The sequence below is a fragment of the Camarhynchus parvulus genome, chromosome 1A, assembly GCF_901933205.1.
Source record: "Camarhynchus parvulus chromosome 1A, STF_HiC, whole genome shotgun sequence".
Classification (NCBI taxonomy): domain Eukaryota; kingdom Metazoa; phylum Chordata; class Aves; order Passeriformes; family Thraupidae; genus Camarhynchus; species Camarhynchus parvulus.
The window spans coordinates 33,904,267-34,048,445 of record NC_044586.1 but is presented as its reverse complement, the minus strand read 5'-3'; the positions used below and the strand labels follow the sequence as shown (position 1 = coordinate 34,048,445).

General features: G+C 39.3%; 1 protein-coding gene across 4 annotated transcripts; it reads right to left on the bottom strand.

Moving 5' to 3' along the window:
• Positions 1 to 33,952: 33,952 nt before the first annotated feature.
• Positions 33,953 to 136,065, bottom strand: KCNC2 (potassium voltage-gated channel subfamily C member 2). Of its 4 annotated transcripts, none has more exons than XM_030960584.1 (5): positions 135,730 to 136,065; positions 134,292 to 135,049; positions 43,387 to 44,317; positions 40,832 to 40,999; positions 33,953 to 37,001 (listed from the first exon to the last, which is right to left on the bottom strand). In XM_030960584.1, the coding sequence occupies exons 2-5, from the start codon at positions 134,922 to 134,924 to the stop codon at positions 36,865 to 36,867; spliced, it is 1,869 nt and encodes a 622-aa protein (XP_030816444.1). In that variant the 5' UTR covers positions 134,925 to 135,049; positions 135,730 to 136,065; the 3' UTR covers positions 33,953 to 36,864. The 4 variants fall into 4 exon arrangements, with proteins under 4 accessions (XP_030816444.1, XP_030816448.1, XP_030816445.1 ...); XM_030960588.1 differs by lacking the exon at positions 40,832 to 40,999 and having other exon boundaries at positions 33,953 to 35,062; positions 36,083 to 36,177; XM_030960585.1 differs by lacking the exon at positions 135,730 to 136,065 and adding an exon at positions 135,203 to 135,310.
• Positions 136,066 to 144,179: the final 8,114 nt, after the last annotated feature.

Sequence of the window (144,179 nt, the reverse complement as noted above, 5' to 3'; positions counted from 1 at the left end):
TTAAAAATATCTTCTATTCCACAGCCAAAGAATGTGTCATTTCTCAAAATCTTGGCTTATGCATTTGTTTTTTCAGGTTATGTAAAATACTGCTCCCTACACAGTGCCCAGGATGGTTCCTGTGCCTTAGTGCACCAGGCCTGCCAGTGACCAGCAGGGCTGTACAAATCGTGGGTGGAAATACAATGAATGGGTCTTTTCCCCATCTGATTCTTTGTCTACCAGCGACCTGCAGGACTGTACAAATGAAAGTTGGAAGACCAGTGACTGCTTTTTTCCTTCTTTTCTTGTGATGGTTCTCCCTCTTGACTCATTCCATGGTTACAGTTAGATCCACAATCTCTTTTTACTTCTTATTACACAGCACTTCTGTAGGCTGATAAACAGCTGTTGGATATTTTCTATGCCAAAAAAGATCACAGCAGTGATGGGGAGAGGGTAATTCTTACAAAATAAATGAGACATTATGTAAATAAAACACTTTTAAAGCCTCCAGGCTGCAAGGTGCTATCCAAATAAGTATCACCCACACCCTCATGTGCTGCTAAAAAAAAAATCAGGGTTAAGTGTCAGTTTAGATGTGCATTTCAATGAGGGTTAATAGTTCCACAATAAATGACTCATGCAAAAGCATTTGTTTGGGGGCAAGGCAAGAAACACATGAATTTCATCTCCAAGAGAGATGTGTTTGGGGGGATTATTTTGAACATAAGCCTGATGCTTGAGCAAAAGGATTTAGAAATTGTCTGTATGATTGAAAAACACATTCAAGCAGCTTAAAGTGATTTTTCTCAAATAATTTTTCCAATATACAATTTAAATAAGGTGGCAAAAATTGTAGCTCCTCTTAGAAGATGAGGCATAGGATCCAGTATTTTTCCTTTGAACCCGCATGCAGTTAAATCTTTCAATTTTCCTTTTTTCTTTCTGGTTCTCACTGAATGGCCTTCTCATTCTTATGGAAGGATTTTACTTTTTTGATGCTTGTAAACACTATATATTTCAATAGTAAGTGGTGAGGCAGGCAGAACAGAATATCAGTGTAGCACAAGAATGAGGCAGCAATGATTGCCCCCCTTTGAAAATAATTTCACAGCATACATGCCATGTAAGAATTTAGAGGCATATCCTGGAAACACAGGCCAAGGGGTAAAATATTTTTAGATATGTGGCTGTCGGTCCTGTTTGTTAGATGCCAACAATATGAGCAGTTTGAAGGCATAATGAAAAAAAACCCATACTCTGAAGACCTGGTAAGAGGAGATAAAGTCAGGAGGAGAATCCAAGTGCTGGGTGTCAGGTGAGTAACAACTGCAAAAAAGGCCTTTACTTCCTTTCCTGTTTTGACTAATACAAGCAGGTTATCATGATGATGGAAGGCTTAAATATACCTAATAATTTACAAAAATATGTTTATGGTACTTTTGAAGGGCTTTGATAATTCTAACATCTTCAAAGGAATCTAAAGCAAAATAGTATTCATTTCGATGAGCTACACAGCGTGTAACCATGAGGTATAGCAAAAGTGAGATTATGCAACTTGGTGAAAAAGCATAGGGTTTCTACTAAGGAAGCAAATTATATGTAAAGCCATCATGAGCTTAAAGGAAAAGCAAACCTGTGTTCAGCATGATCTAGGGGCTGCTACTGAGCAAAGAACAGGCCAGAAGAAACTCACACAGCAGGAAAAGGCTGTAACAATCAATCAGCAGGAAAAGTTTTTGTTATTCCTATTTTCATGGGAATGTATTGCACAGAGACCTGAAATAGCTCTTCATGGCACTCTGCCCTGCTGTCACAGACATCTGCAAGGTTTTCTTTCCAGGAGGGCACTAACATTGAGAGCAGACATCAGTGGGCTGTTAGCATTTTCCCCTGAAATAATATAACCTAGCCACGTCTTTTTGCTAAGGAAGTATTTATGTTTCTGCAAAATGTGCTTCTTATCACCCAGGTGGAAAGCAGATTTGCTGTAAAGGACCTGGGGATCACAGTGGACACCAAGCTGAACATGAGCCAGCAGCCTGCTGTCTCTGAAAAGGTGATTAAGAGTGTCTTGGACTTCATTAGCAGAAGTGCTGCTAGCAGGCTGAGAGAGGTGATTGTTCCCTCCTACACAGAGCTGGTGAGGCCAAACCTAGATTTCTCAGTCCAGTTCCTGCCTCCTCAGTAGACAAGAAACAGGGACCTACTGGAGAGAGCCCAGCAATGAGCCACAAAGACAAGACAACTCCAGAATGACAAACAACTGACAACTGAGTAGCTTTGCCGAAATCCCAACATATTTCATAATAGCAAGAGTGCTATTTTTGGGAATTAAAAAAAAAAAAAGCTTTTTCCTTAACATTTTACTTAAAAAAAACAGAATTGTCTGACTGATAAGCCTCCAGACTTGCAGGGAAGAGAGCTAGGGGAGGCAGGTATGATTATCTGAAGGATTTAATAATTTTGATAGGGGAATTAACTATTATGGCAGAAGTTTGAAATAGAAAGAAGTGGGGCCGTGGTTTGCAGTACTGCAGTTTCAGCTTACTGCAGTTTTAGCTTACCAGTCTGGGCTCTGGTCCACCAGCTCCCTGGTGCTGCTGCCTCAGCTCGAGGTCTCAAGGTAAAACACCATAATTTTCCAGGTCGCTCGCAGAAGAACAGGAATATCAAAACAAACTTTTAATCTGGTCTGATGTTTGCTACTTCTGGGAGAAGAAAGAACTCCATTCACAGTTAGAAAATATGACTGGAATCAAACAGCTTCCATCTGAAGCCCTCCAGAACAATTACTATTGGGGCGTGTTAGATGGTGACCTTAATTTCTAGGAGCAGGAACAACAGTGTAGAAATGTAGAAATGCAACATGCAGTGTTGCATCATTCTGCCTTGCAAATTTGAATTTTCCTTCTCATCCTCATTTATATTGCCCATGTCTGCCGGGGTCATGAGTCCGGATTTAGGATCCTGGTGACTATGTCAAATTGTATTGGGTGAGTGATGTAGATCACTGAAAGAACCCCTTTCAAAGAGATTAGCAAAAGTCTTTTTAAGATCACGCTGCAAAAGCATGATTTAACAAACTATGATGGAAAGGTTCACTCATTACCTGCCACATGGAAGAAACATACAAATGAAAATCATAATCAAGCTAGAATGATTTAAACAGAGACCAGAGCTGCCAAAGCTTCAATGCTCACTGTGTTACTCCACTTTCTGGGTTTTCTAGAGATGTTCTTGGCCCAGATACAGAACATGGCTTTACCTCCATTGGAGCTTGTACCAAAATACTGCAGGTTTGGACAAGGGGTTGAGTGCATCCATCACAGCTGATGCTTCATTAATACTCAGAGAGTCCTGTCCATCTTTAAGGAAAGCTGACACTACAGACTGATTTAATTCACTTACCGAAGACAGAAAAAAAGTGATAAATCCTTTGTAACAGCCTTCCTCTTGAACTTTTAACTCTGTTCTAGCACTGCAAATAAATACTGCATGCATCAACTTAGGGGTTCTTTGTATTGGATCATAGTGAGAAACTTGCAATTCAAATAGATTCATGAACATTTAGGAAGTATAGACAAATCATATACACAAATTTAAGTACCTCTTCCTTGGCAATGCAGCTTGGGTTTGTACACTGGTCCCAACAACCTGCTTCAAACACTTCAGCAGTACTTTACTGCCTCCTTCCTTTAAATAAAAGTACTAAACCTAAAGTGTTTAATAACATCATCTTCAATGAGACATCACAATTTTTTTCTCATTGCATTTTATGTACTTAAAACCACTTAAAATTAACCAACCAAAGATTTTTAGTAGTAGAATTCTAATGAGCAATACCAACTGCTTCCATGCCAATTATTGTTTAATTTGTGGGTTATTTTATATGTTTTAAAAGCTTGATTACCTGGCAAGTTCAATTAAGAACATTACAAATCAAAGAATTTTATTTCAGTTAGAATTAATTACATTCAGGACAACATATCTCACATGACAGAGGGAAAAAGCTTAGATCAAGCAATTAAATGACATTTCTTCATTAGATCAAAATAATTTTATACCAATCCATTATTTATTCCATAATTTTATTCCATTATTCCAAAGAAAACATTTCCCCATTTACTCTAGGATCATCTTGTTTAGTTAAAAAAAAAAGTGAGCTCCTATCTTGGTAAAGAAATTGAATGCTTAATATGGTCTGCCTGCATAGAGGTGATGTGATTTTGTTCACTCTTCTCTTTTTGGAAAGGAAAAATACTTACGAACATGTTTCAAAATATCAAAAGATGCATGTCAAATCTAATTTAATGATATGATTTTTTTTTTTATTGCCAATGGCCAGGTTGCTGAGTAGTAAAGTAAATTGTCTATGTTGTGTTGAATTGCCTTATTTTACCATGAGGAATGTTTTCTATTTTGAAGTATTTACCCTCAGAATAGTCAGTCTGACAACACTGCTGGTTATATTAAGTGCAACGTTCCACCAGATTAGGCACCTGCAATGTCTGAATCAAGGGTTTGGAATATGTGAGGCTTTACTTTGGTTAAAACATTTTGACTAAGATGGCCATGTAGGCCATTTTGGAGGTTCTCCAGCCAACATCAGCTCCAAGTACTAAACCAGATATGCTTTTGAGGACTGGTTGAACATTGATATCCCTTATTACAAAAGCAGAGTATTCTTGCTTTGAATGGGAAAAACCAGATAGATTAAAAAAAAAAAAGAAAAAGTACTAGAAATTACCCATTCACTTTTGCTGCCTATTTAAAAGAGCAGGCACCCTGCAGGTCTATTTTCCTGCCCTGTGGATGGTTTGGGAAGGTTCAAGAATTTCTGCAGACAACTTCAATTCTCAAGCAAGGACAAAAGTCTCTCAACATAGTCCAAGATGAATCCAAATGGAGAGTTCTCTCTGATCCACCTTCTGAGGACTATACCACCCTTGAGCAGTCTAGAGAGAAAGAACAGAAAATATAATTGGCTCAAGAGGAAAAAAAATGTTGGGTGATGTGTTAAGTTGCTGCTTCCTCAGTTTTGCTCACCACCTAGGATCCAAAACAAGCACTTGCATTTAGAAGCCCTACAGCGTGGCTTTAAGAGTTGCTTTTGCCATTTGTTTCAACACTAGAGAGTATTTTATTCCCCCAAAATACCATAGTGTTCATATGTGCTGTTTTGCAAGGGTGGCCCGCAGTCAATTTCCATCCAGTAAGACAAGTGCTGTCACTCACTGTGGAATGCACATTTCCAGCTTGTCATACAAATGAGCCAAGGGTGAAAGGAAAATAGTGGAAAAAATACAGCACCATAACAGAAAATGACTCACGACCCAATGAGATCAAAATATGTAGGTTAAAATTGAAAAATCCTTTCAGAATAGTTGCAATTAAATGAATTTGATTGATGTATGGGAACACCAGACATCAGCCTTGTGTTAAGAGTCTTATCCTTCAAGTCACCATCAGGAAGGACACGTTTGTTTATTGTTTTCCTCAAATGGATTAAGTATATAGACTAACCTTTTAAATTTGTTTTAGGATATTGCGATTAGTATTACAATAATATCTGCAGCTGATTATATGTCATTGGATTGGGTTTGCATGGCCAAGTTTTGGTAGCACGTGGGCTACAGTGGTGGCTTCTGTGAGAAGCTACCAGAAGCTTCTTCTGTGTCCAGCAGAGCCCATCCCTGGCATCTCCAAAGACAGATATGCCACTGGTCATGACTGAACCAATTAGACACAGTGATAACACTTCTGTGATAAGAGATTTAAGAAGAAAGAAGAAAGTTATTGCACAGTTGTAGTTGTGGCTAGAGAAGAGCAGAGTGAGAATGTGTGAGAGGAACAACCCTGCGGACACCAAGGTCAGTGGAGAAGGAGGGGTGGGAGGTGCTCCAGGCACCAGAGCTGGGATTCCTCTGCAGCCTGTGGTGCAGCCCATGGAGATGCAGCTGTGTCCCTGCAGCCCATGGAGATCCACAGGGATGCAGAGATCCACGTGCAGCCCATGGAGGAGACCCACACCAGAGCAGGTGGACACCTGAGAGGAGGCTGTCACCCTGTGGGAGGCCCATGGAGAGAGGATCCTTAGCTGGAGAAGCCTTTCCTTGCAGAACTGCACCCTGTGGAAGCGTGACCCACGCTGCTGCAGTCTGGGGAGGACTGCTGCCCATGGGATGGACTCCTGTTGCAGCCACACATGGAGAACTGTCTTCCATGGGAGGTACCCCACAGTGGAACAGGGCAATGACTCCTCCCTGAGCAGCAGGAAAAACAACAGGTCATAACCCCCATTTCCTTCTCCCTGTGCCACTGGGAAGGAGGAAAAGCTGGGAAGGAGGGACAGGCAGGGGGAAAGTGTTGTTTTTTACTTCGCATTATCCTGCTTGGATTTTGTTAGCAATAAATTCAGTTTATATCTCTAATTCAAGCCTGTTGTGCCCATGACTGTATTTGATGAGTGATCTCTCCTGGCCCCATCTCAATCCATGAACCCTTATTCCTTCCTATTTTCTATTCCTTGCCATGCTGCAGAGGAGAGGGCAAGAGCGGCTTTGGTAGGGGACTAGCATCCAGCCAGGGTCAACCCACTACAGCCATCTATTCCTCTGCTTGAATACTGATAAACCTGGAACACTGTAGGAATTCACTACACCTCACATTTAGGAAAATCTTATTAGTTCTCAGTTTCACCAGTCCACACGTCACCCAGAAAAAAAAAAATATCTAATTTGTGTTAGGCTATACTGCATTTAAAAATTCTGTGCCTACAGCTTGGTCTTTTGCACCACAACCAAGACCTACCTTATGAAGATGCCTTTGTACAAACCAGTGAAAATCTTCTCACATGTCGCGGTACAGCCACTACAGAAGTGTTTTGAGCTAAAGGAGTAAGACAGGAATTTGTACTTATAAGAAAGAATATTCAGTTATGAACATAGGAAAAACATTAACTTAAATATCATGACAATACTTTATGTGTGTATATATATGTGTGAGTTTAAAACAGATTCAGTGATGGCTTTTGGAGTGATTCCTCTAGTGACTACTGCTGTGGTTGTCACTCATCTTGTTTCTGACAGATGAGACATATCAGAAAGCTCTTATGTTGTTACAAATAATTTTGATGTTGGCCATGAAGACAGCTCACTTGCTGGAGAGCACTCTGGTTGGATACATGGGTTCCAGAGGAGAGAAAGAAGACAGAAGCTGAGCCCTGGGGCAGCGACACTCTTGCACTTAGAACAAGTACACAGTGTGAGACAAACTGTTCAAATCTCTTTTTGGGAAAAGATGCACTTACCAAGAAATGTTCTTCCACAATCTCAAGATTTTAGATCTCCTTGAAGAAAAGACTAATTTCACCAAAGCATCATTCAGAAGCATCTTCAATAAAAGACAAGGCAACCAACAGATAAATATTTGCAGATAATGCTGGAACTTAATGAACTACAGGAAAAATACATACATACCTGCTGAGTTTTTCTGACTGGAATATAAAAGGTGTGAGAAAATGCTTTATTTCAGGCATCCAAACTCATCTTGTAAGAAAACACACTTCAGCTCAGTCTAAAAAAATCTGTTATATCATCAATAAATACTTATTAACTAAAATATATGGATAAATATAGAGACCTTCTCTCTTGGTTGCATTGTAGTACAATGTCTTAATATTTTGGGTGTTTTCTGGTAACTTCCTCTTCTGAAATGAAAGACTAAACAGCCTATATATTTAATACCTACCCCTCTGTCTATTTAATACCTACCCCTCTGTCTATTTAATACCTAGCTGCAAAGAAAGACTGGAAAATCCACATGTGCATAACAGGGAAGAATGAGCGCATTTTTAAGACATCGTTCAAATGGTTTGGATTCTGATTAATGAATTCTGAATATTTGGCTAACTTAACCCCAGGGCTTAGACATTCCTTCATGTAGCAATGGGCAATGACGTCAGATGTCATTACTTCTCTCTACCATGTGCTTTATTCCAGCAGGAGAATAAGCAGTAGAAAAGATATGTGATCACTGCTTTAGGAAAGTCAGACATCTCAGAGGCCAGGTCAGGCACCAGACTCCACAGAAATGATTGACAAGTGCTCACATGGCCACAGACTGCACTGCAGGCACAAGAAGTGCCATCAGGGAGGCTGGAACAAGCAGCCAGTGTGTGCCAGGCTCAGAAAGCACCTCTTCCCCTTGCTGTGTTGACGCAGTTGTAAGCCCAAAGAGAAGCATGAAAGCATGCAAAGAAACAAAAGCAGGATATCAGAATTTGCATAAGGTTTGTTTATCCCAGCGCTGACCTCCCTGCCATTAGGCTAAGGAGGGATACAGAAAACAATATTCTGAAGGCAGCTCTTTTGTGAAAATAATGTGGTTACATATGATCCTCCAGTTAATGAGATCCCAGTTTAATACTCTGTAGTGTACCATCGTAACTACGTGGTAGTAAACAAGGCTGCATTTATGAATGCTGATAAAGAAAGTAGTGGAAATTTTTGCATCTGAATCTACGCTGAGCAATGTCCTGTTCCAAGATGCACTTCAGTGCTGGACATGAAAGCTGCTTCTGCTATAAGAAAAACATCTTTCTCTTCTAGTTCCAAACAATCATTGACTGGATAATTTAAAAACAGTTTATTAGAAAACATTTAACACATCTTGAGGTATTTATATTATTTTCAGTCAGCTAGGTCAGACTGATTTCCCAGTGCATCAGGACAAGTGACATTTTACTCTAGTAACACTCTATGTAAAAACTGAAAATGAGACATGCAGAGCTCACCAAGAGAGATAGATTGACATCCAAACAGTTGCATATAGTGGGCATGGGAGACTCTTTGCATTACCTGCATGTCTTCAGCACTGCTGCCATAAGCTGTGTCTGACTGTTGTGTTTTCCATGAACGAATTTAACTGTAATGATGGTTGATAAGGTTGGACACCATCTTAAAGTCAGACATCTGGTCTAAGGTACACATTTCTGTTCTTTAAATTCAATAACATGACATCTGAAAGCAAGTTATCCCATTTAGCTTTCGATTCCTTTCTTAGGGATGGCATGAATAGGAGGTGCCTAGGTCTCTCCATTGCCTCTAAGAAGCATCTTGATAAGGGGCCATTCTCATTCCAGTATTATTTAGTTCATGATAAAGGACTGTTTTACTTGCTTAGTTTTGAATGTTTATGCTTGATGACTTGTTTGGGGTTTGATTTGGTTTTATTAATTTGTTTCTTTTTGTGTTTTTTTTTGGGTTTTTTTTTCTGAAAGAAACATACATGATGGCCTTTGAAAATTCACAGTTAAATTTTGTTAAAATTGAATATAATTATATCCTTCAGTAATGGGAAGCACTTTTTCTAATAGATAGCAATAAAATGTAACTTTTGAGGCTGAAGAAATACACGGAAAACTGCTGTAGCTATTTGAACTTCATTATTGTGAGAACACAATTATTATCTATGTATTATTAGTAGTTTGATTTTAGATCCAGGCTAAATAAGACATACTAAGGGAATGAGGACACGTAAAATGAATGGTTGGCTACAACAATTAGTTTAACAGTAAGATGAAAAGTAATACAAAAATTAGTGTTATAAGTCCAAAATAAGAATTGCAAACTCTCTTATGCCCTGCCATATAGGAGCAGGTCTGCAACACATATTTCAAGAACTTAATCAGGAAAAACTGCCCAAGTTTCTGCCAGGGGTTAAAATGCAGAGTCATCATTTCACAGCATGACTTGAAATTTTGGTAAACCACAGAAGTAATCTGTCATATTTCATCTTATCACAAATATTTTTGCTATGACTTCATAAGCATGAGGAATGTTTGAAGAGCAATGAAGGGGAAGATTTACTTTGTAGCTACTCCAATTTAGACTTGAATTAGTACATTCCCCAAACTCATGCATACAAGTTGGTTGCAAGTATAGGCTATACAAGAAACACCCCCAACTTCCTCCTCACCTTCTCCTTAGCCTTTGTAAATGCTCCTTTTCACCCTAGCAAACTTGGGATCCAGATAAATTGCTACAGCTTATGTATGTGTTCAGCAAACATGGCAAAAAGGTCAGCAGCTGGAGAAAAGACTGTCATTAATAAATGCTGTGCAAAAGGGGGTTTGACTACAGAAGTACGAGTGAAGACCTTTGTCCATGCCATGTCTACAATATGAAGAAGGGTGTGAGAAGGCCCTGCAGACCCCAAGTGGAGAGCAGCCCTTCTGGCCAGGGCAGTTCTCCGGTGCAGTGACCATCGCAGGGATTGTGGCTCTCCTTGCCTTGTGGCACTCACGGCTGTTCTGTCCTGCAAAGCTCAGCCCAGACAGGCAGTGGCTTCGCTGCTCTCCATGCTGAAAGAGCTCATGGTTATGGTACCTGGGCACATGGGTGGAGTTTGATGCAAGAGGACCAATTCTCTCAACTGGAATTTCACAGTTTCACTGGACAGATAAGCTTGATAGACAAACAACCTCCTGAAATCTCCTGAAGTATTGTTTGAGACCTCTCCAACAGCGCCCTCTATGATGTGTGCTTGCAAACCAATAATTGCTTTCAGCTATAGAATAAAATCTGATCAATTTTTCAATTAAGTTGGAAGCTATACATTTTACTAAGTCTGGTTTTGCCTACTTTGTTTCTTACTTATGATTTTTTCTTGGAAGGTATAAGCTTTGAAAAGTTCAGCTAGTTTGTTTACAACCAGATACCACAACTTTTCTTTCAAAACATGAGGTCTGGTTGTGATTTACTAAATAGTGTGTGACACTACTCCTTCATAACAAAATTCTAACATGGACTGTTTACCATTACAGTCTGTCTTCTGCCTAAAAGCACCCATATGAGTGAGAGGTCCTCATCTAGACATGAAAAAAATGAGGTTTTTCTGTGGCTTTGCTTCTTTAAGTGGCCCAAATACTCTCCTTGTAAAATTAGAAGCAGTAGATCTAGTAAGAGGCTCAATTTGAAGTCCAACTTTTTCCAATGGTAAAGAAATTCTAACAGCATTAGTTTCTGCCTTGCTAAATCAACTGGCTCCAGAAGTTGTTGTCTAACGTGTCTCCATGTTGACATCTGGAAAATAGTGAAGCTGAGGACTCAGTGGTTTCACAAAAGAGTAGATGACCAATTTTTTGCTGAATTTCTGTAAGTTTGCATTTGATCTAGCACTAACTGCTATTAGAGCTTTCTTTTCTCTCTGAAATTTACAGAAAATTTTTGCTCATGATACCCTAAAGCAATTTACAAAAAACCTGAACCAATATCTCTGTTTTCACAGATATAGAAAATTAATGCACAAGTTACTTGGACTGTGCAACTGAACAGCTCAAGGTTGACACAAGCTTCCTGAGCATTTGAGATCTGATTAGCCAAACCTGAAAAACAGAGTTAGCAGTTACAAGTTATGAACCCTGCTCTGGAAACCAGATCTCTCACCTGAGGCAGAGTATCTGCCCATAATCTGTGCACAGCCCAATGCCATGCTCAATAAAACAACTTAACTGGCTGGCACTGAGGATGCTGGGGCTGGGATGGTCAATACTTCCAGATGAAGAGGCAGAAGCTCAATTGAAGGCAATAACTTCATGGCTTGGGACTTCCTGGTCTTCCTGTGCTCCAGATGCACTGTGGTTTCAGCACTCGGACTACTGCCTGTCCCCCATGCTCTGCTCCCACCTCTGACCTGCCATGGACAGCACAGTGCACCCCCAGGCCCCCTTCTTTTTATTAACACTGCAAGTTCTGGTGCATATTTTAGGTTGTTGCCAACCTTCTGAATAAGGACAAACATCCTCCCTTTCCTAGCCAGGCTTTTCTGGCAAGATTCAGCTCTGGACACATAAATGCAGGTTATCTACATGCAAGCTGGGTGCCAATTTATCTTATTTCCCAACATAGCCAGTGAAGAAAAGACAAACAGTGGTGCCTAGGCCATAGGATACATTTTCAAATTGATTTAACTTCTTCAACTTAGCCTTCTGGTGCTGTCTGAGATGGCCTTGGGTATCTGCCTGGCCTCCAGCAGTCACTACAGGTGACCTGAGGTCCCCTGAAAATCCTGTGACATATCTGACAGCCCAATGGAGATGTCTAGATTCCTCAAAGGCATTGTAAATGACATCTGAATCATGCCTTGTGTTTTCTTTGGAGAGAACTGAATCATTCTCTAGGCTCCACTAACTGCTGACTAGTTCTAAATCCACCAGCGTGGGAGCTCCAGCACCCCACTCATATGCAAATGTCACATGAAACCCAGGTTCCTGCTGCCTTGTCTAACTCTCACTGCTCTGTTATCTTTCCTGAGACACCTACTTGGACTTTGCTTAATTTATTCTACTGTTCTGCCAATTAGCAGTCAAGTATGGCTGCTTTATTTTTAAATAAATTTCAGGCTTCTTACAAATATTTCTTCCAAAGAGTAATAGGGCCCTTAGAAGCTGTTAGAAGCTGTGCCAATAGCTTGCTAGGACTTCACTTACAAAGCCGCCACAGTTTCTTCTCAGATAAAGGCTCTGTCTTGGTGTCTCAGTTCAAGAGGTCTGCATGTTCTGCTGAGCTATAAAAGTCTGCTTTTCAATCTTAATACCCTTACCTCCCACCTTTTCTTTTTCAAATTAAAAGATGAAAAATCTTCATAGTGCCTATAGGAGGCTAGATTTTTTCCTGTTTCACAATCACTAAGTTTGTGCGGCTCCTTCCCATCCCCTGCTCCTGGGTCAGGATGCTACTGCCTACACCAGTGCCTAAGTCCTTGTTTGAAATACTGAAGGACATGCAGCATGGGACCCATATCACCATTTCTGCCCATCCTGACTTGAAGGCTTAGCTCCATGGTAGAGTATTGAATAGAGGAACTGTGACTGTGTCACTGCAGTTGGACATCCAGGGCTGACGCAGAGCCTGAGTCGTTGATGTTGATGGTCTCTTCCACCTCTGTGCTGAGGTTTTTTCCTGATAAACTCTGCAGAGGTTAGCATTTTTTCTGCTTTGTTTTTTCATTTAAGCCATTTATTTTCCTTAATTTGGAGGCAGTGTCTTCCCTGGCTGCTCTTACTGTCTTTTAGCAGTAGAAGGCCTGGAAATGGATGACCATGAAAGCAAAATGTGTTATTGGCATGGGTGTTATACCCCATGTACTCAATGCAGAAATCCAAGTGAGGGCAAAGTCAGGTCAAACTTCCAGTTAAAGAGAGCATCAAAAGGAGAGGAGGTGGCACAACCCTTCCTCTTCTCCTGCATCCAGCTCCAGCATAAGGGTAGCATTTCTGAAAACAAAAACGGGCTCTTATAATTGGGAAAGCGTTCTCCCTGCCCAGCCCTTTCAGATCCAAAGTGAAAGCCAAGTGAAAATAGCCAGAAACACTAAGGTAGGGAAGAAATATCCAAAAAAAGGGAATAAAATTCTTATCCTAGCAACAACAGCAGCTGAGGGAGGGAAACAGTTGAATGAGGGTGTCTTTTTTGAGGCTGGTGATGTTCCCCATGCTCAGTAGGTCACAGGACTCTCTGAATGATGTGGAAGCTGCCATTTCCTTGGCCTTTGCTACTCTCTGACATAGATTTAGGGAAATAGAAAGGCACTGAATGGTGGGCAGGCATTCCAGCCATTTCTAAGGGCCCAAAGCCACCAACATGGCTCAGGCAGGAAGCAGGAAAGGAGTGTCCTGCTGGCATGAAATATTCACACTTGGCAGAAGGGAGGTTACAAGGTCAAACACAATTCTTGAGGGTCCTCAACACTGTCTGTATGAGGAAAGACAAGGACCAGAGTTTGGGTTCAGAACTGCAAAGCTGCTCTAGCCTCTCTGCAGTAAGAGGATCCCTACCACAACTCTCAGGGGGGAAGCAGGCACCTTTACCCCTGTAAGGGGCAGGTTACCTCTGTAAGGCTCTGTTAGCCACAGCCCCTAGGGCCACTGAGCAGGCTCCTGAGCTGAGTTACAGGCTCTGGAGAGGAGCAAAATACTTTGTACTCAGAAGGAGATTTTGAAGTTTACTAAGAATTTAGCAGTATGTGCCCTCCAGCATAAGCAAATCTCCCTTTTCCCTCTTGAGTACCAGATGTTGCCTGCTGCCATTTCTCCTATTTCCAGGGCACGGGCAGAGCTCATTAAAACCATCTCTATACTCCTTACAGCTGTGGTGGGTTGATGCGGGCTAAATGTCTGCTGCCCACCAAAGCTGCTCTATCACTGCCCTCCTCAGCTGGACAAGGGAGAGAAAATATAATGAAAGACTCTTGAGCTGAGATAAGGATAGGGAAAGATCACTCACTGATTACTGTAATGGGCAAAGCAGACTTGACTTGGGGAAATCAGTTGAATTTATTACTAATTAAAATCAGAGCAGGATAATGAGAATGAAAACAAATCCTAGGAACACCTTTCCCCGACCTCTCTCCTACTTCCTGGGTTAAGTTTGTTCTTGGTTCCCAATGTCCTCCCTGCAGCAGCACAGGGACACGGTGAGAATGGGGCTATGGTCAGTTCATCACATGTTCTTTCTGCCACTGCTTCTTCCTCAGGGAAAGGAGCTCTTATTCACTGACCTTGGTGTCTGCACAGGTGTTTCTCTCACATATTCTCACTCTGCTCTTCTCTGGCCACTATTACTTCTGAGCAACAACTGCTTTTTTCTTCCTTTTGTCCCCCCCTCATAAACATGTAATCACAGAGGTGTGGCTAACACCTCTGATTGGTTTGGCCTTACTCTGTGGCAGGTCTAGCTGAGAACTGGTTGGCACTGGCCCCGTCAGAGTCAGTGGAAGTTCCTGGCAGCTTTTCACAGAGGCCACTCCTGTAGCCCCACCACTACCAGTACCTTGCCACACAAGCCCATTACCACAAGAAAAGGGTTATATGGAAGGTTTGGGGCAAAGGGAGATCTACAGGCTCTGAGGGAATCAGAGCATGTGCTGTTGTGACTAAACCCCTCGTCTACCTCTCCTTGCCTTCCAGTGGAGGAGGGAAGATTTGAAGAAATCCCTCTGGATACCACTTGCAACACATCATCCTTAAGGCTAAGCTCAAAAATGAGTATCCAAAAAGCTTCCACCACTTCATTTATTTTTTATAAGATGAGTGGATTGGATTTCTGGGGACAATGTGACTTCAGTTAGAGGTCTTTAATTCCAGCATCAACAGTTTTTCCTTTAAAATCATTGGACATATTCCTGGTGATTTTTGGACCTATAGCCCACAGCATATTTTTTATTCTTCCATCACCAAAGAGATTAGTAAGATCTGATTCTGAGGCTGGAGGTGGAAGCGCAGAGCTTAGCAGTAGGTTGAGTTCCCTATGATATACCCTGTGTAAGCAGCCCTGTCATTGTTCATAATTTTTTCTCAACACAATTTGCAAGAGAAATGACAGTAATCTACATTTCCTCTAAAACTATTATCATTCTGCTATGGCACTAAAATTCATCTGCCCTCAAGAAATGTTTCAATAGGAACCTCCATGTATAATACATGTTTTTAATTTATTATTAATGCACTTCAATCTGAATCGCAAATTCAACATGATGTCTGACTTTTTTCAAACTCGTTCTGTTCCATGTCAGCTCTTATAACATGTTCCTCATCATAGCATCTGAACAACAGACAGTGCATTAAGTGATGGACTTAAAAATCAGTCACACACTGTTTAGCTTCTCAGCTTTGGCCCAGAGGTAGAAGTCTGGACCATGTGGAGCATTCAGTTTTGAGGGGATTTTTGGTTTGGTCTGATGCATGTTTTCTTTTAAAATATTCATATTTCAGCCATTCAAAGCAATGGCTTTTAGCATTAGAGTATGTGATGGTCAGGTTAGTGACAGGCCTTAGTTCCTGCATGATTAGCTCCACTGGCTTAGTGAGGCCCACGCAGGGACTGACAGCCCTCACCCCTGTGATAAAGCACCAGTCATCCCTTGGCAGGTACCAGCTTTGGTCTTGACCCCAGCATGTCAGGACACTTTGTAGATGGGCATAGGCTCAAAATAAAGATTAAATCTAGCAATTAGCTACAAGCCCTAAGAGCTAAGCTCCTGTGCCTGCAGAGCTGTGGCTGGTACCCCTGCCTGGCTGCAGCGCTGGACCCATGGAGCTCTGAGTTAGCCTGTGCAGCTCACAGCTTTGCATTTGTCCTTAGGCTACCCCACGGCCAGGGAGACTGCAGCAAGTCTCCAGGTGAGGGAAACTGCAGTGACAACACAGATCACTCCATACACAAGCCCTGGGGAGAGGCAGGGCTTTGTTAGGACATCACCAGCATCCCTCTCACAGACAGCAGTGCACGGTCTCAGAGCACACAGCCACTGCCAGGCTGCATCAGGCATTCTCACCATGTAAAATGGTTCCTAAAGCTTCTGTGGTCCCTTCCCAGCACTACCCATTTGCTCCCATGGAGAGAAGGTTTAATAGCCCAGTTACCACCTGGAGACAATAACAGCTATGCCACAGGACATGCAGAGCCAGTGGGATTCTTTTCAGAAGCTGAGAAACAGGGGGAATTGAAGCCAAGAAACAAGCACAATGCCACACACTGTCATTTCCCTTTGCAGAAATCTAAGGAGCTATAGGGAATTGTAGATTTTAGAAACGGTTATCTCTTTTCAGGAGCACAGGATATTTTGCTGCTGATGTAAATATTCCATTTATGACTGTAATCTTGATATCCAGCTCCTGTGTGTTGTTCAAAAGGCACCCCTCAGACTACTTCCTCAGGCAGTCAGTAAAATAGTAAAAATCCCACAAGTCACAATTTGCTACAGAAGCACAGACACTATGAGCTATACAGCAGCTGGAAGGAGTCCATAAAATACATCAAAGCATCCCTTTTGAAGTTCTTTGAGAACATGAATGGCAAGCTAGTGCTGAACAACTTTGCATCCAACCATGGCAAATGTGAGATTGCTTTACTTGAAAGGAACAATCTAGCCAAATTTTCTTTCAAACCTCTGCAAAGAAAAAAAAATCATGTGAGTAAGCATTTCAGAAGAATGAGTCTGAGCCAAATAATCATCATTCTGACACTCATAAAACTCACTTCAATAAAGACACCAGCACATATTACAATACTAATACAGCTATAAGAACCGGGGAACAGACTGAGCCCAACATCTCCCAGCAAGTCAGAAGCAATCCTGGGAAGACAACTCAAGCACTCTAACTTGCAGGTTTCTTGTGTATCAGGCTACATCTCCCCTTTTAAAGAGCTGTGTTGCCATCTCTGCACTATATCCCTGGGTGTCACAAAGCAGGCTGCAAGCCCCAGAAACCAAGGAGAGGAGAGAAAAGCAGTTTGCACCCTAAGAGTCTGATTGCTTTCTGTAGAGGTGAGCCCATCAAAGGGCAACCAGGTTATATCCACCTGCAGGACAGACACCTTCCAGGCTCATCCTTATCGGGTCTGTGCAAACTGAGCCAAGATCTCATCTGAGGCAAGGCATCATGAACAGATAGGAAGTCGAACTAAGAAGGAAAGAAAGAAGGAAAAAATACTACCAGTAAGGTAATAGTGCATTTACCACCATGGACTGTGAAGGGGTATACAGAAAAGCTGGTCTTGGGCAACAGATATTTGATGAGTATGGAATACAGAGTAAATTTTAAGAGGCTGTATTCCACTAACAGGGTTAAATTCAGAATTGCACTCTGAACAAGGTAGAGAAAGCACAGCACCAGCTCTTCCTTAGCTGCTGCAAAAATGTTTCTTAGGAAAGAGATGAATCAGTGATCACAGCAGCAAGCCTGATATCCTGTGAGTTTCCTTTATGACTGTCTGAGAGTTCCATGCTTTCCATACCTGTGAATCCCTTGTGCCCAGCCAGCCATTCCCCAAAATAGGCCAGCCTGATCACCTCTTTTCTCCAAGCTTAATTTCTGTTCATGAAAGCCAGCTGTCACTCAGGTGTTCCTATTAAATTTGCAGTTCAAAATGGTGTGAGTGTTTAAAAATTTTACTAATATTCTATTTGTGGGAAATAGCTCTATGATATTCTAAGGAATTGTATTTTAATTTATAAATATTTGATTAATGCAGCTTCTGAAATATTACCTTATCAGCTTTTCCTCTATGATACACACCCTTATCAAGATTTTAAGACCAAAATATGTAAAGAGTGCAATGTCTTTCTTTAGAGAGCACAATGTGGGGGCAAGGAAGCTCAGGGAAGTCTGAAAGGATGGATACTCGAGGACATGGGTGACCCACTTCCATGTGCACAGAGGCAACTTATGGTCCTCAAAATTTGACAACCATACTTCCATCCACAAATCTGAGCACATAAAGCCCTCATTGCAAAACTGGGGAAGGGTTGCAGCCTCCCAGTTGCTGCTCTACCAAAGAAAGCAGCTGGCACACCCAAGGCAGCTGTGCAGGAAGCTGTACAGATTTACTTCTGGTAGTGCTGGAAAACCAGACCCCTTTGGGATTAGGCAATATTAAGTGATGTCTTGGAGGCTCTGGGTGTTGGATGTACGTGCTGATGGAGGAGGGGGCAATTTAGGTGAGTACCCAAGTCCTTTCATGCCCCTGAGCTACAGGTGAGACCAGAAACATCCTGAGGCGGTGGATTTCATAAACTGTGGATAAAGGTATGAGATTTTCCAAAGAAAAATTTTGTTGGACAAAACCTTAAATATAATTATATTAATGAATAACCCAAAGATGTGCAGTCTCCAGAGCCATTCAATATTTAATGCTGCTATTTTCAGGTTAATTTATGCTGGTTGTTTGGGACTTTGTTCCTGCTCTCTGACTATCACTAAGCAGAGGTGACAGTTGCCTTTGAAAGACAGATTCCGTTTGAAGCTGCCAGAATTTTCCTGAAGTGGTTAAAGATTTCCAGCAGATATTTGTGAATGATCAAAAGGAGCTGAGTCACCTTACTGAAGAATTAGAAAAGAAAATAATCTTTAAGCAGTTTCTCACAGAAATACCTTACAAGATCTTTATCTGCTCAAAGGGCATTACTTTGAAATCTGGATTTTGATCATAAAGGTGATTCACTAAGACACTCAAAGACATGGTTTAAGCACATCTGAAGTCAATGGATCTTGCATAAGTGCATGCATTCAAGTGTACCTACTTACTCTGCTAGGAAGGGATCATTTCTCAGAACGAAGGTTTAGATATTAGCCCTGACATTCATCTCGGTGGTCTGCAGTCATGACCAAGAGTTTCTGGCAGAAACATGCACAGTGAAAAGCACTTACACATTCAATCTCAGAAGCATCATTTACATTGGAGAGAGTTAAATGATGGATATGCCAAAACTTTACAAAAACGGATAAAGCAAACACTTCCAGATTGGCTGCAAAAAAATGATAAACATGGGGTCAGCACTGCTGTGAAGAAAAAAAAATCCATGGTGGAAAAATGCAGTGGTTTAAAGAATAAAATTCTGGTGCCCTCACTAGAGTGTGTGTCACCCAGGAAGGATGCCAAAGACTCTAAATATTAGAGAAGTGAGGGGTTTGGGGCTGATTTCCCTGCTCAGAGTGCCAGCATTAAGAGCAATTACAAGGCAGAGGCTTTGAGTGGACTTGGGATGAAAATCTAAGCAAGAGTTCAAGAAGCTGAAGGAGTCCTGAAGTTTTGTGACAGCAGAATACAATGACAGTGACACAGTAAGTGATAGTGAGAGGCTGTAGAAATTCTATCAGGTGCTGGAGAACACGTAATTGCATTATGCCAGTCTCCTGAACAGGCTAATCAACCCATGTTGACGGATTTCATTAGATCTGTGAATGCCAGATAGCGCTTTAAACACCAAGATGTGCTTTGTAGATAAACTCTCAGCTTTCCATGGAGAACTGGACAACTTTTACAACACTGTGAAGAAAACTGGAGATCAGAATGTTTCTGGATACTTAAACATACAGATAATGAAGACCTTTGCAAATCATATTAAAAATACTGGGGCACTTTCTAGCAGAGAAGTATTACCAGGAAATGACTGAAGCATTCTGTGATGGTGTTCACAGGGGTCCCAGGATGAGGGAAGAGACGAGGATTTGACTCCATGTTTCAGAAGGCTTGATTTATTATTTTATTATATCTATTACATTAAAACTATACTAAAAGAATAGAAGAAAACTTTTCATCAGAAGGCTAGCTAAGCTAAGAATAGAAAGGAATGATAACAAACATTATAGAAAGGAATAACAAAGGCAGCTGTCTCAGACTCTCTGTCCGAGCCAGCTGGGCTGTGATTGGCCATTAATTATAAACATCTAAGATGGGCCAATCACAGATGCACCTGTTGCATTCCACAGCAGCAGATAACCACTGTTTACATTTTGTTCCTGAGGCCTCTCAGCTTCTCAGGAGGAAAAATCCTAATGAAAGGATCTTTCATGAGAAGATGTCTGTGACACATTCCTACTTCCACAGGGCAGTACTGACTCCTGCACTTCCAGACAGGGGAGAATTGAAAGTGCAAGAGGGGCCCAGAGGTCACAGATACCTGTACTTCAAGTGCAGCAAACAAGGACCAGTACAAGATTCTGTACTGCCTGATGAAAACTGAGCCAGAGCTCAGATAAAAAGGGTGAGGCTTGGCAAGAGGAAACTGAAGCAATCAGCATCCTTATTGCATCCTTAATGCTGCCTGGGCTGTGTTCTCAGCCCTGTGCACCAGTGAGAGGCAGAGTTCTCAGCAGTGGAATTTCTTTGACTTTTTTCTAGTAACAGAATGGTCCATCATTTCTAAATGCTTACAGAAAAAAAAATGCATTCAGAAGGCTCTGTGAAGGTCATTCAGGGATTGAAAAATTTCACAGGAGAACCAGACACATTTTAGATTGACCTCAGTTGACCTCAGATGAACTGTGGCATTATGGAATGTCTAAAGGCTTTTCAATGTAGCAAAATACAAGACAAGACAAGTGAAATAACCCATATTGGTGGTACAGAGAAGGCAAAAACTTGCTGCCTGGAGCAAAGTAAGCATCAATTTGTTTAATCTGATGGAAAAAAAATGCTTCTTATTTATAAATATTTTTCTAAACTAGCAGACACTCCTTTCTAGTCTGAACACATGCTTTGACATATTTTGCATGAGTCATCACATATTTTGTAATGCATTTATTAGAGTCATACCCATGAGCATTTTTGAATTGACAAACACTTTTGTCATTGAATATTACTGGAACCTCTGTTTAATTTGAGTGAAACCCATCTCTGCACAGACTATGATATGAATTCAATGCACTATTTTAATTATCACAAAAGAACAAGCCAGGTTTAGGATTGTGAATATTTACTGCACTGGCCTTTGACAGAAAAAGTTGTGTATGTACATGACTGCAGAAAAGCAAACTTTCAATTCTCACATAGTAATTTTTATTACAGAAATGCAAGTCCAGTAAGGGATATGATTGTTATAATCAATCACAGATGACCAGAGACAGATGAAACATGGATCACTCACAGTCACCATGGACTCCACTCACAATAAGCCATATTCAGATATGCTTTCATATGTCAGACAGTATTCCCAAATTCTATCAATATGGACATTTTTGGAGGAGGAGTAATCTTACAAGAAGAGAAGAAAAATAATAAGGTCCAGAATGTATGCCTAAATTTTTATTCAAAGACTTTAAATACACTAAAAGAATATATTTTTTTTCCTCCAGATCCATTCCCAGGAATCATTTTCTGTATCTACTTATATCATCAAAAGCAGTAAAAAAGACTAAACTTTCTAGTTTAGTCTTGAATTATTATGTTGCCATTTATTCCTTTACCGTTTTTCACTTTCAGAGTTGGGCAGATAATCTAGATTTCCTTTCATAGTTAGATTTCTAGGATATTAATCTTTTCAGGGGTAGACTTTGGATGAGTGGATTGCAGTAAAAATTTTAGACTCAGCATGTTATTTTTCTCTTGCATTTTTGCTGTTTTTTCCTGGTCTGCACAAAGACACCTTCATACCTAAAAAATTCCTACTCTTGGCATGCTGCATATTAACCAGAGGCTTCTGATGTCTTTACATGATGGCATTCACTAAGGTTTTTTCCATCAATTCCATTATTCTTAATCTTAAGGTTCAATCTTATAACGAATAGATAGCTATTTCATCTTGCATCTTGCATTCATCTTGCATTGCATCCTTGTGCAATTTCAAAAGACAATTTCACAGGATCACTCTGGTTTGAAAATATGAAGGCAGATGCCATTTTGATGCTTTTTTGAGAAAAAGAACAAAAATGTGCTTGAGGCCAATCTGCAAACCAGTGTGCACTTTCATGTGAGTTTTCTGGAAAAGTCATATTTCTAAACTTATCTTGCTGCTGGTGAGGCATACATGAAATGTGGGCAGAAGCTCAAAGGCTGCATGTAAAGCAATATGGAGCATTCGCAGCCCATCACTCTGACTGATTCTATCAAAACCATTTATATCCTTCCTCTGGTGGCCCAGAGAGCTACATTTGTAAGTGTCTTACATGCTGAGAGGCAGAGAGAGACATAAAACCACATAAACTGAAGAAAGATTATTGTCCTTGTACTTCCCCTTTTCCTTATTTCTTAGTTGTTCTTTCTGCAATTCAACTTTCCCCTGACCATGAGTATGATGCAACAGCCTGGGTCTTCTCACACCTGCAGTTAGAGGCCAAAGAAAAAAAGGAACCATGGCCATCCCATGTCAAAGGCAGGGATTGACCTTAATGTGATGTATGTTGCAGGTGGTCTCCAAGTTTTCTAGTCAGTGGGCCACAGTCAACTCTCTCCATTGGCCAGGAGTCATCAGGTTTCTCCTTCATCAAACTGCAAATGAACTCTTCCTGTAGCCAATTTACATTATATAATCTTCATAAAGTTATGAGAACAAGCTGCACTGAGATTTTAGTAAGATCAACAGAAAAGCAAATCTTTCTAAACTTTTTCACAGGTCCCCAGGTTGAGGGCTGGGGTTTATCTTTTTCTCTTTTGACCCCAGTCTACATTGACAGGTTTGTTGACATTATTCCATGGGAACAACCCCACCTCTGGTTGATTTGGGGTTTTTGTTCTGCCCTGTCAAGTGCTCCCCTCATCTTTCACCCCTCCCCGCACTGAGCAGTGGGCACACACTGTGCACTCTCATGGTTCTCATACCACTTTCATCTGCAAATTCAATTCCCTGGTTTAAAACTGTGCTCCCAGTCCTACTTGGCAGGAAGAAATATCTTCCCCAAAATGAGATTGGCTCTGATATTAATAGAAGAAAATAAGAGAAATTCTTTATTCATGTCAGTTAGGAGTGTTTGAATAGTCTTTTGACCATTTGGTTTGGGTTGAATATTTTAATGGGTGTTCTTGTGAACATGTTTGTGTGTGGCACACATTTGCAGCAGAATAACCTCTCTCTCTGCAGCACTCATTGTCTTCTCAGATCCATCCTGCATGGAGGGTCAGTGTGACAAGTGACATTTAACCTCTGCACACCGAAACAGGATTGATGTGCTGCTCCTCTTCAGAATGTGCACCTGCTTGCAAAGGCTACCATGTCAGAAGCAGCTTATCCAGAAACTAAAGCAGATTCAGCAAATGTGTCTTAAGAACTGCTGAACATGGGCTCAATGAAAAGGACTAATAGATATGGAATCTGAAAGTAACTTTGTTGAAAGAGAAAATTGACAAAGACTTTTTACAAAAGGTACTTCTTTCAGTTTTCCATCATAACTTGTTAACATTTGTTCATGGTAATACCACCTTACAATGGCATTCATTAAGTGTTTGATACAAAAGGGAGGAAGCCAAAAGGTTAAGAACCCTTAACTCTGAACAGGACCCACACAACACGACTGCTACCATAATCTCTTTATTATTGTCGAGTAAAAACATCACATTTTCACTTCTCCACATGCTAGAAGTACAAAGTTAGTTCTAGAGAAAACTGTATGTCTCCAACATATAGCAGTCTCTGCACTCCACAAGAGAAAATCATATTTTGATAGTGTTAAAAAAAAGTTTCAAAAAATTTCTAGTTTTTATTGAGATGGGAAAAAATTAACCCAGTGCAATCAAGATGACAAAAACACAGTATCAGTCATTTGAGATTATTATTAAAGAGATTTACTTTTGTTATTACTTTAGTTTTATTGTTTGTAAACAGTAAATATGAATCTTTCTGATTAATGACTGAGGAAACAAAAAGTAAGGAAGTGCACTAATAGACATCCATTAAACTAGATTAATCTTTCCAAAGTAATTTTTTTCTGGGATTTCCTTGACAACATTATTTTGGGACAACTATTATATTAAAGAAGTGTTCTAAAGATATAGAGTACTGCTTTGTAAGTATAACTTTTCATCTTTGTTACTTTTTTATCAATCCTTTTTCCTTTTTCTCCAGGAAAAAAAGTAAAAAGAGAGTGCAGGTAAATAAATTTATAATCCAGGTCCACAGATGAAGGCTTCCAAATGCAGAATGAGTGTGTCTGAATTAAAGCCAGTGGAAGGCTGTAAAGTGCCCATACACTGAGGGAAAGGAGCCTGTGGGGATGCTGCCCAAGAGACAGCATGATGAGAGAATGTCCTGACCACCAAACTCCTTTCCCAAAGGTGAAAGCCAGCCTGCCACAGCTTCGCTGGCTCAAGGCACAAACCCACATTCAAGCTTCCAGACAGAGTTGTGTCTTCTCTGTGCTTTCCAGGCAGCTCTGTATGATGTGATGGTAGCCAGTGGCACAACACACCACCCCAGATAGCTCTAAAAACTCAGTGCTGAGCTCTGAAACATGCAGTCCATCTGCACACATATTGCTCACTGCAAGCACACTCACAAGCATTACCTGCAGCAGCATCTGATGAGAAAGATAACATTCCTTTTCTTGCAGGGGGAGGCGAGGATGATGACAGAGGTTTAAGGTTTTTTCCTGGTAGTATAGCATGTCTGGGAATTAGTGGTCTCTGGCAGTGCCTCAGCACTCACAGGCCCTGTGCAGATTTCTCACCTGCAGCTCAGTGTGTGGCAGCCTCAGAGAGGTTATCAGCCACCCTTCCCAGTTATCAGCCACCCTCCTGAGCCACCTGTGACCAAAGAGATGCGCTGCTTCTTCACAGCACAGGTGCCTACAAGGAAGGGCCTTTTCCAAGGCTGAGAGTAATGTCCCAGCTTCCCCTTGCAGAGAACCTTAAACACAAAGCACCTTTCAAAAGCTCCTGGGATCCTTCCTTGAGTATTCAGCAATGTCTGTTGTCCATGAAGCTCCAGCATGCCAGTGAAAGGATAGAATTCTCCTTTAGTTTTGCTTAGAATCCTTTGCAGGGGGGAAGATGGTAATTTGTATTATTTTGTATTGTAACTTATTTGATGTTATGTAAAATTTATTTCAGAAACGCTGGTGGCCTTGTAATCCAATGAGGTTAAAGACCACATGCAGTTTTGTGAAGCCAGTACTTGCATTTCAATATCAGCTGCTTTTGATGTCTCCTTAAAACTGCCTTAAATTGGTCTTGAGTGAGATAATAGTGTTGCAAGAAAAGGAAAAAAAAATTTTTCTATGTATACACCAAATTCAATAATTAAGCCTAATTGGGTGTAAAAACGTCCAAGCAAAACAAACAAGCCCTCATCACCTTAAATGCAACCATAAGCAGGTTCTGGGAATATATGTAAATTGGAAAAACTCATGAGATAAAGAGAGTTTAATAAGTAAAATTAAAACTAACAAAATAGAAAAATAAAGCCAAGAAAAAAAGTAATAAAAAAACCCCAAAAATATTGCTCATCACCAGCTGACCAATGCTGACAGACTCCAAGCAACAGCAGCCCTGGAGAGTTCCCTCCCTCACAAGCTTTTATGGCTGAGCATCATGTTATATGGTAGTCTTGGACATTGTTGGGATCAGCTGTCCCAGCTGTGTCCCCTCACAACTTTTTGTGCACACTCATCCTGGCCACTGGCAAGGTACTTTGGGAAGCAGAAATGGCCTTGAATCCTGTGTAAGCACTGTTCAGCAAGAGCTAAAACGTGGGTGTATTATCAACACTGTTTTGTTTGAAGATCCAAAATATCCCACATGAGCTGCTATGAAGAAAATTAACAAAATCCCAGCCAAAACCAGTACAATCCCTTAAGCAAAAAGCATAATGACAATTGCACCTCTAACAACTAGGCCTCTAGGGTCCACACCAAGCCCACAGAGCCATCAGACAAACCTTGACCACAGCATGTTGGGCTGGTTGTGGTGACAAACATATTGGCACCACCTTCATTGTGACAATGCAGTACACACAGCATCAGGAAGAAAACTGCATTAGGAGCAAAATGCAGAGTTGTTTCTCAGTTTCCAGCTGCTGGGGATGCATGGGGGGCAAGATGGCTCAGGAAGGAGAGAAGGTGGTGGCTGTAGTGATGCCTAGGAAAGGATGATCTCGTAACTAGAGCACCCAGGGAGCAAATGCTTTCCTGTGCATTCATCTGGGGGATGCTCTGTGCATTCCCCCAGTGTGTAGGAGCCAAGCCAAGCCCTAAAAGAGAAAACAAGGGGACTGGGGAGGAGTGAGGTAGAACGTTGTGGCAAAAGGGCCAATGTCTCTGGCTGTGAGCAGGAGAGGACATGCAGTGGGTGATGCTGCACCCCACCAAGGTGTCCCACACTTGTGCCCAGGCCCTGGCACAGCTCTCCCCATTGACCTGCCCCTCTGCAGTGTCTGCCTCCCTGCACAGCACAGCTCATCCCTCCAGCCCACTCACTCCCTGAGCCCCAGCACAGGAGGACCAGCAGGATTTGGCCACTGAGACTGATTTGGGTTAGGTTGTTTCAAGCCCTCACAGCACGGTCTCCATCCAACAGATCCCTTGGGTCTTGGTGCAGACAGGCCAGTGCATAGACACAGGGACCATCCAGTCCACTTCTGTCCTCCTCCCACTGGGACCTGCATAATCCAAATCCATCCACCTACTCAATGGGCAAAAACACGAACTCTTCTATCTCTGAAAATAAAATCACCTACAGCTGAGCTCCCACAGAGAGACGGGAGCAGATCCCCTGCCTCCCACTGCCTTGTGCCACGTGGTACAACTTGCAGCTTATAGCAAGCACATGATATTGTTAAACACCAAGATGTGCATGATACAAATATTTCTGTGGTGATGTGACTAGTCTGCAAAGCCATGGAGGAAAAGAGGAATGAGGAGGGGGCTGTGGCATGTGTGGCACTCACTGCACAGCTCTGCTTCCCTGCCAGCAGCCCAGTGAGCGAAGCCCACTACAAAGGGAGAAAACACCCTTGTGAAATCCTTGGGAGAAGGGGACATAGACACATGCTGCAGCACAGCAGCATGGTGGCTGTCACATAATACTGCTTCTTGGACAGGCAGCATGTTCCATCTGACTCCCTAAAACTTTCATCAGGAATTTCACAGCTTAGTATCCCAATCAAGGTTTGGATACTGCTACACTTATACCACTGCTGGGTCCCAACCAAGGCAGGTGGCTGCAGGGCTTAAATCAGATCCAGAACCCAAAAAGGTGTTGGCAGTGCTGCTGGCAGTGCAGCTGTAACACCAGGGTGTGCCCTGCAGAGGACAGCCACACTGCCCAGTGGGCTGGGCTGGGCTTTGTAGGAAGGCAGTGAATTAAATTCCAGAGCTGGCCATAGACAGATGCTTGCACCTCTCTGCTCTGTGTACTCAAAGTTCTACAGGGAATCAGCTGCAGTTCCAACCCCTTCCTTTAGCTTAGACATGGCAGTAACAGCCCCACTGAGACGAAGCCAGGCCCACAAATTTCCCCAGGGATCTGCTGTGAACTACAGACGATGACTTGGAGCATATCTGTTGCTAAGCATGTGCCTGCCTGCCCTGCCAGCTGTTATAAAACATCTTGTCTGAAAACTTGGATAAGCATATAACATAGTTTGTTTAGTATTTTCAAAAAGACACAGACAATGCAGGAATGACAGAATAAAAAATTACCTGTTACTGCCTAAAGATTTAAACACAGAAAAATGAGACAGGCTTCCCAGTAATAAGGACAGTAGAAGTCTAGAAATTATACTCTAGTTGAAGGGTACTGAAGATTATTCATAAAACTTACTTCAGAGCTTCTGTCTAGGACTAGAATATAAAAACTTTTGTTTAAGTAACTTCTTGTAGCTACCTTTGAGGAATGTTTGATTCCTGACATTAATTTAGCTAATGCACCTATTTTTGTTATATTTATCTTTGAATCTGAAGGAAATTCACTATTACAGTAAGTCTTAAAAAAGGGCAGAATCATGTCAGTATTTGTCATTATTTTTGATAGCTTATGACATATATTCAGCACTCCAATCATTCTGCTCAGTACTATCATATTGATTAGTAAATGAATAGTTCAGTGAGTATGTGGTTGGAAAATCTAATTTCTGAATTTGGTTTCTAAGCAATCATCTCTTTCTGTTTTTTTGGCATGTCCCTCTGCAGTGGCCCAGGCACTGGACATATTCCAGTTGCAAACTGCTTTTCATTGACAGCTGTGCTGCTTTTTAGACAGCATTTTGTGGTTCCAGAATTTAATGTTCCCAACTGTGGCAGCTATACAAAAGATGTTGCAGAGAACTGAAAATTCATTCCAAGCTGGGCTGGAACTAACTGCAAAAGACAACATCTCCAAAAAGTTTTAGTTGGCTTAAAAAGAAGTCTCAGTCCTGTGCTCCTCTGTCCTTGTGATTTGAGTCCAAGTTCACTTACCTTTTCTCTTCCCAGCAGCTCTCATGCAGGCTACAGCTGCACTGTAATAATGAGACAGGCAAAGGAGCCAGGGGGGTAAGTCCTGAATACAGGATGGGCAGCACTGAAGCCAGGAAAACTGCAGAAGACAGAGAGCAGTGAAGGCATATGCAAAGAAAACAAGGGAATTATCTACATAGTGGGTTCAGTAGCCTGCAGAATGAAAAAAATAAAAGCAAACTGGTAATATGAACTCTGCTTAAAGCTTCTAACATAGTCAAATGCTCTTCCACTAAGAGTTCTTGAAGTACACCTGGATCTCACATGACAGGATGGTTTCACCAGAGATTTCCTGCAACACCAAAAAGGAGAAGCAAGCTCAGGAGTCAGTGTGGGAACCTGTTCATGCCATGGGCACCTGAGCATGAGCTGCCTCCCAGGCAGGCTCTGGTGGCACACTCCTTTCTCAGAAGAGCCCAAGTGCTGAAAATGAAACTGTTTCTGAGGCAGTGGAGGGGAAATGTCCATGTCTTGGCACTGCACATCTGCAAGAGCAAGCAAAACACTGTGAGAGGCACAGCAGCAGGGCCATGTTACTTCATGTTATAGTCCCTGAATGAGGAGAGAGACAGATCTGGATATTTTTCTGTCAACAGACACTCACAAAGGTCAATTTATCAATTTGACCCACAATGAAAGAGGCATCTAAGACAAAGGTAACATCAGTTTCTAGACATGAACCATCCATCTTCTTTATCTCTGGAGAAAAAAAGCCCAAGCAGCTTGCTTAGAGTTTGCACCAGATGTGCACAGAGCAGAGGTGCTGCCAAAGGCTCTGAAGTTTTAGATGTGGCACTTAAAGCTGGTCTAGTGCTGGACTTGGACTTGCTGTGTAATCAGTTGGATTCAATGATCTTAAGGTCTTTTCCAACCTAAACTATTCTATGATTCTATGGTGTTGGTGATAAACATCCTGGGAATGCCCATGCCATAAGCCAGTTTCTTCCTAAGACATAGTCTTGCTTAAGTAAGCCGAGGACAGTTTTGCAATTCATGTTAGAGAGGTTATTTGACACTGGAACCTTGTTCAGATAATGTCCCATATTGAGGAAACACTTCAGTAATCACAAATGAAGCTATTAACTTTGTGCATGTGTTCTTCTCTGAGCACAGTCCTCAGGCTCTTAAGGTCTCTAATTGCTCCATTATTCAGAGATACAAAGCATAGTTCTCAAAGTTTAAGCATAGGTTATAAACAGCAGTAACTAAACAAATTTTGTTGCTGTGATTTCCAAACAAAACTAAGAAGAGTTTCAGAAATGTAAGGGTTACAGTCAATGTTATGACGCTGACATAACAAAAAAAGCTGTGTATTTTTATTTCTATGTGGTCACAGCTTCACGTGGCAGATTTCATAAGAATTTAAGAAAACCATGTTGTTCAGTGCTCCTTCTACCCCCTTTTGCAGTGTTCCAGTTCAGAAAAAAACCCTTATTTTTTATGCTAGAAAAATGCAAAAATTGCATCTAAACAATGGCATCATCTGAAGACAATCAGACTGCCAAACTTCATTGCACCAAAAATATTCAAAAGCATGAAGAAAATAAGATTTTCGTAAAACCTTGGTTCTGCATTTAGTCACAAGCAAGGAAATCCCTGTAAGGAACTGAAAATCCTTTCTATATTTAGCATCAGCTTAATAGGATAATGTGGCTACAGTTCAGTAGTCTTCAGCTTGATGGAGTTTTGCATTGTTTCACTAAAAAGGCCAGGCTTTTTCAAGAAGTCTGATCTTGCTACTTTTGCAAATAAGCTGTCTTAAGGTCAAGGAGAACAACTTCCACTTTCCTCTTCTGGTAGTTCATTGTCTTATGCAAGTCTAATACTGCTGTGAGGAGGCCAACACAAAACTGTCTGCTTTCCATGTTTTAAAAAGGTGCCTATACCATTCTCTAAAACAAAGAGTTCTTAAGCTACAGTCATCTTTTACAGCTTCAGTATTTCCCAGGGACTATCTCTTTCTACATAGTACAATTCATGTTTACAATCCTATAAGAATCAGAACTACCATGTTTGAAAAAGACCTCTAAGATCATCGAGTCCAACTGCTAACCCAGCACTGCCTTGTTCACCATATCCACCAGTGCCACATCTACATCTACATCTTTTAAGTACCTCCAGGGATGGTGATCCCACCCCTTCCCTGGGAAGCCAGTTCCAATTCCAATCTAAAATAGTACTCTCTGACTCACTTTAGTATCTTATCTCAAAATCCCATTTGAGGAGAAAACTGAGAGCTCCATGTGATAGGAAAATGTAGCAATGCTCTAACCAGATGCAGAACATAAAAGGAACACATCCTAAAAGTTTCAGAATAGCCTAGTTGTGCCCCGGGTTTAAACTGATCTCCAGCCTTCCACCTGCAAATAATACAGGAGATGTTAAATGAAATGCATAACATTTTTGTGCCAAATTTTCAAAAAGTGTCCACCTCCAACTTCATTTTTTTAAAATACGCTAGAATATTGCCATCTGCGAATGTGAAGCTGTGAAAGCATGAATCTGAAATCTGTCAGCTGTTCATCAACATGCTGGTAATAAAAAAATGCAAGTGACAGAAGGTTGGGGTTTGGGGAGGAGGTTGCAGAGGGTGAGGGAATGGTGCCCATTTTGCCAGAAAGCAATGAGAAGCTGCATCTAGACCAAACTCAGGACGCTTCTGCAGGCTGTGCTGCAGAGCCAGGAGCCTGGCTGGAGAGCATCCCAGCCTTCCCATGGAGACAGCACGTAAAAGATCCCTGTCTCTGGGGCTAGAAATCAGGCACCTCTGCAATTCCAGCATGTCCCAGGGATATTCACTGAAGTAGGAGAGAAATGCTCGTAATGGCACACCAGCTAGGTACCCAAGACCCAGCACTAACAGCTCAGTATTTGCTCTCAAGCCAACTCTTGACTTTTAAAACCCACCACTCTTAAAATAACTTTTCTCTTGGGAAATTAAATTAATAAAGTTTATTTCCAAGAGGAAGATAATGTATTATAAAAATATTAATAATTCTGATAAATTTGACCTGGTAGAAACCTTTCTGCTTTTTTGTAATTTCTTCTCACTCAGTCAGTATTCAAAGGCTCTATTATGGAATTGTTCAAGCCATTGCTTGTAATACAGCATATAATAAATTAATTTTCTTTTTCTAATAACAATTTTCCATTCCAATTTCCTTTATCTGACTTCTGCATGGTTTTGTTAGATGATAAAATGCTCTCTTTCATATAGTTAATTCATTCATGACTTTTAAAATTCATATTTCACATAACTATGCTGGCAAGTTTGCTCACATTACATTGATCCCTCTCCCCTGTAGTTTTCAGTTACCCATCTGAAAAGATTCCTTAAATTTCCCTCTCTTTTAGAAGCTTTAATTCAATCCAGACCTTTTGTAAGAGAACTTTTATGAATATCAATTTTTTGACACATGAGAAAGCCCCCTTATTGTACAGGATTATATCAAGTATTATTAGCTGCATGCTTCTTAGCAATTCTGGCACCAGTTTGCAGTACACACCTATAAAAACTCATAGCGCAATGTCTCAAAATTTGCTGGAACAACATTTTTTGAGCGCTGAATGAGGCTTCATAAGAACGATAACTGCCTTCAAAGTCCAAACATCCCATAATCTGCTCGTCTCCAAAATATATCACAGCTTTTGATCTCTGTGCAAACCCTGCTGTTGTATTAGCTCATCTTTCAGAAGGATGCTCATTTTTGATATCTTGACTTCACAATTTTAAAAGGAAAATGAGTAACAGCTTCTCCTAAATTGTTTTAGCAGATGCATTGCTTGTAAATTCATAGCTGTTTTCTAGTTTTGACATCTAACTCTTAAGTAATACTTAAACAAGGATTGAATAAGTTTTTAGACTCCTAAGTCAAGCCTAGAGACGGCCACAAGCACCCTTTGGTGGGTATTTGACCCCTAGAATATCCACATAGAATCTTCCTGCTTGCACCAAAACTCCTCTCTCCTGGTGCAATTTTGCTTCTCATCATTCATCTACTTTCCTTTAAAAGATGGCCAAAACCAGAAGTGAATGAGAATGTGCACCCCAATCTTTACATTGTATCTGAGACACTGCAGTACCCTGAAGAGTGAGGTTTAGGTTCAAAGCCATCCTCAGCCTGAAAAAATTAAACCTTGGTGTCCCATCTCTCATAAAATGCCCTTTCACCCCTTCCTGAGCCCAGAAACAGGTAAGGAACAGGAGGGGGTTGGTGGTTAAGCCACCCTTTTCCTCCTAGAATAGTCAGAGTTGGGTTGTAGTTTGAAAACACATGAACAGTTACCAGACTCACCATCAGCTTGTGCTCCAGGTGTGTTTTAAAAGAAAGCATTTAAACATGGGCTTGGTTCTCCAGCAGAAACATAATACCGAGTCCAGGATATTCTGGCCTCAAAGTCCAGTGTTGGTGGAGATCCATCCAGGCTCCTTACCAGCCAGAGACATAGAAGACATCAGACACCATCTGGCCATCAGTGTTTTCTACAATCTTGACCAACAAAATGCACCCTGTTGTCTGCATCCCACGTGGGGATCATCACTGTCCCTGTGTAGCACTGAGGAGAGCCAGGCTCCTCTCTCTAAGTCTTGAGGCAAACATCACCCTGGGTGACTGGGGCTGGCTGTGAGCCTTGTGCTGCCCGACCTCTACACCTCTTCTTCCCTTGGGTACTGCTCACAATCACAGCACAGGCAACTCTTTAATCCTTGGGCAAACAGCACAGTGAGCTTTCCTGACATATCATAATAACACATTTTCTAAAATTGAACAACTGTTTTCTGATCCTGTTTTCTGGAACTTTTTCTTACATTACAGCACATATGCCAAAACACTGTGTTACAGCCTCTCAGATCATTTGTAAAACTGTACTAGCTACCTCGCTGCTCTCAGACAATCTGCTTGTATATTTGGGGATTTCTGGTTGCCACAAACACAGTATATTAGAAGCGTTAAGCAACCATTTATCATCTCCTTTTTTTTAGGTTTGACTTCACACCAGGATGCAACAAAACTCCCATCAGACTTAAAATACCCAACCTGACACAAACTTCCACATGAGGCACAGGGTCACTTATAAGCTGATAAATTTTCAATTGTTGCAGATGCCAGCTTATGCTAGCTTTTGAATTAGCTCCTTAGGCATTCCAGGAGGCTGGTTGGGGATGGCCAACCATCTGGGATGGCCACTAGCAGGTAGGGGACCGATACAGCTAAAGAAAGCTCATGAGCCAGTTCAGAAGATATGTTCCAAGTTCCTCCCCAGATCTTTTGCCTTTTATTCGCCAATTCAGGTATTACATTTCCACTGGTTTCCACCAGGATTGTGCATGCACCTTGACATGTTCACAGAAGTTCCACGATACAGAGTTTCACAACTGGGACAGGTCCCTACAAGTGGGACACCAGGGTGACAAAACAGATTCTGGAGAATTTCCCACTGAATGGGATGGAGAGAACATAATTACCACATCGTAGCACTACAATGTCTCATAAACATAGAACAGACTAGATCCATTTACCACAAAAATCACAGAAAATAACTTATCAAAGAATATATATATTTTATGTAAAATATACATTTGTAGAATATAATTTTAATACAATTTTTATACTTATTGATGTTGGGTTTACAACACTTTGAATTAAAAAAAAAAACCACAAAATATTCTTGCTGCCAGAATTTTATTTCTGATAATACTTATAGTTTGAGGTAACAATGAAAGAAGACTGTGTGCTGTGAACAAAGTCAGTGATGTTTGTCTGCAGTCACATTTTTGTTATCAAAGTGAAAAGTAAACTTAGGACTTGGCATGTACACCACAATTCATAACAATCTAGGTCATGGCAAACTGAGAAAGCAAGGACTTATGCAAACCTATTCTGTTCAAATTTGTGACTTTTGCAATATATGCCATTAGTATGACAGAAGTCAAGACAGATGTAGTTTACATCACTATCATTATTAAGCGTGTGTCTTTGTATGATCCACAGCACAGCTTACTGCAGGAACCAGGAATAATAAACACAGGGGTGGGGGTCTTTGCATGGAACCTTAGCAATGATGACATGAATTCAGCTTTCCTTGATATAGATAAAAACTGATTTTCCATGCACACACGTTTTATTTACACTGACTCATCAACAGTGACTAGTCACCCCTTCCTCTGGCAGCAGTAATTACGAGCGGTCTTTCATCTTCTTTAACAAGCTCTGCTTCGCACGCAAAGTCTCAGTGACCTCCTCAAGGTGTGAGTCGTTTATCAGGGCCCATTCAGCAGCAGCAGTCTCTTTCCAGTACAGTCCTTGGTATGGCTAAATTCCATTGTCCCTTTTTCAGCAGTCAAAAATCCATGATAAATTCTGTACAACACTGTAGTTAATATAACAGCAGCACCAGATATTATATTAATTCATTTGCTAAAAGCTGTTTGCAATTATCTCTCTATTGACAATATTTTACCAAAAGTAAATCAATGTACATCTCTAAATATCAGAAATGTATACTTTGATAACTACATTATTGTACAAGAATTCTGACATGCAAGTCATGCTATTGGGTTTGGCTATATACAGAAGAACATGTTACATGGTCAACAATAAATTTAATTTATTTTCCTAACAAAAAAGTAAAATATGACAGTCAGGTATTATTCAACAATTTCAAGGATCACTTAAGATTTCAGTCATTATGGTCTTCTAAAACTCTACAGTTTAATGGTAATTTTTCCTCACCAGCCCAGAACCTCAAGTTTGCCATTGCATTTGTCCTGTTGCATAAACAGAGGTTAGTATTGAATGAAAAAGCCACTAGAGAAGATACAGTTTCAAAATTGTAATGAATGCTGGTTGCTGGGAGGAAGATTGATGCAATAGGCAACCGGTCAGTGCTGAAAAGCCGCTCAAAAAACCTTAGGAGTGCACACGAGTTAGTCTAGACGATACTAACTGCACTTGAAAAATATGTATATTTCTATCTATAAATGGATGTATAGTCCGTATGAAAAAAAGAGAAAAGGAGAAAAAAGTGTTCTTAGTTCAACTAAAAAGAGGGGGGCATTTTAACAGTATCTCTGTGCTTTATGGAGACAGATGGAGAATACAAGGAGACAGGTTGCAAAACAGACAGACAAACAACACATAGGACAAAGCACCTCAAAAAACATTGACTGAAGAAATTTTGAAGCCCACTAGCCAGAGGTATAAGGCTGGTCAAAAACCCGACTTGAGAACTACTACCCTCTTACAATGGTAAAAAAGCCCCCAATAATTGTCTCAATTTTACTTGGTACTCAGCTTCTGAAAATGTTGAAGAACCCTGGAGTAGAGAAAATACTACAGAGTACCAAGCAGCACTTGCTACCTTAAAATTGCAAGTCTGGATGGCGTTTACCTTTCTTGCATGTTTTGTGCCTTCCCCAAGCCATTAAGAAAGAGATCTGGCTTCTGCTTGCGTGTAACCAGTAATGACAACCTCTTTGCAGTTATCTGTGTGCAAACAACCGGAGACATTCAGAACTCTGATACAGCAATCCAGTACCGAAATAAGTTAATCGCAAAATAAAGTTGTTTATAAACAAGTAGATAGTTAAAAAATAAAGGAAAAGGTTAAACACAGAAAAACAATCCCACATGCAGACCAGTTTATCAGTGCTTTCATTTCAGCAGGATGGTAACAATGTGAGAACACACATCCAGAGCCCTCTGTGGTCTCCCCGATCCGCAACACTGCTTGTCAGGTGATGGAGACAGGATGGTCCATGCAATGAGCAGACCCTTCAGAGCAGACATCCTCAGAATGGATTAGAGTCACAAGAAATGGAGGTTCAATGGAGTGACTGATTATTACTTGGAAGCACGTTATTTTAAGTAAATCTCCCTGAAAATATGCTTATTTATTGAATATATGGACAACAGCATCCACTAACTGTCCTTTTATTGCCACAGGAAAGTAGGACAATATAGCAGATAAAAGGAGAAATGCTACCTGAAGTAATCTTTAAAAGCCAAGACAAAAATCTTCAGGTACCCAAGTGGCTTTTCTTACTACTGACAGTTGTATCATGCAGGAGTTAGACCATATTTGTGGAGCCTATGCTTAATGCTACATTTGTTTCCAATATGTGGTAAACAGTATTTGATTTAATGCTATGTAGCCGATTGACGCCATCTGGTTTACAAGATGGAAGGGATGGGAGACCGAGAGCGCCTTAGAGGACAAGGTGAGCTGTAGGGTGATGTTACTGGAGACAGTCGCAGAGCATTGCCTGTCAAGCCAGCTATGTTGTTTAGGCTTCGGGATTTTTCATAGCCTTGTATGAGAAAATGCACAGACATCAGTTGAATTCAGCCAAAAAATAGACAAAGACAAACAGTACAATGTAATGTAATCCAAGGAGCTATCAGGGACTCAGAGGGAATCTGCCTGCAAAAGAACTCAGTGCTGAGACACATTACTACCAGAAGATACTAATAAATAAAATTATTTACAAATTAATGCATCCACTTTTTCCCAAAAAAATTAAACAGACCACCACACCAGAGGTCTGACCTGCTCTTCCAAATCCCATCTTGCACTTAGTATCACACTGTGGGCTTCAGCAGGGTTGCAGAGAGAGCAAGATAAGGGATCCCACCAGGGTGACTGAGCTATCCAGCTAAGCATAATCAAAACCCCATTATGACAGACTACAGAAACTGTCAGAATTACATAATCTCTGCTACATTCAATTCCTAATATAGTACAATATTTTCTTTAAAATAAATAAGCCAGAAACCAGATAATTTTTATACAGTATGTGTAAATCAGTTTTGCAGAGGACTGAGTGATAATATAAGAAGCTTCATCTTCAAAAATATTAACTCTTAGGCTTTGCTTCTAATTTTGAAGTCTAATAAGACAGCAGAGCTTGACATATTTGTAAATGCCTCCTGAATGGCAAGCTTAAAACACTGAATTTGTGCTTCTTTTCCAGATAATTTGAACAAAATCAACAGTATTAATTCATATAAGCAAGTAGTAAACTATTAATCATTAAATGAGGCAACCGCATAATGCTTCACAATTTGAAGGGAACATTGCACTTGCAGATATTTCTGTTCACATACACTGTGAGCTCTAGCTACCTCCTTTTTGCTACTGTGGATTGTTTGCACTTCGTAAAGGCTATGCTGTAAACCAACAAAAAAGCATTGCTTTCACTGCATCACTATCTTCATATTCAAGTATTTTCAGCAGCTGCTGAGTAACCCCATTTGTTAGGAAACAGATCTGCTCGTCAGCCTGAAGATATCAGCAACGAAATACAACAAAGGTCGAGCCAGGCAGGACCTTGCTCCTGAAGTACATGGGTACATGCCTCAGTGCAAGCATGAAAAGTCTCACTGATTTCAGTGGTACTACGTATTTCCTTGAAGACAAGTATGCATTTAAGCATTTGTCAGGTTAAAATATTCAGGTCTAAATTGCTTATAGTGGAATAATGAGACTTTTTTCCCCAGAAACCTTAAAATACCAATGACAGTAAAGCTAAACACCACATGGACTGTCAGCAAACTTTTTTTTTCCTTTCTGATTGAAACAGTTACTGATTCAAATTCCAGGTCTCTAGGTAACAGACAGTTAATGGCATCTTTAGCAAAAATCTCCCCTTAAGACAATTAACATATTTCTTACCCTGAAATCTGCATACTGTAAAACTATACTTAAAGCAAATGTATAACCTCATGTCTGCTAAAACATTGTGCAATGTTCCCTCCAGATGGCAAGGGCAGGCTAGACTGTGATACTACACAGAATTCTGATACATTTCTGAAACAGCCTCCAGTTTCTGAGTTTCTATCAGTATTTACACAGACTAGAAAGAATTATGTTTGAAAAGGGAATTAAAGAGAAGCACAATGCTAGTGTATATATTTAAACTCCCTGTAAACATAAAGCTTATTAAAAAATCAAAATAATCAGGTAGCTTTTTCACATAAAAACTAGGAAAGTAGTTTTAAAGGTTATTTTCTTGCTACTCTTCTAATGATAAAAGGAAAGAACTGAGAGAGGAAGATGGTAACAATTATAAGTAAAGTAGAAACTCCTAAAAAATGAAAACCAGATACACAAGATGAATAGCGAGAGATGCTTGATCCAAAATCAGTACTTTTCAGGTATTTTAGTGGATCGGGTCTCAATCAGTATCATCTTGGAGATGAAGATGTAAAAAGCTCAGAATAAATTATAAATGAACAACCAAGAATCAACCAAGGAACAAACCAAACAAGAAGAATGTACCAAAAGAAGGAAAGAAGAAAAGGGTAAAAATAAAATGTGAAAGTAGTAGACTTGATGTGTGAATGACATTCAAGCATTCAAACCCATTTGTATATTATTTGAAGATATTTTCTGCTTATGGGCTAACTTCCCCACTCTGTACAAAATACACTCCAAACCAATGACTAAAACATTTCAGCCTCAACTAAGATTATCATCAGAGCCAGGCAAAGAGCACATTTCTCATCAAAAAACGACCCATTCTGAACTCAAGCCCCAGTTTTCTAGTAAAAACTACAAAACCTACAAAAATGACCAAAAAAAAAGTATTTTAAATCTAGATTTACAAATCAAAATGTTCCAGGATAAAATAGGTTTTACTGTTATATAAATTTGTCTTTAGTAGCTGATGGGTTACTTCTTTTATTATTTCTCATCTGCTCTAGTCATGGTTACCACCATAATTTGCTGAGTGAAGTCAAAAAGCTGATCATGCAAGATGCCATGGTACTCTACCTTTTCCAGGTGTTCTTGACCTCCTCAAAGACTCTTAGCATTAGAGATATTTTAAATAATCCTAGTTGTTGAGAAGACAGTGAAATATACGCTCAGTGAAAAATGTAGTAAATTCCTGCAAAAACATGCTTGCAATGATTTTTCATTTAAGCTAAACATTATATACAGGAGTACGTACAATGCCCGAGCATTGAGTCACACTCTGCAAATGCCATACACGTGGAACTGGTTGCATATCTGCCTTCACAGGTTTAGACTATTGAGCTTATGTTTTGAAGTGCAAAAAGAGCATTGGCAGAACAACTCAAGAGAATTCCTTTAGATATATGGCTGGCTGGGACAGCTATGTTTGCAATACACCAAGCAAGTTTGGGAAAAATAAAAAAAAGCCAGAAAAATCTCGGGCAAAAATGTTTGTCCAATCCCACACGGCTGCTTCAGATGAACTCTGAGGTGAACAACTACACCTCAGCACACAGGAATGCAAAATCTGCCTGAATGATCCAAGGTCAGAGGAATATGATTTGCCAAGAAAAAAAAGCAGTTCCTATCTAAGGGAGTGGGAAGATTCCCACTGGCATGCTGATCTCAGGGCTCTGTCCTGATGTTGGGTTTGCAACCACAGCCAGATGTGGCCCGCTGGGTTAGAAACAATCAGTCACACGGGAGATACAAGCACAAAACAAGTTTTGCAAAGTCCACCTGGGCACTCTCATCCTACTGAGCAGGAAGTAATCAGATTTGAAGAGGCTAAATAACTAGAAAGGCATTTTTAACACCTTGAAATGTTAAGCATTGTTTTACTACATAGCTGAATTATGGCTGGGGTAGACAGGAGTATTTTAGTATCACTGGTTGGTATTCCAAGGGAAAAAAATACTTTCTGGCATTATCAGCTCAAAATTTTGTTTGAAAGAAATCTAACTAGCATCTCAGGATATGTGTTTTTGTATTCAGAAATGTTGCTTACTTTTGACATGTCAACCTTTAAAGTGTATTCAGCTGTAAATTTTATAAAGAGCAGACTACAGTTATAATATGATTAATTTGTCTTTTAGAATGACGAGTTATATTGAGTTATGAGTGGTTGAATGAGCAAGGTCTGAATTGCAGGCTTTTCCACTAGAGATTACGGGCAAATGAAGACACGAGTGAAATGAGGGTCCAACATCAAGCACATTTTTTGAAGACTAAAGGGGATGAGCGTTTCTAAAAGGAAAAGAATGACTAGGAGTAAAGAAAAAAAGGTACATTGTGAGTACAGTCTTTCCTCTTAGAGCATTGTGCACATCATTTACTCTAAGATTGTTTTTCACAAGCACATTGCTGAGTAACCTTTTATGATCTAATGAAAGAAGTCCATACCTTTCCTGATCCCTCCATCAGTAGCACACGTGTAATCACCTGTTGTCAGTAGGAAACATGTTCCCCCTCTTCTGTTTTTGTCTCTTGTACTAGAACGTCTGATGGGAGGGAGCCTTTCACCAGGTGAGAGTGGCTGCTCACTTCCTGCACTGTCTTCACCTGATAACACTGGTTAAAGCACCATGCCCATTTACAGACAATAATGAATGAGGAAATGAGACATCACAAAGAGCTTACGCTGAATGCCAGATATTCCCATCACTCAAAAAGTAGATATAAAGTAAATCATTAGAAGAAAACAAGATTGCAGTTCATCATTAATCAGTACAAAAATGGCAAAAGATACACATTTTGTTCAAGAATAAATGATCTTTTGACTTTCCTGTTCTTCTTCTAAAATTTGAATAAAATTAGATTAAACTAACATGAACTAAGAAATAATCAAACCAAGGCTCAGTTATTCACCTACTCTGGACTGTAACTTGTCAGAATACAGTCAGCCTTGGATATTTCAAACACTTATTTACTATTTTGGCTATCATTTTTGCCAAACAAGAGGTCATGTTAGGCATTTTTGTTTAGAATATATGGTTTAAAGACAAGCCCTCACCCAGAAGGACTATATTTTCAATATTTGGCACTAAACACTGTTTATTAACACACTTAGCTTTCATTTCCATATTTATTACACTTGCACTGCTTGTCATCGTAAGTACCCAACATTAAATGCTGTCTTGGTCTCTGTACTTTATTTTGTCAAACGGCAAAACTTGTACCTCTCCTGATTTGTCACTCCCAAAGGACTCTCTTTTAAAATTATCTACCGTTTCAAATTCAGTCCACACTTCAGGAAAAAAATATCTTCTCAGTACAGCACATAACTTCAGCTTTACCTTTGCATGTAAACCTGCACATGTTTTTTTTCTGAACTGGGAATGCAAAGGGCAGAATTCAGCCTTGAAGTTTTGCACATAATTCATAGTGACTCTAATAACATTCTTTACCAGAAATAAAGCTACAGTGAGTGATGTGAGTGGTGGCACTACTGAAAAGGAAGATAACACTTTAAAATGGCTCCTTCTTGCATGTCTGCTTTCTCTCTAACTTCAAGGATTATAACCCCTTGTAAATAAAGCTGTAGACACAAAAAAAAAAGTGTCTCTTAATGAGAGACACAGTGATCACACTGAGCCGTCTCCATTCAGAATACCTTCGGTAGGACCTGATGGCATGAAAAAGCTGTTATCATTCACAATTTAAAGATGCTACCTCAAAGGGTATCAGTCAAAGCACTGAAAAACTAACCATATTTTACTGTCAGTCTGAGTCTTTTCAAGTGTTTCCATCCTTTTAAATACATTTAGGATGTTCAAAAAAACTGTGTTAATTTGTGAACAGTAACTCAGAGAGTGAAACTGAGCTTCTTTGAACAGAAACGCTCTTAAGTAACAGAGCAACAGACCGAAGAAGGATATTGTTCAGAGACGGATTTTCCAGACTCTTCTTTTTAAAATCTATATTTCAATTACTGAATTACACCAGTCATGAATGGTTTTGCTCTTATTATGCTTTAGCAGCTTTACAGCTAGAGCCTCATGACTGGTATGCGAGCTTTTAAACAGACTGTATTTGGCTTAAGAATAAATACACTTAAGAAACAAAAAAAAATATTCTTGCTGCTAAACTGTTTAATTATACAGAGAGGTAAAATTTACTTTTTAATTGCAATATATTTGGAACATGGAGCAGTGGCTTGGAGGGACTGAGGCTGTCATTTGACAGGCAATTTCACTGAGTAAAGCAAAAATGCTCCTTATTCATCATTTGGAACTCTAACACATAAGGTAATAGAAATCACAAAAATCAACTGTAATAGTGATGATGGTGCTAAGGGCTGTCATTTTCTTTTTTCTTGACAAGATTTACATCAGCTATGCTAGTATAATTTAATGAATAGTAAATATCATGCAATATCTCATCTAACACAGATGAAGGAGATTCTTTTAGCCAGGGAAGCAGAATGCCAAATGGAAGGAAAACTAGAAAGAAAATTTCTTCCTATTTCCTTTGAGTGCTGGGCTTTGGATGTAAAGCACCTGCTCCTTTTAAATGACTGCTTCTTTGTAGGATCTTGCTTAACAGGCCACGATGTGGCACAGGCAAAGCCGACACAAGAGACAGACACTGAGGCAAAACACCATGGAGTCCAACAGGGTGGGACACGGTGGCTGCTCAAATAGTCACAGTCATGCAGAAAAACAAGAAACATCCATACAACGCAACAAACAACAGGCAAAAGAAAAGGTTGATATCATCAGCAGGAAAGCATTCTCAACAGAGCAAGCAAAACTGTATAGACCAGCTACATAGAGGTTTGGGAACATCACTATACCTATTTTTGTCCTCTATGAGACTGACACACGCAAATGTTGGAGGGGAGAAGGGTGGGAGCTACATCTTCTCCTGGCAGAAAGACTGGCTGCTTTCTGACCCCTACCAAACATACTGGTCTATAAAGTGTTTTCAGAGGACATGCATTTCCAGTGGGGTCCTACCTGATGATCTGTTGTGTTCCATCAGCTGGTTGTCCTTGCCCAGGCAGATGTCACCCTGCGTGCTATTGCAGGCCATGTTCAAGTCTGTCTTGCAGAAGGTGGGTGAGCTGGCTTGAGGAGCAGGAGGGATGTGCTTCTTTCGCTTCCTTGGCAGTTTCTGCTTTGCCATGGCCAGGGAGTAGTACATCCCAAAATTGTTAACTATCACAGGCACGGGCATGGCTATGGTGAGCACTCCCGCCAGGGCACACAGGGCTCCCACCAGCATGCCTGACCAAGTCCGTGGATACATATCCCCATATCCCAGGGTGGTCATGGTGACTACAGCCCACCAGAAGCCGATGGGGATGTTTTTGAACTGTGTGTGTTCACTCGCTGACGGGTCATTAGGCTGGGCTCCCACCCGCTCCGCGTAGTAGATCATAGTGGCAAATATCAAAACACCAAGTGCCAGGAATATTATCAGCAGCAGAAATTCATTGGTGCTGGCTCGCAGAGTGTGGCCCAGCACCCTGAGGCCCACAAAGTGCCGGGTGAGCTTGAAAATCCGGAGGATCCTGACAAATCTTACCACCCTGAGGAAACCAAGCACGTCCTTAGCAGCTTTGGAGGAGAGCCCACTCAGGCCCACTTCTAGGTAAAAGGGAAGGATGGCCACAAAGTCAATGATATTCAAGAGGTTTTTGACGAATTCAAGTTTGTTGGGAGAAAAAATAACACGTACTAAAAATTCAAATGTAAACCATACCACGCAGACTCCTTCCACGTACGTCAGTGCAGGATCTGTCTCAATCTCATACTGTAACACAGCTTCTGTCCCGTTGATGACCTGCTCAGTTTTGTTTATAATAGTGTTGAAAGCCTCGTGTGTTTCCAGGCAGAAGGTTGTGATTGAAACTAAGATGAAGAATAAAGAGGCAAAAGCGATGAACTGAAACACAAAGAGATAAAAGAGACATCAGAACCACACAGGTCTTCACATTAATACAAATGATGTCTGCGTTTATAGCAAAACTTTTACTCATTGTTCCCCAAATGGCTGACAAATTCATACACATAAAATTTCCATCTAGGCCAGAGAAGAGCAGCAGACAGCTCTCACATGCAGGTCAGGAGTCCAGGAGCAGGAAAAGTCTTGACAATGGATTTTGTCAATCATGACAAAATGCAACTCATTAGGAAAGTGACAAGGAATTCTTTAATCTGTACTAAACTGCCTGAATTTGATTCAGTTGTCATGGTTCCTTTCAAGCAATACACATAGACACCAACCACAGCAGTACTTACACATGCCAGCTCTCACACAGTGGAACATGAGGGCCGACCCTAACAGTCTTGAGATTATGGTTCAGAACTCACACCTGTCTTGAAGAGCACCTCACAGGGATCTAGGAGCAGATCCAAAGTCTGGGTTTCCTTTAGATTTTCAATGATTTACAAATACAGGACATTTACTGATAGAAAATGCCTTCTGTGTTACAGGCAGAGTTGGTTGCATAGCCTATTATGTTTGTAGTCATCCATCACTGATTCTTTCAGGCAGCACTAAAAGTAACCCTTGCAGAACCTCACAAACTGTGATGGCAGAGCTTTGTCACATTCTTAGGATCCACAATCCTGCTAACCAGGTTACAAATTCAGGGCAATCCAAGCAAAAAGGGAAATACAAATTCAGTTCTAGTAGAGGCATATGAAAATACAGGTAAATAACCAGGAAACAGCCATCACAAAAGATTATTTAGGACTTAAAAAGCACAGACTGCCTGATCTTCAACTCAGCCATCACAGTCAAGCATTGAATAACAGAGAACATCCAGGACAGGATCTCAAAAATTAACACTGAGCCAAACAGCTAGAGCAGGAGATAGACTTTCTTACACTGAGGAATATACACCAAATGAAAAGGTGCTTTGAGGTGAGCTGTTCCTTTGCTACAATAGTCAACTTCTTTTCAATGACATTACAACCAATTTAGCTAGCATTCAGCAGCAGGGGTGTGGTATATAAATAACAACAGTTTTTATTTAGAATTTGCATCTTAATAAACATTTTATAGCCAATATTATTCTGAGGAAAAAAGCCTTCTGGAGACATGAAGATTTTTGAAAGTGTTAGGGGCCCAGGGAGGCAAAAAGATGCCAAAACAGGTTAAAAATATCTAGTATCTAGTTACCACACTGAAATCTTGAATGTCATTGGAAAAATCTAGTTGCAAGGCAGACAAAATATAACAGCCATAAGCAGGAATTCCTCTGTTCTGCCACTTTAATTCAAGATACAGCATTGTGGCAAAACTGATTTTGTGTACTTCGGATATAAATGACTGAATTTAGTATTAGCATTCATATTTAGTGCAATGTGCCACAGGAACTCATTTAGGCTTGCACAATACTGAATGCTGGTATTTTTCTAACACAGAACACTTGTTAGACAATAAAATATTGTCGCCACAACCTGTAAAGAGAATTCCTTTTATTCTGGAAACAAGCTTAAATTTGCAGTGCAGGTCTGGCAAATTTATTACATTCAGATTCATGAGATGGATCTATGAAAAATCCCATATAACTACCTATATCAGATATTTGCAGGTTATTTATGGCTTCCTTTCCCCAGTCAAGGAAACAAAAGTTATTACACCATGCCCTACAATTGCAAACACTCTAAATCTGTTACCTTTCAAAAAGTACTGACTCAGAGACTGAACTGAACACTTATCATCCAGTCTGGACTTCTAGCCACATGCTAAGCGAACAATCTTACACGGTCTGATTTTCACTGAACAGGCTTTTCTGCCTTTGCCTTAACTACAAATTTGCTGCGTGCTCATAGCTCACAGCACCTGACACCAACATACACAAAAAAGCCTCAGTCTTGTGTGAGACAACTTGTGAGAGTCAGCACATACAACCAGATTTATAAACCCTAAGTGAATTAATCTCAGCAGATTTTTGCAAAACTTTGTCACAAGAGAGATAGAGAATGTGCCAGACTCTAAACCACTGGTGGGCTAAGAATGACCATCCTCCAGAATCCTTCTACACAGTCAAGCATGGAAAAAGCAAATCTTAGGAGGCTGAGTCACTGAAGCTAAGTCAGCACTGTAGTTTGTAATTTGTGAGGGAACTTTTGACAGATAGGATATTGGGCAACCTCTTCAACAGCAACACTGGTGATTTCAGACAACTGTGAAATTTTTTTTGTCTGAAAATAAAAGAAAACTACATTCAGCCTAACCAAAGTAAAATTTACCAACAACTGAATTTACCAACAACTCAGATATGACTAGAATTAACTGTGCATTCAACAGTGCAGTGCAGCAAACAGTATGTAAATAATTACCACTGTTTTCTGGACTGTATTTCAGAGTCCATTCAGGTTCAGAAACCTTCTAAAAAATGCCAAATATCATGAGAGTAACTACAGGTAGAACTGCCTGACAAGCTATTTATTACTGTTTTGCTTAACATTGACACTGCATTGACATTGCACTTGGCAAGGCAGATTGAAATTTTTAGCTGTGCACCTATATTCAGTGTTTTATTATCCCTAAAGGAAAAAGACATTCAGTCATGCCCAAAATCTATCCTAAAGACAGTCCTGTTCCAGAGGTTAGAACAAAGACAAGAAAACACCATCAATCTGGTGGAAGATTTCTTGGTAAGCCTGCAATAAGCATTCATAGGAATGTAAAACAATAAGTTGTACACATTTTTCCATGCATATGCATGCCATCACTGATTTTGAGCAAAGACACACATTCCTTTTATCTCTCATTGCATTTGGTTTTAAACTGCCAGTTCCTTGGATCAGGACAGAGCTTGCATAGCACCTAGCAAGATGAAGCCTCATACACAAGAAACCTACACTGTTACTGCAATAATTAGAGGGTTCAGAGAACATGCAAGAAGCAAATGCAAGGACCAATGCAAGCAGGAACATTTTATCAGTCAAACAAAAAATGCTTAGGGATTAATCTTATATTAACAAAGATGCTTTGTTAGTATTATGTTGCCTATCAGGCAATGTGTTGAAAAACTTTTTGTACACAGCTGCAATGATAGAAACTAAATGAAGTCATGTGCTATCCCCATTTGATGGTTTCCTTCTCCTTCATCCTAATTCCAGCTTCTCTAAAGTAATTAGCCTCTAAAAATACATCCATTTTTGTCATGTGGGCAAGCACCACATTTCAGAAAAAGCCAGTACAGATTTGAACTGACAGATTCTCTGGTGGATGTGCCCAACCAAGTTCTATTCCTCAGTCTTGCAATAGTTCCTCACTCTATAATAGCCAGGGTAGCACACACAACTTTCTGGGTTTTTTTTCCTTTTTTCTTTTATGAAGCACAAAAATCTAAAAGGAGTTAGCCTGATCATTATTTCAGAAAGGTTACAGCAAGAGACAATTTTCTGTTTGAATCATTAGCAGCCTTTCACTGTGAGAAGTTCTGAAAACTTTGGTTTTGACTAGTTGCAAGACAAATTCAGCCTTGGTATAGAGCAAAACATCTTATTCACCTCCTTTTTTAAACGAAAGATTGCAGCCCTAACACACTTTTTGAGAGTCTTCAAAAAAAGCTGAAGAAAATTTTTCAAATAATATCCAAGTAATCATGATCGTTTCCTCATTTCTTAAAAAGGGGTTGTTGGGTTTTTTTTAAGTAATTGCTTCTTGTTTGCTTCAATGGATGTGATAAAATTAACTTTCTTCATCTAGGTTTTCTTTTTTTCTCCTGAAGGAACCATCTTTCTAAACGACAGAATGGTTGTAGGCACACTCTGCGGCCACGGTTCGAAATTCAAATTAACACAAACTGAATTAATAAAAAGCTCAGTCCATTTCTGCAGAAGAGAGCAGTTAAAAGTTACAAAAATGTTCGTGTGTAATACACAGCATGTAGAGCATTCCTCATTAAGCAGTTAAAGCTCTCAGGAGGCTGCTGATTCCCTCTGCTCACAGTCTGAAGGCATTGTGTACCCAATTTTGTTCCTGTGTGTCAGCATCACACGTTCAGACAGTAGAGATTCCATCTCCCAGCTTGTCTAGTTGACAGGATCACCAGCCAAGCTCTGTTGCTAAGTTCTACTAACATTCACAGCAAGTGGATTAATCATATATACCTCAATTTTCAATGAAGCACATAAATCTAGAGTGTGAGGTGCCTGCAGATAACTTGTTAGAAGTTATAAAGAAAACTTTATGATTCTTACTTTGAATTCAGTGTTTCATGGGGGACTGAGTAACTCAGAGTTTAAAGCAATCTCGAAATTGACAACCAATTCTAGAACACCAAATTAAGCAGTCTGTAGATTAATGAGTCCAAAGTCATGTTTTACCTTGCACATAGCTCCTTAAGTGCCTAGAAAAAACAAGGTCCCTTAAAATTGCAGCTGCAAATGACCTGACAACAGTCTTAGCTCATAGGCCATGTCTGGATTCCCCAGCAGGAAAAGGCACAAGGTCAGAGGATGCCGTGGCTCACATCTGACCCACAAACATATTCTTCCTTTCCAAGCAAACCCAGACATGGGACTGGTCATTGTCCTGGGATGGAGCCAGGGCCTTGCTGAGCCATTCTAAGGCTCAACAGTTTATACAGAGCCCAAACAAAGCAACAGCAGTGCTGGAAATTGACCCTCACACTCAGATGTATTATACATATTCATAAAATCCAACTGACCCTAATCCATATTTAAAATAAGTTTCTTCTGTCCGTCCCATGCCCTTAAATAGGCAATTATTTCTTGCAATTATTTAGTGTTCCAAAATGGACAGGTCATAGTCAGTGAAGAGGTTAATGCACAGCAAAGTGTTAATAGCCACAGTCATCCTAACTTCTTGCTTCATATTTAAGTTTTGAATAAAATCTCTCACCATATTTCAGTGTTTTCCCAAAAAAATATATCCCAAAAAATATATTTCCAAAAAAAAAAAAAAAAAAAAAAGTATCTTGTCTGGATACAACTTGTTCTGGGGTTGGATCTCAACACCTCCTCTTTCACCTCCCCTCACTGTGTAATGTATATTTTCTATCGTGAGCACATAATAACAGCTTTTAAGAATCATTTAGTTTGAGTTACATTCCAGGACACAGAAGGTTTGCCCTTGACATACTTGACAATGGAAAAAGAAAATGACTGAATATTTAATAAGCCCTTGAAAATACAACACTTAATATTCTCTAATGCAGGTACAGAATTGCCTGTAAAGAACTAAAATCAAAACGTTGCTTTAAATAAATTTCTTCACAGGCACATTATGAGATTTAATACATGTGTGTTGCTAGAACTTAAAATGATTTTTAAAAATCAATATTCCTCCCCACCACACTCACAGACTAAAAATACAACTATAAAGCATCCAAGAAAAGAGATTGTGACGGTTTTTTTCTAAAGAAACTAACTCTGATGGCTTGCTCACTATTATAACCAAAATCCTACTTTCATTACAAAAGGTAAGAGATTACTGAACAACTTATTTTTTCTGACCAAAACAAGAGTAGAGGAGTTTCCACACATGGGTTCTTTGCTTTCCCAGATCACTCATTTTAACCAGAACCCTCAAAACTGGGTAACTTCTGTTGGACAACAGAAAAATGGAAAGCAGTATTTTTTATAGTACCATACTCATTTTGATAAATAAAAAAAAGTCCAAACTTTGGAGATTTAAAAATTATTCCCAGTGATGTCTGTTCACATCTGTTAGTTTAAGCCTCATCTTTTCATATTTCAGAATATAAAACAAATTATTTGAAAAAAGTAACTGATTCAGTTTGCATTACATGCACCCACTCTCAGTGACTGCAAGAATTTAGTCATATATATGCATTACAAAATTTTATTTTACAGATTTTCTTCACATATATTTTAAGACTCATAGAGCTATTTCTTAGGCTAAAACAGTTAATAGTTGTTATACCAAAATTATATACTCCCATCATAAACATAATAAGCTGGTATTAATTTTTTTTTTGTCTCTCTCAAGGTTCAGGAAAGTATTTTTTTCCTATAAATCTCCCATAAATTTTTCCTGTCATTTTTTCCAGAAGCCTTTTTTATTCTTTCAGGAATTCAAACTGTCAGTTTCTGAAATCCCCCTAGCTCTGCAGGGGGATTGAATGAGACCCAGTCAAACAGGGAACAGAGCCAAAATCACATACTGTTTCTAATCAGCCCTATCTAACTTGCAATGCTGATTTTTTAATCTAGTTTTATAGCTGCTTAGTCATATAAAACCAAAGTCTCAAAAAAAATCCCATAAAAATGCAATAAATTTGGGCATTCAATGAGAATATGACTCAACTGTGAATGTTACTTATGCAGAAAAAGAAGCTGCATTTGTAAAGTACATAGCATGCTTCACTCAAAGTAGCAACTAACCTTGGCAATGAAATCACAGAATTAGATACCACTTCCAGCTTTAAAGAGAGTTCTTTTTGTTTAGATTTGACAGATTGTCCTCATTTCTGATTTCAACATGATAGATTTTTCTCCCTCTATTTAATTCCATCTGGCTATCAGGAGACTGTTAAAATCATAACGTGATTTCTGAATGAGCTCTTGTGATGAACTTACCTCTCTATGTAGTTTAATGTTCTGTGTGGTACAACTTGAACATTAATGGGCATTTTACATAAACCCAAATACCTCACCATCATACCATCAGTTGCTTCACAACCCTTTTTCTCAAAGCTGCTATTTTTCCTTAGCTGTAAGTTGCCTATAAAAAAAACTATCATTTCATGAAAAACTAAAAAGAAGGCAAAGTCACAAGTTTTATGGCATGATGCATTTTCAGTGCACTGCATCTTATATACTTAGTAAGAAATACTAGGATATACTTAGTAAGAAAACAAATACCATCAAAACCTACTAACCAAACTACTGGCATTTAAACTATAAACTCAAGGCAAACATACTATCAATTTACTTCACCACTCATAAATCATATTCTCTCACATTATTTCTCTCCAAAGATTAAGGAATTGATACAGACTTAGCATTTTAAATAAACCATCAAAGGACAAACAAAACCATGGTACATAAAGTATCAGGCGCTAAGACCAATTTTATGAATCCAAAAATCTTTAAAGCACCCTCCTTTTGGGGAATAATGTGGAATGTCAGAGTTAAAGTTGTTTTTTTTTTTAATGTCTATATAAAGATTTAACAGCCCAACCTTAGCATCCTAATTGGGAAACTCTGGCCACCATAATATCTCAACCAACATCAAGCCACAGTCAGAACAGTTCCTGCCAATATTTTTGTTTTCATCCTACAAAAGATAGGTCTACTCTTTTCAAATCCCCAGTAGAGTTCTACCTCATTTATACCCTCGACTGCTAACAACATCTGGCATTCAATTTAGCAGTTAAACTGTTGCTGTTACAATTCAACACATAGTCATAATTTAATGAAAAAAAAAAGTATGGCAATACTTTTACTGATATACTGTCTAAGAACAGTTTATAGCTAATGTCCAATGTACAGATTTATAGTGCAGCAGTATTTACAGCTGAGAGTGGCGACTATCTGTATGTAGTAGTGAGAACACAAATGTTCTCTTGCTTGCTCATTCTTTTCTCATTTGTTATAGTTTAAAAAAACTGTTGATTTTCATTACCAGCTGGAGCACAAATAAAAAGGTTATTAATGCATCTTTTCATATTTAGAAATCCAGGCACAAAAGTAAGTCACTCTAACCAAGCTGTTAGGTAAATCAGCAGTCTAACACCAGTTTGACCCAGATACATGTCTGACTCAACAAATCCTAGTCACATCTACATTTTAAAGCAGATCATAAAGAAAAACAGTTACAAATCATTCTGCATTTTAATTGCATTTAATTGATATATATCTTTCTAAATAATTCAAAACTGATTTACAAAGCTATACTGATTTAGACATATGCTCTCCTGCTCAGCATGGAAAACCTTCTCCTCTGCCAAGTAACTGGAAAGAAGACTTGAGCATGAATTTCAGTAGCAGGACCACACCTCATGCAGTGGGATTCCTGGGGACAGGACTTATCTGCTGCCCAGGGCATTCTCTTGTACTCTCTCCCTCACTGCCTACCATGCAAGAAGATTACTAATTTCCTAAATGACCACTGTTGTTTCCCACAAGGCAAATCAAAATCAACTTTGTTGTCCCATGGAACAGCTAAGTAAAACATGTCACACCAACACACAAGATACATTCCACTGCATGCTACTGCCTCTTGGAGACTCAGCAGAAGTCCTTGAACAGCAATTACACTGCCTCCAGAAGCTTCCGTTTCCTTTCACTTGAATTTATGAAGCTTGCTTCACTTGTGATTTTTCTGAGCTGTGACTGTTGCAGCAATGTTTTTGGTGTAACAGCTAGCTGTGTGCATTATTTTAACTAGACCTGGCATTTATATTCTAGCAATCATTTTTTAAAAAGGCACAGCAAGGCTCACTTTGCCCTTGTCTTACTGAAAAGGTCTGCATGGCTATGTGGCTTGATAAGCAAACCACTGCCACTCATTCATTAAACATTGCTATAAATCAAACAGGCAAAATATTTATAGCAGCTGCAAAAACGCAATGGATGTTCTTCCCTGAGTCAAAGCAAAGGTGAGAAAAAGAGGAATTCACAGCTTGTATTCTGGCTTGGTATAAGACATTCAGAGGTTTCTTATTACTAAAAGAGCATATTCCAAAATGAGCTAAAATTGTCTGAAGGGAAGAAGAATGCAGATTTCGAAGTGTGCATTTCAGCCAATCCCAAATTTACATAATGTGTCAAATTAGCCTCTCTGTTTGCTTTGTTGCCCTTCTCTAGGCTACCCGCTGTTCACATCATTACAGGAAAGATTAGGCTCTGGGACCTGGCAACTTGAAATACTACACAGACAGTATCTTTCTTTCTGCACTTGATTTATCATGAGAAGTTACCATTTGCCTCATTGGGTCAAAACTGGAAAAAAATCTTCAGCATAATACTATTTATTATTAATAGACTTTTACACCCATACAGACAAATGGAGAAAAGAGAGACATTCTTAATATAAATTAATGAAAATTCTATTATATTGTAGTTTGCCTAGTACATAAATCTCACATCCATTAAAATTGCAGAAACATTTTCATCTGTATCATTTCCATCTCACTTAAGCACTCAGGCTCATTTATGTCTATGTTTCCTCTCCCTGAAAACAAGTCTGATGGCCTAATTTAAAATTACACTTGGGTGAATTCAGAAGAGATTTTGAGGCTTGACGTCCATTAAGTTTGGCATAGAGCCCATCCCAGATTTCACCAGGGAAGCCTTTTCACTAACTCATGTAACCTCTTTTTGTTATCCTGAAGCTAATCAAAACATTCTGGAATTACTTACTAGTTTTCCAGGCCTGTGTCTTTCCTGTACAACATAAGACTTCTACTGCCAGTGCTGGAATGAAAACTACTAAACTACTTCTTAAAAATTGAAGGGATGGAGCCATTTTCTAGCTACTCAAAAGTGTATGCAAAGTCCTCAAACTGCTGATTAATAGGTCGCATTTGACTCAAAGCTTTTCCTTCCTTACCCTATTCAAGTAGCACTGGGTTAGTTTTTCATACCTGCACCACAATAAAAAACCAGATTTAATACTAACTAGTACCTTTGCTTCATGACTGCAACTTAGTTATGGGAAAACAAAACCATAAGGAATAGGATGCCCAGACTGTGGCATTGCCTAACCCTTAGTCGCTTGGTAAGACAATCCTAATGATGAGCTTCCAGTGGAGCAGGCTTGTGGAGCAATCTAGGCTTAATAAAAGCAAATCATGAACACAGAAACTTTAGTCTGTGGTTTCCTACAGGAACTGCCACAGTTGCAATCATGTAGAGAAAACCTCTCTGCCATTTGCACCAGCAGGGTAGCCAGCAGCAGGAGTAGTTTAACTGACTCATGACAGAGCACACGGTCCCAAAGCTCAGCAGTCTCCAGCTCCCTGGTTCTACCTTGAAAATCCTCTAGGAAGTACAGATTTTGTTTCCCCTCTCAGATTTCAAGAGTTTGACCCTTTCCGCATTTCCAGCTCCAATGTGTCCCTGCCCTGGTACTTTCTCTTCCTGTCCTTCCCCCCCTTTCTCAGCCCCAGCTCTGTTCATCAGGTTCGCTGCTGGATCCCAGACTTCCTTGCTCTCTTCTTCTGAGCAATCTGTTCTTACCTTGTTTGTATTTCCATGTCCTGTACCTCTAATAATTCTTTATTTCCATACACAGCTCTCTTTCCAGAGCTGATGTGCCTCTGCTCTTCCAGGCCCCAGATTCAGCTTCACCTCACATGCTACCTGGCTGCTTGTCCCAGGCCACTTGCTCAGTCAGTTTGCTCAGCTTGTTAGTCTCAATCTCTTTATCTTTCTACCTCACTCCACATTTCTGGACCTTCAAACCCTTGTCCTTTACATAAATCACAACCACCCTCCTGTTTTCCTTCTCCAAAAGTAAGAGATCTTCCTTCTGCTCCAGTGCTGATACCACTCCATGGTCCCCTGGTCCAGCCACACATTGTCATGTATCTTTTCTCCTCATCTTGCAACCTCATCAGGATTTTTATGCCAGCCTACACTCCCTGTGCAGTTTCTGTGACTTTTGTATTTGTATCTGAAGGGCACATGTGCCTGGAAAGTCATCTGATTTTTCCAGCTGAATTACTGGTCTAATGAAAGATATTTTTTCTTTCAAACCTGGTTTGACTTTGAGATCAAGGCTTCCTCCCCTGCATCAACTAGATTTCAGGAAAATGGAAGGGAGCATATATACTGACCCTAATTTTAAAAATCTACCTTCTAATAAAGTCAGAATAGCTCCTCTTCAGAGAAATATTTACATCTTTCTATAGTTAAATCACTGGACAATGTATAAAATAGAAACAGTATCTCATCTTTACTTTTTTCCTAGGCCAGACAGGACAGTGTCCTTGCAGCTCCTCCATGGTCTCACACGACCCTCTGAAAAGTCTCAATTTTTTTTTTTTTTAAATAAATATTTGAGATACTTAAATCAATGCACCTTAGCACTCTGGTGCAGCTGAAAGAGTACCAGAAGAAGTACTTGAAAAAGAATTTCGGGTCAGAAGGGTGTTTTTATGAGAGAGGGAAGGGTAAGACTGCTGAAACTCCTGAGCTTGATGTATATGTGAGTATGTTTCAAGTTCACAACACAATCACATAGATCAAAGCTAAATTTAGAGACTGTGAATTATTCATTGCAACTGTTGTCAGACAGGCTTATCTGAACCCTGAGGAACCAAGCATTTCACCCCAGACAACACTAGTTCACATGCTTTTTTCAGACCTATCTTTTGGCTCCACGGTGCAAAACAACTGCATTGGTCAACCAGCTACCCAGAATCCTGTTGAAGGTTTTTTGAAAGATAGGTACATAACTATATGTAGCCTACTTCCACTTTTTAATACAATAAAATTCCATTTAAACTTGTCTCCAGGAATGCAGAAGTGACAGCTCAATTGAGCAGAGAAAGCAAATTGTAAGAAAGAGAAAAGCCACCAGTGCAACAGTTATTAGGATACTCAGACAACTGTGACACTCAGATTTCATTCTCTGTTCAAAGCAGACACTTGAACAGAGATGAACGATAGTTCAAGGCTCTCCTCTATAACCTGGGAGAAACATATCAAAGAGATTACACAAGTTTATGAGAGGGATTATATGACACTGGGCCTGTGATAAGAGAGGATTGGACTCAGAGACCCAAGAGGTTCCCCCAGCCCCTTGCCCCCATGAATATTTCCAAATCCAATTTACACATCTATTTAATACACAGATTATGTTCTACGCTATTGCCATTGCAGGCATTAGCCCTGACTCTGTGAATAGCACCATTTCAAATGTATTCCTATTATTTAGCTTAAACATTCTCTTAGAGCTTCATCACCAGTTTGCCCGAGGGACTGACACTAATACTTCCACTCAGGGCTGGACTAATCAGCACAAGGACAAATACCAGCAATGCTGTGCATCATCCTGCTGAAGATTCTTTTATTCAAGAGCTTGCTGTTGATAAGCAGAAGCTTGCTAGCAGCAGAGGGGAACCATACAGGACTTGCTTTGTGATCTCAGGAAAACCCAGGAATGAATTCCTGTGTCAGACCTGTCAAGCCACCATGGCATATATATTTCTTCACAACCAGGTGTTGATATGGACAAGAGCATTCATCCCAATCCAGCAGGCTTCAGAAGAAGCCTTCCCAAAATGCCAGGGAAAGCTACTGTTTGTCTACTGCTTATGACAACTCATCTCTTTCAGAGGTATAACAGCTATTCAGAAAATAAATATCTTTATCCTTTTCCTTGTGATTCCAAATGCCACTTATTTTTTAATTTCCATTATTTGCTTACTTAGGAAAAATTCAATATTGAAATAAACATAGCGGACCCATTCCAGCATCTTTTAATTACATTCTCCACACAAAGGAGTGTGGGAAGAAATATAAATTTAATATAATAAAAAAAAAATTGGATGTTCTGGATGTCCCAGATTCACCTACAGTAAAGCAGTCACCAGTAAGAAGTACTCCAATTACCATGTATGTGTCAGAGTGAACACGCCATTGACTTTGCTGGGGGAGATGTTTTTCTGTGCAACTAGGGTTTTGGGCAAACTAAAGGCAAAGAACTCTGCACTAGTTATCTTTACAACGGGCTGGTATTTTCATTTATTTATTTATATATTTTATTTAACATTTGGGCTGGTGTCTTTCCAATGATTCTCACAGCAATGAAAGACAACATTTGCAGCATTCAGTGGAAACTTTGCATTAAGGGACTTCTCTAGAGAGCATTTCTGTGGTGAAACCAGTTAGGAGATCAGGCAGTAAAGGAGATCTTTGACATGTCAGGAGATCTTGCTGATGATTATGCATAAAGGGGACCATGGGAGAATGAACTGCCACTGCTGCCACTACCAGGCAGATTATGCTCACTAGAGACCTTTCGTGACTGCAATCTGCAGAAGGAGCGGCACGCAACGCTGCACTGAGGCACACTTTGCAGTTTCTACTTCCAGTTTAAGTTCTACATGGCATATTTACTGCTGGCACTTTCCTTTCAAGACTAGTTACATCTGCCTGCATACTTCTCTTTAAAAAAAGAGCAGGTTACTTGTACATGGAATTAGAAGTGCTGTCCCTGATGAAATATGCATGTGACATACCAGCAGAAGGTGGTCACTGGTGGTGTTTATAAGGCAAACCAAAAAATTAGCAGGATGCCAGTGTACTTACCAGCCACCCAAATCCACTGACTGACCATGAAGTTTCTTTGTTCCTTAAGATGTCCCTCCAGAACTATAACAAAACTGCATTAATACATCAGCTGTGGGTTTTTTCTGGAGGGGGGGGAGTTGTTTTTGGACTGAAACTACTTGGACAGATGATGATCATTAAAATAGTTTAAAGCTTATCACTTGCAGTGTTCAGGATTATTTTGCCAAGCAAGAGCAGAGAGACATTAATACACTGCATGCAACAAACCAGGAAGACTGTGGGAAACAGAAGAAAAATGCATGAAAGGATTCTTTCTAGTTTGCAGCACATAGGAGACAGTATTCATTTTTAAGAATAAAAGGCTGATTCTTCCTTTACTAAAGGAGATGCTACAATATAAATGTTAGCCCAGCAAGCCAGATATTTCCCCCACCCTCAACAGATTAACAGCTCAGAACAAAATCATTCAAGATTTCGTGTGCAAGATTTACCAAGTATTCTATGTTTACAATTACATTTGCAGTACGGGTTACTTATACATCACTGTGTTTGACCTGCAGTTTTACATCATGCTGCTCTGGGGCATGTCTCTCAGTTCAATTATGAATCTGGCCCCTGGGGAGAGACAGGGGTGGTGCCAGGTTAGCAAGGTACCAAGGTTGAGAGTAGCATCTCCACGCAACAAATGGAAGAATCTTGTGACTAAGGGAATTTTTAGCACTGCAATAAATACATTCATATGATTTCACCGGCCGTTGTGACTCCCATCTGTGAATCCAGTCTTCTCTAGAGGAAAACAATGAAAAGAGAAGTTACTTTCTAAATTAGTACATAAAGAGTCACCTATACTGAATATTTTTCATCCTCCCCAGCTCAAGGACTCCAGAAAGATTCATGATACCACTTTTACTGTGTGGGCTTGCATTTTGAATCCCATGTGCCCATAGCTCTTCCTGATTCTGAGCTCAATTCCACCCCACCAGAGAAAGAGCAGGCAGCTCTCAGGCCACAACACTATTATAGATTGTACCAGTACCAAAAAAAAGGACTACTTCTAGCTTCCTCATATAGAGCAGAGATGAAAACCATCAAAGTTCAGATAAAAATAACCTGTCTCCCACATCTATGCAATCTGGTTGCTTCTGAGACCTTCAGGCCTCTCACTTCTCTGTCACCGCATTCATTTAATTTAGAAACGAAAACTACCTAAACTGTGAATGACATCCACTTATAAGTGAGGGTGTTTGGATAAGTCACTGTGCTTCAGTTGATTTTTTTTTCTCTTGGTCCTTCACCTTCATTCATGGGAAGCTGAACCCTGTTTCTGCATCAGTACCACACAGAGTGAACACAAAAGCAGTGCCTGGTGAAAGCCATGAGCAATTCCAGTATATTTCCAGCTTAATGTGAACGTTTGGAAGGACAGCACTCTGCATGGCATGCAGGATCTTTCACTGCCAAGTTCTTGTGTGGAGACAAAGCTTCTGTCTCAGGCAATACAATAATGCCCTCCAAACCTACAGACATGAATAACACTCTTCTAGTAGTATTTTTCTTTATGCTGAATGTGGATATTGATACAGACCTAATGCATGAATAAGGCACTTAAATATTTCAAAACTTTCTGTGGCAGTGGATCTTCCAATAACACTGAAAACTGTCAAACTTCTTCCTCCCATAAGTCTCAATATATTTCTGGGTGGGAGGACATAAAGAAATGTTATACAATATCTGGAAATGTTCCAGTTTGAAAAATCATAATGTCTGGTCAACTCCCTTAGTTCTAGCACATCAGCTGCACACTGCTACTTCAATTTCTAGAATAATGTAATCCAAGAGGTGAAAAACTGTATTATTAAGATAAGAACTGCTCACGACATGGAACTCAAATGGAACCAAATATATGTAGCTATTTAGGCTCAACACTATGAAATACTGAGCACCTCCTGCAGTGGGAACAGCTCTCACTGTTACCCACATTAACATACGCAGCTTTCTCTTTTGGCCCAATCTGCAAAAACTTTCTGGGATTCAGAAAATTGGGGATTCCAGTCTCCTCAAGAGAGAATTCAATTTCTTCTCTTCCCTGTCTCACCCCCCCATAAAAGAGGCATCCCACCAAAAACAATACAGTATGCAGGGGTCCAGATGTTCATGGGGGTGATGAAAGACCATGTTAAAGTCTCTCAGGAGTCAATGTGTGCCCAAACTGCAGCCTTCCAAAGAGAGAAGTCCACCCAGATGAGAAGTCAACCCTTCCCTGCCTTCCAAAGGACTAAACAAACTTCAAATCCCAATATGTATTTTAAAAAAGTTTTTGTTTTCCAGTCAGCCATAACCATTATTTTATCCCAGTTCCCAGTGAGTAAAATTTTCTAACTGTAACACCCCAACATATTCTCTCTCATTCTTTTCCTCTCCATCTCTTCTTTCTGCATCAAGTACCATGTGAAGTGACAGACAGGCAGACAATGCACCAGTCTTTTCAAATCCTACTGGGAAGCACATGTGAAAGAGAACTATCAAAACCATCCAAAACCACACACAAAATATAATAGCAAGCAATTAATTAACCTGTCAAGAGAGAAGCAGACATTATTGTTCTGATGAGCTTTTTAGATTGTGGGTTGTCTCCCTTGCCAGGTGCAGCTGCAGTGATAGCAGGGGGGAGCTCACAAAAATACTGTACTGCCAGTCCAGAACAAAATCTGGCCTCCAGACAAATGGCCTGGCCAGGCACTCAACTCAACTCAATACCAGAGCTTTGCTCCAGAAAAAATCAGACAAAGCAAGGGTGAGCCTTTTGTATGGGTTTGGGGTTTTTATTTTCTGTTTTGTACAGCTGGCACCAATACTATTTCTATTGATTAAAAAGAAAAAAAAAAAAAAGCTATCTGGAACTCAAATGGAACCAAATATATGTAGCTATTTAGGCTCAACACTATGAAATACTGAGCACCTCCTGCAGTGGAAACAGCTCTCACTGTTACCCACATTAACATACGCAGCTTTCTCTTTTGGCCCAATCTGCAAAAACTTTCTGGGATTCAGAAAATTCTCTACGTTACATGAGGTTACATCACTACCAAGATTAAGAGGGTTTGTTGAACGTGGCCATTACACAAGCTTCCTTATTGTGGGGTCTTTCTTGTTCATAAATTCACTGTAGTTTATTCATAAGGTAAATGAGTAGGAAACAGCCAATCCTTCAGGCACAGATAATTGTGGTGCAAAGAGCAGATTGTTATTCATTGGTTGGGGGGGGGGGTGTGGTTTTTGTTTGGGTTTTTTCTTTTAGATTTCAGACATAAAATTTCAGCTGAATCTCAGTATCAATAGGCATCCTGGGGAAGACATACACAATATAGCCTGGGAAAATATTCTAAAAGCTATAAAATTATGGATAGCAAGAGCTTGGGAAGCAAGAAATATTGCCTCTCTTAGCAGACTACCAATATGGAAGAGGCTATGAGATTACTTTTGGAAAAACAGGGTTATGACCCCAAATGAAATATATGTCAGGACAGCTAAAATGGAGTTTTGATCACTGAGTATAGATCTACATTTTAAAATAAAGGAAGCCTTATTTCCCATGTCACATGTAGGGATTTCATCAAAAATTCTGGCTACCAAATGCTATCAAGTCATATAATGCTTCAGATATGAAGTCTGAAAGTGTATGTTTCAAAACTTTGTATTAACAGTTTATTTCAAACATGCAAAATTATGCAAGATATGACCAGGAAAAGTATTCAAATGTCTATTTTTAAATCCCTTTTCATCTACCACTGGCTAACAACCCAAATACTCAGATGGTAGAAACTGAGGATGAAGCCTAGGAAGGCTTTTGTGCACTTGTAGATAGACCTGAGCCCACTCTAGATGAACCCACCACTGGTATATTACCTTATCCACTGTCACAAACCCATGACCACACTGGACAACCAGAACAGGAAAACAAAGTCACTACCTGTACTGGTTGAGTTAAAGTATTTTTTATTTTATTTTACTTAATCTGATAATCGTACTGTCTGAAGACAGGATTATATTTGTTTTCTGCTGCTCTCTGTCACCGAAATATGCACATTGCAAGAGGCTAAAGAGACCACGGTGTGACTTTGCTATAACTGATTTGACCGTGAGGTTCTTGAACTTTCCAAGGAAAGAATATAAGGTAGGTGGAAAACTTCCAAGCAAAATGAGTCAAATTCTGTGTAGATAGAGCCAAATATTAAAACATTTTTGTGGTTTCTTGGCTGCAAAAATGACAAAGCATAGAAGTGGCTCATGAAATATAGGGTCGACTTCCATTTATGAAGAGAGGCACACGGACATCAGAAACAGCCCATTTGAAAACCTGGGCCCGTGAAAGAACATAGAAGGCAATAAGGCAAGTCACGTGCCAGAGCAAAAGAACTGTTACAAGTTGAATGTGCATTTACAAGGGACACCAGGGAGGCAGGAGGCCATCAGGTGAGACTCAGTGTGGTATACACGCATCCACATTATAGTGCAGCAACAGCATGCACAGGCAAGGACACCTTTCCTTCATTTCCTTCAAATCCAGGCTTCCTGTAATGCTCAAAGTATCAATGACACTCTTCCAAAAATATAAGCTGATTCAGGCTGGTAGTCCCTTAGAGCCTGACCATCACCATACAAGACCTGATTACAAATGCAGCTGCACTGGTGCAGTAACAAAATAACTCAGTACAACACAGTGAAGTTTCATGCTGTTGGAATGGAGAACAGAAACAAACCAAATCTCATAAAAATGGGAAAATGAGAGAGTAAGCCAAAAAAGTAACCTAGGCTAGCAATGTCAGACCACCTGAGACAGTGCCTGCAATTCAGAGTTTGCAATGAGGCTCATGCTTAAGAATCTTACTAAGATAGCAATAATCACATAGATTTTGGTAATGTGACGCTGACTCCATGTGCCCATGTATGCATAAGCTCACTCAATGTGCACAGACTGCTGCTGTACTGGTCTGCAGCTATGAGGGGCAATAAGTCATAGAGAAGCCATAAAACAAAACCTGACATCCATTGCTCAGAACAGGGACTTTAGGATCTTTCTTTTACTCCAAATAAATCTGGAAAAACTCATGTAATTTCGAAGTACCCAACAAATATATTCAGTACAGTCTTGTAAGATATGCAGACACACAGTAAGATCCTTATCTGTGTGACAGGGCAGGGTATGTGAGAAAGCTGCAATTCTCCCAGGTCCCATTAAATATCTCCACTAAGCTAATGGCATGGTAGAAGTGTTCCTTGAACTAAATCTGGATGATATGTATGCATTAAGCCTTTCAAATCTTTACATACCAAACCAGGCAAATTTAAAGTACTCAGTTGTCACTGTAAACCAGGCATGAGTGGCTAGGTTGGTGCAACCGAAAACATCAGTAAAATAAAACTTACCTATCTGTCCCCAAGGCACTTCTAAGACTGTGACACTACCTTTTTAAAGATTACTAGCTGGAATGACTTGTAGGAGACAAACAATTGATACTATTTCCAAACATTATTTTCATAAAGTGAGTCCTAATTTCTAAGAATAGTGCTAATAATTACGCCACATAATGTAGCTCAGTACAAATGAAAAAATAAACACAGCCTTATTCAACCTCTAGTGATATTCTTATCTTAGATGCCACAGAAGTTGATGAAATGCCAGCAGAAATGTTTTGAATTAAAGGCTGATTAGAAGCCTCATTTTGATCTTCAGCATGAATTTACTCTGAACCTCAGGCTAGACTTGAGAGTTGCTACCGTATGTGGGCTAACTAGCTCACGGAGGAGACAGGAGGAATTCCCAAGTTAGGAGTGAAAGGAAGGCTTGCATACTTGATACAGAAAAATAAAACTTTTTTTCAATTCAATATCCTTTTATTTACTTTTTAGTGAGTTACATGCAAATAGGGCGATTTACTTCAGAGGCTTGCTGCCACCATGCAGCATTGAAGGAGCCCTTCTTCAGAATTTACTGTCTCTCAGATACTTGTAATTTGGATAGTTGGTCTAAATCACAGATAAAAAACACAGTGAAGCAAAGGTTTAAATTTTCTGAAGGTCTTCCTGTTCTGCATTTGTAAGTGTTCTTGTGTGTGCTTGAATATTCTGTGCAGTTCTAACATATTTCAGATTTTCAGCCTACATTCTTACTAAGGAGAAAATTCTAAGAAATGAAGAAAATGTAAGAACCAAGAAAAGGCAATAAAGCATTTCATGTTTTGACTACTATAACAGAGATTTTCTTACAATCACAGAGAGATTAAATAAATCCCAGCCTTCAAAAGTTTATTTTCTCAACCTGGTGGACCCAAGGAAGAAGTAAAGAAGAAGGAAGAACCCACCAGGATCTCCAAAAGCAACACTAGATATTGGAATGAAACATTAAAATAGGAGCCAGTCTACCTGAGGGAACATACCAACAAGTGGGAGCTGGAGGGTACCTTTAAATGAGCATAGAAGTGCACCACAAATAACTGTAACTCCTTTTCTTAGAGCTGACCTTCAGTCAGATGATTAGTTACAGTTTTAGCCCAGGGAGAAGTATCCCAATTCCTCAAGTAGGCAGCCTGGTTTTCGACAAATGAGACATGGACAGAACATATGTTCTGATCACTAGTACCTATTTAACATAATTAGCCTTTCACACATGTTTTGGCAGTCACTTGTGCCACAATCAAAACCAAGCTTTCCATAAACATCAACCACTTACACAGAAAGACTGGGTTTAGACGTGTAGTTTAGACTCAGGCTACTAACTGTGTGTAGATGAGATCAGACACTTTTAGTATTGCACAGACATGTCTGCAGGTGGTGAATTAACACTGAAAATTCGTGAGGGAGGAGCTGATCACAATTACCATAACTGGAAAACACTGAATGAAAGAAGTGTTTCCTTCTGTTGGCGTAAGTTTTGAGAATTGCTCTTGTAACAAAGGACAGAGAGAAAGAGCTGCTCCTTTGAGGACAGGATTTCTTCCTGGCAAATGTACGTAACTGAAAATATGTCATTGCTACGGGCTGCTCTGTAAGTTCCTCAGAATGCTAGATCTTCAATTCAGGATGGTTTTAGAGTACATCTAAAGAGAGACCATATTTTCACCAGGAACTTTAAAAAATCATCTTGTCTTTAACCTGACCATGCAGTAGGCAATTAATTTGTTTGCTTTCCTAATGAAAAGGTACATAAATATGCCATAAACATTCAATGTGCAATCTTTCTCTCTTGCCAGTATGTAGATGGTTTCTCATAGCAACAACAGCTGTGCCATTGTCAACAACAGGCCACTTGAGCCACTGCAAGCCTGGACTAATTCCACTGAATGTAACAGTCCTGTATCTTCAGTCCTTCCCCATAGCTGTGCCCCTGGTGCCAGCTGGAAAGGCTGGTTCATGGTGGTTCAGCAAGCCAAAGGGCAGCAAACAGCCCTGGGCATAAGGTCCTGGTCCCTAGTGGGATGTCCCAGTCCCTCTAACCTTCTTTGGCTCGCCTCCCTCGGATGCTGCTCCTACAGGGATGCAGGAACAAGCAGAGATAAAACCAGACAGCTACATGTGCTCCAGAAACCACTGAGAAGAAACAGCTATGCAATAGTGAAAAAAAAAGGGCAACAGAAACCCAGGTTGGCTCAGCAATTTCAGAAACCCAGATTCAAAGTGGTGTGTCAGCAGCAGCATCTGATCCACCATCAGCTCACTGTGATAATATTAAATCTTTTATCTTTGTAGCCCATACTACATTCTTCCTTTTGGCCATCAGTCATGTAAAGTACCTGATTTCATTCTGCAGATTATCAGGCCATTTATTGGTAAAACAATTTTCTCCCCACGACCTTCTCCTTAATATCTAGTTGACCTTGGTCAAACTCCCAATTAAAGATTCTTCCTTCATCAGAAAACTGTTTATATACCATGTTTCCAGCATAATAGCACATCAGTCAAGATGTCAGCAGTCACTAAATGCAGCTTTCACGCTCCACACTAGGTAGCTGTTTCCCTCTCTAGCTGCCTATAAATTTCACAGCAACTAATAATGCATGAAAGCTGCTACATAGGAGGAAAATTATAACAATATGAACTATAATGAACATTTTATTGCAGCTTACATTGCCAATGTCTGGAATTCTGGAAATATTACTGTTCAAAACACTATTATTTCTAATAATTGCACATAACACAGTGAATTATTCCCCTTAATATTTGACTGTAAAAGAAACTGTCTAGATAAACTACATGCAGCATTCCAGAAGACGTGGATTTAATCAGAAATCAATCAGCATATATGCCCTTTGAATTTAATAATTGAGAACAGTCAGTGCAAGCTGAAAATTTCCCAAGCTAGATTTCACCATAGTTACTAGCCTGCTAGAAGAATACAAAATATGATCTTAAAAATCCCTGTAACCAATTGACTACATGTGTCAACTTGCCTTGAAAGATTAACTTAATTATGTAGAAAGGGGGAACCAGAGCCTGTAGGATTGGTGGGATTTAAAACTCTTTGATGTATGTTTCTTAAGTGCGGAAATAGGGCAGTTGAAACCACATATAATACTATGAAAATGTACTTTGAAATTCTTTGAAAATATGAAGTGCTACATAGCTGCTATAACAATTACTGTGTTGAAAATTTCCATGCACAAACCATCTTTGAATGGCAAATGTTACAAAATCCTTAACCAGTCTGGAAGTTATCTCAAAGGGGTGTTTTTAAAGGATGTTTTCTAACATCTTGTAAGTTCCTGCTATTGTTAAAATAATAAATCTCATCAAAGTTAGTGGAAAATAGGCTTGCATTGAAAATCTAGCACTTGCCTATTTTTCTCAATTGGCATCTCTGTGCCAATTCCTTCCAAGCTAAAAACCTTTACATTTTTCAGGTTCCTTGGTTAATAAGGCCAAATTCAGAGGTAATAGTTACATGTGACCATGTGACTTACAGTCCTGAAAATTACCAAAGCTATGATATAAAAGAATCTTCTTATCTGTCCTCTAAGCTTGGAGGTACACAAAATTACCAGCATACTCCTTATTGTGTCTTCATAATTTTCTAGAAAACATAGAGGTTCTCCTTATTAAGAGCTGCCCCACTTGGGAAATTTTAAGGTCTATGTTCTCCTTAAGCTCATTGGGGCTCCAGAAAATAGATATTCTCTGACATTTACAATGAGTCTGCACAGAATTCCTACCTTCTAGCTTCTTTTTATAGTCAACCGAGAGAGTAGGGCAATTCTGAGTTAGCATTCATCTGGCCCACGAAGAGGTCTCCTTTAGAACAGAACCCAGGGCACAGGAGTGGACATTTGACTGTGGATTATGGAAGTAGATCAGTCTGAACAACTCTGTGCACACCAACATTTGAGAAAATGCATCTTCACTTCTAATGCACCTGGGATACAAATACCATTGAAACAACCTGAGGATACTTCATATTCAGAGAGCAGATTTCTTAAGACAAAAGACTGATAGTGACAGCAACTGTACTTAGAACTGTTAGGCTTCAGTTACCCTAGTTTTGAGGAGAGGGAGAGTACAGATGTAAAGTTTACATAACATGAGGAGAATCTGAAACACTGAATACGAGATTTCATATTGGAGAGAAGATTCAAAATGTTTACAGTCTTGTAAAAATTCATTCAAAAAAATCAGTGAGATTATTTTACCTTTGAAATAATTTCATTATGACCAGACAGCATCACATTCTTCAGATATCTTTCAAAGTCCATTAATTTTTTTTTTAATTTCAAATCTAAATGTTTGCCTCATATCCTGAAACACAACAGAATCATTTCTGCTTGTTGCATCTCAGACTACAGTTACACAGTAGCTATAAAAGTATGTCCCAAGAAATTTCCACTAACTTAGGCATTAAAGAAAACTGTAATATAAGAGCATGTTTTCAAATACTTTTTCCAATGTACTGTTAAAGCCAGATCAGAAGAAATTCTTAGCAAGAGAGTGACATTGCAATTTCATCAGAAAACAAAGTGTGACGTCTTAATTTGATCTTGAGATACAGTCTATTTGGTTGAACGACTGGCCAATTCTTTCTGTTTAAAAGCAGTTACACAACCTAGGGCAGAGAAACAATCAGTTATTAATATAAGTCTACAAATGAACCTCTATGTTAGGGCAACAATGCACTGTAATGAACAAACATTCTTATTTTAAATACAAATTGAGAAATATTTTGCTCTAGAGAAACAGCACACAGGAAAGTTTAAGAGAAAAGTATCTTTGATACAGTATGATTTAAGGAGTGCTTATAACCCCAGGGACCAGTGACATTTCCTGTTACACTAGCAAAATTCTATTTAACAGGGGCAAACCCAATAAACCAGAGATTTCCTGGGTAGACTGCTCAAGCTAGACATCATGACTAAAAGAACATGAGTTCTGAAGGGCTCCCCAGAGACCTACCAACAAGACTGGATTTTCAGAGATCACTTCATTGGAAATTCAAAGGTGTCTTAACACACACACACTCACGTGAAACCTTTCAGAAGACCTCAGGGCTGAGGGTGGGCTCTTCAGAGGCACTGAGAGCTGCTGAGAGCAAGAGTGACTGCAACACAACAAATCTTTTCCACAAACATTAGCAAACCATCACAGCACACCTCTTTTGCATCTTTGCTTTAAAAATTAAGAAACTGACACTTAATAAGGTGAAATGAGTTTACTAACAGGAGGTTGGACTGAGTTTCCCTCCTATTTCATGCTACACAGTCAGGCGTAATACCCTCACTACTCATTTATATCAATTTTCAAAAGAATGTCTCTAACTCACTGAAACTCCCAACATATTTTCTGGCTTACCCAAATCCAGTCTAATCTGGCTACTTCCCAATCTGACTACAGAATTACTAACAAAGCCTAATTCTCCCTCATGTTCCCAAGGCAGAATGCCACTGAATTCAAAGATGAGAAAAGTAATTATAGACCAAACAATTTCTTTTATGAGAAAAAAAACAAAAAAAACCAAAACCTTTCTTTTTCAAAAAGATTCATGTTTTCTCCATTGTATCAATGTTTTGAAGATACGTAATGTTACATAGCTGCTATTACAATTATTGTACCTAAAAATAAGCTATTATGGTATCATAGAAAAAACTAATTTAGGAAAAAAAATATATCACAATACTCTAGCTCTATAAGAAATGCACTTTTGAATGGTTTTATAAACTTGTTTCACAGCATACATATACACAGCCAGGATACACAGAGGCCAATGTTAATGTCCCCCTTCAAAATATCGAAAAAATGAGTCAATAATATTCACAACCAATGTCCTGTTTCCTAGATGTGCTATCTTTACTACATTTTCCTAAATTGGATATATGTTACTGTAGTATAGTTTGCATTTCTTGTTTCAGGATTTTATATGCATGCAACAACAGCAAAAACAAACAGATGAATAGAAAAGAGTAACCACTTCAATATACCCACAAGAGGTGGATGATTATTTTGTTGCTTGGTGAACTTTTCCTGGGTTAGAAATAGCAGCAGTTATAAACTAACATAAGCAGATTTATAAGCACTGAGTGTAAGCATTAACTGAAATAATGTCCCTCTGGATTGAAAACTTAAGTTTTCACATTGCTGATCTTTAGCATTGCTGATAAATGCATCTATTTATACTCCTAGGTTTTCAGCATATGAAGAGAAAACTTTGACTTTTTGCCTGGCAGATGCACCTTTAGCCTCCATGCTCTCTTCTTTGCTCTAGAACATATGAAAAAAATAATATAATGAAAGTTCAAAAGAAGCAAAAATGCGCTCTTTAAATCTTCAAAGTTTAGAAATTATTAGCAATTAGGAATTAGAAGCATTTAAATTAATGAAATTTAAGTAAAAAATAAAAAAATGACAGCCTTTGAAGGCATGATTTCTTTATTCTCTAACAAATAAATATGGTTTTCATATAATTAAAAAGTATCTGTGATACTTTCCTTTTTATTTTTGCATCTTTAGCATACACATATAAAGACTGCATCTTCCTATGGAACTATGAATGCAAGCAAAACAAAAATCTAATCCTCCTTGGTTAAAGAGGAAAATCAAAGCAAAAATTTAGTACGTGATTAACTCCTTTCCCTATTGCTTCAGAAGTAATAGTGAAAAAGAAAGCAAGCACTCTGTTCTCATTTGATTCCCCCAGTAAGCCTCCCAAGGGGAAAGGATGTCTGACTCATGAACTAATGCCTTGGGAGTTCTCAGAATTCTTAAAGTATTTAGTTGCCTTACTCTCCTTGTCCTTCATCCCTAGATATCACTTAATGTTAAAAAACTGCCTGAGTCCTAACAGATAGGTTTACACGTGAGTTGAACTGCTACAGCTTTCATTTTTTGCTATTCATACATCAAACAGGGATTAATTATCAATATGCTGTAGAGACCTAGAAGCAACTTCAATTTAGGGAAGTAAATGGTGGTACAACATTGTTTGGTTTGACTTTTAAATTTGCGTCCAGGTAATGAAAATTTCTTCAGTGGCATTTTCATTTTAACTGTAAAGTTCCCATACATTTATAATTCCATGAATTTTTTTTTCTCTCTCCAAGAAGGCTTACCTTTACCTCCCTTGTATAGACTGTGTCCACCTGCTCACAAATATTTAACAGTAATTAATTTGACATAAAACCAGATGCCTTCCTTTTGCAGATCAAAAAAAATCAAATTGTGCTTGCCCTTGAGATGTTATACATCAAAGGGGCTCTTCGAGCATGCTGAATGAACAAAGATCAGAATGTTCAGCTCACATTTCACATGAAGAGCTATGATATTTGCAGCATGCTTCATTGGCCTACTTATTATTACCTTTCTCAGGGTTCATGGGGTTGAAGGTGGCATTTCTGACTCACCACCAAAAACCTGCAGGAAGCCAATGGAAAGGAAGAATTCCATCAAGCATGTTATCATATAATGTAAAACAGCATTCCTCCCCTTGTTTCATCTGCCACGACTCAGTAAGAGGGCTGAGAAGTCTCTATATTTCACTCAGAAGCTCAGAAGATAATCGTGACAAAGCCCTCCCTGAATCTTCTCAGTATTTTCCACCTCTGCAAGTTAAAAGGGCAAATTTATTTGTTGCTTCACAGGCAATTTCTCCTCACTTTCAGGCATCTGCCTCTTAAAATATGGAGGCAGGGGAGAGTAGAAGAGATGGAAACAATAAATTTTTCCTAACATTCAACAAAACCTTGTTTTTTATACAGTCCTCTCCAGAACTATATTTTCCTTGCACGTCTTCTCAATGAAACATTGGGATTGTTGATAGTCAAGGAGCTGTGAAGAGTTAAAAGGTCAGAGAAGCCAGTAAGAAGGAAAAATGCAGCAAAAGGGGCACTGTCGGGGAGCTGGAGGATGTAACTATCAGTACAAGTCCAGGACTGTCATTTTGAAAGTTCGTGCTATGAGCAGTCAGCAGCTTGGGTAGTGAAAAGCACGTCCCATGAGACAAGCACACAGGAGGTGAGGCACACTTCAGCCCACAGAACACCTACATGATTGCCCACGATGTGTCAGCATCTGGCCCTCAGAGTACATTACCAGGGGTGAGTAAGATAACTTAGCAGTAGGGTTTACACTTCACAGTAGGTGCTTCACAGCACAGGAACAACATGGGCATGACACCAACTGGAATGCCTTACACAAGTGACCACGCAAGTCAGGACGTTGCCACTCTGAGAACATCCATTTGACTAAGGGGCTGAAACTGAAGATGTTAGATGGGCAAAAGTGAAAGAAAAAATTAAAAGTAGGCAGAGAAATGTTTTTTTGCCATTGACTATGAATGTTACATATAAGACATCATTAAGAAAGAGTTTCAAAAGACAACAGATGGTTTTTGCCCAATTTCAATTCTACTGGACTCTATTGTGGATATATCATTTAACTATTGTTCCATTTGTCATGTAAACAAGGAACAAAGGAAGATATTCAAATACTTGCTTTGATTGCATTTTTTTTTGGTAATGAAATGGTTGATTTACATAATTTCATACTCCAGTTGACTCACTATGATACTCATTATGAAATAAACTATGCAATAATGAGTTATAGAAAACACACATTTCTGCAATGGTCTCTTAGGACACATGCTTGGGGCTAGCCATAAAATCACCTTTCTGTTTAGAAGGCTTTGCCCTGAATATTTTCTTCTAAATTATTCTTTAAGGCATTGACATACACACAGCCACAAGGATTACAAAGTTATGTCTCCATTCTTTCCCCATACCCTCCCTGTGTAAAAATATAAAACATGTATTTGAAGTGACAGTATGTATACCATCTCAAACTAAATCATTTCAAATTACCATCTCTGTATAGACATGCATAAAGGCATATTTCTCACTTCTAAATAAACTTCTTCTGTATGTTCCAATACAATATTTGCAATCCTAAAACAGTATCCCTTTCTATATGAAACAATTTTCTCTCTATGCCTCTACTGTATTAAGACCGATCCCACAGTTAAAAAAGGAGAAAGCAAAGAAAGAAGAAATGCTGCTGGCTGATCTGAGTTATCAAAGAATATTAACCAGGATAGATCCATAATTGCATCTATTAAGTAGTTCCTATGTACCCTCTGCAACCCATAGAGTCAAAAGTAGTCTCTTCCTAGCAAAAGCAGTCCCTTCCTAGCAAAAGGTATCATAATATGCAAAGAAGTCTGATATTGAATATGGGAAAGAAAAGAGACAGGAAACTGCATAATTTTCTTCACCTCCTTCTGACTATGTGGGAAGAGCTGAATTTGCTGGCTCTCAGCTCTGCTTCCAGCACGGAAGGGCGCATTGACCATCCCCTCACCTTGGACAGCAGCTGAAAGCCACAGTTTATTTTTAAACACTTTAATAATAGAAGGCTGAAATAACCTTCTGAGGTCTGAGCCAGATCTAGCATGCACATCTGACGGCACGATAACTCACACGGCCTGCACAGCTAGTCAGAGACACTTTGAAATAAACTTGATTGAAGTCACCAGCCAAGTGCTAGGTGCATTTTGAAGGCAAACCCCTCAGGCTGTGTCTTCTCACTTTTCCTCTGCCCAAAGCACCAGCTCAGCGAGCAGGCTCTGAAGCAGCTGCAGCAAAGCACAGTGACTATTAACTGCAAACAGCAAAAGTCATCACAACAGCCAGGGGACGAGAAAAAACCTCAGAAGTCTCAGGCATGAGGAGCTGCTAAAGGAGAAACACAAAATAGCTTTAGGTTACATTATTTCCTCTCAAAAAGCATAGAGAGAGCAGATACCACTGAACCACAGAAGGTAAAATGAATAAATGCAAGAAAAAGATCCCGTTTGTGCTCAGGTCATTGGTAGCAACTTGGTTTGCACAAGATATATGATGCTACATATTTTGTGAACAAAGGAAGGCTTGTTAAAAAAAAAAATCTATAATGACAGCCACAAAGCAGGGCTTTCATACTTACAGCTCCTCTGCTGTTTTATAAAACATGTGGACATCAGTTAATTTTCAGCCACTTCCCTCTGTACAGAAAAGAGAATTATTAAGGAATCACTCATTCTCTTCACATACAACATAAGGTTCCTCAGATGATCCTTTGAATTTGCCTGTGTTTTCATCAGAAACACTGCTTTTCTGACTTAAATTTTCCCAGCTCACGTACTTCTTAAGTCATTAATTTCCAAAACCAATTCACAGCACAGCTGCACAAAGCTTTGAGCTTTGTGGCAAAACTGCAAAGGGAGCAAAGTCGGAGGGAAAATGATGGATCCATGACAAAGCAGGAGTGCCACAGGCCAATATCACATATGGCTTTGTCTGATAAACCCTTGGCTGGGGCTGGTTATTGAAATGCCTGAATTTGGGTGACGAAATCTCCTCTCTTCCCCCACAACTTTGTGATTAGAGATGGAAAATAAGAGCAATCGAAGGGCAAACAAGAGTTGCTGCATTAAGAAGCTGCTCCTGTCTCACTATAGCCAGCTTGTGCCTTTCCACAGCAACACACATCCTGAAACACCCAGTGATCAACAAAAAAATGATCCATTTTCAGCAATAAAACTTCCAGCAATATTTACCAGAATAATTAATCTGCCACAGAATGATCCATACTAGTTTTGCAAAATACAGAGTGCGTGTATTGACAAGGATGCTAAACAGTGTTGCCCCCTACAACAAGCACTTAAAGCCAGTGAGAAATTATAATTGTCAAAAGGAATATGACAGAACAGCATTCATGAACAAACAAACATAACCAGATTCTTCTTACATCCAGGATAAACCAGATATGATTGTGACCAGGAGTCACAGAGGTCTTAGTCCTGATTTAATGCAGTGAAAACATCATTATCTTACCAGGCTCTAAGCAGAAGAGCTGGAAGGACAGAAAGTCACAAAAAAAATCACCCTGAAAACTGCACAGGGCATCATGCAGCGATTTACAAAAGACAATTATCTTTCCCACTGCTTCATGAAAGGTATTTTTCCTTAGGTCTACACGTGAGGAGATAATGCAAATTCACACAGCTCCTTTGGGTTTCAGTGCTAGCTGTTAACAACACACTCAAACTGGAGGCCTTCAAATGGGAGATGGACAGCTTAATGCTGCATCTTTTTAATTTCTCTTCACACCGCTTCCAGCATCTAAGGCAACACCTTAAAGGTTGTTGACTTGCCTTAGCTGTACAACTGGAGATGGGACAGAGGAGAGAAAGACTTTTTTCCCTTGCTAATGAAATTCAGTAAAGCCTTCATTTGCATCAAACTGACTTTTCATTGATGAATAAAGAGGGAATATTTAAAAAATCCAGCTCAAACAGCTTATTCCAGCAATGGAAAGTGACAGCATATGCACACATATAATCACATGGGAAATAATAATAGTACATCCCAGTGCACTGCAGAGCATAAGAAAGCCAACTGCCTAAGGGATATGTCAAGAATGATTTATTTGTATACAGGGCTCTCTTTCCATGTGTCACTGCCTGATCTCTTCAACACAATCGCCAAACCTTGGTAGAAAATAGCTATAGTTTCTTCCCCTTATAATTTTAAAATAATTTAAACAGTCCTTTAAGAGAAATAGAGGATCTTCCTCAGCAGCTGAAAAATTGGAGGGAGCTGTTTAAACTATTTTGTTTCTAACTTACATTCACATAAGTAATACAATAAAATATTTAGATTCTACCAAAAATACCAGTAGTTTTATTTGAAAAACACATTGCTAATTCAGAAATTGATAGAGGGCTTTTCCTTTCTCTCCTGTAGTTGCTATCTCATGTGACTCTTTGTCTCAATATTTTCCAGCTTTTGTAATGTGATTGTTATGCTTCTGTATGTCTATTATATTATTTCAAACCAATCAGATGTATGAGTAATATATCCATGCATAATAGTTAAAGAGTTAAAATCTACTCACAAGACTACTCTCTCCTTACTATCTTCTTTTACTTCTTTGTTTCCCTCATCCTCCATTGCAACTTCCCTGAAAAGTTTAAAGGAACCAGAATCTACTGGACGAGGAATTGAAAAACAGACAACATGAGGAGTGGTAACATCTGGCTTTCCCTCTAATAATTCCTTCTGGATGTGGGTGGTTAGTCAGAACTTTGACAAAGATCTAGCAATGCTATCTGCAGTATGAATTTTATCCAATGCACAGGAGCGAGGTGCTTATGAAATAATGGTACCTCATTCAGTCGTCTGATGAGAGAATTTTGTGTTTTCAAATGCCCACTAGCAACAACATTTGAAGTTGTCAGAATTCCTTGAAAGGCAAAGGCATTTCTTCTGAAAAGGGTCCTAAGTGTTCCCATTACATCTTCCTGTGTTCTGCCAGCCACCAAAGCCCTTAAAAGCATAATCTTGCTTCTAATTTCTAGACTTACTGAAATTTTGAAAAACACAAAAGTCCTCATCATATTTCCAGGTGACTTTTGAAGATCAGTGAGCTTTAACTTTGGCCTGGCAAAGTTTGAGAAAAATTACCAAAAGCATTATGAAATAAAACCACTTACTACATGAAAGCAATGAGATGATACATCATTATGGTGAAACAGAACAGTCTGCAAGAAGACAAAGTCAATCTTAACACATTCAAAAGATGGCCTGTATGATACACAACTATTGGTAGCATTGAATGGAATAGATGACAAATGCATTGAACACCTTTGTTTTCACTGATTTTCTCATTACTTTTGGGGAAATGAGAAGTTATCCTCATAAAATGACATAATACTGATCACATGTTGATCTAGTCAATATAGATAAATAGAAATGTTCATTTCTTAATCCCACACATTATTTTTAAACAGACTGCATTCGGCATTCTCATTGATGATCTGCCTATATTGTGCCAGAGACACAAGTAAACTATTGCTATTGTTTCCTTGACAGCATCAAAATTGTCAGCAAAGGAGTTTGTGGTCAATAGGAAAGAAAAAATTTGATGAGGTGAGATTCACATGTGTCTGAGTCCAAGGGAAGGAGCAACAGTGCTCCTCTGTGAAGTGAGCCAGGTAATCAGACAAGGAATTACAGTTCAAGAGCATGCAGTGAGCACACAGGGTATGTGCTGCAGCACTGAACATAGCTTATCCATGTGGGAGCTGCAGAGCTTCCTGATTTCCAGATCAGAATTTAAAGGCTTGTTCAGCAAGGGAAGAGGTGTGATTTACCAGAAAATCTAAAGGCAGAAGAAGTACAGCAAACAGGGGAGGACACCATCATGGCATTATTCAGAGAGGCAGTGCAGGACATTGCTCCCTGGATGTGAAATGTATTGAAAGGTCAAAGCGGGAATCTCTGCATGAGCACATCCAAAGTACTTCTAACTTTACTTCAACATATATAATGCAGTGTGATTAGGTAGTTACATATTCATTAAAGCAGTAACTATCATTGCCATTCTCCATGCTACCACAGAAAAGAAACCAAAGATATAAACAGTCATTCAGGTTTACTGATCAGCTAGAGTTATGCAGGGTAAAGGATTTCAGTTTCCCTACAGAAAAAAAAAATATACTGTATTCATTTTTTATCAGCCAATTTGCATAAAGAACACCAAAAGCATAAACAATAATAATGTATTTTATTTTCAAAATGTTGTGGCCACAAGATTTCCTTGCAAATTTCATAACCTGAGTTATTTTCCACCCATACTAGATAAATGAGATGGGGATGACTATGCATTGTACAAATTACTCTAGATAAACCTCTAGAACAAACTATATGTTCTGAGCTAATGCTTTGTAATCACAGGCCTGAATCAGCAGCTAGGAAAAGTCACTCAGCTGCAGATAATGACTGGGATAGGTGTCAGGAGACAGTCCCCAAAAGTCACCTTGCTGCTTGGACCACAGAGGCTGAGCTGAAGACAGTGAGAAAACCTTCCCCAAGCACCTTAACAATGTGTGAGATGCTGAAACCAGCAGCAATTTATTTCTGCCAGGTTCCTGATGCTCTACAGCCTCACAACAATCAGGCTGGGGTATGTTTTGCCTCTTTTCCATATGCCCAAATAACCTGAAAATGTTAGCTCAAAGCTTGAAAACAAAATAGATGCATGCAGCTCTCCTAAACATGCAAACATCACAGAGATTATGCCAAGGGTTAGCACTATAAATGTACCACAGTCAGGATGCAATCAAGCACAGGTCTGCTTTATTCATGACTGAAATGTCACCACACCATGCAAATTTGAAAATATGATGAAGAGAGAGGTAGTGTGTGCAGCATTAGTTATGCTTAATAAGTCATATCCCACTCTTCTTGAGCTCTTTTTAAGAAGCTTGGGAGACATATCTATTAATCTTGTTATTTGACTGCTACTAAGCAGACATTAAGGATTTGTAAATACTCATAAATACTGCAGTTAACAGCTTCTCTAAATATTTTCATGAACTGCCCCTAATTCAGCACAGAAGGTTTCAGAACCTACAATTCAACTACTACTAAATTCTTTATCTCTGTAACTACCAGGACTCAATCAAAAGTTAAGATGTGCACACCCAGATCATTACCTAAATGATTTCTAGGCTTTACATTCAGTTTCCCTGTTTTTTAATTTATACCGTCCTTGCACTTTAAAGGGCTTTTTATTTCCCTGATAAATAATATGAAATATTTTACATAAGGAAGAAAATAAGCCTGTACAAAAGAGACATTTCTTCAGAGACAAGCAAATGCACAAATCTCACAATTTTATGACTTCTACTACCTAGGAAGATGCAAATTAACATATCATTTTTATAAAGAACTTGTGAAAATAAAAAGATAAAATGGCCAATTTTTAAGAAAGTCCTTGTAAAATTTGCCTTATTCAGAAAAAGAAAAGTAAAGACCTCAATAAATTACTTAATACACATCCTAAATGTATGAAATCCAAGGATTCCTACCTTCTGCTATTAAAACATTGTGGTAGTACTGAGCTTTCACTGCAATAACAGCAGAATTTAACAAACTCTGAAGTGACAAGTCTCTGCCCCAAGAGTTTTAGCATAATTCAAATCCAAGAAATCAGTAATGGCTTAATTGCTTCAAAATTTTAGATTAATATATCCATTTGATGGGAGCATGCTACAAATTTCTGAAAAAGCTTAGAGAAAATGCTATTTAGTTAAGTCATTATAAAAATATAGCTTTGTGTACAGTTGTTTCTACTTGCATCAAGTTGGAGAGCCAACAAGCCTTAATTACTTGCAATTTTCAAAGAGCGTGATCTGCAGGGACATTGGAGCCATTTTACATTACAGCAATTAATCTGCTAAGCCCTGTAGCTTTATGCTTAAAAGATACACCACATCTACTACTGAAGCAGAATGGAAGGAGATTGCATGGATTATGTGAAATTAAAACAGCTACACAGTAGGTGATTCTTTAAAATACACCAAAATTACATATATGTTATAATTTATGTGTTATAAATAAATATGTATTATAAATAAATATATGCATTACATAGAATTTATATACACACAACCACTAACTCATTGATGAAGACAACATTCCTTGCACTTTCAATGAGCTAACATACTCAAAAACAAGAATGTGGGTTCTCCATGCTCATTCTGAAAACATATTCCTAGAACCTGTTTACATGAAGGTTGACACTATGGAAACTTACCTTCCTCCCAGCTTATTAAAAGTAGGCTTTCTCTGCAGCCAGGTAGAGCAAGGCTTTGACAGTGCTCTATCACAGCACTTAACCAACAGGTCCTGCCAATCAGTTTCTTCCTTTTCACCCTTAGACCTCATCACTGAAATGATACTAGAAGAGTAAATCTGGAAGGATATTACTCTTCAGTCTAAGGAAGACTCTTTAGTGTTGTAACTAATTTTATCCAAAGAGAGGACAATTAGCATACACAGCATATGGCAGGCATTAATGATTAATTTTAGATGCCTGATCTGTAGATATCTAAATCTAGATTGTCTTTATAGACAGTGGAGAGAAATAAGTATTCTTGGAAGACGCAGTACCTCAGCCCAAAGATTCTTTTTCTGCCTTTGCAGAAGGGTCCCAAAACATGTAAATTGTTTGACATACTCAGTTCTACAGAGAAAAGCTGGGAGAACTGGGAAGCTTTGCTGGAGACATCCTTTCTCTGTATGTGAAAGGTACACAAAGTGCAGGGAGAAGCTGACGGGAAGGAACAAACTAAAGCAGCTCCAGGAGAAATTTTACAGCCATAGAAACACCACAAAGGGCAAAGCACAATCTAAGTCCAGGGTGGTTTAACTTCAACAGCTGCAGAGGTTCTTCTCTGTCTCCTCAAAGGAAAATGCAATACAAATACAAGCAACCACCAGGCAATGTACCTGCTAAAAGGAACTGAGGATTTTGGATGATAAAGAAATTGGATCCATTAGCATTTCCCTCCATTTCTTAGCAGATGGACCTTTTGGGCCTTACTGTGTTCCAGACAGGATCAGATGAGCCAAATGAGGAGGAGATTCCATAACACTCCTCCCACCAAGTAATGAAGCCAGGAACTATTTTGCCTTTTCATCCTGCCTCAGAACTACCCTGTGCAGCCACAACATCTGAGTGACAGGCACTTTCCTTGGGTGCTGATATAAACATAAGCTTCCTTATTTTTATGAGCTGTGTTGTTAAGAGATGCTATTGTGCAATTTGTACGCTAAGGTTACAACTTCTGTTCTTTAATTTTTTTGTGAATTCTGTGAGTTCTCACTTGCCATGGGACTCATGCCATACACTTCAGTGCTGTCCTTGAACGAGATTCTCCCAAGCCACTGAGCTAACCTGCTTTCATCTGGAAGCTTCTCTGCTTGATGTGAGTTAAAAAAAAATTCAAGAGACATTTTAATAAATCACTAGTCTTAAGAATTAATTAACTGAAACTTTTAACTTTATTCGTTTAGTGTGACCGATGCAGGCAAGAATGTAGGCAGACATTGCGCATTAGGATTCAGGATGAAATTCTCAAAATCAGAAGGTAACCATGGAATGGCTCCCACACTGATTTATTTTAGTCTGCAAACAAATGACTGGAGGTCAGTTAATAGTTTTCTTAGGCCATTAAGAAGAGGGAAAGTACACACGGAAGCTCAGCAACCCAGTTTAGTTTCTGGCTGGATACACCACATGGCTAATTCAAAAAGAAATAGAAAACACTTGATGTTAAAACATGGAAGTGCTCACAGTCCCATTTTTTTCCACAGCACTCGGGCAATGAGAGGAAATTATTTCTTAATTCCTGCAGTATTTTTCCTACAGAGTAAAAACATTGTCACTAAGCTCAATGAAGATTACTCAGATTATATGTATTTTCTTAGTGTTTTTTCTCCCTGGATAATGAAATAGTTGGATCCATAAAAACTCACGTTCCTAATGATTCGTACCAAAAATATCAGCAGAGTCAAAACAGACATTTTCATGGGCTATGAAAAAATTACCATTGAACCATTTCTCCAAATCGATTGTATGTATTTTTGCTGCATCAACTCCTACATCTCTTTAGGGTGTCTGACTGATACTTGGTTTTTCACTAGCACTGCACTCCAAAACACCACTAATTTTTCAAAAGTCTTGAGACTGTATGAGCTTGCAGAGAGATGGACACATATTCTAATAGTCATTGAAATAACTCCTAGAAATTTGTTTTTAAAGTGTTTTCTTAGGAACAAAAGCAGCTGAAATGAAAATTATGAAGTCTACATTCATACATCTTTAACAGGTCTTTTCAATTCAGTTTCAATGATTAGATATTTAGATGTGAAACCTGTCATGGAATCTGCATAGTCTATAGGCTTATCTGAGGGTGAACTAAGTATTTGGTGTGGCAGACAGCCTCAGAAATATTAAGATGGTTATTCGCACATAACATTTACAGCTCATTAAATAAAATTTACAGAAGAGACAGAAAGTCACAGCTTCCACGTATAGTCCAAGCCTGAGCCTTGGAGCAGAATTTCTGCTAAAAGTAGCACTACCCTGCCTGTCCTTGTTTTCTTATTAGAAAGATTTTCTAGCTACCAGAAATCCCCAACCATCATGTGTTTTTGCTTTAAGCTCAGATTTTCCCAGGCAACATCTCACTTTGAGTCTAACTTTAGCCAAGGGTTACCTTCCTTGTGTTCTAGTCAATCTTTGATTATTTACCACAAGGTTGTAAAGGCAGCATCTTTCCTCCAGCACTTACTGTCCTTATGTAGTGTAGACAATTAACATTTGCTTAAGGGACTTCAAGAGAGCACTCAGTTGTCCCCTTTTGCAGCAGACAACAGTTCAACTAAATATCAGCCCTCAGGAAAGTTTCGTAAAAGTAAATCCTAACTAAAACTTTTTTCAAAAGAAAAAAATCATCCAGTTTGGTTTATAGGCTTAACAGTGTTTTAAAGGAGTCTTTCCCACCTGCATAAAAGGTTCCTTCACACCATGTGGCTAAAGGTAGAGCTGGGAATTTTTCTGAAAATGGGTCCAGGAATTTGCTTTTACTTTTCCTGAAACTGTCATTTCCAGACACAAAATGGCTCTCCCTTTTTCCTCCTCCATAAGGTTTCCTTAAGAAGGAAAGCCAGTGTGAAACAACGAAGGGAGTGACTGCAGAGAGGGTTAGCAGCAGCTGGAACCACTAGCATGCAAAAGGCTGCTGAGAAGCCATGGGGAAAAGCCTAATTGCTGCAAATAGGCTTCATTTTGAATGAACAGTGTCTAAACCTCAAGAGTAAAACATGTCAAGTTCTTCCAGCTAAGGAGTCATGCACACACCCAAGTGACTGATCTTCTAGCCTGGCTAGGTCTGCAGGTAGGATTGTACTAAGGAATAGGATGGATTTGGGTCAAAGAACCTGAAGTACCACAACAGCCAAGCTCAAATCAGGAGGAGGAAAAGTAGGTACTAAAGGTTGCATTTTTTCATGGTATAAATCCAGGTGGGACTAATATATACCCTTGGCTGTTTGAATACAAATCTGGTTGCACATAATATGAGGAAAAAAAATTCAGTATGTTAGGAGAAACACAAATACTTTTAGTCAAACATCACTCTGATCTAGGGATGCCTTCAGGAAAGCAATATGCTGGATGAGGAGTGTTGGATGAGGACCAAGAGCAGAACTACTCTTTTACAGTCTTTGGAGAGAGGCAGCATTTCAGGAAGGATATTCATCTTATCCTTTGGAAACTCTTTCCATGGACTGTGGTGAGACTAAATACAGACAAATAATGTTTAGGTGGATTAGGCCAGCCAAAGACAATTGGCCATTTCTACCACCAGTATGAAGAGTAACACATGTCAGTGACCCACATGCACAACACCAGACAAACTTACACCACTGCAGGAAGAAATTGTGCATGGTCCCCAGCCACAAGCCATGTAATATGAGAAATTAGGAATTAAATACCTACAAGAGAAATTTACACTTAGTTTTATTTCTAATCTGTGTGTATGTGCATCATCATGACATCATCGTCATCACCACTACCCCAAAGAGATTTACAAGAGGTTTATGCATGTGATATTCCAATGAACATACCTGCTTCTGCCAAATAAACAAGTGTAGAGCTTCAGGAATAGCTCCTGGAAGTTGTAATGAGGGTAGAACATGAACTATCAGAAGGTCTAAAGGACAAAAGTCAGTACTATTTTTTTTTTCTGAAAGGTTTCATTGATTTCAGAAGTACCACAAAAAATTCCGTTTGTTTCCGAATCTTCACCCTGGAGAATCCAGGAGACCTGGTAACTCCCTTCAGAAGACCAGCTGCTGGAACTTCAAAAAAGCCAGACACATCCTGATTCCCCATGAGGTTAACAGAAACATGGTGAAATCACTGGCTCTCCAGCATAGGTAACAACCCTGAGATAGCCCCAAATGTTGTTAAATCCATAAGGAACAAAAAGGAAGAAAGATAATTGAAAGCCCAGATGTCTTTCAAGCTCAGTGTGAATCTGTTACTGTAGTTCTGAGAGAGTAGGCGAAAGATGTTTTACAAGCCTGACATAAATTGCTAAGAATAATCCTACTCCCATTCATAAAAAGTTCTTGTTTTCTATTTCCAATAGTTGTCACCCAGATATCTGCCTCTTAATTTTTGGGTTTAAATAGTGGGGAGGAAAAGAGCTTTATGAGAAAGCTGAAAATCTTCCCCTGATGGATTTCTTCTAAATTTCTCTAGAGATACATCAAAAAACGTAACTACAGGCAACTGCCTATGAGTTTAGATTATCATTCAGTGCATATTCATGCTAGATGATGTATATGGTGTTTCAAATCTTTCTGCCTGGATAGCCTTCTAAAGTTTTATGTAAGAAAATATAAGATCAGTATGGTTTAACCTACACTTCATAACTACCATTTTTATGGACAGGGTCTCTAGAAAGCATTCTAACTTGCATGATTTTCAATTTAAGTCATTGCTTTCAAAAGAAAATTCATATAAGAAACCACACATGACTAGCTACTAAAAATTGTTCTTCTCAGACAAAGACCTTTATGTGAAAACAAAGATGTTTATGTGCAAATATTTTTTTTTTCAGGAACTATAGCTTTTCAAATTCCCATTTAGAAAAGCCAATTTGAAGCTCACTTGTAATGGTTCTTTACCAAAGTCACTAATAAACAGGACAAAAATAAAAATTTTTAAAGCCAAAGTTTGAGGGATTTGATTTTTTCTTGTCTCAATTTTTAAGACATTTCTGTCTTCTGCACAGTTAGATTTAAGTAAGAATAAAGTTAGTCATTTATTTCAACTAATTTTTACATAAATGAAACAAATGTCCACAGTTTTAAGAGTGGAAGGAACAGAGACAATTAAATATTGTAATTTATTAAGCCATAGAGCTTCATAACACCATCTTTAGCCTATTACCTAAAATGTGATTCTTTACTTGATTCTGATTTAGTTGCAGTGAGCAACTTAGCTCTGATAAGACAGCTTTTTGCATCTATGAAACAACCACTTTTTTTTGCATCTATGAAACAACCTGGGCAGGACTGTGGAATAGCTTTTGAAGTTGCCATGCAAAAAGTGTAAGAACTAACATGTAAAGAAGGTAAGACAAGTAGCTAGGGAAAAGCCTCAGACACACTTGATCATTCTTTAAGAGCTGACAATGTGGAAAAATACAAAACTACTACTACTACATTCTTTAAGAGCTGACAATGTGGAAAAATACAAAACTACAGATGTGTAGGGATGCCTTGTGAAGGACTCAGATTAGTGTGTCAACAGTTCTAATAATCAAAATCACAGCTTCTTTCCTCAAATTGAAAAAATAAATTAAAAAAAAGATTGGCACATTCACTTTGATTACCACCATGAGGCTGGGCCAGTTCACTGGACTGATTCATTCCTAACATTCTTATTCTATATTTTGTAAGAGATGTGGACTGCATAACCTAAAACTCATTCAAAGTTACAGCCAGGGATGAGGGAGGCATCCTTTCTGGCATAAAGGTACAATATAGAATCATAGAACCATTTAGGTTGGAAAAGACCTCTAAGATCATTGAGTCAAACCATTAACCCAGTACAGCCCAAGCCTACGAACAAATCACATCCTCTAGTGCCACATCCACATCTCTTTTAAAACCCTCCAGGGATGGTGACAATCATCTCACTGGGCCACCTGTTCCAGTGCTTGACAATCCATTCATTGAAAAAAAATTTTTCCTAAGATCCATCTCAATCTCTTCTGGCACAGCTTGAGGCCATTTCCTCTTGTTCTATCATTGGTTGGCTGGAGAAGAGACCAGCTCTCACTTGGCTACAACCTCCTTTGAAGTAGTTGCAGAGAGCTATAAGGTCTCCTCTGATCCTCCTTTTGTCCAAGTTAAACAGGCCCCAGCTCCTTCAGCCACTCCTCATCAGACTTCTGCTCCAGACCCTTCACCAGCTCTGTTGCCCTTCTCTGGACTTGCTCTAGCACTTCAGTGACTTTCTTCTTCAGAGGGGCCCAAAACTGAGCACAGGACTCGAGATGCAGCCTTCACCAGTGCTGAGTACAGGAGGAAAAAGGTGGATTTAACTTGGTTACTACTTGGTTTTGAAATCTACACTGATTTTGTGTTAGGAAGGCCTCCACTTTGAAAGGTTGCTCATTCCTCTCTCTTATATAATACCCTGCAAACAAGTCCCTTGAGTTCTTGCAAACTTGAAAAGAAACATTAGAAGAATATTCCTTTCTGGATCTCAAATAATCTTCTCCTTTCTCCTGTTTTACGAATCCATATTTGTTGGCACAGCAAAATTAGTAACTACAATAATATGCTAGGGATAAAATTTTCAAACATAAGGTGCTTGTCTACCTTGGTAAAAGCCTATCATTTAATGAAAAGAAGGTTGATCCTAGTACTTTCAGTATTTTTTCCTGGATGAAGAGCTAATTTGGTTTCAGATTTTTCTTATCGGTATTTGTTCCCAGAGAGGTTACTCCTGGCAAAGACAGCATCTCCTGAAGACTGATTTTCCACCAGAAAAATACACACGGTATTTAATTTTCTTTTCACTAAGGCAATAAATCCTTAGAGACACTTTAGTAAGTAACATGCATCTGATTAATTCATTATTCACTTATTTTTAGCTGTTTGTTTCATTTTCACAGACTGGCTCTTAAATATTTTACCATGGGACAATAAATGTTCTAATCCAGAATAAATAAAAACCAATGGTATGCTCAGTCCTAATGGGATAGTTATTTTATAAAATATGTTTCTTTCCAGTAGAAAAATATGACTAATTGAAGACAATTGTATAGAAGGATATTTACTTTTCACCATCTGCTCTAACGTGAAATTAAACCAGATCCAAATTTCAAAGCCAAACACTTTTTTTCAATCATCTTAACCAAAGTACTTCCAATGAACTTCAGCTCCCTATCAACCCAAACAAATGATCTCTGGAGAACTCTGAAAGCATTTCTAAAATCAAACAGGTAGGATAGCCAGGAAGGACAAACCACTCATTAAAAATCTGTGAAAGTTAGTTAATTCAGAGGTTTCCAAATAAGCTTTTTGAGTTCAAGCTATCAGCATTTCTAAGTTTTACTTTCTTTGAAAATCTTAAATAGCTTATATTTTTAGATAATGCCTGAAAATTATTGCTGCTGCACATTTCTGATAGGAATTCCACATCCTTTCAGTGTTGGAATAAACTAAATATAGACTTTCCAAGTGGTCTCTCTTCTGTGATATGAAAATGACATTAATTTCTAGTTTTTTCTACTATTCTTTATGACTTATAAAAGTTATGACTTACAAAAATGAGCCACTCAATGCTCTAGATAAAAAAGTAAGTAGCATGGTAATCAAGTCAATTTTAAAAAGGTAAATTCTCAGGTTAAAAGAAATTGCAGTTGTTTTCATCTGACATATCCACTGGTCTCTAAAAACTCCGCAGCCCTGAATAAACTAAGCTTACCTGTACACCTTTATCATGCCATTTTACAGACATGGAAACAAAAACATGTAAAAATATTAAATTACTTCTTAAATCTTCTACTAGAGCTGCATACAAAGATCATTCCTGATTCTTACTTCTTTGTTTCAGTTATACGCAATTTCCTTTTCCTTCTAAAATAATTTTTCATGAATATAAATACCAGCTTTTTCAAAATGTTCTGCCTTGCTTCTCTTTCACTGTTAACATCCCAGTTCACCACAGCTTTAGCATTTCTCTGTTTAGGGAGACAGGAGTAAAAACCAACACAACTATTTGATCTTTAAATATGAGCCTGAAGTGCAGTAGCCTCATCGAAACCTCACAATTCAGTGATTGGAAGTAAATTGTCTCAGTGTGCAGGGGAATAGATTATTTTATTAACATAAATCCAAATAATTTAATATAGTTTGTGTTTGCAGATTTGACATTACTGTATGTCTTTACTAACTAGAAAGTCAGCAACTGCTAGATCTAGAGTCATTAGTACATGTCAAATCTATCAAACTTCATCTACCACTTCTGTCTAAAGTATAATCAGTCAATAAAAATTTATATAGACTATTTTGCCTCACCATAAAAATCCTTCACAGTAATATCTGTAACCCATTTATTGCCTTTATCTTTATGGAAAGCGCTCTTCAAGAAATGGAAATGTCAAAAAGCGCTTATTTGAAGCCATTACATTGAAACTACTTGATTCTATAGGGATAAAGACAGCGCAGTGCAGTCATGGGTTTTTGTTGAGGTCACATTTAAGAATGGATTAATTTTATTTTGCTAGAGACAAGACCAGATCCAGAACACTTCTACATGTGGCCTGACACCACTGAAACCAAAGCCAAAGACTGGTCTGTCTAATAAAGAAAGCTGGATGTTCTTACTGAAAACAAAAAAGCAATAGTAGTAGCAGTTGTATCATTATAATTATTATAATTTTTGCTGTTGTTTTGACTGTTATTTACACTATAAAGCTGTAACACTGATCAGCATATTTTCACCTTCCTTTATACACTTCAGAGAGGGCTTAAACTATGCCGGGCTAAAACCATGCCAGGCTTAAATCTTCATGTGCCTGCATCTCGTTAGGGTTATTTTTCTGGACACGTGAAGTTAAGACTCTAGCCCTACAAATTAGTCCTATGTTTTTCAAAGAAATATGTTTCTTTTCTGTATGGAAATAAAATCTTTTTCATAAGGAGATCAAATATTGGCAAACAGGGTACTGTTCATGTGTAATTTTTCTTTCAGCTATAGGAGCATATAAAAATGCTACTCACAGACCAAAAAAAACCAGTAAATTATGCACCATATAGACATTTGAGAACAGCATCTTGCTTTGATACACAGAAGAGGTCTTTAATAGACCAGATCACAGTAAAAAAAATTATTGTAAAGGCAAAGCAGCAGTAATGAAACAAAAAGTCTGCATTTCTACTTGGCCAAAAACCTCAATACCAAAAAATATAATTTAAGAGCTCCATTCATACTTAGATCATCAAATCTCTTAATTGCTAAAGGAGATGCTCCAAAGAAATGAAACTGATTGAGCAATTATATGCACTATAATGAGCAAGCAGAAGGAAGGAGGAGAATTTGCTTGGGCTGCTTGAACTTTTGCATGCCCTGACTTTTGAAGTGCGCAAGTCTCATGACTTTCTTCTGCAATCGCACACAGCAGTAACTCTGAGCATCCCTCCAGGGCTTGGGCATCCCTTTGAAGCATCACAGACCTTTTTGGTGCATGGCACTATTGATAATTATTTCTGAACAATCTTACAAATCTCAGTGTGACTCCAAACTGAAAATAAGCTATCTGCTGCTACGCACAGACTTTATTAGAACAACTTAACAAATTTCATCTTACAGATCAAGATGACAGGAGCTTACCCTTTTACTAATCTGATCTTGTTAAGCGTTGCTGGTCAGGTCTTCCCCTCCAGCTCAGCACCTGTACTGGGGAGGCTCTCCTGATAAAGCACCTGTGAAAATATTCTCACAAAGGATAACTAAAGCTGAAGCAGAAGTAGATTTTATTTTTTTTTAAGGTAAGTGCTCCTCACAGTCGAGATCTTAAGCTGTGTAGTATTTCATGGTAGTTATTTTGTCATTTTTCCTGTTTCTACGAAAAAATACATCTTTTTTTAAAATATAAGCTTGCAATAGGAAAAAAAAAAGGTTGTTTCGCTACTTTATGTCTATATCTGACAATATACCCTGAATTTTCACAGTCAAAAGCTCATAGGTAAACTTTCCATATGGACTCAGGAGACAGGCCAGAAAGCCACCCTTCTCCTCACCTGAAAGGATTTTAGTTTAGCCTGCACAACTGGTATCAAAGGGTTTCAAACTTAAAATGAGATATCACTTATCTACTTAAGCAGTTTTAAAGCCACTTTGAAGACCTTATATGCTTTTCATAGCTGGAAACCCTGACCCTACACCAGCAAAGAAAACTGAAAATAGCATTTGTTACTCTTGCTGTCTAAAAATAGAAAGCTCTTACTTACTATCACGAAACTCACACTTATTTTAAAAAAAGTCTAGATTCCTCAAATATTTATATTTTCACCTTTGCAACTACTCTGTATTTTTGTATGTATATATGAAATTTGTTAAATTTCATGCACATAACATGGGTTCCTCATGTAAGTATAAGCCTTTTAAAGCACAGCTCTCCTTTGTCAGGGAAATTAATGTGCTTGATAAAATTTGCCTTCTCTGCAGTGCAAATTAGTTTAGTACTTACCAGTATGAAGTGATTTTGACAAAAATATAAGCAACTAAAAAAAACGAAATTGCAATGAAAAAATAACAGACAATCTAACTGCAGGCTACAGCTATGAGTTGTTTTGGTTCTCATTGTGTTCAAAGAACCTGAAATGATTCCTTGTTCTCTGAAAAACTATAGTGTTTGTTGGTAAATGAAAAGAAGGCATTAAAAAAGGCTGCAATAAGAAAATACTGAAAAGAGAAAATCAGGCATTGTAGACAAGAACCAGGGGAAGAGCTAATTATCGAACATGTCTGAGTAAGTCATAAATTCTGCAATATTTTGTCTGTCTATTCTAAATTTTTTTCTTAAATGGAAAAACATATATTGCTGATTTTAAAAGAGAGATAGAAAAGCTGTGAAAATGAGAACTGACATATAATTGACTTACTGGAACTGAATTGTAAAAGAAAGACAGGAGACAGCAATTCTTTCCAAGTAAAAAAAAAGGTCTGATCACATGGCTTTTTCAGCACAATAGTAAATATGGCTGAGATGAGAGCAAATGAGAGCAAGTATACTAGTACCTATTCATACCCTTTTTTTAAAATTATTTTTCCCCCAAAATCCCAAATGGAAAGTTTCCATGTGGTATAGTAAAAGGTGCATCACAAGAAGTAGTAAGCTGTATCTATTTTGGTTTTTTTCTTTTCTTTGTTCGCTCCCTTTCCACTTTTGCTCAGGCAAAGTAATCATTCATAATTAGAAAATATTATATATACTGATGTCATAACCCAAACTCTGATTTTATGGCTCTTGAGAGAAGACAGAATTCCACTCTATAGGAAAATCCATGGAAACAATATACATAGAGTTTGGGACAAAACAGGAAGTTAAAGACAGCTTCCAAGTTACTTTCTACAAAAGTCCACCTAAGTCTAAATATATACAGAAATACTCTATTTTATCTCTTAGGATTAAGTACAAATTCTCTCCATAAACTGTCCATCAACATGGAGAGTTGAAAGCATCAACATGATAAATTATCACAGCATTATTTTCAACATGCTATGCACAGCTGAAGAGAAGGGATTTAAATAAAATATCTGTCTCAGCTTTAATTACAGTGTCATTTCCTCAAAGCTGTAATAAGGTTCATTTCCGCAAAGCAGTTTCCCATTTTTCCCCTTGCTTATTTTATCTCAACAGCAAATGCACAATTAAAAATTTCTTACAATCAGAACAAATCTTTCATGTTACAGAAAGATCTAACAAATCCTATGAATAATTTCTCAGGTGAAAATCAAAAGGGAAAAGAATAAGAAGAAAAAACTCAACACAAAAGAAGAAGCTCTTCCACTGTAACTGTTGGAAGAGAACAGGTTTATTTTAAACATTCTAAAAGTACTGGAAATATAAATTTTTCCTAACTATAGATGTTGCAAAATCACTTGGAATTAAGGTACTTCTGTATCTGGCACCCAAGGATAACTAACTACATTAGCAGAATGGTTCACACGTCTGTATCAGATGTTTCATCCACCTTTTTACCCTAAATCCCTTGCAAATAGTAAGTGAAAAAGGCTTTGAAATACTCTGCTCACTTTAGGAAGATCTAGGTCTGAATCACCAAGCCTATGTTTTGGTTGAAGGTCCTCCTTCCACCAGTACCAGGCAGGGAAAACCACTAGAAGTTTGGCTCTTTTCTCATGTCATGATTAGAGGGCTACATCCCTTGAAACAAACTGAATAAACAAAGACAGTATAGAATTTGAGGCTGAGCATGAACTTAAGCCCCAAGCTAACTTGACTAAAGAGACTTCAAAGCTTAGGCATTACAGTATGGACTGCCACAGACTACTGAAAAATATATCACACGCAATAAGATGGTGTGGATATATTTCGTATTAAAGTCAAGTCACCAACAGAAGAATACTGGTGGTCTTGATGCCTGAAGCTGACTTACTGAGTTTGGAAAGCAGTAAAAAAGCTTTGCACTATATCCAGAAAAAGAAAACATAGCTGACTTGTAGCTTTCTGCCTCCTAGCAAAGCCAAAAGAGGAGGGAAAAAACTAGATTTTTCAAGGTGGATTAAGAAGAACCAGGAGAAAGGCTTGGCAGCAAAACATAAATAATGCAAGCGTGAGCAAGGAAGACTTTCTGTCACTGCTAGAAACAGAGAGGAGGTTAAGGAGGAGTCTTGGCTTGGGGGAAAATCTGTATCTGTTTGCTAGTGTGTGTACAGAGCTGTTTATAGTGTACAGACTGGATGTACTGGATGTTGATACTGGTGCTACCTGTGTGGTCCATAGCTCTGCTCCAGAGGGCCAAGTCCGCACACCCTGACCTGGTGTCCCTGTATTTCCAAACTCCTTAACACAAAATCTGCTCTCTCAGATAAGGGAGATGAAGTGTAAACTGCAATGAAAAACATTTTTATTTCTGATGCATCTATTTTATTTCTAATGCATTAAGCATTTGATGAAGCAAAGTTAAACTAAAAATTAAATTTACGGTTCCCTGCACCCATCATCTGGGACATGTAGTCACAAACTGTTCAAATACAAGTTCTTCTACTGCTTCATCAAATTGAATAGAGGTGTTTTTTTCCTAAAGTACAATGTGGCACAGTACCTAATAAACATCACAAAACTGCACAAAACCACTTACTGGCTAATTTGTTGCTCCTGGGAAAAATCTACACACAACAAACATTTTTATATGCATGGTTATTTTCTATTTATATTTAGGTTTTGACTAAATGCACTAATCACATTTTAAATGGCCTGTTATGAAGAGAAGGATTTACCATATTGTGTGACTGTCAACACAGAGCAGTAAACCTCTCAAGTACACAAAATTCAGCCCTTGTTTGTCTCCTGCCCTGTTTAAGCACTGTGCTGCAGCACTGCTGAGGCAGGCATCATTACTCTCTGATGACTCTTACCCACAGGATGTGAGAAAAATCAAAGTTTCAATATTTTTTAATCAAGACTCACAGTCAATCAGTAATTTTGACTGAAAATTTTGAACATTACAGCAACCTAATGCTTGCGAACAAAACAAAATCCTCTTGCTGTAGGAAATGTCTCAGCTGTTGATCACTACAGTATTACTGTATAATAGCCAATGTGGAATATTACCCTGCGGGGTTTAGATTACTGCTAACACAGTTGCAAGTTAAAAATAAGGAGATAAACTTGCAAAAGAGCACTTAAACAGCACAGAGGTTAGAATCATAGAACCATTTAGGCTGGAAATGATCTGTAAGATCATTGAATCCAACCGTTAGCCTAACACTGGAGTTCACCACTAAACCATGCCCCTAAATGTCACATCTACACCTGTTTTAAATGCCTCCAGGGATGGTGACTCAACCACTTCCTCAGGCAGCTGTTTCCAATTCTTAACAACCCTTCTGGTGAAGAAATTTTTCCTAACATCCAATCCAAATCTCCCCTGGCACAACTTGAGGCGATTTCCTCTCATTCTATCCTTGGTTGCCTAGAGGAGAGACCACCTCCTACCTGGCTACAACCTCCTCTCAGGTAGTTGCAGAGAGCAGTAAGATCTCCCCTGAATATCCTTTTCTCCAGGTTAAACAGCCCCAGCTTTCTCAGTTGCTCCTCATCAGATTTGTGTTCCAGACTCTTCCCCTACTCCACTGCCATTCTCTGGACTTGCTCCAACACCTCAGTGTCTTTCTTATAAAAGCATCCCCAAAACTGGACACAAACTCAAGGTGTGGCTTCAACAGTGCCAAGTACAAGGGGAAAAATACTGCCATGGCCCTGCTGGCCACACTATTTCTAACACAAGCCCCAGTACCACTGGACTTTTTGGTTACCTGGGCACACACTGGCTCATGTTCAGCTGCTCTTGACCAACACCCCCAAGTCCTTTTCCACCAGGCTGGTTTCCAGCCACTTTGCCCAGGCCTGTTTTCTGCATGCAGTTGTTGTGACCCAATAGCAAGACTTGCTACTTCCCCTGCTCAAGCTTCATGCAATTGGCCTTGCCCCATCTGCAGACCCTGCAACAGATCAACACTCCCACCCAACCTGGTATCATCTGCAAAGTAAGTGAGGGTGCACTTGATCCATCCCCTCATCCAGACCATCAGTAAAGATATTAAACAGATCTGACCCCAACACTGAGCCCTCGACAGCTCGACTAGTGACAGGTTACCAGCTGGATTTATCTCCATTCACCACCACTCCCTGAGCGTGGCCATCCAGCCAATTTTTTATCCAGCAAACAGTGCACCTGTCCAAGCCATGAGCAATCCATTTCTCCAGAAGGATGATGTGGAAAATGCTGTCAAAGGCTTTACTGAAGTCCAAGCTGACAACATCCACAACCCTTCCCTCATCCATTTAGTGGGTCACTTTGTCATGTAAGAAGATCAAGTTGGCCAAGCAGGACCTTACCTTTCATTCATCCATGCTGGCTGGGCCTGACCCCATTTGTCCTGCACATGCTGTGTGATGGCACTCAAGACGATCTGGCACTGAGGTCAGGCTGAGAGGCCTGTCATTCCTCAGATCATCCTCCCAGCCCTTCTTGTAGATGGGCATCACAGTTGCCAACTTGTGCTGATTCTACAACAGTTTGTAACTGTCGCTGGGATTTTTTAAAATATATTTAACTGCAATTTTCTCATGCATAATCTCTTACTAACTGGACAAAAATGGATCTATCTTGTTTCCATTCTGCAAAGTAAAAAACAGTTCTATTGTCCTGTTTCAGATCAGTCATTACTTTTCCTTCTATTCTGGCCACAGAATGCTTTCATTATTTATTTGCAAGGTTTCAGAGCTGTATTGTTGAAAAAGCAATAACCAGGTCATCCAACGTTTCTCCCAAATATAGCACTGACGTACACAGTGAACATCTATAAAGGCCACCATGGTCAGCGGCAATGTTGGAAACAATTTAGATCATCAGCTTTGTTCTTTGCTGCTGAATGTTCATTTGGGAGCACAGCACCAGAAGCAAGGCATGCAAATTGCCCAAACAAGGTGCACCAACTCTGTCTGAAAGCCAGCCACAGGAAGAAGAAGCTGCATCTATGACCAGATGATCTTTATGATCAAGCTCTGCTGATGCTCAGCCCAGCCTAGTGGCTGATACTCAGCTGAGCTCCTCTGCTTTTTATTCAGACCGTGCCCATTTCTGGCAGATGGCAGTTTACATAATGATGACAAATATGAGTGAGCAGCTGTCATCAGTGCTCATCATTTATGCATCCTGCAGTATCAGCAGTAAAATACTCCCCTTCTGAAGGGGGGAAAATATTTCAAAGCCCCAAAATCAACACCTAAAATCACTCTCTCTGGCATAAAAATAGCAACAGGAAATAGTAATCACCAAAAAGTAGTGACTAGAGAACCAGGAAAAAGATATCCTTGACTATTTTGGGACTACTTGTCTTCTCTCATGGCTTATCAGTCCCATAGGAAAAAAAAAACCTCTAAGTACCTCCATTTCATTCATTTCAAATCAAAGCTTTTCATCTTAGCTCTAAATACCTTCCTAAAGCATTTTATAAGATGTGGATGACAAACAGATGAATTATTCTTCCTTGCAACTATTATTCTTCAGTCATAATAATCTCTATCCTGATGGTAATACACAGGTAACTGTTAACATTGTCTTTGATGCCTGCAGGAAAGGGCATTTGCCTTTGCCCTCAGCAGTGCAGGAAATGGTTTTTCATTCAGGCTCCCTCCTAAGAGCCACATTTCAGCATTTGCTACAGCTTTGCAATCACACCAAGGTCAATGAACTGGCACTAGTGTACATAAAAGCTTACCTTAGCTCATCTTTTCAGTTTCTGACTCTCCCGCACCATGAAGAAGAGGCCCTATAAAACTAAACACTAAACATTGATTTGCTAATACCTACTTTTCCTGTTTCTCTTTACGTACTGGTTCTTTTCATTAAGTTTACATGGCTGTTAACTCTTCATGTTTACAAGAGAACTCACAGTAATTTAACAGATTCTGGCAGATTCATTCTGCCATCTTAATTAGTGCCATTTGCTACACTACTGGAGACTCTGCAATACCGTTCCTTGTACTTTAGGGTTACTACTCTGAAATTGGGTTGGTGCAGTGTCCTTCAAAACCAAAACTGAAGATGGTTTTTAAAAGAATCTTGCATCAAACTTTGTCCAGCTACAAAAAAGATTCCCACCTCCTGTCTGTATGCAAAGTAAATAAAGTTAGGCAACAGCCAAATAACACACCTGTCATCTGCTGCCTGCTATCTTTTCCAGTTCATTCCCTTTAAAGCAAAAAAAGGGCATTGGAGCTTTATATTCTGTCCCTCAGAACATTAAAAAAAATGGAATTTCCACAAACTGCCACTTCAAGCCATAATGGGTTCTGACTCAATACAATCTGCAAAATTTAAAGTGGTGCCAATACACTTCACATATTTCTCTCATTTTCTTCTTTCATCATCCATTAGCATGCAATATGAAACTCTGCCTTCTATTATATTTCTCAACAAACAGTTGTTTCTGTTAGCAAGTTCTTTCTTGAACTTGCTAACTTGAAGAAAGTTTCTTCAAGTTCTTTCTTTCAGCTGAGAAAAAAAGTTTTTAGACCTAAATTTATGGCATTCTCTTTTGGTTTGGGTTTTTTTTTGTTTTTGTTCCAAACCTAGTCTGAGTCTAGATTTTCCAGCTGAAAGCCACAATGCAGAACAGGTGTACTTGAAAGCACAGTTGGCAAATTGAAGCAATTGTGGTCCATATACACTGTGTGGTACCCAGCTCACCCACAAAAGACATTGGCTCATTTGTCCACTAAAATGCAGGAACTTGATAAACTATAATTTTTCATAATTCATAAGCAAACAAATTCCATCTGTCTTACCTTCAGAGACAGTGTTGCTTAGGGGGCATGAATGTAATCAAGTAATACCCAGTGGTACTCTGCTGGTATAAACATATGCTGAGGAAAAAGCCTAAAGGCTTTGAAGAACTGCAAAGTTTCAAGCTTATGTGCAAAAAGAAAAGCAATCAGGACTTGAAAAACTGCAGGAGGACTTGAGCAGTTCCTGCCCAGCTTGTAATACTACGACAGAACATTTAATCCTCATGACCACCCTTGCATGAAAGGTAGGCATATCCACAGAGGGGGGAAAAAAAACAAGAAAAATCAAGAGTGCAAATGGGAAAATGTAGTCACTTCGTGAATTTCTAATTGCAATTCTCATCTTTCCTGATAGATCAGCAAAGCAAAGGTCCCTTCAAGGGAGGCAGGGGCAGGCCAATTTGGGCAGCCTTCTTTAGACTGTAGAAATCAGAAGAAAGGCAGCAGTTTCACTGAGTTTCCTGTTCCAAATACAGTTCAACAAAACACTACCTCTTCAATAGGCTGTCACAAAACCTTCTCACCTCCAACTGCTCTCTGTGTAAACAAACACATTTTATTACACACAAGGCACAGGCACAAACTATCCTGAACTTTTCTCAAGCATACACTAACCAGTGTTTCAAGTTCTCTGTTTCAAACGAGGAGCTATGGATATTGTAGGTATTCTCTGCATGTTTTGGCTTACTCCTTTTAAGGGATAACACACTTAGAATACTACTGCACATTTTAGGATTTACAGAAGGAAAACACCAAATGATGACAACTCTCCAACTGGTATAAACTGTCTTTTCCACTGATTGCTGTGCCCTTCAACAGCCATGAATTGTGCAGGTGCTCTTGGCTGTCCTACTGCACGTGTTCTGCTCCAAGGGACAACTCTGGAATTTTATACCAGTTACTAGCTCTTCTGTTCTTTTTAAAAGACAGTTAGGAAGTTGATGGCCCCTTACAGGAGATGTTCTGGCCACCTCAAAACTACAGCTGCAGACTGATTGCCTGGTTTCAGCACCTGTACTAAATAAATGTAGGCAGCTGCTGAAAGGTTTCCTTTTCTCTGCCTCCAACAACACTGCATACAGATAAGGTCTTTCTTTTTTCTGAGCAATCATTCCATTCTAGATACCATGCATGTGACTTGACATCTGGAGAACTTGTACTAGCATGTTCAGTTACCTTCCCTGATATATTGCCATAGAAAAGAGAATTCTGATTAACAAAGAGAAATGAGACTGAGATGTGAGCTAAGCAGATTGATGGGTGCGGGGAGGGAGGGAGACACAGGGAAGAAAGAAACCTTTTTTTAAAAAAAATGAGGGCAAAGTGCAACAGAATCAATAGTCCTTGGGAAGAAAAAGACATAAAACAGTATTTGAAAACTGCATTACAATAATTTGAACAGATTTCTGTCAACAAGCAGTAAAATAAATTCTAGCATAGTGACAAAGTAATTTCCCAGACAAAAATGAGTATGTATTCCCCCAACATACCTATAGACTTGAAGGAAAATCTGTATGTCAGCAAATTTTACCAGCCTAAGGCTTTCCTCCTCCAGATCAAACAATATGATCCATCACAGCAGCACTCTGCACCACAGGTAGGAAGAATTCTTTTCTCTGACTTGTCTAGATGATCTACATAATTAAATTCATAGCAATTGTTATCAACCTACTATCTCTGTTGTTACTGTTTCTCATCTGACAAGGGCTTACACAGCCAAAGCCTTTCCTATTTCTTCCCTCTGCGCCTTCTGATCTCACAAAAGACTTATTTCTACCTGTAAATCATGTTTCTCTTCCATCTGTATTCTAGCAGAACTATAACAGCCTGAACACCAGAACTAGGACAAACAGCTTATATAGGGCAGCTCACTTCTCTCCAGCTAGTTGCTGTCAAGAAAACCATTTGCCAACATCCCAGGTTTCTGCTTCTCCCCTCAGTTCAGAAGGTTACAGAACATTACAGTCTGCAGCAGGAAGAGGGTTCAAACTGTACTTTAATACTGACATTCAGCATTATAGTTTCAGAACTCCCTTTGTTTTTATTTGTTACAAACGGCCCCAAGACTAAGGAAACAGTCATGCTCTGCACCTTAGCTCTCATCTTCACAAAGGGAAACTCCAGCTGATAAGGTCTGCCTCAGCAGTGAGCACTACTAACTTGATGGGAATAATTTTAGAAGTGTTTTGGGAGATAAATGCTGATTCATCCATATGAAGACAAAGCACACACAAATAAAAGCAATAAACAACAACCACAAACAACAAAAAGTCTTATATGTTTGCTACATAGTTACTTTTCATCTCACAGAATTAAATATTCATGGCCTTTCCAAAGCTAGCTGCCTACTACTCAGGAAAAACTGTTAAATATGTAGCAGGATGATATGCTGTGTGAGCTTCATACACTTAGATATTCAATTTTTTATATGATGACTTTAGGATTTTCATGTATTTCACAGTTTTCTGCACCTTGGTTCTTTGCCAATGCCTGTCACAAAAGGCATTATATCACATGGAAAACAGACAAAGAAGGCTGGTGAATTTCCTCTGTCTTTCCAAATCAAGCAGAAACACTGCTAAAAGCATCAGAATTTATGTAAGACAGCAGGGTAAAATCCAACTAAGGAAAGCATTTCTTTAGAGGAGAATAAGTATTGTAAAGTAAAAAATAAAAACCACATGAGGAAATGTAAGCTGAGAAGAAAATTTTAGCAAAACTTTAGTTTGAAAAACTTACAGACTTAAATATCTTCATCCTAATTCTGATGTGAATTTCAATTGTATGAGGAATACAGAAGAAATCTGCACTTCTCCCATTACTATCTATTATCTATCCATACATGAAGTCCATAAGTACTTTAAATAAACTGGTTATCCTATCAATGTCCAGACCCCAAGAAGACCTGGCCCCCCCTGTGACCCCAATGAAGGACCTTCCTCGGGACCCTTTCCAAGACATCTGCATGTTGTCCTAGGCTGACTATATGATGCTTTTATCCCCAGCTGTCTGTTCTGCTGAATAATAAGTTTTGCACCTTTAAGACTTGTTCCGAGAGTGAAGGGGGGAGAGAAGAAGTGCACAGTTTGTCTTCAGACACTGCACTCACTCCTCCACATTCCTGCTCCTGACTGTGTTGTCTGCAGATGGACAGACAGTGGGACAGAGCTCTCTAGTTTTAGCTAGCTGAGACAGAAAAGCTCCCCAGACTGTGGGGTGGGGGTTTTTTTCCCCTTTTCTTTGGACCTGTTCAAACCTGCTCTGGACTGAACACCCAGCAGAGCACCAGCAGCTCGCACCTGTGGCCCACCGGGCCAGGCCAGGTCTGGCCTGTGACATTTCCAGCACTGGAGGGACTGATAACAGACTGAGCGAGCTGAACTGCAACCCGGGGAGGGGACTTTCTCAGTTTGTCATCTCTTTTGAAGCAGCAAGGGGTTTTATTGATTAATATTGTTTAGGTTTCATTGTTTAATAAACAAGGTTTTTCCACTTTTCTCCTAGGAGGTATTTTTCTCCTGGACCGGTTGTGGGGAGGGGCCAATTGAATCTGCTTTTCTAGAGGAGCCCCTTTGGGGAGTGTCTCCAAAATTTGCCCTGAACCAGAACAAACACATCTAGCGGCACCCAATGCGAGGCTCAAGAAAGTGGAAAAAATCCTCTACTGATTGCATGTTGGTTGTGCTTGCTCTGTAGTGGGTTAAAGCAGTCAGCAGCCACGTTGCTTGAATTCCTAATGTCTCTTGGGGTGGAGGCCTTCATGTGTGGAAGCCTTCACAACCCCTGCAAGTTCACATCAGCTCACAGCACACTTCTCTTTCAGCCCAAGAGCTCCTGTGATGCTGCCTCCTACACCCCAAAGAGAGCGAGAGGTGACAGCTTCCAGGACCACAGCTTTTATAGTTGGATGGTATGGTGGCATATTGCAAACCTTCTGAAGGCAGCAGCTTTATTTCCAAACGCAGCCTGGACCAGTGCTCCATTCAGAAGGTTTTGAAGCAGTTTTTTTTTTCCTCTTGACAAAAGAAAATTTCTATAATAAACACTTCCATAGCTCACAGACAGGTGATCAATACCATTTAGGTAAACAATTCCTTCGCTGATGTACATAAAAGAGCAATCATTAGTCAACTCTTAACAGCTGCAGCCTACATAATGGCAAGAGAAGTTTAAAATAACTCATTAAACATGGGAATATGTTAATATGTTTGAATAAAACACCTACTGTTTGAAAAGGTACAATATTTGTGGACTATGTCAACACAAAGTAAATTAGCAAATGCTTAAAGGGACTGAATATTAAATCATTTAAAAAACCAAGTATCCCAAACTGATTGAAAAAGATTGTTGAATGACCTTTGTAGGTATTTCCTACACATGAAAGTTGCAGTTTTTTTAGAACTGAAAAGAATGAGATATTTTTCTATGTGTATTTTTCCAAAAATAACGTTTTGCACAAAGCAATGTTCTGCATTATATTCTCCACTCACAAAAAAAGGCATTAACAATATTAATGAGATCATAAAAATCAAATACTCAAAAGACAGAAATGCCAGACTCACTTGCTCCAGCTCCATTCACAGAAACAGAACATGTTACCACTGTCGCAGACATATTTTTTGAAAATCCTTTTCTTTAGGATTTTCCCTTCTGAGAAGCTGAGGCCTCAGAAACAAAATGTAAACAATGGCTATCTGCTGCTGTGGAATGCATCAGGTGGATCTGTGATTGGTCTCCTGTGGATGTTTGGATCTGGTGAGCAGTCACGGCAGAGCTGGCTCTCGCTCTCTGTCTGAGCCAGCTGTTATCATTCTTTTCTATTCTAAACTTAGCTTAGCCTTCTGAGGAAACCTTTCCTTCTTTTTCTTTTTAGTATAGTTATAATATATATATATATATATATATATCATAAAATAATAAATCAAGCCTTCTGAACATGGAGTCAACATTCTCGTCTCTTGCCTCATTCAAGAACCCTTGTGACCACTGTCACATACCACCACCATCAATCCTAAACCCAGAGGTCAAGTAGGCAAGTGTAACTATTGCAGGCAAGTAAACAGATATTTAATTTTTCTTAAGGTGTGACCCCATGCTGCTGCTAACAAACATTTTACCATATGATTTAAAAGAGAACAAACCCTTTCCAAACCAAAAACCTCACACTTCTGTCCTAGAAGAGACCTAAAAATCAAAGGAAGTGACCCACACCCCATTCTACAATGGAATTAACACACTAACCAACCAACCAACCAACCCACTCTTGACTTTCAAACCTGGGTGAGAATGCTCCCCTACCTTTAACAGTGCTGACATGTCTGAGCATGTGAACGTGACAAAGTGTTCAGGGATCGATGGCATACTGGTACTTCTCATAGCATCAACACATACCACCAGTTTTTCCTATCTACCTACTTGCAGACGCTCTTGTATGCTTAAAAAAGGAAAAAAGAAAAGGAAAAGCAAACAAACAAAAAAAAATAAAAAGAAAGCCCCCTGGAAACAGAAAAAAGAAAAGAGAAACCAGAAAAAGAAAAATGAAAAAAAAAGAAAAAAGAAGAAAAAAAGAAAAAGAGAAAAAACAAAAACAAAAATGAAAAGCCCTGTAAAAAAGGAAAAGGAAAAAAGAGAAAAACAATAAAAAAGAAAAAGAAAAGAAAGGGAAAAAGGGAAAAAAGATAAAACTCCTGAGAAGACAGGAAATACACAAGAAGGCCCAGGGACAATTCCAGTAAGCTGTGGGCAATGACTCATACACAAAGGATAGAGATAAACACTGTCAATACCAGTCATATCTCCTTTGGGACTATCATCAAGCTGGACACTCATGAACTCAAGACTAGTTGGTTAAATTTCTAGCAACATTGTCACCCAAGTCCATCCATAAATTTACCAAGTTCTACCTTAAATAATTCTTTTCTTTGTTGTTGGACAGAATGAGTTCTAGTTTCAGCAAAGCCTAAGCTAGCCTAAATCAACACTGATTTTGCCACTAGAGTCCACAAAAAAAGCCATAATGCATAAAAACAGTGACCAAAAAAAGGAAGACAAAGATATGTAGTTTCTCCTGGCATCTGAGCATTTCTCCCTTTTAAGCACTGCCACCCATGGCTGTCCTCTTCATGAAAGATCCCCAACTACCCCCAAATGAGCAGATATTCTAGGAATGCCTAGTCTTGCTGACTTACTTACAAACAGAAAGCTTTCACTCTCCTCTCAGCATTTACACACATGCATGCACAGTCCTGACCTGCCACAAGGGAATATGCTGAAGTGTAAGGGCTGTTTTCAATCTGCTTCTGCTCTTTGGAGTCATTTGCTGTAATCCCAAATACTGACACAGAGTTATAATCAAACAGCAGGCAGTTTAAAGGACCAGATTTTCAGGCTCAGCAATCAGACTGGTTATAATCCAAGGCAATGCTTCATGATATTTAATCATATATTCTGCAGCTTCTGAAGAGAGGGGATTTTTATTTCCCAAAAGAACTGCAATTATCCTTCACAAAGCCTGCAGACTTCTTAAAGTACAACAGCTGCAATGTCCTGTTGCCTTAACTCTTGGACAGTCTGTGTGTGTGTATATATATATATATATTCTTCCCTGAAAAGAAAATATTATCTCAAAGCACGTATGTCTCACTAGAGAACCAAAAAATTATTTATATGAAGGCTCATGCCCCTATACAAATCTGCAGGCTTAAAACAAGCAGACCATGATATTTCTACCTAATTCTGCTACTTCCTCTTTAAGTAATTATCAAGCCATGATTTCTACTTATCTGAAAAGCAAGTACACAAATTTTATTTGTAATGCTGTTGGAGATGCAGAACAATTTCACAAATAAATGTTTTTCTTTTAGCAGAGAACATGAAGTAGTTAAATCAGCAAACCATGCATTTGAATGTCTTAATAACAGAACTGTTTGTTTTCCACTAAACTGGCCTCAAATTTAATATTTAGTTCGAATGAAACTGTGGCTGTTTCTCTTAACCTAAGCACTTAGAAGAGAAAAGCCCTCACAGCAGCCTTTTATCATTTCACCATTAAGGCAAAGCCTCCCAGAGGAAAGACAATGTATGGAAAGCTGAGGCTGCATGCTGGGGTGAGGCAACACAGCAACCCACAGGATTCACACAAGCTTTGAACTCAAGCCAAAGTCATCAAGAGCTTTCCATCAGAACAAATCAATTAAAACCGAATCTTGTTATTAATATACCTTGTCCATGATACTTCTGAGCAGAAAGAATGTAGTGACATCCTGAAAACCATGACTTATAAGAGAAGCACTGACATATCCTTAATTGTTTGAGGACATAAGTAGCAATTTGATTGCTAAATAAGCTTTGAAGAACTGTTGTAGTAGCTTAGGAACAAGGGTAGAGAGTAGTGGTAGAGTTATTAATGCCATCCAAAAAAAGTTGTCCAGACAATATTTTTTCTGATGATCACAGATGACCCCAAACACAAGAGATCAAAAGGCCTGAGCTTTGGGAACAGACACTTGCAGTTTCTGAGTCCAGTCTGCTTCAAATTGTTTAAGCTTTCTACATAACAGGGAAATGGCTCAGCACTGCAGAAACTATAAACAAAAACATTTTTTTATTAATCCAAGATGGGTTTTTATTGCTAGTGTGCTGTGCTGATGCTTCAAGCAGATTTATTAAAATGGTTTCCACTGTAAAACAGGAGACTGCACATGCATTGCTTGAAGTAGGCAATTATAAACTCATGGAGGCTACACAAGCTTTAACAGAGAAAAATGCTCTCACCCTTTGGTATGGCAGCCAAGATTAGTAAGGTTCTTCCCCATGTTGTGAAGTAAACATCTGGACTTTTTTTTTCTGTGCTGTATTTCTTCCTTGCTGAAAGTAAAATACCCCAATATTCCACCAGCTGAAAACTATAACCAGCTGCTTGTGCAATAAGAAGGTACTGCTTCCTCTGAAACAGAAATTTACCTTTCTTCCAATATACCCAATGTTTGTTTATTTTTAATCAAATGAGTGATAGTTTATTTTAAGCACTGAAAAATCATCAAAATGCAACACTAGTAAATCACACCAAATGGAACATTAAGACTACTGATTTCCCATATGGTCTTAGAAAAAAACTAGATTTTTACTTTAGTGCTTTAAGCCTCTCTATACAAAAAACTTGATGCAAGTAATCACAATGATTCAAGCCAAGTTTAGGGCTATCCCAGCTCAGTCATGCATCAGTGAAAATGAATGATGACAAAAGCATGACTCTTCTCATATCTGCCCAGAGACAGGACAAAAGAAGCTGGCACAAACGAATGTAGAAAATTATGTTTAATGCAAGAAAAGTACATTCTACTGTAAGAATGGTCAGGCACTGGCACAGGTTGCCCAGAGAGGTTGTGGAGTCCCCATCTTTGATATCCTCAAACAGGATACATTACTGAGCAACCAGTTCCAGGCTGCCCTGCTTTAAGCATGAGTTTGGATTAGACAGCCTCCAGAAGACTCTTCCAACCTCAACCATTCTGTGATTTGACTGGAATTTATTTGTATCATTGATTACTGTAGTACGTGTGCCATGACCTCAGCCCTCCTGCTAGCCTCAACAGTGAAGCCAATAAGCACACCTATTTGCTCAACTCTGACTTAAAAGCACCTTCATGATCTTAACTGGGCCAGAACTGTAAACACGGCTGTGTTGCATGAGGTAAATGAAAAAAATGTGGCTCAAACTCCTACCAGTGTTAGAAGAAAATAAATACATAATCAGTATTGCAAAAAGACTTACTGTATCATCAAATTATACAAGTAACTATCAAGATAAGAAATAAGAGCATGCAATCAAAATCCTAATCGGGTCTAGGAAATACCTCCATCAGTTGTGACAGTGACATTTAACAAGAAGTTGATACTACACCTAGAATTGTTCAGCGTCTCATCAACAGCACCATATTTTGGCTTCCATCCCACACTAAATTAATTTCTAAAGGATTGCAGATATACCCAACAGAACTCCATGCCAAACTCTTAAGCAACTGCCTCTCGTGCACTTTATTGTGGACTAATATAAAATGATCATTTCATGACCCCTAAAATTGACAAAATTAAAATATTCTGCCAATAGAATGGAATGGTCAAAAGAATAAATATTTTTCAACATCTGATCCATAAGCAAAAACCTAAGAACATTAATTTCTATCAAAAGTTTAGCCTTGGAATTCTTGCATACAAAACTAAGACTTTTTTACTACTTAATAAAGGATAATGATACTGAGGGAAAAAAATACTGAAATAAATTAAAGAAAGAGCTTTCTGATGCATTCAGTAAATAAAAAAGACAGGTTCTACTGTGGTGTAAACAAAGAGTTTCTCCACTAAACTAACTATCCATTACACCTAGTTTACAGCAATTTATAAGATGAGTGATAAATGAGTATTGACCTCTGTCAAGCAGAAATGACAGAGCAGTTTAGTAAGCTGAAACATTATTGGCATTCAATACAATTTGGCACAAATTCTGGGTTTTTCCTTTGAAAACCACAACTCTGAGCCATGGAGAACATCAACAAAAAGAAGCCAGAATATCATTTAATTCTTCCTTTGGAATAAAGGAAGTCACATGTGACACAACAGTTTTATTTGTTGCATGCAAGATAAAGACAATCAGGTGACACTGCTCTTAACTCCAGAACTGTGGATGCAATAGATCCCTAATTTCCCTTCTCAAATATTTCATTCTCAAACATTTCAGTGCTGAAAAATTCAAACCTATTCCAAATATTTGCATCTGATCCAGACCGAAAAAAAAAAAACCCAACTACCACAAATCAGAAACTCATGCTGCATTCAGAACACAAGCAAATAAAACATGCAAATAATCCCTCCTGCAATTTCACTGGCGGTAGTACTCTTTTGACATGTTTCACAGGCCTGAAAATAATTTTAAAAACGGGCCAAGAGGAATCTCATGCAGTTCAACAAAACCAAGTTCTAGATGATGCACTTGGGATGGAACACCTCTCCATCCCAAGTGTGTCAACCCCATTAAGAAAGGCTAAGAGAACTGGGTTTGTTCAGCCTGGTAAGGAAAGACTTCCAGGTGACCTAAATGCAGCCTTCCAATACCTAAAGAGAGCTCACATGAAAGATGGAGTGAGATTATTTACAACAGCAAGGAGTGACAGGACAAGGTGCAATGGTTTTAACCAGGAAGAGAGGTTTAGGCTGGAAATCATGTAAAAATTCTTGACTGTAAGAGTGGTGAGGCCCCAGAACAAGTTGCCCAGAGAAGTTGTGAATGCCCCATCCCTGCAAATGTTTCAGCTGGATGAAGTTCTGAGCAACCTGGTCCATGGCAGGAGCATTGGTACTAGATTATCTTTAAGATCCCTTCCAACACAAACCATTCTATCACTCTGTGATATTGGGAAGACCAGACCACTTATCTCTATATCAACAGAGGGCATTCAGTAGTCATTACGCTTGGACCTAACCTCACTATTTGTCTGCTAATGAAAACCTAACAGGCTCTAGGCTTGAAAACAGTGATTAATAACATTAACTTACAAAAACGGCTTCTCCAAGACTTTTACCAATTCCAATAATCCCATCAACTTCTACACATCAGATGTACTTACTTTGCCTTATAAAGCTCTGTGGCATCCCAACTGACATACAAATGTGACAGTTTTAATTTTCTGTTATGTCTTGACACACTTGGCACTTTGCATTTGACATTTCCACCACACGGGAAAAGGACTCTGGCATGGTTGATCAAATGTATCATGTCACAGCAACTTGTCTTTCTCTCTGTTCCCTTGGCACTTCATCTGTTATTTAAAAAAAAAAAAGATAATTTGGAAAACCCCAAATACCTGATCTGTTATGGTGGAAGTGTAATTAGACCTAGACTAATTTGAAAATGCCAGCAATATCTTTTTTGAAGACCATTTAGGTATACTCCATTTAATAATAACATGGCATGAAGTAAGTAATGAAATTATAACCGTGGGAGTAAAAATTGTTTTAAAAGAAAGACTATTACTCATACTAAATACCACATGTTCAAGTGACTGGCATTGCATTAATAATTATAGTAGTTATCACTCTTCATTGAAGAGAAAATATATTCAGATTACTAGCTCTATTTAACACAGCAAAAAAAGACAGATTTAACCAATGTTACTGTGGAGTTGGGGTAGTCATCTGCCAGCCTCTATTCCCATCATTAGTAGCCACCTTGTCTTGAAGTCACTAAAAATATGGTTCAGTAAATTGTTATTCACACTAGCACATTTTATCGATATAACCCCAGATAGATATAAACAGAGAGAGTTATAAAAAATGCATTTTTCATCTCTTTTTGTTCTTCTCACCTTATTCTATCTGTTCCAAATAAAGAAAAATTAAACATTTATTCTAGTTTCCATTGTTTTATGACAAGTAGAGTTTCCATATAGAACAGATGGACATAAAAAACCCTGCTTTTTCAAGTTCTATTTACTATCAGTAATAGATAAGCTAGAAGTGCCTTTATCTTGGCAGACTTCTTCAAATAGTCATTTACCATGATTACCTGGTTTCCTCGGGATTGAAAGAGCTCTCTAGTGCTTTTCCCACTTGCCCATTAGACTGCTTGGTACTCTTTAAATGCCAGAAACTCATGATCAAAAGAAGAACTGCCTTGGATATATCCTGAAACTATACAGAGAGCAAAACACCCATTTCTACTAAGAAAATTAATACAATTCTATTGTAAAAAAAAAGCTATTGATTGCAGCCAATGCAATCTTGTATTCGCTGGTGCAAGATCAGATTCTTCCAAAAAGAGTGTCAGTTTATAATCATAAGAGAAATGCTATGAAGCAGATTCTGTCTAGCACTCTAGAAAATTGGCCTGGAACTGCTTGCTACTCCTGGGATGGCCAGAAGAAAGAGCAGAGGTGCTGCATTTGGCCCTTTCAACCACACACATTTCCAACTAGCCCTTATGCTCTTTCCTCACCACAGCTACTACTGCTTCTCCTTCTCTGAAGAAGTCTCCTTAACACAGAAAACAACCATGAGGTTCATTTTGCTCCAAAAGTTCCCCTGCGATGTATATTCTGGAGAGTCTGTTCAAAAAGATCTGATGTGGGTCATTGCTCACCCCTCTCTCTACTATTTGTTCAATTGTATTCAATATCCAGATTTATCTGGCCAATTATTAATATGTAAGGCAGCCAAATCAGCCAATAAAACAGGACATAAAGGTCATGTTTCAAATTCCCAGGCAGAAGACCACAAGCTGAATTACCACTCTGCCCATTTCTGCATAGCTGTCAAAAGAATCCTGGCACTGCTCAAACTCTGGGCTCATTTGAGAAAGCCACATATCTGGTCATACAGGTATCAGGGGCTGCTTGATATTTTCAGTGCTTCTCTCCTCTCCCTCCCTTTTTCATTGAATTATTTGCAGCTTTGATCAAAGATCTTTTTAACCTTAAATATTCAAGACACATGCTTCCATTACTTTAGCATTTCTTTCTCCCTTTAGCAGAATTGCTCTGAAAGGAATTTTTCTATGACACTGTGAGTACCAGGGAAACATGCTGTTGTATCTCTCCAACGAAAACCTTTTAGTAACATCAGGAGTGTAGCATTCCTGGTAAAACATCTGCTGAAGACAGCTAACCTTGACAGCGCTGTGAGCAAAAGTATTAGTAACAAAATGAGCCTACATGGTGGGCATATGTGCCTGCTGATGTTCCTGCACAGGAGGCCTTCACCTCAGACTCTGTCCATCTTCATTACTCTGTCAAACAGATCACTGAACTGAGTTAACTCGTATTTCAACTCATACTGCAGTGACTGAGAAACAGCACTCAGTATAGCAAACAAAAGGACTGGGGAAAATTATGTAAATAATTTTTAAAAAATTAAAATACTTAAGGATTAGGATTTTTTTAGTAGTTATTTCTTCATGCAACACAGCTTTTATGCCATACTTTTGTAAAAGGCTCCTTGCACAAGGAACACATTAGCAGTACATTCCTCATGTATGAAACTGCCAGCAAGTTGTACAAACCCTTTCTCCTCAAAAGCTTATTTACCTGCAACCAGTAACTCTTGCAAAGAACAGTTCTGGTCTAAATTTCTGACTCAGTCAGAACTTTTTCAGCTTGGTGAAAAATTACCATTTACTTGAAATAGCCTTTCTCCTGCTTTGAGTTTTAAAGTGAAACAGTCATTCAACCTTTGGAAACAAAACTGAGACTGATGAGCTTCACCCACAAAGCCAAGTCAAAACTGAGTGCTGCATAAAAGACTTCATAACACATGTAAAGAGAAGCACATAGGCTGGAGTTCCTGGTTCTCCCATGCAAGGGGAAAGAAAATCCCTCACTGTAGGTCTACAAAGTTCTCTAGAAGAGAAAGACACATAGGTCTGCAAGCTGCCAACACACCAGCCAGGTGGGACTCAACAGCAGCATCTCACACCAGTGGCACCAGGTAGCTCAGCCCCTGCAGGACAGCTGCCATTGACAGGGCAGGGACAAGCCTGCACACCTGTACAACAGCTCAGTGGCACCCGGACAACAGCGCTATCGCAAACTCCTTGGAGTAAAGAACATCCGTCATGGCACAAATGACAGGAGCATTTAAAAATAAATTTTGTGTAGGCATTCTAAATAGCAGAGATGCCCTCTAGAGCTGTTTTTTTTTTTCTTGTTTGCAGTGGGGCTTTTCCCCAGGGGTGTCTGTAAGGATAATACTTACTTCTCGAAGAGGAAAAGCCCTTCCCTTGCCTGTGCGCAGTCATACTCCATTAATTCGGAACAGCTGCTGTAACAGCAACATTAACTCTTGTGATTTCTCATATTGAAACTTCTGTCATTCTCTTCCATTGAGAAAGCTCTGAATTGATAAAGTTTATTAATAATCTTATTTATACAAAGGAACTCCATTCCCTTTCTGTTGGCGACTGGGATATTTCTGTTAAAATTCACTTATTAATTCAGCAGAACAAAGCTCACCTTAGTAAGTTATGCACATTGATAGCAGTCTATTATCCATGTCGCCTTCTTATGAATCAATTAAGTTTAATGTCCAAACTTCAAAATGAGCAGAAGAGACATATTTCTGCATAATGAACTCTGAGAAAAAGTCAACAGATGTTCATAAAGTCTCACTACATCTATCTACACAGGCTTTTAATTAAATATATTCATGTTTATATAAGAAATCTCATCTATATTTTTCTAAAATTTGCCTCTACTTGAGCCTGAGATTTAATGAACTCATCAAGACCACAAACCATACCAGGCTTAGGGTTCTTTTTTAAATGCTTTTCACATCTCTTACTTCTACTGAAATTCTCAGCCCAGATTTCCACATCTCCTTTCCCATGACAACTATTATTCTGAAATTAATGAACCTTCTCCTGACAGCCACACAGAAGTTGTCTGAAGTGCACATGGCTCAGGCGTCCTGGTACACGTTTCAGGCAGCCTGAACCCACACCACCAGCTTCTCTGACCTGAGCAATCTCTTGGTTTTGCTTTGGGTGTTTGACATCCAAGCATGGTTTGCCCTTTACTGCTGCTACTGTAAAAGTCCTCCAGAGAGCTCTAAATTCTGCCTGCTTTCTTCTTGGTTCCCTAGAAAGCCTTAAATGCCCAACCAGAGACAGTCACTTCAACAGCAAAAATAATGGACTTCTCAGTTTGAGGAACACACAGAAAAACTAAACATTAAAAGAAATCAGTCCATAATGGACATTACTCTGGTTTTATTTGGGGTTTAGTTTTTTGGTTTGTTGTTTTTTTTTTTTCTCTCAATATCAAAATATTAAAACCTATCTTATAATTTTTTTCTGATTTTTAGTGAGATTTCTACTGAATATGACATTTCGGAATTATTAGCTGATTCAAAAAAACTTAAAATGCTACCCCTTCCTGTTATTTCTCCTTCCCCAGATCGAAATTATCCAACAATAACACAAAATTTATGAATACATTCTATCTCCTCTAAGCTGCAGTTTGGACAAACTTATTACTAGCCAAGTAATAATAATTACCCAGCATTTCAGCTGCCTTTCACGCATTTGAATGCACTTCCACCTATAAAAGACACTCACTACTGTTAGCATTACAGCCCTGATTCAGAAAAGTATTTAGGAGCATAAAAAAGGCATTTTCCTGCATAAGCACTAACAACAAAAGGCACAACATAAGAAGGCATGACAAATTCAGAAGAAGAAACAATTGAACAAATATAAAATATACTGGAGATAAAGTCTGGTTGATGTCAAGGTTTTGGAGGCTATTTCAGAAGGTTTCTGTTATTATTTTCAAGTCTTTCAGAATCTATTTTCAGATCTTATTTCAGGTAAAAAATCTTGCTACCATTTTCCATAAGAAGACAGATCTCTCAATTAAGATGAAGTATTTTTGGCACAAGCATAGACTATAAATGTTTCTATTTTCTCTGCACTTATTTAGATCCCTCACTGGATTATTTATAAACTAGTGCAAGTCTTTCATATGGATTCTAGACACAGAGGTACAAATTGGCTGGCATCTTCTCTTTTGCCAAACAGGCTTATAAATCTTTATTTGTGTGACAGAAATCATAAATGATGGCTCTGTATTTGATGTGGCCAAAACAATAGGATGCTGCACCTCCTTAGTCACCTTTCAGACTCATAAAAAAGCCTAAAGCTTGCTTCGTGACTGGAAACCCTGGAGCAGGAATTCATGACTGCCCATACAGACTGCAGAGCAAAAATGTTCCAACCTCCCAGCCAACTCTTCCTGGTGAGCTATTGCTCTCTTCAACACCACTATTTTTACACGGTTATTTAAATATGAACACAAATAACTTCAGTCTCCATTCTGACTCCATAATTCTCTTAGCTCACAACACTTCTCTCATAGGAGTCATAGGGAACTGCTTTTGTCACTTTGTGCTTTTAGCAGCTATACAGATCGACAGTATGGGGTAAGAATGCATTAAAAAAAATTAATCAAGACAACACAAAACCCTAACCTGTAATTTGAGACCACTCTCTTATTCTATATACCACTGGGAAATGCACATTTCTCAGATTTATGTGACTAGAAATATATAATCTCCTAATTATTAACAATTTCTACCATTTTTAAAACTCCGACAAAATACTCTTTCAATTATGAACAAAACATGAAACAAGTGTGGATGGGAATGAAATATGGATTTTCTCATCCAAAACAATTATTTATTTATTCTATAACTGTCTGGCTACAGAACTGCAATTTGAACTTTAAATCTTAAAGTGTGTTGGCAACTCCACAGAATGTGGAAAGATGCAAAGAGGCAGGAACAAAGTCTTGGTGTTTCATGCTTATGGCTTCAGCTCAGTATCATTAGAATCTGTTCTGCCTAAACTAAAACACTGAACTAAAATTAAACTAAACCTATACTAAATCCTTCCAGCTCCAATTTAATCCAATTTTGCTCTCCTTGGTATGGGCACTGGAAAAGCTATGATGAAAAGATATTCAACAGGAATTTAGGCGATGATCAAATGATTATGCAGAAGATGCAATGAGCCTGGCCCACCCAATGACACAAACGCCCTGGGAAGAAAAGCAGCATCACTAAACTACTCCTGTTCCTTTCATTTAATGTGTTAATCAGTTAAAGGGTTAATTATGTTGATGCTTATTTGGTCAAATCAGGGCTTTAGCACCCACTGAAACAAATGAGACAGTTCATGCCTCTTGACATTAATGCTTATCTTGCCTGACTCCTGACTAAACAAAATATTACTTTGGACCCACAACTAAACATAAGCTCTGCAACAGCCAAACCTTGGAAGTTTGTATGTCCTCAGGTCAAAATCATGAAACAGAAATTTCTCTAAGTCAGATCTTACAGTAAGCAGACACATTTAAAAATGTAATTTCTTACTTTACTTGGGAACAAAGTTAATTAAAGAAATACATCAGTACGAGGTTAATGTATCACATAAGCATCCACCATCCAGTAAAGCAGAAAACCTGGTTCTCACAACTCATCTCATTTGCTGGAAATTGTAATACAAATAGGAAACAAAAGATGTTGAAGTGATGCTGAGCAGCTACACATTGCATGAACAGGTTAGGGTCCCACCGGCAAGAACTGTTGTTTTCAAATTTAAATCAAGGATTTTTTTCATATTTATGACATTTATAATGACATAGAGACAAGCAATCTCTTTCTAGAAAATTAGAACAGTCTTCTCTGAAATGGGTGAAGTCAGTAACTGCAGTTAAGAAAGTAAGTGTTGGCTTCCAGCTTCTGGAAGAACAAAGCTGCAATAGGGAGCTGTTCTTCAGAAGCATGATAGTTTGTTTATTTATTCTGGCAGTATTTGGAGGGCAGTTCTTGGTCTTTGGCAGAAAGTCTGCATTTGTACTCTACTCTGACACTGCTGAACACTCTGCAGCAAAGTGTCCATGCAGACCAATGTGCACATTAGTAAACCCCAATAAAAAGTCAGCTGGGATGGATACAAATCATTCTGATGCCCACAGCAGTGTTGAGAAGGCAGCTTAATATGTGTAATGAGAAAACCAAGGTCATCTTTACAGCACCACCTTGTTATTCTTCATTTAATCACTGAATCTGTTCTTTTCATCTACTCAATGGCTTTGAAAGTTACAAAAATACTTTCACTTCCCACAGAGGTAGAATAGATATAATCTAATGAAAGGGAAACCCTTTTAGCACAAAATAACACACAGTATTCCCAAATGAAAGCAAGTCCCAGTCCACACTGGGATCCTTGCTTTTCACACCAGATACTGAATCCATTGCAAAGTTTTCAAGGAAATAGAAGGACATGAAAAACTAGTAACTACCTACCAATATGTCTTTATCATGCAATGGAGTATGGTGAACAAACTGTAGAGGCAGCAACAGCCCTCACAGTCTAAGTGAATAGTATCCCCCAGCACTACAATCTTGTGTCTTAAATACACACATAGGATGGTGTTACTGCTAAACACAGAATTTTAGCGTTCAGGGTGCTAACTGTACAATTTTAATAGGTGTCTCTTACTGCAATTTCTACATTTAAAGGCTATCTATTGTGAGTATACACAAGAGCCACAAGTATGTATCCATTACCTACAACAACAAAAAGATCTGAAGATCTTGGTGCTTCTGCTTCCCATGGAGAAAGACATAGGAAATGACATAAAAGCTGCAATTGTATAACCTACTAGTCCACTCAACACAGAGGGCCACATTCATTTCCTCAAAATGAACAGGGATACACAGCAGTGCAAAGGGACAGTTAATGAAGAAGAGGGCAATGGGTAAAAATATAGTTTATTCTATCAAAAAGTTACCCAATAGTTTCTTGTATCAGAAATTGAAACATGAGAACTAGAATTTACAGTTAGGGAATTATTCCAGCTTCATAAAATAAAAAGAAACTAAACTGAGCTACCATGATGCTGCATAAGCACTTTGTGCCTTCCACTTGAACATCACTTCAGCACTGCTGAGCCTACTGCAGCCTCTTCCCAGGCTTCCTGCTGAGCCCCTGCTTTACTCTCCCTTTGAACAGAGACTATTTACATACCTTTTAGAATCAAAACACGCTGTCATCCATTTTGACGGATTACCATTCCTTCATGTAGAAAAACAGTTTTTATGGTTGCTGGTGTTTTGGTTTGTCTCTTACTCTGTCACCAAAAAAGGCCTGAAAAACAAAGCCATGGACTTCCACAGGTCTACCTTGGCAGCTGTCCACAGCAGCCCTCTCAGTACTGCTCTCACTGCCCCACACATCACAGGAAAACAGACCTCACCTTGTGAGCCTCTTGGGTGCCAGCCTCCACAAAAACACAAGCCTGCTACATACTACAAGAATTTCTCTGCTGATTCTGAACAAATCCCAGCCTCATGTAAATTCTCCCGTAAGATGCAGCCATCCCAGCCTCTGCTCCCTGGCTTGGAAATGCAGAAGGTGGGCTGTGCCAAGGGGAATTCAAATCAGGAATATTGAAGTAGTAGATTTAGAGGTCTGCCCCAACAGGGGTCATGCAGCCAAAGCACATCCAAAGATAATTCAGTGGCTCTGTTGGGCATTTGGAGGGCATGGCAAAGGAGGAAATTCAGCACAAATGCAAAGACTGAAAAAAAATCAATTGGTGGTTACATGACGTTATAAATTGCAATAAACCATGCTGGCAGCTGTCACAGTTCCTCCACATTAACATTAAGAAGATATGCTGGAATGGAATAAAGATGATTTTACTGACTTGATGAAAAAAGAACATCCAAGCTCTCTAAAATATGCTAGATTTTGATGAGGCCACATACTTGACAGTGAATTGCATTAGGAACTCATTACTCTCCCTACCAGGGCTCACGCTGTGCAATCCAAAACACACACAAGCCAAATATGTGCAGACATATGGCAACAACAGTCTGCACATATATGGAATCTACAGCTGGAAGAGGCTATGGCAAGGACTGGAAAAATCAAAGTACAAAACACAGTAAGTATCTCAGAAGTAGCTAAAAGTCAGTTCAACCTGATTTCATTCAAATACTTCAAGAAAACCATTTCTGGTTACATGTCTGTATTTCAGACATGTATCTCAGGCAGTCAGAACCAGAACTGATAGTTCAAGGCATGCAACAGTGGCTTCCTAGAATTTCTTACAAGGGTCAGAACACTAATATTGCAAGTGACCTTTACAGAAATCATTGAGAAATTTCTCCAGTTTAGCTAAACCGATTTGCAAAGTAACTTATTTACATCAGAGACAGCCTGTAGTACACTCTGTTAAGTGTGGGAAAATGGGTTTGGAAGCCAAACTAAGCTGAATGAGGACTGGGCACTCTTCAACTGATTGAAGCATAGTCATAGAAGCTTGCTACATGGATTTAGGCAAATCAGCTTTAGCTAACAATTTAGTTAGATCAGTGCCAAATCTACATTTAGGCCACAAATACAATTTTCACTTTGCACATTGTTTAGTTCACACTAGTAGAGCTTATGGGAAAACAAATGCAGTCCAATGAAGTAGAGAGCACAACTGCCCATGTCAGTCACACATATAGAAGGATTATATTTGAAACACTCAAAAGAGAATTTACTGTGTCCAAACAAATGCATCTCTCTCAACTATTTTCAATCATCTAGGCCTATACCTCAAATTATCAAAAAGATGGGGAACTTAGACTCCTAATATTAGATGCAGTGAATTACACCTCCAGGCCACACAACTGAGAAAGTATATGCCACAACATTTGAGAGCTTTTCAGGCAGACTTTGTGTAGAGGATTCTGTAACAGGGATATAACAGATCTGCAGATAGTATTAAAAACTAGATGCAGTTCTCTCTGCAGTTTTAAGATTGTTAAGTCTAACTGTGTTTGAAAAGAAAATAATATTGTTCATTACACTTAACAGTGAGCCTATCTATAGAGATTTATGGCTTTTTTTAACAATACTCAATAAAATGGAAAAAGAAGGGGGTATGGACTTGCCCATTTATTCTGTATTACAAGATCAGATATCTGAACTCATGAGATACACCACTAGCTCTACAGATATAAAACCCACACTTACAGGAAGAAGCCTTGCTGATGAATCTTTCTACAGAGGAGCAAAGGGTTACCTAAATTTAGAGAGTCCTCAAATAATAAGGAGGGGAAAAAAACTGGAAAAACCAAGCAGAAAAATAAGTGAATGAGAAAAAGTAGAAAATAGCCTGAAGAAAATTAGTTTGTTCTAAAATGTAACAAATTCATGAAATAAGAATGATGATGATTCATATGCTTTAATTTAGGAAAAAAAAAAGTTAAGAAAAATCTAAATTTAGTGGAGAAGTAGAACTGTCTATGACTCTGCACATCTGGGTAGAATTTTCCCTTCCACAGAATTATCAAGTAAGGCATTCTGAAGTGAATCTCTGATGAAAGGTGTCATAAAATCATCATTCACACAGACCAGTTTTCATACATTTGGTTGTTCTCCCTCTTCCTGTTTGTTCCAAAATAATTCAAATTTTCATGAAGTAGTCTGATTATGAACACAGACAAAGCAGATTATCAAGACTGTCTGACACTTTAATCATCATCACTTATAATTCAGGAAAAGGAGTATTACAAATCTTCAAGCTTTGTTTTTGATTTTTAGTGTTCTTCCTCTCAGTCTTCATCTTAATTGAATGGACACATAAGTCTCCTAAATCTAATAATAAAAATGATAAAAATGTATCCTAGAAGTACAGTCCTTTTTTTTTTGTAAACTTACAATGTGGCAATAAGAATTTTTTTTCTATAGTGGTTATGATTTAGATTATGTTTATGATTTAGATACTGTTTATGATTATACAATGTTTATGATTTTTAATGTCTTTTTATATTCACAGCAACACAGAAGAGGCAGTTTGCTTCACTGCTCACTTGGGCATGTCCCTCTAATTCTGATACTGTGTAAAGAAGTCATGCTTCTTAGTGACCTAGAGCTGGAAGTCCTTTGCTTGGCTCTAGAAGTCTTACTTTATTTTCAAGGGGAATTTCAGAGTGAACTGCTTCTGCTATGGATTAGTGACACAAAAAGTGGAATCATCATTCTTAGTATCAATGTTCTTTCAACAAGAGCCCTAAAATAGGTTGTGAGATGTAGAAAAAGCCTTCATTTGAATATATCAGCTCAGAATGTATAAGACAGTCCCTTTAGGATAATTTTATTCAAGGCCATTTTGTAAAAACTAATGACTTTGAAATTAAAAATAAAACTCTATGCCACTTAGTGGTTTTCCTGAATTTCAAATATTAAACATTTATCTTATTAGCCTCTTCTCTTCCTACATGACCTATTTTTAACTTTCCTGTGAACTGAAATAAAAAAAAACTCAGTGTTCCAATTTCTTGAAATTCACCATTTAAATAATATTCTTAATATGGCTACATACAGGTACACACTTAGATAGTTAATCTAACACAGACAGACCTCAATGCCACATATGTTATATATTTAACTTCCAAATCTCTTATCTAAAAAGTGACAGATACTGCACAACAGGCACCATGTTTAATAGACAGTTATTAAGCACAGCATCAGGATTGTGAGCTAAGGACTCTCCAGAAAATAAAAAGCAAATGCATGTACAGCATCCCATTTTAAAGCTTACAGAGGTGCACAGAAGTTTTGCCATTCAGATAAATCTTCACAGAGATACATGGTAAATGCAAAGATTTAATATATTGATTTTCAAAAGTAAAAAACCAACTGTTTAATCAAACCTAAGACTGTAGCTTTGTATAAATGGACACTGAGGCTTCTCCCTGCCCTGCTCCTTTCTCTTCCCCTGCCAATACTTTAATCAGCTGAAGAATTCCCAAGGACTGTGATAAATGCAAATATTTCACCCTACAAAACTGTTAATGTGTATTATTTCTTCCCCAGGCAGCAGAATAAAACAAATCCAGAAGCAACTATAACCAACACAACCTACATTTCAGGGCATCACCAGTTCCTAATTTCTGGAGCTTTACTTAATTTATAGTCTTCAAACAAAACACCACTCTCCAACAGGCCTTTCCTTTTCTCACTCTTGACCTTTCTTTTTATTTAACTGCCATTTCAAATTTCAATCACTTTTCTTCAGTATCCCCCAATTAGATTTATCCTCGAAGATTCTCTCTCCTCAAGATCTTTATGTATTTTTTGCAGATTGGTTTCCTATTTACAGGCACACTTCCATTCCCTAGCACATTTAATTTACCAGTTGGACAATGCTCACTTTGTCCAGTATTCCCTGCACATTCTAGGAAATCCTTTCCTGACTCAGAGATTGCCAGACTAATGCAGGAAGCAGTGTACTTCTTTTAAGCACAAAAAGCCTTGACTCAACAGAACAGTGCTATGAACTGCAATCGTCACAAAAAGCAAGGTATTTATCAAGGTAAGTCTTGAAAATCCACCCATTTATTAGGGTTTTCACTCTAATAAATATCACAGGAGTGAAGGAGAGGCTTCTTAACAACTAGTGCCAAACTCTGTTTAAAATGCACTGCAAATCATTATCATGGTTACCAGCTCGTAGCTTTCTCAGGGTCAACCTAGTCACTCATGCCAGCAATTTGCAACAACAACTAGAAATACACAGAACTATTTTTTCCTATTATGGAAGGTTTGGGGATTTTTAAGATACACAGTGAACATGAAACCAGATCTGTCCTTAAACTCCTGATTCAGAACCAGCTTTGCCAAATTCAGAACAACACACAACATCAGCACAGTACATGAACTCTTAAAAGAGAAAGTGCACATAACAGACATGAAGTTATAGCGCTATAAATTTTCTCTTGACAAATACTTTACAGTTGGTTTACTGACTGGGAATGTGCACTGAATTCTAAGTAAAATGTTGTATGTTGGTTTAAGTTTTGGCATTACTCTGTATTGGGCATCAATGCTGAAATCCAGCCCTGTTTTACACAGCTATTAACAACACACTTAGAAAAGAGTTTTCAAACCTCAAAAGCCTCAGGAGAAACCCCCACAATACAGTCATTCTCTCTCAAAAGTATAGGTAGCCATCATTTCAGGTAGAACAAGAAACTGGGCTCACTTGTTTATCCTGCATCTTGTTTGTTCCAAAGCAATTAACTGAATGAAGAAATTGCTTGCCCGTCGACGATCACAGCAGACGTAAGGCTTGCCAACTGCCGTCTCCTGGATTTCATTCAGCCAATACTGTCACAAGCTTTAAGCACATTCTCAAATCTTGGCCAGACATAACTCAATGTTAGTTTTGTTTTGCTTCGTTACTCCCCAGCAGAAAACACCACAGTTAAACTATTAATGAATTTCCTGTAATAACTCAGTAGAGCTTCCTTAAAATACATTTCCTGATATAGTAACTCAGTATAGTTTCCCCTTGCAAGGGAAAAGAGAAAAAAAAATCAAAATATAAATGCCCCAGGAATCTTCAAAACAACACTTCAATTTTGATGGCAATGCTCTTCCTGTTCATGGCTTTCACATTAGATAACAGTTCACATTTCTGATCAATAAGCAAAATGTTTGGCATTATTTCACAATAAACTGTTAAGCAACATATTACACATCTTGCTCATGAAAATGCATTCACCATATATAGGACAAATTCATCCATCTCTACAGAGAAAACTTACAGCTACAGATCTTGTACATGAAAAGCAGGACACAAAGATGGGTGTTATTTCAGAATTAAGGATTAATTTCTGTTGAAAAACTCTCATACTAAAATTTACAGTAACTCAATTACAACACTGCTGTAAGCTTAGCCAATACTGATCTATATAATTAAGTACAAACTATTAACCTATTAAAATGCAGCAAAGAAGAGCAACTAGCTTTCAGTAACTAATGCAAATGCTCCTGAAATACAAAATTAGGTGCTACTGTAATTTCTGATGACACTGACCATGCCCTTGGAATCTTACCCTCTTTTTTTTTTAAAGCCTGATGAAATGCATCCCCTAGAAAGCAGCTACAGAACACAATCAACAATCAACATGAGCTCATTCAATATACTTATCATTCTAATATCCTGCAGATCAAACTGACAGCAGAGCCAACTGTAAAGACTGAACAACATTTTTCACTTTGAGACTTTACGTTCTGTTGCGCTAGAATTTAACTGCACGGGCTGAATACCAAAGGTCTTTGCAGACATTCAGTGAACAGTATCAAATTCTGCAAACTTTTTACTTACTAAAATTGTGGAAGAAAAATTATAGCAGACCAGTATGTGCCAACCTCCTCCTTAACTCATGATTTTAAAGGTCTTTTCTACTGTTCTATGATTTTAATTCAATCTCCTTATGTTTACATTCAACAAAGCAACTATTACTAACATGACTGAAGTGGTTTTTTCCATGTAGACTTTGCCTCAAAATCGTCACCGTTTTCCTACTGCAGTCAAAATGTTGGGGTTTTTTTCTGTATTCTTCAGGTGTAAGATATAAGCCTTCTTCTCTGAGTACACTTCTCCAACTCTGCTCTGCAAACACTGTTAGCAATACATTGAGGATTTCCTCTCATACTCATTACTGCATACATTCAAATTGCTACATAGTCATACTTTACTTCTACCATAGAGTCACTGAATGAAAAAAAAAAAAACAACAGAAAAAAGAAGGAAAAAAGGGACTGTTAAATGATTACATACACTTACATTTTCAGGCACAGAAACCAGCAAACAATCCCCAACCTTCTTTGAAAATTACCTTAGCTCTCATTGCACTATATTTTACAGTCACAAACAAAAATTCAAGTCCTTCTTTTTTAGAAACTCTGTTATTTGAGCACTGATTGGTTTTTAATTAATTTTTTTTTTTATTTTGTAAGGTAAGAGAGCAGTTGTATCTTCTCAATTTCCAGTCAAGGGTGAAACACAGCAGACATAAACCTCAATTTCCAGAACTCCCTGCTAGCACTTTAGTTCCTGATCCCTCTTCAATCTCAATGTCCCTCCAAGCCTGACCAAATGAGTTCATTGTCACATAATCCCTACACCATTCCCAGCTTTCACTGTATTATGACATTCTGCATCTTCTGCTTAAATGTCGGTTTTGTAGTTTTATGCTTCTCATTAGTCTGTAATCCTCACAAGAAGCAGAGATGTATGAACTTAACTTGAACTGATCCTCTATTCCATTTGTGGTAAATAGGTATGATTCGTGCTTATAAAATTGAAACAGTAATAAATATGGATACAGTAATCAATATTTGGAAATAATAAAAGAGTTTAAAAGTTTAAATGCCAATAAGAAAAGCGAGAGGAGGGGCTCTACCACCCCCCTTCCCTGCAGATGTTCAGGATAGGAGGAAATAGCAAGAGATAACGGTTACCAAAATTAACAAAAAGAAGGGAAAACCTGGTTGGGTCCCAGGAAAACGCTAATTATAAGAGATTTATTGCTTTGATGCTAAAATATAGTAGAATGTTAGTTTTAGTTTACATTATATTGGCTTGGTGCGCATGTGTAACCCAAAGGTGAACTAAAGGACAAAAGAGGAAGAGGAGAGGCCTTCATCATGACGACCCTCAAAGACTTGTGTGACCACCAAAACGAGTGATGGAGCATGCGCCGTAAAGGTGGTGATGAGGGCGGAGATAGAAGTGTGATGCATCGAAAATGGGAGGAGATGATATTGACACCTGGCTTATAAGGGGTGAATCTCCCCTTGGCAAGCTCGTACGTGAGGTGGCCGGGGTCCAAGAGCCCTGCACCCTGTACCCCGCGGTTTATCTTTTGCTTATGCGCTATTATCTGAACCAAATTATCCCTTATTTTAATCAAATTATATTGTCAATATATATTCTCTAAATTATTCAATTAAAATTGCTGCTATCTTAAATATTGTTTGGTTTTTTTATGAAGGGATAATTGGGCAAACATAACACCTTCAAAAAAAAGAACTAAGTGAAAAAAAAAGCCAGATCAATAATAAAACCAGCTGTAATACTTCAAAGATGAAAAGTCACTCTGTGTGTTATCAACACGACCTGATGTAAACGATTATCAAATCTGATTTTATTTAATATATCCCCTTACTAAAGCTGAAGGAGGGAAAGCTGCATCTCTGGGAGACATGACTTTCTTAAAATGTCTTATAAAATATCATAGAGAATGTATGTTTTAACAAACAAGAATAACTTTATTCAGCCCTGAGAGTCACCAATGAGATAGCAGTTCACAGAAAATAAGATGTCTTAAGTTATGTAACTCCTTCAGGTTTCTCCCACATTCACGGAGATAAAATTTATAATGAATGGAACATTACTCCTGTTATCAAACATGATTAATTACTGTATGCCAATATTGTAATATAGATGCATATCTAGTAAGATTGATCCATCATAGCCTAAGAAATCAAGATATTCATACAGTCCACAAAACTCAGACTTACAGCCAGGAACTGAATTAAACATGTAAAAGCAAGAACACTGAATTAATAATTAAATAGAGGATGCAGCCTTCTTCATTAAAATCTTCAAGGACAAATTGGGAAATCCAAAAACTGAAAATAAAATCTTACTGACTATCATAATTACAGGTTAGAAACACCTGGTTTTAGTTTGTTTATAAATGCATGTGTATGCCTGTGCATGTAGATACATCTATACACACATACACAAAATACTTGCATCCACATTTGTATATCTGGATAAGATCACCTGAAGTCTGAAAGCACTAGGATCCCAAACATTCTCCCTCCTGTCTCACACTTTCATTTCACCCCATTTTCACATTTCTTCAGTGCACACAATTGTCACACTACTTGTCTGAACAGCAGAATTGCAATGAAGAATTTAGGTCACACACTTTGATTTAGCCTCCAGTTTTTCAAAGACTTTCCCAACCACAGACAAGGCTTGGGTTTCTGGAGGCAACATATTACTCACCCTGTGATTAGGAAACTGTAAAAAATACCTTGTTATTTTAAAATTGCTTTGCCAGTAAACAAACAAAATAAGATTTGCAAAGTTTGTTCATTATAATTACTAGCAGACACCTCCTGATCCTTATTTTCAAGCAGCATACAAACAGCAGCAGTACAAAATAGGATTTTAATATTTCCTCACATTTTAGAAATTGAGCTCTTCATATTTGAAGAAAGCGGGTATCTTTTCAAAGAGTAATGCCTTCATCTCACAAATCTGTCAGGAGTGCATTGCAAGAGAGGTTGCTCTAATGAAATACAAACCCAACATAAACTACATCTTCACTTCACTAGAAACTAATAGGTACATTTCTGCTACCAAATACTAAATTTAAATGTCTTTCAATTGTTGAGAATACAAAGTCATTGAAATTTTGCAGAGTTTTCATTTCAGTAAGTGAGGCAAGCTATCACACTTTCAAAGAAAAACTGCTAACACAGCAACTAAAGTAGATAGGTATCTACAGTGATCATTGCACTTCAAGCCATAGCAAAATGGTAAATTTTAATACAAAAGCATTGGAAAGGGCATTGATTCAGAAGTACTAGAATAGCTAGCCATTGGCTCAGTGACAGTGCAAGATGCTGAATGCAACACAGTGCAGCTGAAGAGTGAAGAAGCAAGTAAGAACCAATTCTGAGAGCCTTCAATTAGAGTTCTAAGAGACACTCACTGCTGTCACAGCTCCTGGATGGAGGTGCAGACTGTACCTACTTACCATAGCTGTTTCAAAAATGTCATAATCTAGTCATTAGGGAAGTAATTTTGAAAAGACAGAAAGATCAAAGCTCCCATCTCACAAAAAGATCAGAGAAATGGCAAATGAAGCAAGAAGTTTATAAACTGCAGGTTTATCTACTTAAAAACCCAGCATCTTCTATCCTTAAAACAGTGAACATAGTCAAAAGAAACATACATGCAACCTGAAATATCTTTGCCAGTTTTAAGGTTTGACTGGCTGTATTTGACAAACCAAGACAATAAAAACACCTTCTTTGCTTCAGTCCATAACAGTTCTTTTTTTTTTCCCAAGACATAATTTTCCCTGTTATTAAATATTTATTTTCATTTTTAATTCCCCCCATTTCATTTTTTCTGCTATCAAAGCACCAATTTTAAAAATGCAATGACTAACCAAGGAGACCTTGTAGCTGCAATACATCAAACCAGTTTAGTTGACCATTCAGAGGTCACTGCACTATTAGTTTCACATGCCTGTTTTGGAGACAAATGACAACCACAGCCATTTATTTTCCAAGCTGCACAGGTATATCACCTAGGCAATCAGGAAAATAACTCTGTCTTGCTGTCAAGAGTCTCAATTGTCAAATTTGAACTATATTCAAACAGTCTCTAATACAGCCAGCAATAAAACTCACTGGCCAAAGGATTAAGATGCCTTAAGAATTTAAATCAATTTAACATACAGTATTACCATATAATGAAGAGATAATGAGTTATACAGCAAAGCTGATGTTCAATACCTACACTGAAATCCTACCCTGTTTGATTTTTACCCTAAAGAAAAAGTTAATGTCATTTATTATATGTCTTTTACTATATACACTTTTGTTTTTAAACCATGAAAATATGAAAGACTATCATTACTAGATAAAAGGACTTGATTTTCCATTGTAAGGGAAAGAAAGTAAGGTTGGAAAACCCAACTTACTTTAGAATAGGATAGATTCTTTCAGTTGGAAGGGTCCTCCAAAAAACATCAAATCCAACCGCTTGACCACTTCACAGCTGAATCAACAGTTAAAGCATGGTTTTAAGGGCACTGCCCAAATTCCTCTGAAATGCTGACAGGCTTGGGACATTGACCACTTCTCTAGGAAGCCTCTTCCAGTGTGTGACCACCCTCTCAGTAAAGAAATGGTTCCTAGTGTCCAGCCTAAACGTCTGACACAGCTTTGAAGCACTCCCACATCCTGTTACTGGATACCAGGAGATGAGCACCCCCCTCTCCACTTCCCCTTCTCAGGAAGCTATAGAAAGGCATAACTGGATCCCACCTGAGTTATCTACCATTTTTTAAAATAATTTTTCAGACCAAGGGAAGAATGTTCAAGGTGAAATTCACATGTGCTTGTGCATCAATTACACCCTAAAATTCAAATGAAAATCTAACGGTAGGTATCAGATCTAGAATTGCAAATGCAAGAAAATTTATTTCCCAAATGAGATCAGAAACTAGGAAGGCAAATAAGGTTCTTCTCCAAACCATATCTGGATTAAACTTAGAATACTGAAAACTTCCTGTCACAAAAAAGACCTGTGTAACACTTTTGATGCTACTAATAAAAAATACCAAAATTATCTCTTTCAGCTCTTAGCAATTAATCCTGTGAAAATGAAGATACTCCTGAAACCAATTATTAAACATAACTGCCATTCATATTAGTAGGATTACCAACACCCAGTAAAGACTACTGCTCACTTGAAAAGTTCAGAGAATTTTTAAATACCTATGCAAAAATAAGGACTATTGAGGAGATCGCCTTTGATATTGTCTAAGAACTAAAGAAAATTTATATTCAGGCCTTTGTATACTTCAAAAACATTTTTACGTTTTCCTGTGATAATTTTTGTATCTACATTAATAAAAACACTAAAGTTATTTTACTGGACAGGCTTTATATAAAATAATAATTACGACATTTTATTTTATTTTATTATCCTCAATCTTATAGTTCAGAGCATACAATAGCCTAATATATTTTGTGAACATTCACAATCTGAGAAATTACTGAGGCCAACAGGAATGTGGCTAGAAGACACTGATATTCCCCCCGCCCCTTAGGAGTGCCCAGCAGCAGCAGCAGGGTGCTGTTGGGGATGGTTAAACTCTTGCTCAGGGCTGCAGCAGGCACCAACACATTCCCCTTGCAAAACTCTCAGGGATTCAGCCTGTGCCCTGCACTATGGCAACAACATGTACCCAGCACTTCACAGCACTGTTCCACAGCCCCCTCTCAACTCCACTACATTTCATCTTCTCCAATGCAATTTTCTCTGCCATTAACTGAGTTTCAGCATTTGATTTCTGTTGCTCTAAAACCCCAGGTACTATCAGATCCCTAATATTGGAATAGCCTTGTGCTTTTATCAAAACAAGCATTTTAGCAGGGTGAAAGTCATTGCCAAAGAAGAATTATTTCTCTTGGGTAAGAATTAAACAGTTAAGAAGTTGTTTACTGCTATATATCTACTATATCTTTAGTACTCTAAAAATTATCCAAGCCAAATGCACAACCTTCAAGGGATATTTACCCTTTTATAAAGACTAGGCAGAGTGGAAAAATGTAATTCTCTATGCTATACACTAATGAAAATGTAAACACTTTAAACTATACTTACTTAAAACTACACTTTTTTCAGAAACAAGCTTAGATCATATTGTGTGTCATATTTCATGCATATTAATGAACTCTACCACACTATTCTGCATTGGGCTAAGAGACTGTTCTCTGTTTACAGCCTTTTGCTGGAATATATCAAAGAACCAATATCTAAGTTTCACCTAGAAACATTAAGAAACTACAAAAGGCTGTCTGTAACAAGAAAGAACTGAATTATCACACTACTGTAATAATTAACCCACTGGTAAAAAGACCAAAACCACAGGAACATCTCAGAATTTTCAACTTAAAAGCAGCAGGGGGAATATCAACACACTACTATAATACATAATTAGATGATTTGATTTTTAAGCTTCAAGCCACCACTTCAGCCAGGAAATCTGTAAAGCAAATCACAAATCACAAGACATTGTATTTCACGTGATTAGATGGCATTCTATTTTTAACACTTCCGATTAACAGATGGAAGTGGAGTTTTTCTTTCCAAACTGCTTTAGTCATCATAAAGTACCAACAAAGATGTTAATTAAACAAATTAGTAAAACAAAACAAAAAAAAAACAAAAACGTATGATTCATGCTCATTCTCTACAGCTATTTCTATAGCATCTGACAAAAATCCCATTTAGTTATATCAACATATACACATGCATACCACTACAGGGAAAAAATCGTACCAGGTTATCAGTACAACTGGAATCCCTTTGATCACGTTGATAAATATCACCAAGCTAAATTTATACTACTACGTCCTTGCATATTACCCCAATTGAATATTTTGTTCACCAGAATAAATTATTTCTGACGTGTGAAATATCCTGGTCTTTCAGCCGTCACATCAGGGAGAAGGCTCTTTGGAAGTGAGAGCACACGTAAGACTGGACATAGTTCCCCTATTTCCTCTCCACATAAATCATTTAATCACTTGCTTAACATTTCTTTAAAATAAAATTTCTATTCCTGTGTAATTACTGATTTATACTGGAAAAGTGTGTTCTTGTGAAAGAATAAGAGTATGTAAAGGAAGTGTATAATATAAAAAATTCACTAAGTAGACTGACAGCTGATAGTTTGATATTCTGAATATTACTATACCTGTATTTTATTTGCCTAATTTATTCACAATTAAGAAAAAAAAAACCACCACCAAAACCCTGCAGAAATCCCCACAAATTTTTACACTGAATCAGTAAGTTTATGTAAACCATGCTTACAGAAGTGAGGTCTAAAGAAAAGTTTAAAATTAAAATTAAAAGGGAACACACTACCTCCACTGGGTGCTAAATATAGAGAGCATAAACCCTCTCTTTCCAGTCATGGCTGAAGGAAACTTGCCTTCCCTAAGATGAGCCAGGAATCTGAATCACAGGACGAGCAGGAACCATCTCTGGAAAAATGAACACTGCTGAAACCGCACTTGATCACGAGAAGAACTTGTTTCTTCCATCTTAAAACTACTGGACATCACTTTAATAAGAGATTATTAAAACATTAAAAATTTACAGAGGGAGCCTTTCCTCTTCTCTTATTCTTCTACCCCAGTTGCAAGGCACCTTCATAGGAAGAGAATAACATTCTGCCAATGATCACTGAGGGAGAGAAGGATAGGCAAATTTTACACAAACTTCTCTTATAATATATTAAAGTCCCTACAATGAAGGATATTAATCAAGGATATGGAAGTTGTCTGAGTAATGAACTTTTTTGATTATGACTTAACACAAATTCTCCAAATCAAGCAAAAATGCTGTTTTCTTCACAGGGTATTGACTGGTATATTTACTTTGGACTAAGTACCAAAAGACCTTAAGAATAAAAGGACCTTGAAGATACCACTTTTCTTGCATCACTTATTTCATATTCTGACTGCATCACATGATGCGCATGATAACGTGATTCCTCATCTGACAGTAGCACTGAAACCTAGACAATATTCATCCCAAGTTGCGAGCTATTCCTCCCACCACCATCTTAATCAGTTTGAAAATAAATTCTCATCCTCAAAGTAAAGCATTTAAGAATTTTATCACTGTAAACAAACATGACAAATACTACTATCTATAATAACTACATAAAAAAGAGAACATTGTCTGCCAGATTTCTCAATTTAAAATATTTCTCACACTGTTACTATATTGGGCTGTGTCTAATTAGCTGATTTCCATTTCCAGTTACACCAAAGCAAATTCAACCTAAGTCCATTAACCAAATTATTTTAGAGTCACTGAAGGACAATCTGGCTGTATGCACATGCACATACCTAATAGCATCTATTTCTGAAATGATAGGACATATCATCTCTGTGTCATTTATGTCAGAGCCATAACAAAATCCTTTTCCCAGATGAATAAGTGACAGTGAGAAGGCTGTTTTCAATGGGAAGAGGAAGCGAAGAGCTGGCTTGTTTCCATGGAAACACTAGCAGCATCAGGCAGAACAGCTGTAGAGGAAGAGGCAGAAGTTAGGAAGGCAGAAATCTTGCTGATTTTACCTCTCTGATGTCAGTACCATCAGAAACCATTTACACTTAGGGTAGATCAAGCTAGTTGATTATACATCATGTATTAAGCTAAAATTTCCAGTCAGGACTTTTAAAAGGCAGCATGCCAAAAGTAAATTAATAAAAATTACTTACAATGTGATTTGGGCAGCCCATGTATGCATGAAGCTACAGAGTGCATGAATATCTGTAACAGTAATGCAGATATTACTTTTGTCATTAGGAACACATCTTGATGTGTCTTTAAAAAAAGACAGCTCCCTTAGCATAAATGCTTCAAGCAGAATGACTGTTTCTCACTAATTTAATGTAATTGAATATTTTCCCACATGTAAATAAATCCAGTGTTTGATTACCAACAAAAGGAATACCCTCTTTGAGACATCAACCTTAACTATTTCCTTTGTGCCATTTTCAGACAGCTGTCTGCCTAACTAATAATTGAATAGTAAAATCTAAAATATACCTGCTTTCCTCGTTGAGTAAAAGACAGAGTAAAGATTTCCATTTATGTATTAAAGGGCTTCCTACCAGTTAAGATAGCTAACCTTTGCTATTCACTATTAATCTACAAACATATATTCTGAGATCAATGTACCTCCACCACTCCATTCACAGTATTTCAGACTGATGCAGCAGTATTGTTTCCACCAAAAATAAAACCTGTCTTTCATCAGAACAGGCAAAGACCTAAAAATATAACTCACTTCAGTCATTCAACATAGTACATGACAGGCTTCCTAAATCAAGGCTTTCTTGACAGGTATCAAAACAGGTATCTAGGTACCTGGAGAAAACATAAGCAAGCCACCAAATAAAGATGTTATCTTTGTTAAGAACGTTCTCCAACATAATTTCTGTACCTTTCGCCTCGAGGGAATCTATAAAACCACATTTTTCCCCTCTCGCATCCCACTCATTTGAGCTGATTCTTCACCTCACCCAATGTCTGAAGCTGGTGTAGATGTAATGGGTCACTGAAAGGAATCTCTGACAACTAAATATCATACAAAGCAGTAGAGGGGGGTGGTATTTTTTCCCTCCAAAAATACCACCCATTGCTCAAATACAGCTCCTCATGTCACTATGAAGCAGCATCAGTATTTTTAAGAACACTTTTAAGATATATCTTGATGCCTAGACTGCAAGGTTTTTGTGGGTTTATTTGCATTGCAGTGAATATTTACTTACAGCAAACTTGACAAATACTTGCTAATTAGGATTTGTATTTCCTTGTAAACCAAGTAATGATGATCTTTCCTAGAGATAAAAACCATAGCAAAGGGGCTGTGTAAGCTGCCTTCAGCTGCTGCAAACAGCAGCGCCAGCTCAAGTGCCCTGGGCCATGCTGACTCCCACACTGCTTAACCACCCCATTGGCCCATTATCCACAAAGAGATTTACAGTCTCCCCAAAACATCAGGGATATATAGCTATGGACCTGGTGAATTTCAGGGCCATTTTTGCACTCCTGCATCCAGTACAGGAGTAATCCATAATTCTGAGGAAAAATCAATGACAAATACTAATTACTTCTTTAAACAGCATCATTTTACAACTATTATTCAAAAGTAAAAAGGTTTTAGAGGTAATTACTTTGAAATATGATATTTGAGATGAGTACTGGCATTCCAGCTCCTGCTGGACACATGCAGACACTTTTTGAACTCAGCACTTAATATTGCCTCTTGTGCTTTCTTACAAACTACTTAGAAGTATCTTTGCACTTTACTAAGCAAGTACCTGCACTTGGGAGCCACTGGACACCAAAATCACTTACAGATATTAACCAACAAAACAGTGCACAGGTTTTAGGCAGGTAAGAATTAGGTGTCTGTTTCAGAGAGGTTTTAACCAACACACAAAGATTCAGTCACCCAGCACTCCTCCTCCTGTGAGAGCACCTTATGCCAGTAGATTTCCACATCTACATTAAGAGCATTGTGTCAAACAGCCTTTTGTGAATGATCATTCCATTACGCGTGGAGTGAAAGGAGTACGGCTGCACTCTTTAATTTCATTTCACGGTCTGTGAAATCCAAAACGATAATATGAAGACAGAAATAACATTCAGACCTAACTCTTGAACTTGGGAAACAAAAGGAAGTGTTGCAGGTTTCAAAGTAATCATATATACATGGATTATATTTCATATTTACAAGCCCCATGTTTAGTAGATGTCACTATCTGACTACCAAATTGCCTGCACTAAAAGTTGAATTTTTTTAAAATCTCGACTAAAGTAAACCTTCTTGTCAACAAACTAGTTCCACTATTTATATAACATCACTGGATGGTCTTGCTAGAATAATCTTGTGCGTGCACTATCCCCAAAGAGGTTACCATGGCAACTTATATTTGAATTTCTATAAATTTCTATTTTTAGAGATCACAGTTTCAAATAAAGAAAATCACAAATATTAAGTACCATTTCATTAACAGAAAATATCCCATTTTTATCAGCATCATAATTCCCAAAAAAAGACACTAGTGAACCTAAATCAGTAATGCTAAAAGAAAATAATTATCACAGTTCTTATGAAAGTTTACCACTAAGCAGCCCCACCATAATCTCAGTGGTGTATGAGTCAGTAACTAACACTGTGAGGCAAAGATTGATGTTCACAGAGTTTTGTCTTGATTTCAGTAAGCCCAGGATTTCACTCAAATGTTTTTAGAGTTAGTCATCATCTCAGCTGACATAAAACAAGAGTGTATTTGCCAGAATACTGAGAAAATAAGGCTCTCATTTCAGGTGTGGAAAAACAATGTCTCAGTTCCAAACTAAGGTTACCATCACCTTAAATTACTGTGTTCCAGAGTGCTTACTAAGTGCATGCGAGTCCTTAAATAAAGGATTCACTTTAACGCTTTAAAACTCACCAGAAATTCTTGAAATTGCCTCCCTACCTGAAAGATCAAGTATAGATCTTCATAAAATGAAATTACAGATTTAGACGCTGTTATTATGGTTCTGACACTGCCTTATTCTGGCTGCCTGGGTTTGAAATCAGAATAAAATCTTTAAAACCAGTTAAATTATAAAAAGGTAAATACTCTATCTTCTAAGAGATTAAGACTGCCGTGCTGCAATTTCCTATTATAGTGTTAATTACAGTATTCATTTTGCAAACTTGAAATATCTTCACCCAAGCCACTAATGGTTCAGGATGATCTAGTACAGATGGAAAATTTGGAAACAAGTGCCTACAGCTTCTGTCAAAGACTGGACTGAAAACCCAACTTCAACTCTAAGGCACAACAGCATGCGTACCTTCCTACTTCTCCTGGTATCTTCCACTTAACACTTACTCCGTACTTCTCAGTTCTCCAGTGAAGCTGAGCAGGAAGATTCTCTCACAAAAGCTGCAGTTTTGACAGCGTCAGCAACTTTCCACAAGACAGTAGGTGAAAGAACACCTGCAGGGCAATCCCCGCACACACTACAGCCTGTCAGGTAACTGACAGCCACATCTTCTTTAGGATTCTGACAGCTGAGATGTGGGACACTGAGGAGCAAAGATAGACACTTCTGGTAACTTTTCTTCAGAACCCATTCTTTATTAAAAATATACTTTAAGAATCAACTGGAGTCAGCTTGAGGGAAAACATACTGGTAGGCAACTTTCAAAAACATAAACAATGCTGGTACACAGTAAGTGACAGTAATAACTGTGAGGACTTTTACTTTCTGTTTAACTTACCTCAATAAGTGCATATGGTGAGCAGGCAGAAACTGCATCATGCCATGGGGTACAACTCCAGAAGTCACTAAACCACAAACTTAAGTGCACATCTATGAGACTGCCAGCAGAATAAGTGGAACTGATTAGGAGATTACACCCACCATAACCGCACTTCCTGCAAAATGAGGTTTAGCTCTGAATACTTCATGGAAATCCTGATAAATACGCCGCAAAATACTTACTGCCATTTTATAATCAAGGATTTCCTATTACAAGTCCTTTGTCTTGTATTGGAGGGAGGATTTGCTGGTTGCTGTTCTGGTTAAATTAGAGACACCACTGCATATTTCTCTCAAATGAATTACAACCATTTGTTTGCTCCAAAGCCCTGAGTTAGAAAGCAAACCCTCATCACCTCTGACAACTGCAATGAAGAGACAGAACTAAAATCCAACTCATCAAAGTATAAAGTAGTGAGCATAAAAACCTAAAATCCCTATCTAAGTAAAAGAAAGTCAGTATGATCACTTACTCTCTTGTCCCCAGTCCCTCAGTCACTGAGCCAGCCAGGGTCACCCTGAGAAATCAGTGGAGGAAGAGCCAGGGTGACCCCCTGTCACATTTACTTTGTTGAACCAGGATCACCTACCAGTGCAGACAGAGCAAAGCTCAGAATGGACTGAGGTCGCTCTCCAGTGTCACTGTCACCACCTGACCCCAAACCCGAGACCTCAGGCCACCTGCCCCAGCCCCAAACACACATTCATGGAGGATGAGGGTGCCTTGGGGCTGCTCCTGCTCACACCCACACACAAACAGGTCCACCAGTGAGTGAGCCACCCCCTCCACACCCCACACAGGCCAGGGGGTGACTGTGGGCTCCCTTGCAGGCTTCTCGGGGCACAGCTCCCACCTCACCCCCGCACACTCCCATGGGAGGGACGGCAGCGGGACCCCTGCGCTGCCTGACATGGCCTGCAGCTGTGCAGGGGACAAGCATCACTACCCCACGCGGACCGATGTCCCCCTTGCAGTGGCCACCAAAGCATCGCTTCTGCACGCACACCCTGAGCGGGGCAGCCTCCCCGCGATGCCGGCTCCCGCTCGGGGCACCCCAGCAGCCCCTCGGCCTCCCCAGCGCCCGCTGGGAGCGCCGGCCGGCGGCGCTTACCCTGGCGGCACGGGAGGAGTAAGGGTCCTCGAAGAGCGCCCAGACACGGGGCTGCAGCCGCCGCCAGCGCCCGCCCTTGCCCTCGGCGGCCGCCCCCACGTCTTCGATGCCCAGTCTCTTGGCGGCCAAGTCGTCGTCGTCGCCGTCGGGGGGCGGCTCGCCCGTCAGCAGGTCGGGCGCCTCGAAGATGTCGAGGGCCTCCTCGGCGTCGCGGTGCTGGCGGTAGGTCATCCAGCAGCACGGTTCCACGTCGGTCTCGTCGATGCCCCAAAAGGCCAGCTCCTCCTCGAAGAGCGGCCCGCAGACGTCGGCGGGGCAGTGCAGCTTGCCGGTGCGGTAGTAGTTGAGCACATAGGCGAAGACCCCCGGGTGCCGGTCGAAGAAAAACTCGCTGGCGCCGCCGCTGCCCCGGGGGCTGCAGCCGCTGCCGGGCTCCGGGCAGCCGCCCGCCGGAGGCGGCGGCGGGTTGGGGGGCGGCAGCGGCTCCTCGCCGCCCGGGGACTCGCTCTGGGACTCGCAGGCGAGCAGGGCCAGGCGGGTCCCCGGCAGGGTCTTCAGGGTGCTGCGGTAGGTCTCGTGCCGCGTGCCCCCCACGTTGAGGATCACCCTCTCGTTGTCCTCGAGCTTCCCCATCGCTCCGGGTGGGACATGACTGGGGAGAGCGCGGGAGGCGGCGGCGCGGATCGGGAGGGGGGCGCGCCGGTCGCTGGGCGGAGGGCAGCCGGTCGCCGGCAGGTCCGCGGGGAACGAGCCTCTGCCTTAAACGCAAACAGAAGAAATCGAGAAGAAGCCCCACAAGCACCACCGTAGGAGGACCGTTCCCCGCGGTCACGGCCTGCCCCAGACCCCTCCCAAGATCTCCCGCGGACCCGCACTCCGGGAGAGCCCTCCCGGCCCGCCCCGCCACCCACCGCCGGCCAGCTCTGCTCGCTCCGCCGCGAAGGGCTGTGCCGCCCGCCCGCTCCGGGCACAGCTCCGGGCTGCCTCCCGCTTCCCCTGGAAGCAGGCTACCGAAATGGCACTGCTGCTGCTTCGACCGCCTATGGATCCGCCACCGTCCCCACCCCCTTCTCCCTCGCGGGGCTGTGTGAACCGAGCTGATGGAACAGAAAGTGTACGGTTAATTATTTAATGGGCATCTATCTTTTATTGTCCTAACAGCTTAACCAGGGGGAAAAAAGAAGGCTTAGATATTTTTCTCTTCCTCCCCACCCCCACTGTGGGAGGGAGGAAAGGGTTGCTTTTTGGGAAGAAATACAGAGCACCCCATCAGCGCAGGCAGCAGGCATACTCTAGGAAAAGCTGTCTGTGTGGAGCTCGGCTCGCTACTTTCTCAGACAAATCACGAAGGCGAGCGCGCATCTCGGGGAAGGGCAGGTGGGATCAGCCTCCCGCTCCCCCGCCAGCCCCGCGCTCCCTCCCGCCGCCCCGCCGCTACCTTTGCCGGAGGAGCGACAGCGGCTTCTGCTCCCGGCCGGGCTCCGGCCCCGGCCGCTCTCCGTGCTGCCCTGCCAGGCGAGACAACTTGTTGTCGGTTCGGGTGTTTCAGGTGGCTGTTTCACCTCCCTCCGTGCTCAACTCCGACAGGCGTAAGAGCGGCTCCCGCCGCCCGCGCGGAGATCCCGCTCCCCTCATTTTACAGGGGGGATGCGGCCGTTCCACGTCGGGGCTGGGAGCGGGGACCACCGGCAGAGCGCAGAGCCATGAGCGGGGACCGGGACGGCGGTAATTCCAGTGGCGCTCCAGGAAGACGAGCCCAAAGGTGAAATCGTGCCTCATTTGGGGCCGCAGCTCCGCCCCGGGGCGGGGGCAGGGCAGCCGAGCCGGCCCTACACACCCCTCCGGTCCCGCGCTGCCCGCCGGAGGGGCGCGGGGAGGCGACAGCGAGAATACGTGCTGCATCTTTCCCAAAAGACACCACCTCCGCTCCTGATACATGGACATTTGGTTCACTTAAGTAAAACACGCGGGACGAGAGCGGGGCTGAGAAGAGCTCTTTTTCGGAGAAACGCGGAAAAATCAGCCGCAGCTACAGGTGGCTGTGGAGAGGAGCTGCCCGGCCCCCAAGGGAGGGTCGCGGAGCGCCCGCAGGGCCACGGCGGGCGGGGCAGGGATGCTGCGGGGTGCCGGGGGAGCCCCCGAGCCAGCTCTTGCGACGGCCGGCAGCGGGGTTTGGGGTCCGGCTTAAGGAGAGGACATCCAGTTTCCATGTCGGCTAAGAAAGATAAAGAGCAGTGGGTGCACTTGAGACTTCGTGCCCTGCATAGGTGTGAGGTTGGGTGTGGCAAAGGGGATGGAACTCGAGAGTCCCCAATGATATATGAGGGAAACCAATGCCTGTGCGCTTATAATATATGAGAGAGACCCATATCTCTGCCTCCAAGCCAGCTGAGTTATTTTCTACAGCCTACACTGCTGCCTGGTTTTAGCTGGGTTGGTCAAAGGGAAAGAAGCTTCCAGTCCCAAAGAGAAGATATACAACAGGAGAGGTGATCCCTCTTGCCGCTTCCTCAAAAGAATAAAAAGTCTTCCTCCACGCAGAGGGTATTCCCTGGCCTGAAGGAGGGCAATGAGTGGAATAATGGTATCTGAAACATCCTCCTTCCGCATCAGAGCCTGCAGCTGGGCACTTGCTGGTGTCTGGAGGGCAAAGCTCTGCTGGAAGCAATGCTCTGAGGACACTCTGCTTAGACCAGATTGCTTTAACCCAGATCTGTCTATATGTGGCATCCATGATGTAAACACAGGCTCCCAAAGCAGCAGTAACTTTAAGAAATGCGTTTGCTTTCTCCAGATGTACGTTTTGAAGTTCCTAAAATAAAAAAAAAAAAAGAGTAAAATCTATCCTGCCAAAGCAGATATAATCAGTTAGTGAAAACCCTTGGAACGAAAATTAATATTCAATTACATAGTTGTAAATGCAGTGGAAAAGATTCTACCATCCTAATGCCACCTATGGCCTCTCATGCCATACTTGATTTTCTTTGCAGATGGGATTTTTCTGAAAAGGGGGCATAGAGAAGGAGTGAGTAAGACAAAAGGACTTTCTGACCTATAAGAGGTTTCTGGAGAAGTGCAACACATTAAAGCTCTGCAGCATTCATCATCCATTATGGAAAACCATAGGGTGGCAGTAGCTGCCAAAACACTACACAAACTGTATCATCACAGAGTACCAGGACTTCCTTCTGAACTGTCACAGTCTGCTCAAGTCCCACATCTGTGCCCAAGTTAAGAAGCTGACCCCTCCAGGAAAAAAAAAAAAAAAAAAAAAAAGCCCCAACAATACCAAAATCAACACCCCCCCAAACCCAGCTCCACTAACCACCCCCCCCCAAAAAATCCCTCACAACCCACCCAAAATCCTAGGAAACCTGAGACTAACAAGGATGGCATCTCATAAACAATATCTTTACAGTCATACCTGTAAGGCAGTGCCATGAAAAAGGCATTTTTTATGAGCAACTGGTTGACACTTCAGACTTACGAAGCATGCAGGGGGTTTTATTGCATGGTAGGAATAAACAACAGAAAGAATTTTTCTAAATGGTAAGAAAAGGAATAGTCTCTTCCAGAATATAATAGTCCTTCAGTCGTATAAAAAAATTCACATTCTATAACTTGTCTGTTACTAAATATAATGCTGTTAATTTCTCTGTGTGTCATTCTTCCTTGTAGTTTCATCATGTGGCAGACTTCTCAATGAAGGATGAAATTATGTTAGATGTTGACTTTCCAGAGCTGAAATTTTCTTGAATCACAATATCCTACACAGACATAGTGACATTTATGAATTAATTTCCTCCTTACAAGAGTTTGACCTGAATTTTTGCACTCCTCAGTGCTTTCAGTAAGAGTGAAAGCATGAGACATATGTAAGAGAGAGAAATGTGTCTGTGGAGTGAGCCTTACCATGAAATATGCCTGCAAAGGGGAAAAAAAACCCAACAAACACAAAAACTTCTTACACACATGCTCAAAAATATTCATTTAAAAGAGAAGTGGAAGCATTTCTGTAGCTCAAAATTTGGGGCTTTATTTGAGGAACTGAGTGATACTGAGCAATGCACACCTGATTTCTCCTGCTGGCTAATAGTTCATTTACAAAAGGAAAGGTCCTATGTTATGGTTTTCACCAGCAAAGCAATAAAATTAGATGTAATGATCACTGTGAGAAAACTGGGGCAAATGAGCATTTTATTTACTAGGAGCAATCATTTTTTGTGCAAGCTTCAGTACTGTAATGCAAACTCATTGTGTTACCAGCTGTCTAACAACAAGTGTAAATGGAAGTGGGAATTTGCACAAAAGAAAAGCAAATTTGAGGACAAACACAGTTTACCTCAGCTAAAGTCATGCTCTGAATCACCTTCTGGAGGAGATCTGTCCCTGTTAACTAGTGGGTCCCTGGGAAGGATAACCTGGCCAGATAACATCCGCCATCCTGAGGAGGACATGAGGGGTTGAAACCACCAAGTTTTTCTAGTGTAGATCACTATTTCATATTATTCATATGATATTGAAATGGGAAACAAAAAATAATCAATTTTACAATCAAAAATTATAACTGAAGACAGTGCAAAGATAAAATATTATCAATTTATATCAATCATTAAGTAAATTAATTGTTTTAAGTATCCACTGTCATTAACATTTTATTAAGCCTCTACTTGTTTCTTTCGTGTATTTTGTTATTTTCCCTTATTATTTATAATCATCTCTACTATTTACAATTTCATGTACTAATTCATTATACATCTTGCAGAACGTGGCAGCCACATTATACTGAAGTACACTGATGATCAGTCAGAATCTTACTCTGAAACTGCAAAAAACGCTGAATTAATAGATTAAGCAAACATCTCTGAAATAAAACTGTAAGGAGCCATGGTGTAGTTAAATTGGATCAAGCTCAAAACAAAGCTAGCAGAAAGATTATTTTTTTTTTTTTAAATTCCGGTGCAGGATTGCATTTTTAAGGCAGTTGAGATATAAGCTTGGTTTGATCAATAACACAGAATTATTGAAAAACGTCTTATTGTAGAGAAATACGAATAAAAGTAAGATTGGACAAGACAGACGTACAAAATTTGAAAGCTGTGATGAAGTCAGCCTACTCTTAGTCCCACACTAGCACACAGGAGCTCTCCATATGAGACAGGTGTGCTTCATATGCTTTCTCCTACATTTCAGCTCCCTGTGAAATTCTGGGGAATGTGGTATCTCTCATTAAAAAATGAAAACCCGGGAAAAGTTCTTGTATATTACACTTATCAAGGAAATTAAAAATAGTGAACACAAGACTGGAGTCCTCTGAGAAGAGATGACACAGGATAAAAAGTACAAGTGAGCACTAATTGCATTGCCTAATTAGGAATCCCCAGTGTGATCCAGGCTATATGGTTAAATCTTTGCCTTCCCTAGTGGTGGGGATGGAATTCTAAGGTGTGTGTACATTAAAACTGGCTTTGGGTTTCTCTCTGCAAGAGAAAGGCAGAGGTTGGTGTGTTCAAGGGTGAAAATCCCCCTCCTCAGGATGGTTTTGCCTGGGATGCTAAGAGAACACACATAGGCAAGTGCAGCCTTTCCAATAGATCACGTCCTCCAGTCTCATAAACGTTCAGATCCAAGGTGCCTGTTCTCACAGGTACCTGCTCTCACCTGGTGAAACTCTCCCTTAGAAACTGTCACCGTTCCACTGTTTCTTTAGATCAGGGGTAAATAGCACATGGCCTTTGCCCAGTGTCAACCTCAGCAGAATCTTCAAGTCACTGCCTTTTTCCTTCATGACCAGCCCTGGTCATGAAGGAAAAAGGTCCTTTCCCCCCCAGTACCAATGCCAGACGTATTAGCAATGCAAGATGGTGGAAGGCAAGATTACTCACCTGCTTCTGCTGTGATTCAAGTGTCTTCGTCAGTGCTGATTCATGTTTGTGGGATGCAGATTTTCTCAAGAGCTTTAGGATATTACGTTCTGCTTATAAAATGAGATATTGCCTCAGGCTCTGTCCACACTTGCATTTTTTAATGTCCAGTGCTAAAATAGCTGAAATGAATTTTTTATCTATCCTGAAAATTTCCTTCGATTTCAGGGAAAGGTCAGTGATGCGTTTTCCTCATTTGTAACTAGCCAGCACATGAAGCCACTTCTAAGGGCCTGGCATCTCTCAGCAAGACAGTGTCTTTATAAAGACTCATTAGGCAGTGAGAGCAGTACTGAGCTCCTCCACAGCCATTGACTCCTTAGTTCCAGTGTAAATACATGGACTGAGCTTCTTCCAGGTGCTCTTAGTACTTAAGGAGACTGAAAGAAACAGGTCTTGGAACATCCTCGTCAAGCACACAGAGACCCAAGAGACAGGAAAGTGAGTGCAGTACCTCCAAGAGCTCTCAGGTACAAGCTTTCCTCATTCAAAAAGAATAAAGCTTTCTGTTTCTGTCTGGAAAGCGCAGAGAGATGGAAAATGGGGAAATGCCAAAGCCTTGTATCTTGTCTTACAGCATGGCCAGCAGACCCAAGGTAGCCTCCACAAACTTGGAGGAGTTTCTGTTTCCTGTCAGTCTCATGAAAATTTTGGGAAATTCTACTTCTAAAATTTCTGTGATTTTCCATTTTTTATCCCTCTCATTAATTTTAACTGAAGTTTTTGGGCAACACATAAATAATAAAAGTTTGTGTCAGTATAATGAGGGCCTCATCTGGTTGCAAGTCTTAAGCATTCATATAATATAAATAATGAACAATCACCTAGATTGCAGGACAATTAGGTTTCTTCAGATACAGAAGAGCGTGCTCTGAAAGAACTAAACTTGTCTAAACAGAAGTGCCTTATTATCTAATTTTAGAAGTCTCATCAGAACGGAGAACAAAAAATCCCAAACCAACTACAACCACAACAACCCTAAACAAAGCAAAAACATCTGTAACACACTTTGCTCTGGAACATCTGTCAGTTTCATTTCACTGGCAAAGACAGTTTATAGAGGACTGTATATGTACCACTGAACAACCTTGCAAAGAAATTTAAAGTGATATTTAGTTTCTAAGTCTTTGAAGTGATTGAAGTGACTTGGATGTATTTTGTATTTTGTAGGGAAAAGAATGGAAAAGAGACCTTTACACTTTTGGTAAACTGAATTATCTATCATCCAGCATACACTCTTTCTACTACCTAATTGATATTCAAACAGTTATTGAACAGCTAGTGTGTGTTTTTAAAAGACTAGGTCCATTCAATAAAATATTCTGGAAGGAGTCTTATGTTTCACTTAATTCTAACTTTTACTAATCTTCTAAAATCAGTTCAAATCTGAGACATAATCTACATATGACAGTGATTTATTTGAGGAAGTCAGCACACCCTCCCTCACATGCTACCAAAAGCAATGGAAACACACTATAAGGACTACAGAGGTTTTCAGGTGACTGGCATTGTTGCACCTAGTTTCTGTGTTTCACCAAAGTTCAACAGGAATCCTCATCTGTCATCTTCCTCCTTCCCGTGACTAGCAATCTCCATTCTTTTGGTTAATTTTTAGGAAGAGCCCATAATACAAATGCCTCAAGAATGCAGGCATATGCTTTAACAGATCATCTTCTGAAGATGTTTGCACTGATGATCATTGAGGCAACCCAGGAGCAGCAGTGATTTAATTGATTGTCAGTGTATAGAGGATACTTTGTAATAATAATTTTCTACTATTGATTCAAAGTTTAAGAATTTTGTTTTGCAATGCTTTTGTGTTCCCACTGTGAATAGCTATAGTTTACCTATTAGAAAGGCAACTCCAAGAGTTCAAGGCACAGAAGTCTCCCACAGAGCATCACTGACTGAGGCAGGCAGATTTGAAATCAGATGCCTGAGCAGTGTGGGAAGCAAAGAGGTTTCTTCTTAGTTTCTGCAGTCTCATATGGCAGACCCAATCTCAGTGCATGCAAGCTTGATTAATTTTGACTGCCTCCATTCAGCTGCAGTCAAGTTTTTCCTCTAATTTTTTTTTGTGCTACTTTGCAGACAAGATTGCCCAAATCTGGACTGAGCTGTCTACTGCCATGGAAACAGAGCAGCATTCTCAAGAGATAAACACTGCATCTCCTCTGCTTGTGCTTAGGTCTTGCTTGCCAAAGTTAGAGGTGCTGTTATAGATTCCTGCTATGACCCATAAACTGGAACCATTACCCTACCAGACCAGGGAGAGCCAGATAGGAATCACCAGATCCACTGCAGGCAGCATCATCAGCATTTCCTACTCAGAGACAAGGTGCCAGTGAGCCTTAAACAGCTGTGTAAGGTCATGCTGAGGTGGGAAGTCTTGCCAGAACAACCCAACTAACTGTGAGTTAGGAGCCCTTCTTATTATTAGGCAAATAATACAAGGTTGTAAAACTGCAGGTTTCTCTGTGCCTTTGAACAAGTCAGGTTATATACTTAGAGTAAAACCACATTGGTCACACTGACTGTTACATTTAGCTGTCAGAGGACATGCCATGTCCATGCTGATCCTGTAAACATTTCAGCAACATCCGATACCCTTGAGATCTTTTCTCAATTTGTTTTGAACTGCAGTGCTCTTGAAGAAGTATGCCTTCCTTAAACTAAAAAAAAAAGAGCTGGTTTGGACCAAGGTGGGGTAGGTGCAGGCTGAGGGGCTGCTGTTGCAGCAAATACTGCTGAGCACATCACCTGGGTCGGGGACAGGGGGAACAACACAACCAACAAAACATCAGCCACAGCCACCTACCTGTCCTGGGTGTAAGTGGGGATGTGGAGAGATGTGCCTGGACTGAAGGAATGGGGCCATCAGGGCATAAGCAGTCTTATCTGAGACCCTGCACACCTCCTGCATAGGCACCCAGAACAGAGACAGTGTTAGTCCTGGACTGATCTGATCTGTCCAGCCACAGAAACAAGGAAATGGGAATCAACCTCTAACATCTGTGTCCAGGAAGAGTGAATATCCACTTCACTTTTTGCTGGTCACTATAGCTGTGGTGATTTCCATAAACTTTTACATACTCAGAAAGAGAATGATACATGCCTTAAAGTTCATAGGCTCTGCTTTTTCTTTGGAATGGGCAGACAGCATAAAGAGTGTGACAACAGAGATACCCTAAAGCAGCTGCCTAAAGCAGCACACTCCTGCCAGGGACTAACCAAGACTCTGCCACAACTCTCATGACACCTTTTCTTGAGAACGGGTTGCTGTAAAACCTCCATTTCCCTCCAGCTTGAAAGCACACAGGCTAAAATGTCCTGAAAGTTTAATACCCCTTTTTAAGAAGACATTTTCACTTCAAGATCCCAGCTTATATGCAGCAGCATGGGTATAAACTTCCTACCAGCTTCTGGTGGGAATTCAAGGTGCCAGTTTTGTAACTTTCACCCTTCCTCTTAGCTTGCAATTCAGCCTTTAAGAGACTGGCAGAGAGACAGAAGTCAATCAGCTGTAGTTGGGACCACCATTTAAATGTGCAAGACAGCTGCTTGCAAGATGTGCACAGGGAAGCCCCTTGCTGTCATTATGTTCCACTCAGGTTCTCATCTACTTTTTCTCAAGATCAAGGTTCACAACAGCACACACACAAAGCCAGCAAAATTCTCCCTATTAGATTTTTTGCAATGTTAACTGTCATGACATGATATTCTCATATCATGTAACAAGTGTTTTTTATAAAACTTTATGCAGCCAGGAAATATCACATGGGAATTCAAAGGCCCTCTCTAAAAAATAATGGCTTCTAAAAATCTGCTTGCAAATTGCCTAAACAAAGAAAATCCTTGTAATATTTTTAATCCCTACCTATCTAGGGACCTACCTTAGTGTTCCTGCTAGACTATGCAGAGTTGAAGATTTGCTCTGACTTTTCACTAATCTTTTCATACTATA

Bases quoted from the DNA above. Each gene is read 5' to 3' on its own strand.
- KCNC2 (XM_030960584.1), bottom strand. From the start codon at position 134,924: ATGGGGAAGCTCGAGGACAACGAGAGGGTGATCCTCAACGTGGGGGGC. The intron at 41,000-43,386 runs GTAGGACCCCAC...TGCTTTAACCAG, and splicing joins GGAACACAACAGATCATCAG to TGTTATCAGGTGAAGACAGT. The intron at 37,002-40,831 runs GTATGGACTTCT...TTCTCATACAAG, and splicing joins TGATGGAGGGATCAGGAAAG to GCTATGAAAAATCCCGAAGC.